Raw genomic sequence first — 115,609 nt, 5'->3', positions numbered from 1 at the left:
CGCTTCAAAAGCAGGAAGCGTGAAATAGTGCTGGGCTTTCAGGGTAAACACAACCAAAACAAATGTGCTAGCCCAGCACTAGCCGAAGAAGTGACTGGTGGTCTCCTCCCAAAGACAAATCTTAGGTATCGGCTCCGCTAATAGTGAACTCTGGTGCGGTTAGAATGCATATGTGAACGCCAAGTGGACTGTAGCGCCAGGCATTCTGGGTTAATACAACCAAAACAAACCCCTGTATTGCCAGTACCAGCAGGAGAAATGTATTGTGTTCATTAGCCAAAGAGACAAAAGAGAAATCCTACAACCACTAAAAACGGACCATTTTGTGACGAAGGAAGTTGCACTCAGTGTTTTCTTCAGTGGTTCTTGGTGCAGCGCCTCCACAGACGAGAAAAAAAAAGCCCCCAGAAAGAGTATTGTCACCAAGCCAGATGATCCAAAATAGATTTTTAGTACCTCAAGCTAAGGTGATTGAGGAGACAAAGTCTGGGTTAAACAATAAAGAAGAATGAAGTAAGACCATCATCGTAAAGTAACTCAAGTTTAATCTGATTGTATGAAGAGAGTCTGTCATTTTCAGGCCTTTCAACAGATTCGCAGCAAGATTTATATCCACACCAATATCAAGCTCCTCCATTCTGACCATCAGCTGTGACCAATTCAATCATCTATTCAAAATCCACTGGACTCGGTGCTGGATCAAACATTTTCATTTAGTTACTTCTTTATTTATTTTACCTTTTCCTTACCAGGAGACATATCTGAAAAGCAGTTACTCACAGACCAGACAGGACGCCATGTTCTCTCCAGATCTGAAAGCTTTAGATGTGATAGAAAATTTAACAACGCATACGTCAAATTATCTCTGCGAATAATAAGTGATAGGTAAAAATGTCACGACATTTCAAACCAGAGAAAACTGTACAAATACATAGGGTTAAATGTATTCCAGTGTGATTTTGATTATGTATCTTATTTAGTGGAAACATCGTAATCACAAAATTGTGATTTTTTGACATTAATGGAATATAGACAAAGATTGGAGCACATTTGTTATGTTATTGTCTCAGTCTTGACCAGATGTTGAAATTTCTCAAAAACCTTTATCTGTGCTAAGTTCCTCCATGATGCTGTTTGTTCTCGAGTGACCTCTGATAAACATCTGGGACTCTTGCAGAACGCCTGGATTCATACTGAGATTAAATGACGCATGGAGTAAGGTGACTGATTAGAGGCATATGAGGGGGTGTCAATGTGAATTTTATTCATAAAAACAGCTGAAAATGTCCTTATAATTATACAGAGAATTATATTCAAGTTTGATTGAGTAAAAGAGAACACCATCATTGGCTTTCTGCTTCGATTGGTAAAGCTACTATGAAATCCTGCCTCACAGAGCCGCCCTTTCCCTCGGCTCCCTCACTCAACTCCTTCAGACTAGCCAGCAGTGATTAGCAAACACAGAACGTCAACCGAGCTCATTATAGGAGCTACTTCTCAGTGAAACGCTGGTAAAACCATTGTTAATGTTTTGATTATTTCCTGAAAGGGGAGTTTCAGAAAGAGCAAGAGTTTCTTAAAGAGACAGAAGCTCAATTTTAATGTGTTAATTTACAAAGTAAATTTTCTTTTAAGTCTCATTTGATACCTGCAGCATTTTTACAAACTGATGAAGTCAGCACAGTGACTCAATTGTACTATAAAATGGCACTGTGCCATTTATACTGCCCCTTTAATATCCATTGACTAATACTTTGAGAACATCAGTGTCTGCTCAGAGAACGAGAAAAATGTTTTATGAAGTCTGATCATGCAGTAAATAAATGCTAAATGTGTTTTTATTACTTTTACAAAAAAAAAAAGGTAACAAAAACCTAAAGTTGTTTCCAAACGTTTGGCTCGTATTCTGACTCATTTCCTCTCTACTTCAAAATTTTGCACTAGTAATCCAGAAGCGTTCTGTTTGACAATGAAGCAAACAGGAATCTCCCATGCAGATACGACTGGGACGCAGAGACAAGGAAGAGGATGGAATTAAAACCAGAAACAAGTTTTTTGTTGTTGTTTTTTTTATCTTTTTGGACAACACCGGAGGTGCATCATGGTCGAAACCCGAATAATTGAGTCGGCTGCAATTAGACGTTGTGTTTACTTAAACCTTTAAGTTGTTCCACAGACATAAATCCCTAAAATCAGTCAGAAAGGTGCTCCGTGCAAATCAGGCATGCGGCATAAAGGTTGTAAAGCCACTTATGTACGTGTAATTCCTCCAATAATCTGTGACATTAAGAGGACGAATCTTTTCCTCGCCAATTAGCCTACACAGGTGCAGGCCTCATCAGCCGCCATCTGATTGTTCCTCCCGCTTCAGGAGGTTGAAAGGGAAGCTGGGAAATGCCTCTGCCCACTTCCTGTACATGACGTGCATCGCCATCTTGTGGATTCCTTCAGTAAATGCGCAACACTGCCACGTGGGCAGTGTTGAATGTTTCATGTTAAAACATGTGAAATCCTCCCAAATGTCTCATGTGAAATCCTCCCAAACCAAACAAGAGCAGATTGAAAGCAGGAATCGATGATTCTGATGCAGTTCACGTCTCGCTGTTTGGTTTTGAAGGCATTTGGTTTGCAAAGTGTCTGTTGTTTAATCGACTTGGTTGTGAATTCAACCAACAGCCACGAGCCTCTTGTCATTTTCGGGGTCAGCAGCTCAAATATTTCAGTTCAAAACCATTTAATTGTGACGATAAACACAAAAGCAGAAGAAATGGAGCAAATACTTCTTGCAGACGTTGACGTCTGCGCTCATTATAAAGCTATGCAGACATAATGACCCCACACCATGCCGTGTGGAGAGGCAGGCAGCTCCGTCCATAAATCGCCAACAGACTCCGCAGACTGACTCAGGCCCCATTTCTTATTGCAATATCCGTTTATTTTTCTCTCCACACAAATCCTTACAAAAACAGAATGTTTGCAGCAACGGGATCAAAGGAGACGCGGCCGTCCCTCAGAGCTGCGGATCTGGAGGAGACGAGTGTTTTGTTCACGTATCAGTCAACCTCGGCGTGTTTTGTTCTTTGATTTCTAACGAGTTCGCCGAAGAGTTTACAGGGGAAGCGAAGCGGCGCAGCTGACAAGCTGAACAAAAAGAGAAATCTGCATCTTCATGAGGGTCGTTTGACTTGTGGCGTGCCGCCGTTTGAACCTCTTTAGCGGCGCCACGGTGAACACCGACGGCACATCTGAAGATCGACAGAGGAATTGCTCACACGCTGAACTCGAAGCGCAGAACATATACCCTCCCAGTTATTACACGTCTCCATGGAGATTATTTTAAGGCTTTTCTGCGTCAGTGGGGCGTGGCAGAGGAAAAATAAGGACAGAAAATACAGACACGGCGGAGGGAGAAAACATCTCACCAAACTTCACGTTTGGACTTTGGAGGATTAGTTTTTCATTTGGGCTCAGACAAACAGGTAAATATCAGCAGAGGGAAAGAGTCTGGAAAGTTTGTCTTGTGGATGGTTGTCTGTTAAAAGACTGAAAAGAGAGACCACTGATTTAGAAAGCTTTTGTTTTCCATGAGCTTCAGCTTCTGGGAGCGTTGTGAATACCATCAGCTGACAGGCAATAGCTGTGTTTCCATTAAAAATGTGCGCAAAACTTTATCAAGACTCCTCTAATGTAAACCCCTCCACAATATCTCAATTGTGATTAAATAGGAAATGCAGTTAAAATCACATGTGAATAAAACTGTTCAACCAATAAGTGATGGAAAAAAAAACTGCTGCACCCACCATCCTCCAACTACTTCCTGTCGTCGTCTTCTTCATGGTTTGTGCCAGTGGCAACGTCTGGTTGTTGATCCTCTGACTTGTATGATGTGAAAAAAGTTTTTCCATCACAGCTTTGCAAAATAATCCAATTTTGCTATGGCCAAAAAAAAACCCCTGCCTCATCCAACCTTCCAACCTTCCAAAAAGTTTTTTTTTTGTTTTTTTTAACCAAAATTGTTGTGTTTCCATTAAGCTATTTTATTTTTGAGATTTCAGTTCACAAAATTTTAAGGTTAACACAAATGGAGTTTCTCTCATAAATGCTGATATAAAAACATTATATGACATTTGAAAAAAAAAAAGCCACAAAAACCACAATTGATTAACACTGGCATGTTTCCGTTGAGAAAATTTATTTTTGATGTGTCAAATTGTGCTATTATTTAGCCAATGGAAAAACAGCTAATGATCCATGTTTAACTGAGGAATTCCTACAGCTGCTTCATACTGAAGAGATTTACATTCCCAATTAATCATGTGTGAAGTTGAAATGTTCATGATACTCACCGCTAACCTCGTAGCATAATTGTCAAAGCCATGTTTTAGTGTTTTTGGAAAACGAGAGAAAACATGAATATGGGAGTTGAAAAAAAGTTGATTTGGACGTTAACAAGTGTCCTGATAGGCTGAGGTGATGGAGAAGTGTGAGGAGATCGATATTGCACAGATATCTCAATTTGGCCTAAATATAACTTCGGCAATTATGCTATGAGGCTGACATCGCGAAAGTTAGCACTGAAATAAAAACACGCGTTCGATCAGTAACCTAAAATGGGACTGAAAAAGTTTGCAGTTTACAGTCATGATAAAAATAAGATTTGTTTGCCAACACAGTCATAGAAGAATCTACATCCCCAGGATTCACAAGCATGCATCATCGCTTTTAGCATCAAAATCTCTCCCGATGCGTTAACAGGACTTCGTTATATGCCATATTATCCCAGAGGATAACTTCCCACAAAGTTTGTTCAAAATAATGACAAACTGAAACAGCAAAAACATAAGATTTGAAGGTAAAAACTCATTTTAAAACAGAAATAAAATATTTGAAACAAAAAAAGGTTTAAAACCAAAAACTACTTTTCAGATTCAGTCGTTTTTTTTTTGTTTTTTTTTTTCAAATCTTTAATTTCAGTTTCAAAACATTTTTTTCCAATTATTATTATCATTTTAAAAATAATAAAAAAGCTTTAAATCTTGTGGAAGCTGCCAGGGTGTACTTAGATTTAGCCAAAGCAACATAACAGTGTGATCCCATAGAAACTCCCAGGAGACTCTCCCATTGGTTAGTTACAGCTGGATACGAAAGGCGAGTCATTTAAACTTTTCTCAACCTGTTTGGCGTTGCAAAGTCAGAATCCACGTTCTCCATCAAAATGGGTTTTGAAAATCCACACGACTTAACCCAATTTGAACATTAAGTGAAATGAGTAAAAATTCTGCTGTCAAGTACAAAAATGTCTCTTTTTACAGTATCATACAAAGAAGATTCAGGGTTAGAAAGTGGGCGTGGAGGAGTGCGGGCACGGCAACACCGAGTGATGCGTTTGTGTGCTTTAGAGTGCAGCGACGTTCCAAAAATGTTGGCGTCCCTTAAACATCTTAACCTCTCAATACAAATGCATTTTATTGGTTAGTTTGCATGATGGACCAAAACCAAGTTATGCAGATTTGTGACGTGGAGGGAAAATAACGCTTGAATGAAAAACTTAAAAGTGTGGCGCGCATTTGAATTTATTCTCCTTTTAGCCTCCCCAAGAAAAGCAGAACTTTCTAGAACCACCTTTCAGGGGCCATGTGGAGCGTTTTACAATGCAGTCCACCAGCTCTGAACAGCTTGGAATTATGAAGAGGATTTTGGTCTAGACTTTGATTAGGCCATTTTTAAATGTGAATATTCTTTGATGTAAATCATTGCCAGATATTTAGTCAACCTCTTTCAGTTCTGTTTAGTAATTGGAGCTAATTCAGGTGGACTGAATAATCACTAATAATGTCATTAAAGAAACTGATTACACTGGATTTATTTTTAATCGGTCACAATAAAGGGGGTAGGTATAAAGTTAGGTTTTAATTTTTTTTTTTTTTTCAGGAAAAATTTGAGAAGTTCTTGCTTTCCGATGCATTGTCTTGGTCTATCATCAATAAAATCCTAATAAAATGCATTTAAGATTGTAATATGACAACATGTTGAGAAGTTGTTGTTTTTTCTTTGTTCCTTAGTGTCCTTATGCACAGGCCATCCAGCAGGGGGAACCCTTTCACAGCACAATGATGGCACCATGTCTGGGAGGGGAGACGAAGGAGCAGAGTGTGCAAATCAAATTCAGCAAAACTGTCTCACCGCATGTGGCGCTTATGGCGTCTACCTTATATACAGAGCAGTGAACATAAAGTCTTCAGAATGATTCAGAAGAGCAACACTGCAGGGATGATCCGCAGAATAAAAATATACTTTTTTTTTTTTTCCTGGGAAAACAATGTTCCAAATCCAGCAAAACAACGACTGAACAAGAATCTCATACAACATGGAGGAACAACAACAACAACAAAAAAAGACATTAATGCGGTCAGCAACTCTGATGCTTTTTCCATTAGAGTTTGGAAAATTTCGACCATCTCAGAGTAAAAAAGCTCTAAAGAAGACCGGTTCTGAAAGGTTCTGTGCTTTTTCCTGCTGTCTGATTTTGTCGGTTGTTTCTGCTGAGTGTGCTTTGCTCGAGATGGACTGCATGCAGTGCAGAGTGGACCACCCAAATGTCAGCAGCGTGTTCGATGAGATGAGCAGGAAGAAAGAAAAAAAAACAAAAATGTGTGCTTACAGCTGCATTTTCATTGTAAATGTGCACAAAATGTTGTCAATGTTCCGCTAATGTCAAGAAAACCTCCACAAGTTTGCAATGTTTCAGCTCCAAAAACTTCCCATTGTCTTCGTCATGATTTGAGTAAAAGATAACATCCTGTTGCTGATCATGACTTGTATGATACAATAAATTTTTTTTTGCAGTTTTGCGAATAAAACTAATTTTAATAAACCCCAAAAAACCCCACCTCATTTTAGCGCCATAACATTTTAAAAAACGACTTTTAAAAAAAAAAAAATTCCATTAAGCAAATGTATTTTGACGTAGCAAGGTAAAGAGGTCAGTATGACCTCAGTATGACGCAGATTTCTCATTATGGCCTAAATATGACTTTAGGCAATTACATGATGAAATACCAACACATGTTAAACAGTTAAGAATCTAAACTGGGACTTTATAATTAAAAATGTTTGCGGTATATAGTTATGAAAAAGTTTGATTGCTAACATAGACAAATCTAAGTACGCCCCATGATTCAATAGCGTGTAGCACCGCTTTCATCGAAAAATGTGTTTTTCAGAAATGTCAAACTGAGCAATCATATGGTTAATGGAAACGCAGCTTATGAGTATTTTTAGTGTGTGGCTTGGTAAAAAGATGTTAACAGAGTTCGACACATTGCCCGCAGCGAGTGTCTTTGGTCCAATGTAGCGGAGGTCATCCCCACATGTCAGATCCTGCCTCTTGTTCCACAGGTGTGAACTTCGCGATACAAAAATCTCTTAAGTCAAAGCAGGAGAAATCCACTGCGACTGATTCGATACAAAAGAACGTAAAAATGAATCGCTCAACAGAGATGGGTGACTCCCCGCTGATTGTTCACAGTATTTTAAGAAAGAAGTCTGAAATAGTTTTCCTATCGGTTCCCCGGCATTTAAGAAAGTCTGTGGGGCGTGGAGGGGAAGGGGTTAATGTCCGCTGGGCCTAGACCTGCGTGGAATAGGAGCGATGCAGCATGGCGCTCCGGCCCGACCCGTGGGCCGCGCAGTGTGGCGAGTGCTGCTGCTCGGGCTGGTCTAGACTTCGCTGGAAATGGAGCGAGACGGTACGAGGACATCGGGGGTGGCGGGGAACCGATAGGGCTGATGGTCATGTGATCTCTGTGAATGGAGATTCCCGCGGAGTCTGCAGGGATAGAGAGAGGAGTGAGAAGGAGAGAGAGATAGAGGAGGTTGGGGGGTGGGGGAGAAGAAGTCAAAGGGGACAGAGGGACAGGGTGGAGAGAAGAATAATCCAGTGCAATGTGTCGGATGAACTGATTGTTTAAGGTTGGGAGTAATGGAGAAAAAGAGAGAGAGAGAGAGAGAAAGAGAGAGAGAGAGAGGATGTGCAAACAGAAACAAGACAGAGATAGTGGAGGGTTGACCATAACAAAAAGGGGGTTCAGGTTTGGTTAGAATGGCTGGATGTAGGCGTTGAAAGGTGGCGGGGAGGCAGAGAGTGCAGGGTGCTGGAGGGGAGTGAAAGATCGAGAGGAGGAAGACAAAGTGGGGAGACAGAGGAAAGAGAACCGGTCAGGCGAGGATTAGTGACGGAGACAGACCAACAGAGGACGAAAGACATCAACACGGCTACTCGGACAGCACCCCCGCTGAGAATCGCTTTAGGACATGCAGCACTTTTTTAGGAGAGGATAAAACTTTATGGGGCAATCAGGACTGCTGCTGTCGCTCTGTCGCTGTGTTTTAGTCAATCTGATGACTCGCGCTGATCTCAAGGTCTCACTTTGCTGGCTGTCCAAAGAGGCCAATGCCCAAAAATAAGCACTTTGAGCTGAATACGCACTGGCGTAATGCAAAAACTCAAAATTCCATCGCAGTTTAGCGGAAAACAATTCTGATACGACTGAAACACCACCTCACCGTAGCGCATAAACTTTTTAGCGACTGTTTTCCAAAACTGTGTTTCCATTGAGCTGTTTTAGTTCTGAAAGTTTCACTAATAAATATCTGAAAAGTTTTCTGTCTTCGGTTTTGTTGGATTGTGATTCAGGGTACATGTTTGCTAGCTTTGCACATCTAGAGGCTCGACGGGGTTGTGAGCACTGCTAATGAAATGCTTGTGCCTGTGATTATTTTCTGTTTATGCTAACAGAGTATTAACTGTATTTTTAATGGATGATTCAATATTTGTTGTACAACATATGATTAATGAATTAATCATGCTAAGGTAACAATCCATTCAACCCTGCTACGCCCTTTTCAGCTGCCCGCTTAAGTGTGCACAGATTTAAAGGATTCACTCGGGAGTTTTAGCTGGGAACATGGGCCGCATGCACGCCCGTTTTGTTACAGGGCAGGAAAAAAAAAGGAGGATAACAGATCCAGTTAAGAGACAAGGGGTGTTTATCTCAGCCATTTGGTGGGTACAGTTGTGCTTTACACCCATCCCCGCCCCTTACCTGAGGGCCACTTAACTTTTCGAGTGGACTTTCCACACAAGGTAGCGTCACCATGGGTATGCCCAGCATGGATTCAGGACGTTGGGGTCGCAGCGGAGGGGGGCTTGGCTGAAACTGTTGGAAGTTGTTAATGACGCAAGTTACCTGGAAAGGAAGAAAAAAAATCCTGAGGGGGCCAGAGGGATACGTCTAAAATGCAACGAAGCTGCAGTCTTGAAGATTATCTTTGACTATTCATCTTTAAAAGGCCGTGCTGAAAAATGAACTTTCCCGCATGCAAAATCTCTTTGTGTTCATATCAGAATAAGAGATGAGGTTGTGTCATATCCAATCAAATTGAAAACTTAAAAACCTACTTTGTGAGTATTCCACGAGAAAATAAAACAAGGTTAAAGGGCTAAAAAAAAAATGCATTCATGCTTTTAGACTCACCAAGAACACAGCGATGGCGCCACCGGTGAAGAATCCAGCCAGCACGTCGGCCCAGTGGTTGCGGTACTCGGCGACCCTCACCACTCCCACCAGCACGGCCAGGCACAGCAGAGTGAGGCTGATGGTGGGCTTGGTGAGCCGGGTGCCTTTGGTTTTAAACACCAGGGTCACATACATCTGCAGAGAGCCGGTCAACAGGGATACAGCATACAGAAGAAGCACAAGGCAGTGACATAAATTGCATGTTCTATGGCTAACTTTGGACATTTTGACAGATTTTTCAAATAACAAGTAAGTGTTTCTTTTTAAATGACAAAGGCATTCATTCTATGGAGCCTCACTTGGAACAAATTAATAACTTGTAGTTATTACGACCAGCAGCATGCTCCGACCTACCACTGTGTACAAGGCAGAGTACACGCTGAGCGCTGCGTCCTTAGACGGGAAGGATTTACGCGCAGACATGACAATCAGCGGGTTGCCCGTGCAGGCGCGGCGCTCGGTGATGTACTGCGTGGTCGACTGGCAGCCCAACGCTGTGTAGTTTGGTCGGCAGGCGGACAGGAAATGAGGCGTCTGGTTTCCTGTCACCACTTGGCCGGCGTTGGCGAAAATGGCAGTGGTGAACAAGCCGAAGGCATACACTCCTGGGTGCAAGCGGAGCAGTGGGGAGCAGTTAGTGGATGCGGTGATAAGATGTTAAAGATTTTATCTTTGCACATGGGAGAAGAAATGAAAGCATGACGAATATTGGAGATTAGTATCAAATCTTGTACACATGCCTTGAGAAAAAACAGGATACTCTCCCCCACCCCGCATTCCCTCTTCTCAAAATAGCGCTAACACTTTATTATCAGCCAAGGTGTGAAATCGTCGCAGGAGTCTTCACCTCAGCTGATTCATTTCAAGATACAAACTCGCAAGCTGCTTAATATTCATGAAAGTCTCCCTGCAGGGATCCTGAATGTTCTACCTTCAACATCACAGCCCATTTAATCGTCCAATTAACAGCTCCATGTACCAGGACTGGATGACAAACTGAAGTGTTGTGGCAATGTCTTTCATGATGGCCTGACTTGCTTCTTGATGTTTTTCATTCATCCTGTCTCATTGAGGCTCATCCTCAAGCCTCAATGAGACACAGTACAGCTTTCACAAGAAGACAAGCTCACTGTAAGACTGATTCCTGTATTGCCAGCATTTTTTAAAAAAAATGCTGTTTATGCAGTGCAAATGTGAGGACATTTCAGGGACTCTGTGGCACGTTCATGGATTAAGAGTATGGGAGTCACAGTGTCCTGCTGCATCAAGACACGGTACATTACCTTTACTGTGACACCATTCTCTTGTTTATTATTTTTTAATTCATAAAGGATAAACTGCCATAAAATTAAAATGTTCGATGCATGCTTTGCATGTGGTGAAATCACTTTTAGAAGGCCTTTTCAGAAAGTAGGCCTCGCTGTTAGTTTCACTTCCAGTTTCTAGCAGCCAGCATGCTGAGGTGAGAGAATCTTCTCCAGTGTAAGCAGCTTAGAGTGAGATTGAAGAATATTCGTGGGTCATCGATGCAATATCTGAGTTACAAAATACTATGTAAAAATAAATAAATAAAATCTTTGTGTCAGCTTCACAACAATCAAAAAATCTGAATTATTACCAAGCAATGACAATGTAGCTGTATGGAGTGCAGACTGCATTTCTTCAGCCACTGAAGAATCCACAGATGTCAGGAACATTGCCCATCTTTGGTGTATATAAGATGCTTTTCTTGTACAAAATCTTACAACAAGTGCTGTTTTCATATTAATAAATTAAAATATAATTTTTTAAATTCACATTCAAGGTGTATTACATTTAATAATGACTGAAGAAATGGCAATTACTTTGTAATTTTTAAGTTAGCAGAAGAACATCACTGGCAATGAAGAAGAAAGATTGTGACATTTACTGACAGATATTTAGATTCTTATTAACATCATAAATATGTTAAAACTTCATGGATGCCACTTACATAAAATATTTTACTAGGTTGCAACGGTTCAGCAAGGGCATTTTCAGGGTCCTTTGAGAAAAGCAGTACTCGCAGGTGCAATGTATTATGCTGTGTTTGCTGCATCCTCACCTAAGAAGCGTAAAATGCGCCTGAGCAGCGGGTTGAAGTAGCAGCAGTCTGCTGTGACTATGGTCTTTTCCTGGGTTCCCTCTGCCTTGGTGAAGAACGCACAAAGTTCCCCAACAAGGATCTGGGCAACACAAGGAGAAACAAAGAAAAGTATAATACTCATCACGTTGTTGTTTGTTGAGGCTGTGTTGGAGTTTGGCTCTTATCGTGGTCCAGTCATTTGGAAAGAAACATTAATGTCGGACAAGATGTGCAGTGTGTTTTGTTGCAAGTATAACATTTCTTCTTTAAATGAAATAAGGCTATTTTGGTCAAAACTTACCTCTTTAGTCCTCTTTCACTATAGCTTTTTTTTCTTCTTTCAACTGTTTAAAGGACAGTTTTGCTGTTTTCATAATTTCAATCTTCACTATTTTTACGTCAATGGAAACGCAACTTAAAGTTGCGGAAATTGGAATGACGAAAGTAGTTTTGCTCATTGGAAACAGACACGTTTTTTGATTACATTTTTTTTTTTTTGCACTAGCGTGACGTGTGTTTTTGTTTTATTTCACAAAGCTGCAACGGAAACACTTTTTCCGCATCACACGAGTCACGTGATCAACAACCAAATGTTACGACTGGCGGAAAAGACGAAGACGACGATGGGATAGGAGTTTGATGGCACGACTTGTTTTTTAATGACTTATCCACGTGTGATTTTAACTATGTTTCTTAACACTGCAGTTGCAAAATCGTGTTTCTTCGACATTAGCGGAATACTGACAAAGTTTTGCACACATTTGCAATGGAAATGTAGCTTGTGAGGCTCAGAAGCATGAGGGCCTACAGCCCTCATGCTTCTGAGCTTATACCAAAACCCGGGACTCGGTACAACAGAGATGCCTCACCTGTAAATTCACTCCGGCAATGCGCTCGCCCTGCCGTGAGTGTAGTGGCACCCACTTTATCAGTGATGGTGTTCCATCAGCCTCTATCTATCTATTTCCACACTTAACATTCTGCTCCATTTGTGCCTGACTCTGGCATTGAGTGAGCCACTAAAATTGCCTGGGTAGTGATTGTGGACGGAAATGAAGGAAGAAGAAGGACAATTAGAGCGAAATGAGGGGAACGGCCGTGTTTCCAATCAAAGTCCTGCACCTTTTCAGCTGTATCATCTGGGTCCAGCCAAGTTGAAAGTGTTAGCAGAAAGCAGGGACCTGGCCGAAGCACCGGTCCTGTGAAGTGCATGCCCAGCCCAGTGGTTTCTCCCATTAAAACAACAACGCCCCATTGGGTGCGCCATGGCAACACTCTTAAGCACTAACACAAGCATGAAATCAAAGCTGAGGGGGGGTTAAATCAGATATATTAGCGGAATCATCACACTGAGAGCATTTCTGAGGCAATTAAAAGACGGGATAGGTGGCGTTTCCATGGGGACGGCTGCTTTGCAGTATCTGAGCCTGAACAAAGCCCACAAAAACATCAAATAACACTGCGCCTTAACTCATGTACAAGTCACACTGAAGATTTAACCTGGATAATGTGAAGAAGCAGAAAGAAAGAGATCTTTATGGAAGTTCATCTGCATGACTAGAAAACATGTAGAGCCTCTTTAAATTAATCTTTAATTACAACTCTTTGTTGTTCCCTGCAACACATTTGGCCATTTTCACATGAATACTGTTCAAATCTGTCTATACAAAGATACATTATTTCAGGTAACATTGCCATCCTACACATTTGACGTGTATTCTTGACCCTCGGAATGTGACTCACCACCTCAGTATGCTAAACGCTACCACTCAAGCTCTTCAACTTTACTTTTAGGTAGTTGAGATAGAAAATGTTTGACCACTTGGGGTAAAGATTGAGGCTCGTCCATAATTAAGGAGCACAAAGAAATCAATTTGTTTAATCAAGAACAAACATCATTCTGAAGATCACAATTGATTTTCAAAAGAACATAAACATATTATTAATCTGCAGTTTAATGATTCAAAATACATTTATCTAATTTTATATTAAAAACTGATAGATAAATGACTGCTCTATGAACCCAAAGAGCATTTAAAGGTGCAAACTGCAGTAATTATAACCAGAAAGTTGCTATGGGAACAAGAAAGAAACACAATCCTGCAGCCGGTTAGACGACAATAGAGACAGAAAGTCTTTGACTCTTTTCATTTATTTAATGGAGTCGGAATCCTAACAATGAAAATGTTTCATCAAAGAACAGTGATGAGTGCGAATGCTTCCAAAAATCTGAAAAACAGGCTTTTCACCTCCTCAATTTCAAAACCTCCAACATTGTCTGTCATCTCATTCCTCCAGTTTATATTCCCTTTTGAAAGAATATATGGATTGAATGTTCTGGCGTTACAAAGTGTGTAGTAGTATTTGCCCTCCTCCTCACATTGCTAGTACAGCACAGTAACAATAAAAGTACAAGGCCAGCAATGTGGAAATACAAAAATCGACAATTGAGACTTTAGCATGACGGGTTTTATCTGCCCCTTTAATTTAAAGTAAAATCTGCCTTTCTCAAACTGTGGCTCCCGGACCACTCAAGGTCCGCCGGCGCCCCCTTGTGGTACTGCATGTAAAAAACGTTTTATTAGACGCATAGGTAGAGAGAACTGTTCGTTTTTAAAGACTTGGCTTGCTTGTAATGCTCAGCACGCACATCAACGGCTGTTATTTTTATTGAATTTAAAATGATTTGAATACAATAGATGAGAACATTTGATAGAAATATGTGAATCATTATTATATTTAACAGCGCAAAAACCGTCATTTTCCTGCCAACGCAACCCAAGTCTGATTCTAAATTACGTGTAGCCCTAAAATGTTATTAATGCACACAACACTTGTAGTAATGAACAGCTTGTTTTGTTTTATTTCCATGTGTTTATATGACATTATTGTAAAACCCAGAATCCACACTTTCGTAATTTTAAGACAACTCAAACCTGAGCAGACTTGTTTCTGGTTTTGTTGTGTCCAAAATATTTTCACTTCAGGTTGTGTATTTTAAGATGTTTTGTTTTTGCGAAGGGAATTTCAAGCTCGATGGTTGGTGAGTGTTTGTTAAATGAGTTAAATGATCCTCAACTTGAAACAAATAGCAAAACATTTTGTTATATAAATACATTTACAACTAGCTATGACTGTTAGCATGAAGTTAAATATCTTCTCATTCCTTACATGGTCATGATCCATATATGGAATGGGCTTCACAGAGCAGGCCTCACTTTGGCTCCGTCACTCAGCCCCTTCAGACTAGCCAGCAGCAATTAGCAAACACCTGGTTGAACTGCACACCTGATGAGCTAACTATACACAAGACTTCCCAGTGAAACATTGGTAAAAATATTGTTAAAGGATTAATAGAGGACCCATGTTGTGATGACTTCCTGAGTTTCAGAAACAGCAGGAGTTTCTTAAAGAGAAAGGAGCTCAATTTCAAGGCATTAAATTACGAAGTTAAATTTCTTTTAAGTCACATTGACATATACAGTATTTTCATAACAACTGAAGGTAACGCAGTTACTGGATTATGATATGAAATGCCTGGAAAAGATATAATACTGTCTCTTTCAACATAACAGCTCCCACATACTTAGCATTGTGTATATTTTTTTATATATTTCTTGGTAGTTAAGAACTTTGAGAAATAAAAATGAACAAAATCAACTCACAAATCCAAAAAAAAACATTTATTTTACTAAACAGTTTATATCACAATATTTCCATCTGTATTCGATTCAAGTTTTTAAAAATAAACCTGAATTAACAAATCTTCCATCCCTAGTTTTTACCATATTCTGGATGAAACTAAATTACACTTTTAGTAAAACTTTATAACGAATGAAAGAATTTAATTCCTTTTTTAAGGTTTTATATTTTCTGAAGTACAGCTCGCTCGCTAAAGAGAAAGGCAGACTGATTCAGAACTGGAGGAGGATGAATAATTCATGCATCTGTTGCATTCATTTAATTCATGTGTTTTATTTGAGGAAGCAGATAGAAATTATCTCTCAGCTGCTGTTAGATTCTCTCTGCCGACCTCCCAGTCCCCTTTCACTTACGACGTGTAGAGACAAAAGATCCATAATTCATAAAAAAACAAACACCTGAGCCCTAAACAATGAGTTAGATGTGTCAAATGTGATGACTTACACCATGTGAGGACTACAAGATTGGGAATGGTGTAAATTAGGACATATCAAAGCACATAGAAATGGAATAATTGAGAAGAGTAAAGATTTACTCATCATGCATGTAAGAATAGCATCAATACGATAGAACCCAATTATAGCTATAGAGAGCTTTGCGTACGAGTAACTGGGTCGCTGTTTGTGTCTCAATATTACAAAAATTTCTGCAAATCCACACATAATGGACCTATAACAGAAGATGCTACTTTGTCAATGTTTTTAAGGTTGTTTTAGAAACCCGATGGCAGCTTCCTCACCGTGTCAATATTGAGTTCCCCCCCCAGAGTTTGGGATGCTGTGTGTCATAGATAGCAGGAAATACGGCATTAAAGCTGTAAAGATCAGATCAGTCAGAGCCCCAGTGCTGCACAGCAAAGGCTGCTTCTGTGTTTCTGTGTCCCCCTCGCCCCACCAATGTTCAACTCACATGACATAAACATCTGTGACTAAATCAGATAGATATGGACCAAAGATTTAGATGAGTTCTGATAACTGTTTTTGTGGATATCGATACCAATTTCAATCAATTGGAATACGTTGAATTTTGCCTTCTATAACCAGATTAAAAAATTATTTACCACTTCCAATGTCTTGTCCTCTTTACCACAAGTTCATTTATGTGATCTGATACTTTTTTATTTATTTTCTTTTACATTTAGCTTTTTTATTAATCCACTAGAGAGCCGAAATATCCGAATGTCTAAATGGGAATAATTGGCTGCTTGTTACAATAGAAGCCACAAACCTGCTTAATTAAAAGTTTTTAAAGCTTTTTGAAATTGTAAACAAAGCTATATGTAAAAGTTAAAATAAAACAAAGATATGGTGACTAAATATTGTCTAATTTCTGTATGTATTGTTTCCAGGCTTCTCAGCTCATTCAGCTTATCCCTCTGTATATGGAAATAAATGCAAGCTAAACACTGGGTCAATCGCATTACTTTAACAAATAGTTTTGTACTCTTAGATTGAAAGTTTTTACATGATCTGTCGATGTCAAACACCGTCAGGAAGTTTTTCAGTCTCAAATTTGTCCCAAACCTAATCTAGCCTGGCTATTGGCTTTCTTTGAAATTTTGCCTGTTTCTCATTTCCCTTCACTGCTTCATCTGGGATTTCCCCCATTGAGATGGATTTTCCAGTAGAATTTCAACCGGACCGATCAGTGAAAAAATGGAGACGAACAATGGCGCTGATTTTCTGCGCTGTTTTAGAATTGTAGAATTTCAGCGCTGTACGGAGCAAATTGTTGAACTCTGGGTTTTACCAGGCTAGTCGTTGCTAGGGCTTGTCCTGGTAGTCTCATTTGATTTCCAAGTTCATATCTAGAGTCCTAAAAACAAAAAGATCACCAAAAAGACACACTTCTGTGTGTTTCAACTTCGAAAACTACAAAATAGTTTCAGCTACAATGGGTTTGACTGCTGAGGTTATGTATTATCCATGTGTTTCCTCTCATTTAATTCTGGTTAGCATTTAACAGCCACTTCAGATACTTTGGGGGGAATGCTTACGGGTTCTTGAAGACCTGCAGGCAGTGAGGCTCACGCAGCCATTTTGGGAGCGAGGCTGTTGTTTGTCTTTGATAATTTCCAAGTATTTGTATAAATAAAACAGGATACAGTTATGATGTAAGCGCTGCTTTCAGCTTCAAGGTTTTACGGATGAACAACAACAACACATGACATCGTACCCTGAGTCATTATTTATTGAACTAGAGCTGAGCTGCAGACCGAGTGGACCCAGAGCCTTTAGGCCGATTGCAGAGAAGTCATCAGTTTGATCACGGTTTGCCCACCAACACCAGCAACAGACACTGGACACTTTAACCAGTGATCCCGATAATTTCTCCAATGAGCTTCATCTGATTACTTCTGGCAGTTTTGGGGGAGATCATGCAACCAGAAAGGAAAACAAACAAACAAACAAACCAAAATAACTTTTTTTAAAAAGGTCGAGACGGGAGCTGCTGCTACCTTTAGCAGCAAAACAACTCGGTGACATATTTAGAACGGTTAATCTAATTAAACTAATCTGCGCCGCTGTCTTTAGAGCCATTTCGACGAAGCGCGATGCTGCAAGCTTTAGGACTTAATGCTTCTGACAAGATGGGGGAACTTATTCATGTGTAAAGTACACAGAGATGCCTCCCTGTCACTAACGTTCCATTTTCTTTCATCATCTACAGCGACCTCGGCCTCGGCGATGCAGGATATGAGTAAAAATAGGGGGCTAACGCACTGGTCTGAAAACATCATCACTCCTTTGGACCCATTTGGACCTTTCACCAAGACAGTTACCGCGTGGAAACGAACGCTAGCAAGAGACCGCTAGCTAAGCAGAGCAGATACAGACAGAGGAGGTTCTGTTGGGTCATAAAGGAATAACAAAATGAATCAAAATAGTAACAGAAGGACCTTATTGTGTCCAAACTTAACCGAAACAATTAATTCCTTTTGTATCTAAACTAAAAACCCGCCTATTTGGAGCTTCTTTTGGACCATAATGTATGGAATATTGACCAACGTATTTGATGTGAATTGATTTTCACGATTGTATTTGACAAATGCAATTACTGTTACTGGTTTTTCACAATTGTTGACTATATAATGTGTTTTAGATTTGACTGGGTGTTGTTGTGAGAACATGTCAGTGGATGAGGCGCCGTCTCTCCCTCTTCTACATTGTAGAAGAAAAAGGAGATGCTGGAAACTTGGCAGAAGAAACATTATCTACTATCTTGATTATCGTTATGAGCAGTTTTATGGGAGCAGTTTCCATTTAACAGTTCCAGAAACAGAGCAGGCAGTAAAAACTTCTAGATTTTATGGATGTCACCTGCAAAGATAGAACAGATAGAGGCTCTTCAATGTACAGCGGGGATGCGGGAATCATGATTTCATATTTCTTTTGCAAAGCTAATTTTGCACAAGAAAAATTCCCGTGAAGTTATCCTCCTTTCTATTGTCTGACTGTTGAAAAAGATTGACACAGAAGGCTGTGCAAACGGCTCCTCTAATCACGTGATTTCAAGGCTGCTGGTGTTAGTTCGACTCTTCTCCTAAAAAGCTAACCTGGTCAGCCTGGGGCAGCAACACAAAGACCTACAGTGGGAGTTCTATGTTCAGGAAACAAGAGTAAGTAGTGGTAGGAAAACATTATAACACAACGTGCAGAGAAATAAAGTACTACATGAAACTATTCTTTTAACAGTTGAAAACCAAAATTGAAGATGTATCTTATTCAACTGAAAATTTACAAAAGTCAAGTAAATTAGCTCGTTAGAATGTATGTGGAAAAGTTGATTAAGGAAAACATAAGAGAGTTAGACATTAGCGAAAGTGCAAAACAAAGGATTAGCTCTGCTATTAGCGCATTAGCAAAAGTGTTCCTACCACAGAGCATGCCCTTCAGTCCCATAAAGAACAATGAATACGGGACATTTTCACCAATATGCAACTGATAGTGTGGGCAGAATGTGAAAAGGTGACGTGTCCCGGAAAAAATAAATAAATAAAAACTAATGCATGTCTCTCTGAATGGAAGACACGAACAAATACAGCATGCAGTTATGTGTGTGAATGATCCAATGTCACACGAACTGAAGAAGTGCAAGTAAAACAGTTCAAGATGTCACACAGAACTGTTCTATGTGAAAAATACAATAATAAAAAAAAGGGACATCTTAGATCTGTTTCTCATCTTCATTTTTTAAAATATATTTTTAAAGTATAGAAATCAAAGGACTGAGGCATCCCTAATCTGCGGCAGCCATTTTGATTGTTGCCAACCTGGTTGGTGGAAAACCTCAATCTTTTCCTATTGAAATTTGAACTTCAAAATTAAAAGGTAAGTTATTACCTTTTACACTTTGAATAGTTTCAGTTCAAACAAGCCAGCACAAATGGATAAAAATTGTCTTTATTGTTTTATTTTGTGAGAAAGACAGAACAAAATTACCAACTTCCTTTGCGCCTTTAAAAATGTCTTAACAATAAAAAGAACCATAAAAAGGAGTAAAACTCTTTGTCCGGTGGGCTGAAGAGATACTGCGAACAATTTTTATTATTATTAGTATGGAAGCTGCTGCCACTGACATTCAACGATTCTCTTTATATGCTTCCAGAACAGAAGACGACTTGAGGCTCAACAAACCTGCAAACAAGACAATGTCCTCGTGCGTTTCAGTAGTAGCATGGCGGCAGGCTCTGTGTAATGAAGCTTTAAAACATGACTGATGGTTTTAATTAAATGTTTGGAGCCCGAGTGCAACCGTCTGACCCGAGTCAGGCCCGGAGGACTCTGCAAACTCATGTTTGGGGAATATTTTTGTTTATGTCTAATTAATTCCTGAAAAAGCAATTATTAATTCTCCCTTAATATTGTTTGCTCTTTCTTAAAGTCACTGCAATTCATATGCAGAGGATTATAAAACTGCCCCAACACAATGGTGCGTTTGCAGTTGTCTCGTTGCTTGGCAACAAATAGACCCAAACCTCTTACCCTAAGCTCATATAAAAGGTCAAGGCTCTGTATTATCTTTTGTTTTTCTGCAGCCACTTTAGCCCCAAACACAGGGCAGAGCAGAGATAGGACTCATCCGGAATCAGCAGCAAATGGCCGAGCAGATTGCTCCTTTGCCGGGAGTTACGCCTCCCATGTACTTTGCTGCTGTTGCCCACCCCGGTCCCTGTCAGCACAGGTTATAGCAGACAAACCACTGCATCCAGTGTGCTCTGACCCACTTCAACATCCCAAGTAATTTAGCCTCTGTTAAGAATTTCCTCACGTCGGGTTATTGGCTGTTGTCCAGAGCTACAAAGTTAAATTGTAGCTTTATTAGTGCTGTTAAACACTCAAGCAGGCGCGGCACGTTTTTAAAACAACGTGGTGCCATGTAAATTTATTTGGCAAGGAGTACAAAGTAATAGAAACTCTAGAGAAAAAAAGATCACGCTAACTGTGTTTTCCTATATTTACCGCACTAAACTCATTTTCTGTTTCTTTCAAGATTCCTGGAATGACTTTTCTTAAAGCTTTAAAGATACTGAGTGAAATCTCAGATTTTTTCTTCTTCACAAAATCAAGTTTTCATATTAGGGATGGGCATTTATTGTATCGTTTATCATGTATCGAGATAAATGTCTTGCCAGGATAAGAATTATGATTTATCATCGTCACTGTACACATTATGAGGATTGTTAGTTTTACAGTTTTCTCCACTTCTTGTTTAATAGCTGCCAAATATCGATACATTTTACATACTGTGTGCAGCTTCGAGATACAAATCTAACTTCTTTAAGCGGCTGGTGTCGAGACAAAGCGTATAACAAATATGAATGTTTTTTAAGAGCAGTGTTTGTGCAGCAATGATTGGTGGGACAAACATACAGTAGCGTAAAAAAGAAGCAATGAATAGTTAGTATCACTTTTGTGATTATAGCAATAGTTTCACGACATTGTGAAAAAACGTTAAGTCCATGCCTCCCTTATTTCATGTACATTTATAAAATAAAAGTTAAGTCATAAATATTTGAACTAGACCTGCTTTATTTATTTATTACTTTTCTATTTCACTGTCTCTACAACTAATAAGATATAGGCATTAAAAATACATTGCTAAGACTGGAAATTAAAAATGCATGACTGGGGTTTGTCATCACGTCTCAGTTTTTTAGTTTGTAGGAGGTGGATAAAAAAACAGGTTTTTTTACACCGTTAAAATACTCTGGAATAAACTGGGCTTCTACAGTAAACTAATGCAAGTAATGCAGTTGTGTTCTTTGCTTTGAAAAGTATAATATTGACAGCAGAGGGTTGCTGACTGTGTTATGTGTCGTCATTAGATTTTATAATGTTGAAAGCTATTTTGCCCATTTCATTCACAACTTGTCTGTGAGTTTTTTCACACATAATTAAGTGGAGTTCCTCTGATTATCAACAAGTCGCATCAAAACATAGACGCAACGTTAGCTTATGTAGTGCTAGCGAACGGCTTCATACGGTAACGTAGAGAACAGAACATCTGTGCCATTTTTAGCTGACAGTATTTGAAACTGATCAAACCTGCAGAAATTCCAGTTCGGGATAAATATTTTTGTTGTGGAAAAAAACAAACAGATGCGACTTTTTATTTGTTTTATTAATTATTAAATTTTTATTAAATGCAGCTTTAAAATGCCCCTCCATTTAAAAGCTACCAAGCGTTCAAGCACATATATTTCATGAACTAAAATGACTTAGGTCATCATCGGAGACGTACAGCTCTGATCAAGACATTTCAAGATTTGTCACTTCCTTTTTTGACAGCTTGTAAACTCTCCTTTTATTTTATCCATGATCATAAAGACTATGCCAAACATCAGCTGTTCCTCAGGAGGAAACTCTGATGTACGTTGCTTACAAGCATCAGCAGTGTTTGTTTTTTGATGCAGCTCGAAGATATTGTTTCCGTTGCGATAAGTCCGTATCTCGGTTATGTGTAATTCGGTTATCTGTCTGCTTTGTGTTGAGGCTGCTTCTGTTTGCAGCGCTTTGTGTTGCAGCACACGGGGGATGTCAGCGGTTCGGTTCAGGGTCTGTGCTTAGTCAGGTGATGGGGATCGCTGCCGACCGTCTCACAAGGGGCTTTTGCTGCTGAACTTGCAGAAACACACACAAGACAAACAGATACAGCTTTCAACTCTTCCACTTTTTACCTATTTATAGAGTCAAGAACCACAATGGCAACATGAAGTGCAAGAAAAACCACAAAGTAAATGTAAAAGTCTGCACTTTCATTCAGACATCTTTCTTCTGATAGCCTGAATTAAAATTCAAATACGTCTCGTTACACTGAAATTGTTTTTGTTGTCTGTAATTTCATCGCTCTGTTCTCTGAAGGCCTCCGATGTTCAAGTAGAAGTGAAGAAATGGAAGAATATGAGACAGGCAAAACACTTGGCCACCTAAAAAGAGAATCGGATGTGGCTTTTTAGAGCATCGTCCACAGTGGTTCTCAATGACTTTGGTTAAAAATGCTAAAGAATTAGTTTTAATATGTAAAGGTAATTTTAAAAATGCTAGATGTTTTCATGTGATCTACACACAAGGAATAAGAATAGTGTACAGAATATCCTTTTTAAAAAGTTTTTTTTTGTCTTGGTTGTGCTTTCTAAAAATAATTAATTTCCATTAAAAATTCTATGTTTCATTGAAAAATTGTTTCTTCTTTCTGCACAAAAAAGTTTGAGAACTTTCTTTTTTTTCTTTGTTTTAATACAGAAGAGTAAACAAAGTGATTTTCTTTCATTTTAAAATCAAACCACTTCAATGAGCTAAGCTAACTGAGCTCTTTTTTTTTCAAGTAGCTTTTGTGAAATTCAGCCTTTTTGCCACATAGTTGGGGAAAAAAATAATCAAAGAAAAGGGAAGTAGGTCAGACTTGATGGAAATATGAATGGAGCGCCTGCTAAACGCAACAAGAGACTTAAGATTGGGCTGGACGCTCAAGTTCCAATAAAATAGCCCTTAATGTAGAGCAAGAACTCCAAAAAAAGTGTTTCAATCAAGGCATGTGCATACGATATTATGGTTCAGTCAAAGTCCAGACCTGAATTTGGTTAAGTATTTGTGGAAAGGCTTGAAAACTGGCGCTCTCTATCCAATCTGACTGAGTCAAAGTTATTTGGTAAAAAAGCAATGAGCAAAAATGTTGCTTCTGGGTGAGCAACTCCAGCAAAGGATGGCACCTTTGTTATTTTTGCATCTGTTTCTTCTGAGTCCGATTCTTCAAACAGCATCTGCTCGCTGTCACTATCGCTCTGTCTTCACTCACACTTCCGCGCTCGTTCTCTCTCCTTTTCTCTCATGTTAGCTCTTCCTCTAATGACCTGTCTGCCTCTTCTCATCACGTCTCTGTGCGGTCAGCGCTGTCTGTTGTTTTAGTTCCTTAATCTCCACACACACTCGTCCGCACACACTTGGATGACCTCCTCGCACCCCGCAGATCTGCTCTCGGTATCTTCTGAGCAGGAAGTAATTTGTTGCGTGAATCACAAGCCGAGGTTGGTGGAGTACCAAGAATTGTACTCAAGTAAGCGTGGCACTACTTCAATATGTTTTAAGTGGAGTATAAGTGAAACGTAGCCATCCAAGAAATTACTCAAGTACGAGTGAAAAAGCATGTGGCAAAAAGTACTCAAGTACCGAATAACAGTAAATGTCATCTAATATTTAAAAATGACATGATTAAAATCAAAAGCTATTTCAATCAAAATGACACAGTGATATTCCTTACACCATGAGATGGTGTATTGTCAAGCATGAAGAAGATTTTGCTATCGAAGGTATGGCTCTTCTTTTTGAACCATAAGAAAGTGATCAGTCAGAAAGCCCATATACTTTGCTGAGATCATTTTCACACCTTCAGGTACTCTGAAGGGCTCGACCAGCTCTATCTCTCTCCCCATGATTTGGGCCCAAAGCATGACTCCACCACCTCCTTGCTGACACAGTCACAGCTGTGTTGGGACGTGGTGGCCATCCACCACCAATCCACTACTGCGTCCATCCGGACCATCTAGGGTCGCACAGCAGTCATCAGTGAAAGAGTCTGTTTGAAAATGAATCTTTATGTACGGCTGGACCCACTGCCACTGTTTCTGCTTGTGAGCTCTGGTTAAGAGCCCAATAGTAGGTTGGTGCACTGCAAGCCGCTGAATGATCCTCCACCTTGAGGTTCCAGAGGCGCCAACAGCTTCAAATAACCGTTTGCTGCTTTGTAAAGGCATTTTAAAGAGATGCTCTTTTAATCCCATGAATTTGTCTAACAGAAACCTTCCTCATTTATGCCTTTATCTGTACCAACCATCTTTGTTCTGAATCAGCCACAAATCTCTTCACAGTACGATATCGCTTCAGTTTTTATACCTTGTCATATGGCATTACGCTGTCTTTTTGTCAGCAGATTCTTTCTCTTTCCCATATTGCTAGAAACCTATGGCCTGCTTAATAATGTGAAACATCCTCCTTAAATAGATTTCCTTTAACTGAGCTCACCAGACAAACTAATCAATCAGCTCTAAAATTAATTATAGTGATTCAATGAGCCCTGAAACAAAAAAAACCCATCTATAAATTTAATAACACAACAAAAATGTAATCTTTGACATTTAAATCCAATTTGCATAATAATTTGGAACACGGTGTAGATATTTTTACTCAGTAAGACCTAACTATTGTAATTTAACATAATTTCTCAGACAAACAAACAAACAATAAAATGATAAATGCTGCCTTTTCCCAGTTTGTCTTGCTAACTCTTAAAATGCAATAGGATAAGAAATTTGCTTATTTGTTCCCACAACTGGAAACACTTTGGCTTAATAAGATCTCTTTCATTCAGTGTACCAGATTAATAAAGGTAGTACGGTAAGTAAAATACATTTTCAAATGTTGATTGGGAGATCATTACAATGTCTAAGCCATGACTATAGTACATCCATTTTGTTTGTTGTAAGAAACAAAACAAAAAAATAAAAACAACTAGAGCATCCTTTATATTAAGTGTAATATTAAAACATTTTCATAAAATTGTTTAAAAACAGGAAAAACAAAATGGTTGAACTATTCATGTTTTTTCTATGTCTGGGGGCTTAGTTAAAGACTAAAATGAACATAATTCATAACGTAGTTACAAAATCAGTCAAAAAATAAATGAATAAATAAAAATCCTAGACTTAAGAAACGTGAATAAGAGCTGCAGGTGTGTGTCTGTGGTGAATGTTGGGTGAAAACTTGCTTGCTCTTCATTGAGTGAAGTTACTCAGGGTACAGACATTTTATATTTTATTTAAATAGAAGTAGTGATACTTCGTAATAAAATACTAAGTAAAAGTAACTAGTTACTAACCCAACCCCAGCCCCATCACATTAATTGAACTTTAGCGCACTTTGCTCTTACTTTAGCATCCAAAACAAACGCAGCTCTTACCGTGACCGTGGGGACGGCCGTCACGAGCGAGTAGATGAGCACCGGCGGGATCTTGCTGGCGTCGTCCGGACCGGGGTAGGGCTTGGAGAAGCTCCTGTCGTAGCAGAAGAAGCCCTGGACGTGGACGGGGAAGGTGTCCGTGTACTCGAAGTAGTAAGCCAGCAGCACCGTCCCAGCCATGATGACCAGCTGGAAGTAGAACATTATCCCGGCGTTAGGACGTGGGGGGACGAGGGGAGAACCGAGTCCCTGCTCCCCTCAGTCACGGGGAGAAGATGCATAGGAGACCCGGAGCCGGCAGGAGGCAGAGCGAGAGGTTACGTCCGACTCAGGAAGCGGGGTGAGAATGAGGCTTTTCCGCTTCGTAGACCGACAAACATCAAAAGAAGCTCTGAAAGGAGCACGAGCGCGACAGCGAGGCAGAGATGGACGGAGGTGACGTGAGAGTGAGGAAGGCGGCTGGCGCTGACGGAACCCACTACTGTTGATCCGTGAGTGTATCTGTAGACGCAGCGCGCGCGCGCGAGGCACACAAATACGTGTGGCGCGACTCGCGCGTGCGTGTGCGGCGGCTGGTGAAGTGTGTTTTTCTGCAGACACGTGCTTCAAACCGTCAGCTGATGTCGCCTGCTAAAGTGCTCCCCCCCCCCCCCCCCAAAAAAAAAAAAAACACGCTTCCACCGGCGCGGCTGCGTTTCTGGGCACGTTTGTTGTAACGAGGTGTTAAAGGACGCAACACCCATAATGTGACACCTGCTCGCGACGACGCATGTAAAATAGAAACACGCAGAACTGGCCTGGTAAAAGCCAGATCCACTTTGCTTCTAGGCTATCAACAAACAAGTGAAGCTTGGACTCCATTGAAGTTTTACATTTGACGCCGTTTAATGTTTTCTAGTGGCCCGTATTTGAAAGGGGAGCGTTTTTGTGCACTTTACAGTACATGCAGTACTGCAAATTGCTGCAAAGTGCACAGTACTACATGTGCAGCTGCATGGTCTAAAACAAACACCATGCAGCTGGAAGAACGCCAGAACACATTTCATGCACATTATGAAAGATTTATGGAAAAATGATTCCATAACAAAACAGGCTATTAAAGACTACTTCCTGTCTTAGTTGCCTGGCATGCTTGATAAATGTTGCTAAAGCAAGTTTCTACATTTAAATGCCAGCGTATGTGTAAATCAGACAACTAGAATAAATAGGAGTCTTTGTCTGTTGCGTCTTCATAAACAGATTAGTTCATGATAATTGCACAAAGTGAAACTACTCAACCACACTATGGTCCCAAAATTCACCAAAACAAGATTCTACTTATCTGGTTGTAGCAGCATCATGCACTGCTTTTTTGTTTTGTTTTCATGAAAACAAAACAAACAAACAAAAAAATCAGCTTGTGAAAATGAAAGAGAATATGTGAAAGAGAAGGAGAAAAAAAATATTTGTCACCATCCAAACTCAGATATTTGTGTGATCAGCATTTTGGTTCTGATTTCATCAACTAAATAAAGTTGTTTTCTCATGCACGCCGTTCCCACAAAATACAGCAACATTTCTCAAGAGTAGCAATTTTAAATCAGAAACATATTTTCAGCAATGTTTTTAGCTCTGATTTGACTTCCTTAGTGAACGCTTTATCACTTTTTTTGACAGGAAAACAATAAATAAGATCAGATCTATGCTTATTTTCACTAACGTTCTAATAAGCATATGGATAAAGTGAACTTTCTCATTTGGCTGGTGGGCATATTTTATGATTTTAATGTGCATTTAGTTTTTCTATTTTTTTTTTATATACTCCTGGTTAGTTGTTGCTTTAACTTCATCTGTCTAACATAGTTACACATTACCTGCATGTATGGAAAAAATATCAGTGTTTATGTATTCACATGCACAGATGCTCTTTTATTACTTCTTTGCCTCGTTGTTATTTTTTGGTCTGTATATTATATATATGTATTTGCATCGAGCCCTGTCTCATTCTTGCCTCCCTTGAGAGAGATCTACTTTGAAGTCTCCTGTTGTCATGGTGAAGAAATGACTGAGGAGCTTCTGTGTTTTTAGCATCTCTGCAGCAGTCCGACAAAGTCTACCTCTAGGATGTTTAATAGGGTTGGCGTTCTCGCCGTACGCTCTCCAGGTACTGCATACGGTTTGCGCCTGTCATTCTGCAAACGCACACGTTCCTCCACCGCCTTCGAAGCTTTTTGCTCGGGAGAGACGAGGAGTTTCCGTCCCGTGACTCATAAAGCGTTCCCTCGTCTTGCCGTGTGACAGAGCGCCTCTCCTCCCCTGCACTCACCCAGCACATTGTGACGGCCCCTGACTCACTGTTGTGACTTGCTGGAACAAGAAAACACCCCGAATCCTCGCGACAGACGATGAAGAGTTGAGGAGTTGTTTGTGGTGGAGCTTTTACCTCGAGCTGCAGCCTTTTCTCTTGCAGTCGACCTCTAAAATTGTGGCTTTTTCTATTGTGATGCGACAAAAAGCCCAGTGGAGAATTTGCACATTTTTAAGTTTTCTTTTCGCATATTTTACAAACTTCAAAGAAATTTGATAAGATTTGATGCGATGAACAAAAAGGCAGTATATGTTTGAAAAGCTGAATCAAAATATTATTTTTTTTTAAACAAATTAAAATCTGGAAAGCAGCTATGTATTTGAAAACATCTCAAATTACTTTGAAACGATTCAGAGCATCCGTTCTCACAAGCTGTGTTTCCATTACTTGCGTACCAATTTTCCACTGCTGTCAAGAAAAGACAATTTTGCAAATGCGGCGCTTCCAGTGCATGAGAAACGAAACAAAAATTACACACGAAGTGAGTTTGTTCATGTGATAAGTCATTAAAAACATGCTGCTCCAAGATCCTCCAACTACTTCCTGCCATCTTCTTTGTGCCCAAACCTTTTGACGGAAGATGAGATTTTTTTTTCTTTCAAAATTGCTTAAATTTATTTTCAAAATGTCAAAATGGAAACAATTAAGCACTCCACAAATATGGAACAATGGCAAAAACATTGTTGAAAGAAAGCCTCTGTCGTATGACAGGAGAAAAGAGCTGAAAGCCGCAACCGTGCAAAAGGATGCAGGGAAAAATGTGAACAGCAACAGCGCCCTCTTTCTGCCGCTTGCTGTAAATCCCTTTAGAGTGTTTCGACATAAAACCTCCACTCCACTCTTAAACTTGAAAATGTCAGCCTGCGTCTGCTCTGGTTACATGTTTATTTCCCAGGGTGCTGCTACAACCTGGAAAGAGTGCTTTTGTGTTTTATGGACAGACGGTGCGGAGCAGCAGGACAGGAAACCTCAGGGGTCCTCCATCAGAAACCGGCTGTCCATTAAGGAGCCCGCCATCAGTGCATGCCACACTGCACCTGAGCTGCATGGCAGAACTGCAGAGGCAAGGAACGGAGCTGATGGGACAGGGCCGAAGGTTGGGAAAGCGGTAGAGTTAATGCTGAAGAGTAATTCAAAAAGAAATGTCGAAGGTTTCACGTACGTTCCATCAACAGCCATTTGTGTTCTTCCATGACACATGCGACGCTCTACCTGACGTGACGGAAGGCCCTGAGCAGAACACAATAAATAACTGAGCTGACGTTTTGAGCTTCTCCTGCATGCTGCAGATGAAAACACAGCAGATGTTGGGAGAGCTTGATTTTCTATGGTTTGGTGGAAGGTCGGGTCCATTTCCCTCACCAGGTTTAAAGTCACAAACACCCACCATCACCACCCACGCAGAAAAACTCCCACACACGTCTTTGGCTGCTTGGATTCATTACGAAATAAATGAAACCAAGTGTGTTGTGACAGAACCTGTGATTTTTTTATTTTATTTTTTATTTTAAATCTTTAAACATCAAAGTTGCTCTGTTTTCTTTTTCTTTTCTTTTTTTTTTTTTTTTTTTTTTTTTTAAAGTTATCAGTCAGACTATGTATTTTTCCATATATATATATATATATATATATATATATATATATATATATATATATATATATATATATATATATATATATATATATATATATATATATATATATATATATATATATATAATAATACTTAAAAGAAATTTGACTTTGTAGCTCAAGGCCTTGAAATTGAGCCTCTGTCTCTTTAAGACTCCTGCTCTTTCTGAAATTCTGCCGTCAGGAAGTCATCACCACGTGGCTCCTCTATTAACCCTTTAGCAACATTTTTACCAGCGTTGCCCTGAGAAGTTGCTGCTGCAATGAGCTCATCAGATACTAGACTGTTTCGCTAATTGCTTCTGGCGGAGCTGGTGGAATTGGGTGTGGGAGAGGGGAGCTCAAAAGCTTGGAAAGTGCAGTTCAGAGGAGGAGCATCGTCCCCAAAGGCGGAGCTAGGACCACCAGGGCGTTTTGCAGAGTTGAATGGTTGCCGTGGAAATTGAAAGGCTTCTCAAACATGCATGAAAGAATCAAAGCAACATTCTAGGTGAGTTTTTGATGACAGAATAACATCATGTAATGATGTCAAGCTCAAAGAAATCAATTTTGACATAATGCTGCCCCTTTAAGATTTGACGTTGATGGCAATATAGTATTTAACTTAATGAGAGTGATGTGGTTTTAATGCATAAATACATAGTTGCTACAGTTCATAATCAATGGATGTTGAGGTTTCCAGCAGTACAATATTTAAAATGAAACTGGTTTGGAAAAAGGTTGCATTTCAATAAAAATGTGGAAAAGGTGAAACAAAGCACCTGCAGAAAGCAGAGTGGAAACTTTTCTGTTGAATTTCTTATGAGAAGGGACCGGAGGAAAAGGTTGTGCTAAAAAAGACAAAGTCAACGTTGCTTGCTGCTCTGCTACTCGTCTCATTGCAGGGAAGGATGGGTTTACAATCGTTGTGTAGAGAGCAAGAGCAAAAAAAAACAAAACAAAAAAAACCAGATGGCATCAGATTCTCAGCGTTCTGCAAGCTTTAACCCGGGTCAGGCACGCATCTGCAGAGCTCACATGCCTGTGGGGAGAGTCTGTGTGTGCACATCACACAGATCAGACTGCAGCGCCGCAGCAGCAGCCATTACTGGCTCACTACCTGGCCCCGAGCGCCAGACCCGGTCTGCCGGTCTGCAGTCCGTGACGCTTCTCCCCTCCTCGTCAATAAATAATGTCACAGAGAGGCTGGCAGAGCAGCAGCTGAGACACGGTGACTGTGCTGCTGCTGAGTTATGTTTGACTGAACACTTAATATGATGAATCAGGCGGGTTTACAGGAGAGAATGTGTTACTTTCCTTTGGGTTCTGGTAAATAATAGTAATAATAGTAATGCACTCTTTTTACTTTTAAAGCTGCAGAATGTAACGTTTATAAAGAAAAAAGTATATAGTTTTTATGCATTTATTGAAGCTGTCACTATGATGTGACAGCTTTGCATGAGACGGATCATTTGAAAAAATATGAACTCCTCTGCCGTCTCCCAGTACTAACCAGAAACAACCAATCAGAGTCAGGCGGAGGGTCTTAGTGCTGTCAATCAGAATGGTGTTAGTGCCGCTCACTGGTGCCCCTTCTTCTCTGCTACAATAGAGCTTCTTGTCATAAAGGCTAAGGCTAGTTAGCAGATAAACGGTTTTTGTAACGGTAATCCTTCATTAGCACATTTAGCAGCAGGTACAAGAGAATGATAGACAACACTAATACCCTCCTCGCTCTGATTGGTTGCTTTTGGTCGCAGCAGTACATTTCCTCAAGCAGCAGCTTAGAAGGTGGAAGAGATCGATCTTTTCCTATTGATCTATTTCATATCGAAATGCAAAAGGAGTCTAAACACACAGCTGGTGGCGGCGTAGTCCAAAAGCAATGCAGCTGTAATTGCAGCCACAAGTGGCTTCACACGGTGTTGGATCAAAAAGAAAAACAAACACGTCGCACTTACCTGATTCTCATTGGTAAAAATAAATAAATAAATAGTAGAAACCATTCCTTTTCCTCTCACTTCAAATCATCCGATACTTGAAATTTGCATGATAAATATGCATACATGCAGACTGAATGCTCAATTTGCAAAAAAGTAAAAAAAATACAGCTGTGATTCATAGTGCAGTGGCGTTTCAGTCATGTTACAACAGCGCCACTCAGTGGATGTTCACAGTATTCTTTTCTACATTAAGTTAGACAAAGTATCAGGGTTAAGGGAAATCCATCCAATCTTTACAAATGAATGTAAATGCCTGTGAACTGGCGGTAAATTACGGGAGGAAGGAAACAAAAGCGGCGTCTTATGACGACTTGTTCACTATTAAAACAAGCGTTTCTGCACTAAAAAATGTCAGAAGACATACAGCCTCTAAATTTATTGAAATGGGGGAGGAAAAATTGTCCATGGGTGGTTTCAACGCGAAAGGAAATGTTTTCACCCACACCAATCCAGCAGAGGGTGCTGCAAAAATCTGCAATCAGAGAGCATTTATGTCTGTATGGAATCAAAAAATCTATTAATTTACTAGAACTTGCCAATAAACAGTTTCTGAATTTGAATCATTCTGAAAATGTCTCCAGGATCCCTCCTTTTTGACTTTGTGCTATTCTGCGCTAATGTTTCTGTTTATCGGCCCACGCAATCTTGACCTTCATCTTGAAGTGCTTTAAACAAAAAATACTTTTTTATTGTAGAAAAAAGCCAAAGTCATAGTAAGCTGACTGTAGTGCCAGGGAACATGATCCAAACCAGTCCATGCTTCAAGAGAAGTTTGATACAGAGCATTGCTTTAGGCTTTGAATGACGCGATAAAATGCTAAAGTCCCAGATTAAGCATTTAGTGCTCTCGGGGAGGGAGTCCCACTGAGAAATTTGTAACGACACAGCAAAACGGGGAGGACAGAGCGGACCACGGGAGCAAGACGGCTGAGCAGGTTGAACTGACAAGAAAAGGTTGTGACTTGTGATTAGGGCAGAGAGGATGAAAGGAGTCAGAAGATGGAGAGTCTCGCTGATTGGTTGCCATGGTAACTGCTGATGAGGAGCGCAGGGCTGAATAAAAGAGCCGGCATCCTTCGCGGTTGTTATGGATCCCTGTCACCTCGCCGACAGCACCGAGCGACGTGTTTAATCGACAGAGTCGCACCTCTGCCCTCCGCGGGCCGGTCATCAATCAGCTCGGCTCCTCGCTAACGCATTCAGCAGCTCGTCTGTTTCACTTTGCACACGTCTTTGTATCAGGCGACGACAATCTGAGCAAACGGAACGAGCGGTTCTAAACAACGGTTTAATTTATCGAAGGGGGTGTGAGGCGAGGAAACCAGTTGAAACCAACCGGACTCCGACTGAAAATGCCGCCCCCCTTGTTCAATCATGAACGGCCGTAGACCGTATTTTTAGTTCAGTTCCTCTGGCCACGCCCGGGCCTGATCGACTCCGGATCTGCCGAATGAACACGGAGTAGGCCAAACGATCTGAGAAGCAAAACATCATGCCAAAATGTGAAGGAATTTGGAACTATAGGAAACTAAAGCCTCTTCTCCACATCCCCCGCCTTTCCGGACTCTTCCTCAAGCAGATCCTGCGCGGTTTCTCCCTGTTTTTCGGAACAACCTGAGGAGTGGCGTAAGCCGGACCTCACCAGGCGTTGCACAAAACAACTTGATTTGCAGGAAACTGCATTTGTTGATGGACCTGCAGAATCATCCTCGAGCAGCAGCATCTTACCTGATCTGCCACGAGACCAATGTTTGTGGCCAGATGGCGAGGTATGACTTCATAAATCTACGGTACAAAACTTTTCATCAACTGTGGTGTAAGACCACCTACAGTGTCCACTGGACGGGACAAACTGCAATGTACTAATATACAGACAGATTTTGGAGAAACTGGTCGCCCAAAGGTAAACATACCAAATGACTTCATTGGAGTGTTGACGTTGAAGAAAATCTCATACCTTCTCGTCTTCTCCTTTTTGCTCATAGGCCACAGAGACCTGTTGCCATAGCAACTGACTGGCAACAGCTCCACCCATGTGTCAGGATTCATCAGCAAAGAAGAAAACACAAAGATTCAGTCTGTGGCATTTTTATGTTTTCCGTTTTAACGTTTATTTTATGATTATTAACTGAACCAAAACACATTGAATTCTGCAGCACATCTACATGGAATAGTTGTCAAAGTCAAGCTAGCATAAGTGACCTACGTTCCCCTCTGTCGCCAATTCTTTTATTAACTAAAACGTCTTTCTGACCTCATCTAACTGTCGTTGTGTTGACAATTTGACTTCATCCCGTTTGTCCCTTTACATATTGCGCGTACATTTAAGATTTAGTGCAATACATCGACAACTCACTAAACCAAAGGGTAATCATGGTCAGTGAAGAATTCTTTGCCCTCCAGCTTCCTGCTGAAAGGCATGAACTTGCACGCGTGACAACACGTTGCAACATGTCTATGCATGGCAAGCTGTAGTGTGAGGTGGTTTACTCATGCAGCGACATCTGTTCAAAGAAACGTCAGTGTTTGCAGTAAAAGACAGAGAGAAAGTCAGGTTTCTATCCAAACCCCAAATGTTGGTGGGAGTGGGTGGGTCACTGAAATCCTCAGTAACCATCAAACTTCCCTTTCTCTCCTACCCAATTAAACGTCAGATGTCCTCATTTCAGAGTCTGGCCAAACTCTTCGCAACCTGCTGCAGATAAGCGCACAATTTATTTTTTAATACTTTATCTTGTGAAGCGTTTCAGATGTGGGGCTCAGAAAATCCTCTCTTAGAAAAGAAGAAGATTCTTCAGATGGAATCTGACATCCAATCAGCAGCGGCGAAGCTCTGGGACGTGAGTCATGAGGCGGCGTACCAATCCCCGGGATTTACTTTGGCACGATGCAACAAACTCCGTTTTGCAGAGATAAGCCAAGAAAAAGATGAATATTACAGAGACGCGCCTCGTTGACGAGGTTGTTTACTTGTTTATCTCAAGTCAACAAGAGACAACAGGATTTACATTTAATCTCGTACATTCACACAAATGAAGCACATCTCACTGCACCCTTAACAATAAGTTGCTAATCCCTCACTGCCAAATCAATAATAAAGAATTATTAGGTGGTAAATTCAATTACTGTTCAATTAACACTATTCAGAAATGATAATTATCTAATGTCTTTAATACAGCTCTGTATAAAGACTTTAGCAGTTGTTTTTCTTTCTTTAGCCACTGTTGCTCACAAAGTTCCTTTTTTAACACCGCACCAACAGACAGAAATACACCGTCTCTCAAACACACACACGCAAACAGACTCCTTTATGTGGAGTGAAACGATGAACCAACTGACACCTGAGCACCGATGTGTGGGAGGCATTTGGCGAAGTGGTCTAATAAAAGGCCGCTACGCTGCATTGTTTCCGAAGGTGCTGACACGTGGAGCTGTGTAGTGAAGGCTGAGAAAATACTTTAAAACCACATTTTTCTTAGACGATCCAAAGTCAAGTCTAAAATAGAAAATAATAGAAAAATAGTTTTTTATTAGAAATATAATTAGACTTTTAGGCATCATGTTATTAGAAGCGTATCATCTTCCTGCATTTTCTGAGTTTGCTCCGTCAAAAACGACCAATCAGAGCTAGTAGGAGGGTCCTGGTGCTGTCAATCAGCCTGTGTACTCACTGTTCATATTTCCCCCTTTTCTTTCTGCTACATTACAGCTTTTACACCTCCAACGAAGCCTGCTGTGAATGCTAAGGTTATTTAGCATTACCACCGATGACAGTGGACAAATGGTTTTCTTGGAACGCTAAGTTGTTTCTCCAACATTAGCACATTGAGCAGCGCGTACACGAGGTTGACTGACAGCACTAAGGCCGTCCCCCGGGCTTCGACTGGCTGTTTTTGACCGTGCATGGTTCATTTCTTTAGACGAGAACAGCAGCGGAGGCTAGCAAAATCCTGTCACAACGCCAAGCTGAAGGTTTTACAGAGAAACTAGAATCAACTAAAATCTGAAACCGCTGATCAGAAAACCGGCCATGAATATAGTAATGCACTTTATTTCTGTGTTTCTGACATTAAATCTTGAGCACACTCCACCTCAGTTCTAGTTTAGAGAGCAGAGAGCGCTCAGGGACTTCCTCTGCCCTCTGAGTCATTCGTCTGACCGCTCTCACAAACAACAGAGAAGAGCAGCAGCAGCGTTCAAGTCTGAGAACTCTGTCCACCGCAGAGGCCGACTTCTGGGGCTGCCTGAATAACAGGACTCCAAATCCCAAATTAGAACCCTGAGTCCGTCGGTCTGCAACGCAGCCACCTGAATGAATCATGGAGTTTGCAAATGAAACGTGAAGCATTAAAGCAGCTGTCGCCCATTTACACATGCTGAGAAGTGACTGGTGTTGGAACATGGTAGGACGCGTGATGCACTCGTGAGAACGTCAGCCAGAACTCGCCTCTTGGTCCTGAAATATTCACCAGAGGCGACGGTTGGACAAGACGCGAAAAGAGGAAAGTGGTGGAGAAGAAGCTGGCGGGTCAGACAGAGTGTAAAATCTCCGATTGTCCCTGAGGAAAACGTCTGCTGCAGGGACAGGATGAGAGCGCACAGAACAAGGGTGTTCAAAGTGAGGCCCGGTGGCCATTTGCATTTCCACCCCGAACGCAAAAATTAAGCAAATTAGGACAAAATTAAGACTTTTATATTCAAAGTGATCAACTTTTCCTTCTATTTCGATGTGTGTTTTTTTGCATCGCAACTCTTACCTCCACAAACAGGAAGCAGGGAACGATAGAGCTGCTGCTCTTCACGCCGGGCTTCTCTTCTGGCGCCATCCCTCCCTGTTGACCCGGTCCAGCCGTCGCTTCCCTAAACCTGAGACAAAAACAGGGAAGCGTGTGAAGCCAGTCAAGAAGTCTCTGTCTGAAGTGAAATTGGATGAAAGATAAAAAACAGGACAAAGAGTTTACATCAAAAAATGAAAGTTGTTTTTTGCATGTTTGACCAAGTTCATGAAGCAATTTGTGTGTTTAACTGAGCTGCACTTGTGCAGAGTTACCACATAAATTTGTAATTCAGTTTTAAAAAAAAGAACCATTTTAAGTCAATTCAGCACTGTTTTTCTGTATCGCATTAAACCTTAGATTTATGTATCAGTATCGGAAATGGGAAAAGTGGGTGTCTGCATCCCTACTACGATGTACGACGGGCATGTTCAGTTGCTTCTGTGTGAAATGTGAGAACAGCTCCTGCGCTGTGAACAGCTTTAATGAGCTTCCGCACATATTCCTGAAATGCAAAACAATGTCTTTTATTGCCAAATATCTCCGCTTCTGTGCTTCGTGTTCGGCCCGTGCTCTCGCCGCGTCAGGCAGGAAGGAGATCCCGCAAGCAAACACTTTAAAGACCAGCGCAAGCTGCCAACAACAAGCGCTGCGCGATAGCGGCTGTCACACGTACAAAACATTTTGTTTGCCAGAATTTGTAAGGCTAACTGCTACAAGTGCTTCGTGCTGGAGAGCTTTTCTTCAAAAATCCCTCTCCGCCGGAGGGAAAAAAAACAAAATGAGCCTGCGGGATAAATAAAACATAAAATCAGGCTCTTAGCAGTCTTAAGGACATCACAACGTGCCAACCACGGCTGCTTTCATGGTTAATGTGTGTGTGTGTGTGTGTGTGTGTGTGTGTGTGTGTGTGTGTGTGTGTGTGTGTGTGTGTGTGTGTGTGTGTGTGTGTGTGTGTGTGTGTGTGTGTGTGTGTGTGTGATACTTGAACCTCTCCAAAAAAGAAAAGAAAAGAAGCAAGTATCTGTCACTGCGAGCAAGCAGAAACCTCGAGCAAAGGAAACCAACAGAGACAGAGGAAGAGATGGTGAAACAGAGGGGAAAATGGCTGCTGTCTCATCACCTCAAGGGAACAATCGAGATGTGACTTTGCGTTTCATTGGCTCGGTGTGAGGCGGAACGGGGGAACTCTCCCACACTTCGGCCCGTCAGAGGGTTTGGCGTTGGCAGGTTTCCCAAAGGTACACTTGTGTTTTTGAAGAAAAGGCTCAGTGGGCCTAAGATGAAGTGGATGATTAATATCTGATAAGCAGATGACTCCTTCAAAGGAAGAGGATCATTAAAGTGTAAGTTACACTCCTTTGAGGTGTATGCAGCCCACTGAGCTGACTCGGTTCGTAACGTACGAACCGAGTTTGCAGCAAGTTTGCAGCTTGATTAGCGTGTGAAACAAAATCTGTTCGCTGCTCTCAAAATGCACGCGAGGCTCACACAGACCCTCCGTCGTCACGTCGCGTTTGAAGAATTAGCTCGGCAGATTACGATTCGGGTCAGGGGGTCGGTGTCTGCCCCAAGCGGGAGAGTTCAAAGTATGTCCGCCTCTTGTTCACAGGCGATGGCCGGGTGGAGGGGAACAGCAGTAATACAAGCGCCGCTCCGTTGTAGTGGATACAGAGCTGAGCAAAACAGCAAAGACTGCCAGGTCCATGTTGCACAGAGATGTTGACCAAAACAACAAGACAGAGCAAATGAAACAAGTTGGGCACATCCTTACAGACAGGGCGCAGTCAAAGTTCAACTCTGAGTTGCTCAGGGCATCTTATCAGGAAGTTTCTTGGATGCCTCCTTTAGGACAATTTTGCAAACTAACAGCAGACGACCCCCAAACAGACCCAGAACTCATACGAGGGACGACAGACCAGCTGCCCCAACAAGATAGATAGATATATAGATTCCAAAGTATATCTATCTATCTATCTATCTATCTATCTATCTATCTATCTATCTATCTATCTATCTGTCTGTCTGTCTGTCTGTCTGTCTGTCTGTCTGTCTGTCTGTCTGTCTGTCTGTCTGTCTGTCTGTCTGTCTGTCTGTCTGTCTGTCTGTCTGTCTGTCTGTCTGTCTGTCTGTAGCTAGCTAGCTAGCTAGCTAAATAGACCACAGCATGTGGAATAAAAGAGTCCAGCAGGATTTGGTCTGATTTCACTCCCAGAGATCACATGAAAAAGAATCTCTCCTAATAATCCATCTATCGCTCAGTGAAACTGAAGCTTATCTGTCTGAGGATTCAGAGATTAAATGGACTCCAACCAAAGATTCTCCACAAACCACAGCATCATAAATCCATGAAAGAACTGAAATCAAAATGGTGGTGGCGAGAAGAGAAAAGGAGCAACACAGAGGAAGCCGACTGTCTCGCTCGCACACACAAACCCAAACATCAGGGTCAGCGGGACGTTTGAATGCCCTGCCGCTCCGAGGACTCTGGTCAAAGAGTGGAGACCCGGGCAGCCATCTGCCCTCTCTTTTGTCACCATGCTCCAGGACAGACTAAACACAGAGCTGTGCATGTGTGCAGGGGGGAATGGGGGGGGATGCAGACACATTGAAGAAGTGGACACAACGGTTTGGGTCCGGCTCAGTTTTGTCCTTGCAGAGCGAATGGCCTTGCATATTCAGTGCCATTTTCTGCAGTCGCGAAGACGCAGCAGAAATGGATTTTTACCATTTCAGGTACCGGGTTTCATCACGAGCAACCTCTTCCTTTTAAATGCCTTTGAACGATTTTCTATTTTTGGACTGGAGTTTGTTTTTTGTTTTTTTTTGCTGTACAACAGTCAGTGGCAGAGTGGATTTTAAGAATCGTAATGGCGTTATTTCAGAACCGCATAATTTGGGAGCATTTATTCCATGATGCGTCAGATAATTCAGTCGGGCTGAATGGATGGAGACCATCTGTGAACAGGAACTTTCAAGTCTCGCCAGTAACTTCACACCCGGGACGCAACGATCCACTTTTCTCCACTTCAGATTCCGATACCGATATCTGAGGATTAGCATCGGCCGATACCGATCTGATACGAGGGGAAAAAAACTGCTGAATTGAACTTAAAATGTTTCTTTTTTTCAAAACACAAACACAAATTTAGTGAATTACAAAATGTATTTTATAACTCTGCACCAGCACAGCTTTAATACACCAGTAGCTTCACACGCTTGGTCAAACATGTAAAAATAACACAACTATAATTTATTCGGTCGGTGTAATTAGGAGCAGAACAGCTAAAAAAGTGATAAAGAAACTGAAAGTGACAAAAACAATAAGTCGACTATCTTAGTCAAATATGTAAAACATAAACAGCAACAAACCTTTCAAATAGTTCAGAAAGTGCAACTCTAAATACAATGGAAAACAAATAGCAAAGCAAAGAATTATTCTAACTAAATCTGCCCTTATGGATTGGACACAGTCATCGATATTTGATCTAGATTTCTTTTTCAAAATTGGACAGACATAGATATTGACATTAGATGGGAGCATATCTACTTCAAAACAGTGTTGATTTTGGGCTAGGCCATTCTTGGACATGAATATCACCTGGTGTAGAGTTTTTAACCTGAAATGTTTTACAACCTCAACAGGTTTTCTCCCAGAATTCCCCTGGGGCTCTCACCACTGACTGCACATGCACTGAAGCAAGAGAAAATTGGTTTTCTCAAATGGTTTATCTAAACCTAACGTTCCCCACCAATCTGCGTCTCTGTGTATAAATCTGCGAGTGTGAATGTGGCTCCAGCGTGAAGCGTTTTGACCGGACAAAATGAGCTGTGCAAGTTCAACCCATGTTCCATGGAAGTCGGCATGACGTGCAGCGTTGATTTCTGATTACAAACAAACACACAAGCCGACCAGGTCCCCCATCCATTCTGAAGAAAATCATTTTTCAAAGGATGATCCTCGGATGTATCACCATGGAGGTGATGGAAAATGTAATTTTTTTTGCTATGTTTTGCCAGGTAGGCCTGAAAAGTTAGCTGCTCTGTTAGTTTGCCTTGTCTACTGAATAGCAACATATGCAAACTCCAAAGTTCCCATTCGCTGTGGTTACTGTACCCTCACACCCGCCAGTGGTTGACCACTCGATTGTGCACATAGGAGCTGGAAACATGTGCGACACAGTTATCCTGATAGTAAAGTTGACCCACAAACAGCCGTCAAAAACACACAAACACACAGCAGTCCTCTGGCTATGTGACAAACAGCTTTTCTAATGAAAAGATTAGAAGCCATAACAGGACTGATCCTGCGTTGTATATATCTGGGGTTTCAGTTTGGGGAATACCTCAGAAAACACCCTCAGGAGGAAACCCAAGAGTCACGCTGGGAGCCTCTAGGAAAAAGACAAGTGAGCAAAACCTTTTACTGTGCAGAAGGAAATTCTTTATGGAAAGACACCAAATGTAGTAGCTGCTTTCTAACAGCTCCCCGATCAGGTAGGTTCCTCAACACATCACATCAACGGTGCAAGGACAAGGAAAACCTGCCGTCTCTCATCACACACATCATTCCTACCTTGGGTACCTTGCCGCCAAGCTCACGTTTACCGTGGAGTCCTTATGTCCTGGCCATGACAGAACAAATGATGCGAAAGTGGCGTGAAATTGTCCGCCCAGTTGCCTGTCCCTTGTCCAAAGAAACCCACCGCCACCGCCCCCCAACACCACCCTGCGACCCTCTTCTCCTCGCTGCCTCCTGGTCCACAGTAAAAGAGTGAGGGAGCAGCCGAGGAGTATCGTCTCAGGATCGTCTCCGTCTCAGGGTTGTCTCCGTCTCAGGGTCGTCTCCGTCTCAGGGTCGACCGCACACGCGTGCACACACTCTGAACCCTCTTTAATTGGCTTGTTCCAGCAACCAGGGGTGACTAATAAATCAAGGGGCTGAAATCACCTCCTGCGCTCCATTGATCCTGCAGAGAGGACGCCGAGCGGATCCGGAGAGCACAAGAACGCGTGCGAGAGGGAAGAAACGGTGTGAGTGAGACAGTGATCGAGAGCAGAAAGAGAGAGAGAGAGAGGGAAACAGAGGGAGGGAGAGCGTTATGTGTGTCAGCTCATTTGTATTCAGTGCTTGTTTTGCCTCTTCATCCCTGCCTTTTCCCATCCCTCTATCCGTCTTCCCCCCTTTATCTACAGTTCGCCCCTACATTTGTTTGCCTTTCTCGGCCGTGAACCCCGACCCAGGCGGGGGGGGGTAGGAGGTAGAGACAAGAGTGATGAAAGAATTCTGCAAACTACAGGGCCGGAAGTGCCGAGAGGAAAGGACGTGAGTTAATGACACATGGCTACTGATACAGACATGCAGGAGCAAAGACAAAATCGGAGGCTGGCCTCAGCAGATGGCCACTACACACATCTAGTGTTTCAACTGCAAATATCCCTATGATGGTAAGTCAAAGTTTACCAAGATGATCTGGAGGAAAATAGGATGCCCCGATGTAAGACACGTTCTGTTGCTGCAGTTTCCACAGCCTTCATCTGCTTAGAAGACGAAATGACAGCAGACTTGCATCGCTCTGTCCAGGACTCTCAAAGAGGCTTTACCAGAAAACCTGCCAATTCCATTCACACACCAATGACGGCGACCTACTGGGGCGGTCTGGCTGCCATGTCAGCCCTTCTGACCAATACCAACAGGCGAGGCAGGTGAAGCGTCTTCCCCAAAGACACAGCGACAGAGGAAAACGGAGCAGGAATCGAACTGGCGACCCACTGTCACCACCATTGCCCCAAAAGATATTGCGATCATTGTTACATTATTCAATGTTAGTAGCACAATGGACTGCTTAGCGTACAACAATGGTTTACTGATGTATTCCAAGTATAATGAGTTCACACTTTGTGTGTTAATAAGTTATTCAGCCGGTTCCCAACACGCTAAAGTTAGTTGGAAGCACAGTTGGAGAAGAGAAGAGTGAGGAAAATGTGACTTTATTGCAAGTGATTTATTGTCATGAAGCCTTAATTATGTCCACAAACTTCAGTCCCCAGCGAATAACTTGTGTTTGGCTTTGGGGATGTTGGTACTTGACGGTGTAATTGTTTATCTGTCAACATGTTTTTATTATGTTAATTATCATTTTATTTTGTTTTACAAGAAATGTTATTAATTTTATGTTCTTTTTTTCTTTAAAAAAATCAAATGATCTAAATAGAATTTTAGAAAGCTTTGATCAGAAGCCATGTATGTTGATCTGGAACATGGACCTCTACGGGGGGGGGGTAAAACAAGGTTCATCTTGGGTGTGTCTGTTGCCTGGCAACACGCATGCTTCATAAATACAGCATCATCTTAGAGGAAGTAGTAGCCTCTATGTCACACAGGCGTTCCCTGATCAATATTTTAAAATGATCGAATAAATAGCAGAAGAAGAAATGGGTCACGTCCAGGAATATTTATTTCCCTAAATAATCTGTCAGTGAAATCCATTGCTCCTCTCTGTTACTGCCTCCTAATTACCACCTAACTGGACCCTCCCTCCTCCAGTGCTGAGTCGGCTTTCCTGCCCAGTGTGGGTCTCAGTGGGATTGTCTCAGTGGCAGATGAGATATGGCCTGAGCAGGCCGAAAATGAGAAATCTGCCATTTATTGAGCCATTATGGCTTACAGCACAGCGGATGGCTGTCCCAGGGGTCTGCTCTCCACCTGGTAGTGTACCCGGCCTCCTCGCGATGTGATCCCCTCCCCCCCTCTGGCTCCAGACGCACCGGAGGAAATCCCTTCATGCTCCTTACCTGATGTCTGTTTGATGTCCATTACAGGAGGTTAAGGACTTTAAAGGGGAAGTGTTGTGTGTGTTTCCGGGAACATAGTGCCATTTCTTTTACGTTAAAAACTGGGAGACCTTGTTTGGGAAAAGATGAACATCAGGCAGAAACTTTAAAGAACGTTATTGTGAACTAAGTTGTTTTTTTTTTAAGTCTCATAATCCAAATTGGAAGGAATATGCTGCTGCTGACTTTCCATAAGATCAAGTTTCGGAATTAGAGACTTTAAGAAACTCTGGCTATCATCAGTTGTTTTAAGATTTGACTGAGAAGATGAAGAGGTTATTGCTCAAAATGACCTATTTTCTGGTCGGTGTTGATTAAACCAGATGAAGTGAAAGCTGCTCTTCCTCCTCTGTAAAGTGTCGACAGGGGAGACATTTTGCAAGGTCTTATCGAGAGCCTTGCATATTCACTTTTTGATTTCCCGCACAGCCATTCAAGAAGACAAAACAAAATCCAAATCATTACCATAAACACATCAAGTCAAAGGGTCTGCAAATACCAAGAGATGGCTCCAGCTGGTCTGCTCCTGTTTTATGGAGATTGAAAAAAAATGAATTCCTTCTCATGTATTCGGATTCCTCGAGCTGTGATTGGCTGCGCCCACCGACCCACCCACCCACTTGCTCAGGATCTGGTGCAGTGGTCCCTTGTTTATTAACAATCAACCCCCGAGCCACAAAGGGAAATGATGCATGTTATTGCGATCCCGCCAGATGGGGGCCCACGGCCGAGGAGCATGGAGGTAAAACTACAACCTCTCTATGATTAGATGTAAATGAAGGCGGTGAACTCCTAATGGTGGATGGCAGGGCAAAGCCATGTGAGTGACAGGTTGAAGACCTGCTCGGAAAGCAACCGCATTGGCGAAACCACGCCCAGCACAAGCTAGCTCTTAAATATAGCACCGCAAATGCAAAGACAGTAAATTCTATTTTTTGGACCACAGTGTTTGTCCTGCAGTAATTTTCTTTTTTGCCTAAAATCTAAAGTCCTAAAGTCAATCAAAAAATGTAGAGATGTTGTGCGCATGGCTCATTTTGAACTGATTATCCAAGTAAAAAGTGTTTGAAGACGCATGTTAGTGACAAAAATGTAGATTTATCAGATGATTTACTTCACACCTCAAAGTTGATTTCTGCACCTTTCAACTAGTCAAACCATTTGAAACAAGTTCAGGAGTATGAAAAAAGGGAAAAAAACAAACATTTCTGCTTTAAATGGACAGTATTAGGTAAAATAGACTTTTCTGAGCTGTATATCATGTCATAGTATTATTATCGCATCCAAAACATACCTGGGGATTTCATTCTTTCATGCATGCTTGAGACGTCCTTTGATTTCCCATGTCAACCATTCAGCTGTGCAAAACGCTCAGTCCTCACTCAGCTCCTGCAAACTAGCCAGCAGCAATTAGCAATCACCTGATGGAACTGTGCGTCTGCTGAGCTCGTTACAGGAGCAGCCTCTCAGAGGGACGTTATTAAAACGTGAATAGAGGAGCCGTGTTGTGAATACCAGCCTGAGTAAAGAACATCTGAAAAGCACAAGAAAAATCCAGGATAGATTATGAAAACGAAGGTTTTACATGAGCATTTACAGAGTCAAAACCAACAGAAATGGTGAACAATTGGCAAAGAAGTATAGCAAGCATAGCCACAAAAGGTGCAGATATTTGGTATGGAGCTGCTGCCAGGAGGCAGAGAGGTGGGAAAACGGTCTCTGTGTTCGGCAGATCCAGGATCAGAGCCCGGAGCCGCCGAGGACCCGCGTTCAGACTCCGACACGGTGAGGCAGAAAGCCAACCTCTGGTGGGACGATCGGCAGAGGCAGAGGAAGTGTGGGAGGATGAGACGAAAAAGTCTCACGTCTGAGAAAGATCTCTTCCTCACATTCAATATGCTGCGCTGGCAGTTCATTCTGGTCGATTCTCCTACAAATGAAACGCACCTTTATGCCGTCTGTCCACCGGCATCGACTTCCACACCACAGACTCACCACTGGATCTGTTTCAACAGAACAGAAACATGTTGTATTGTTCCTCTGTAGGGTCAAATCAAACTCTTTACAAGAGTAAAAATATTTAAACGTATAATAAGAAGAAACTTTATAGTAAGGGAAAAATTAACAGTACAAATGGGTCAGTGTTATGTATTTTCAGGCCCATTGTGCAATAATATATCACAATCAAATGATACCTTCAGTTGTTGCAAAATTCTGTGTATATCGAATACGACTTAAATTTTCCTTTGTAATTTAACAGCTTGAATTTGGGGCTCTGTCTCTTTAAGAAGCTCCTGCTCTTTCTGAAACTCTGCCTCTTGGAAGTCATCACAACATGGCTCTTCCTTTAAACTTTTAACGTTTGTGCCAGCATTTCACTGAGGAGTAGATAATATAACAAGCTCAGCAGAAGCAGAGATCCACCAGGGGTTTCCTAATTGCTCCTGGCTAGTCTGAAGGAGCCGAGTGGAGGAGCGGCAGGAGAGGGTTGCTTTGTGAGGTGGAAGTTCGGAAACTGCACCTCTGAGGAGGAGCTTTGTCTTCGAAGGCGGGGCTCGGTCCAACTAAGCGTTTTGCACAACTGAATGGTTGCCATGGGAGACCATTCAGGTGGTCTTTCATGTATTTGTTAAACATGCATGAAAGAATGAAGGAAATCTGCAGGTATGTCTTTCATGAGAGATTAACACTGAGACATAAAGCTGAAAAAAGCTGAGTTTGCATAATGTGTCGAACTATAAAACAAAAACTATTCTCTACTTCAAGAGATCAGACATTATACAACATTCATCTCTATATTTTAAGAAGAAAAAAAGTGTATTATTGTGTTTTCAGTGTCTCTTTTTCCTACCAACTGTGTTTTAAAAAGAATAGAAATAAATGAAAGGAAAGAAACAACCTGAGGGGCAGATATATTTTTAGAGGACGGATCAGCAGAGGCCAGAAATATCTTTATCCAAAAATAGTTCTCCTTCCCATCTTAAAAACTATCCTTACTTTAAGGCTTAAATAGGTTGGCAATTTAAAACACTGCGCCACAGTACAAGTAGTAGGTATCAGTTGCATTTGCTTGAATAAATTTGCCTCCAGTGGGACAATAGCAGCTATTTCTATTAGACATGATGCAAATATTTTACACCCTAAACATCCCTAGAAATATACTTTAGATCTATTTTTGAATCCACTGACTTATAATATTGCAAAAGAATGTACACCCCTTAAACCTTTATGTATTTAGCCAAGTTACAACCCAAAAGTTAAAAGGGGGTTTAACTATTATATGTATAAGTGGAAGGAAAACAACTTATACATAGTTTTCAAAGGTTTTTATGAAGAAAAAAATGGATTTATTGGTGTGAAAACTACAGCTATAAGACACAAACCCCTCAGTGAGTTACATGTAACACACACTTTAACAAAACGTTACCTGCTGGCCGCCTGCCCCTTTAAGGTCACAGGATAATAATAAAGCTTTCTAGTTTCACATATGACATAATTAGACCTCTATAAATTACACATTTTCAGACTAGCACAACACAATTATTGCTGCAGGCGGCTCAGTCAAAGTCTTTTGTTGTGTGTTTTGTTTTTTTTAACAAACCCATGTGTCGCAGTTTCTTATATTTGCACCCAAATCTCGCGATCATCGCGGAGGGACAAAAATCTGTCCTACGTGGCAAAGCGAACGCATCTCATGCACAAGATTGAACATGTTTCCATAGCAGCTCATAACCAAACATGTTCAAACTGCTGGAACCAAATCTTAATTTCTTCCACGCATGAAAATAATTCAATAAATTGGAATATTATTGGAAAGAGGATTTATTTTTGGAACTTTATCAAGAAGTGAAACTTTGAATGCAGGTTAATTGCACACAGATGGATGTTTGGAAACGTTGTTGTTGTTGTTGTTGATGATGATGTTCATTATGATGATTTTCCACTTACGGCTGATGAAAATGTAACATTTAAAATTGGAATTTTACATCAAACCAATGAAAACGAGAATGAAATAAAAATGTGAACTTAATGACGAGCATGCTCAATGCCTCATCAAAAGTTATTATCTTCAAAAAGTACAGAAGACTCATTGTGACGTACATTTTATTGAATGTGACTGCTTATCCTATTTGCTATGAAATGAAAAAGAAAGCCAAAAGTGTGATTATTAAAAGATTAATACTTTAGATTACCTTTCATTATTAAATCTATGTGAAATCTTTAGCGGCGCAAAATAGAGAAAATATTCAATTACAGCTTTTTGCTTCTCATAATAAACACGCTCTAATATTCACAGAAGACGTGCAGCTGAGCTGAATGATGGAGGTTTTGTCCAGCAGCCAGAACATGAGCTGTTTTCATGCAGCAGCGTGGGCCTGACGAACAGGCTGAACGGACGTCCTGCAGCTGAATCCGGCTCCCTGGCTCTGATAGAGAAGCTCGGAAACCGCAGTGAAGAAGAAAGAACGTCGCTGTGGCTCTGTTCTAACAAAACGGTGCGGGGGAAATCCAGGTCCGGTTGCGACAGCGTCGCAGCAGATTGGGTTTTAAAGCGACCGTCTTGGTTTAATCGACCTTCAGTGGGACGAACCCAACGTCCCGGCTCGCTTTCCTCATCCCTCGTCCCCACGGGAGGATGGAGTCGCTGTGAGGAGCAGAAGGATGGAGGAAGGGCGGATGATCATAATGGGCATGAAGATTATGGAAAACAGAGACTTTAAATGGAGTTATTTAGGTCACAGGGCAGAGAGACGGTTCATCTGTACGTATGCATGCTGAGTGTGGTCGCTCTGAGCAGGTTGTGCAGACAGTATGCTACACATCCCTCAGGCCAATTCGTGTGTGAGTCAGTGTGTGTATATTGGGTGGATCATATGCTACCTCTGGGTGATTGTGGGTGTCTGCATGTGATGATGATGATGATGATGATGATGATGATGATGATGATGATGATGCGTAGGCTGAAGCAATTCCTGGAGTGCCTTTAGCAGGAGAGAAGCGTCCAATGGAGAATCACAAACTCTTAAAGGCAAGAGAATATCCAAGAATCAAAGAGTTTTGGATCTAGTGATATTGAAATTGTTCTCACTTTGGGTCGTTAACAGCTTACCAAATCACATGTGGCTAATATCAGTCAGGTTTAGCTTTATGGTTATGGTTTTGAAGACAAGACTGACTGGGTGGAGATGAAGGAGTGTTTTCAGTTCTCATCTTTCAGTTCTTTAAAGGGGCAGTATTATGTGAAGACATCCTGTTATAATGCCATCAAAACATACCTGGAGCGTTGCCCTGACTCTTTCATGCGTATTTAATTCAGCTCTGCAAAACGCCTGGTTGTACCTAGCCCCGCCTTCAAGGACGAAGCTCCTCCTCTGAGCTTCTCCGAGTTACAACAGCATCGCCACTCTCCCTCTCAGCTCCTTCAGACTAGCCAGCAACAATTAGCAAACAACTGGTGGAACTGGGAATTAAGGGAGCTACTTCTCAGTACAATGGCGGTGAAAAAAAAAATGCTGGTAAGGGGTTAATAGAGGAGTAAAGCTCCAATGACTTTCTGAAGGAGGCAGAGTCAGCAAGAGCACACACTCCTTTCATTTCCATTTTTTATCAACTGAAGGTAACATAGTTACTTGACTGTGCTATAAAACGGTTCTATATGCTTAGAGAATATATAATACCGCCCCTTTAAGAGTGCATTCATGTGCAAAGTCGTAAATAAATAAAGGAAAGTTCAGATTTAATTTAGGTTGTTGGTGGATGAAAGAAACGACTTTCTTCCACCAGTCTTCCTGTCTGCTCACTATAAGAAACAGAGCATCGCTTTCCACTCAGATGCCGATCAGAAGACAGAAACATTCATGCCCACAGGTGACAGAGAGAGTCGCAGCATCCAACGTGGAGCGAGGGAAACACGGACATGCGGAAAGTGCGCGGTGTGCAACAGTGAGAAACATCCGATCTGACCGATCTGTCGTGTGAGCGGAGAGAAAGGGCTAAACACCGACGGCTGCACAGGGCAGAGCTCGGCCTAATTAAGGAGCAGTTTACAGCGCCGCTCAGACGAGACGAGGCGACGGGGCCCACAGCGTCCGTCTGCAACAGCCGCGACTTTGATGCTGATTTGAGCCAATGATGAAGTAAGTCAGGCTGACGTCAGGCCGCACGCAGGCCTCTGGAGGAAGACACACTGCTTCTCGCAGTCTATATTGAGGACTGTCAACCACGGAGAAGGATGCCCCTAAATAAAATGCTCTCGAACATAAATAGAGTCAATTAGTATTTGATTTAATCGCAGCATCACTGCTCTGCACCAGTTATTAGCGCCATCAAGAAACTAACTTCAGTTCTTCTCACAAAACCCGAGAAAGTAGCGACACGGAGGCGACGGCACCACAAAGGCCGAGTTGGACCAGAACAGAGAAGGTAGTGGAAGAGAATTTGTCACGTTGCCCATTTTATAATCACTCATTGGCTTTTCGTCTAGTGCCACTCTGTTGGTTAAGGCAAATAATTTGAGTGTATGACAACAGAGTCATTGTAGATAGGAAAACAAGAGAAGTACATTTGTGCCCCCCCCAAAAAATAGGGCAGAAATTTACTTCTGCCCGCAAAAGCGATTAGTCTCAGAAATCTTCTAGAAAAAAAACAATGAGTTTGAAAAGCTAAAAATCACAGAGTTTTGAATTTCAACTTTTGTCCAAAAGTAAAGAAAAAGAAGCATTTTTTATTTTGATTTTTGACTCAGAAATGTCCATGTTTCTAATTTTAAACTCAAAATTTCAGTTTGTTTTTTAAATGGACATTTACTCCATAGTTAAAGTTTAAATTGTCATAGTGAAGCTGTAAAAAGGCACTAAAACATAACTCTGGTTTAAGCCCTCTCTCTTACCGCCTTTAAACTAAGACCGTCAGTGCAAAGGTGAGTCTCTGATGTAAAGTTTCTGCTCCAGAGGTTTAAGCAAAGGGAATCATTTCAGCTTGACTGACATTTTCATTCCACTGTCAGTCAAAGGCATGATGGGTTCTGAACCTGGCACCATGACAGGATCCATCATGCGTCTCGATTGGCAGGAAACAAGGATTTGTTGGAATGTAGATGTACGTTTTGTCCATGAACACCATCATATAGTAAAAAAAATGTTATCAAAAGTGTGGTGTATTTTCTATTTCTCAATGGTTTATAGAAAATAAAACATAAAAATTGCAGTTATACTGCTCATTGTCAAATGGCCAAAGTATGTATGACATTTAAAAACATACTTTTACCAGTATTCATCAGCACCTGTACATTTCATTAATTTTGAATTTCATTGAAAAGTTTTTTTTTTTGTTTTTTGCTTGTTTTTTTTTTTTGTTGCTCATCTCAGAAAGTGAAATTTATGTGTCATGTCGACTCCATACATGTAGCGACACATGCTGTTTAAACTCTTTTAACCAATACAAATTGACGCCATCGTTCCCAGCAAAGTAGTAGAAAAAGTCGAGTGGAAGGAAAACATGTGGTGGGAAAAGTTTCAAGTTCATGCCAAATATTCAATGCACAGAAATGAGGAAGCTTTATAAAATATCCTCTTTTTTTCAGAAAAAATGAATCTCACTTAAGATTTAAATTTCTGATGCACAAAATTTGGGGTTTCCACTACCTGAAAGCCATAAAAATGAGAATTACAAGAAATAAAATCTCATATTTCATTATCTATAATAAATGTATATATAACACCATTTTATTAAGTCATTTTTTTTTTTGCCAAAAATATAAAAAATGAATAAAAGTCAAGGCTTCTTTTTTTTTTTTTTTTGCAAAAAGATGATTAGGCAAAATAAATAAATCACTTTTGGCAAAAAAAAAAAAAAAGAAAGAAAAAGACTTAAGCCATTATTTTTGAAAGGTGATTATGTGCTATGTTAGTGAAACAACATTTTTTATTACAGCATTGATGTACAAGGAGCATCGTTCTCCTCCCTGATAATCTCTATAATTCTCTCCAAATGTGGTTACGGGACGAGGGGCCAGTCAAAGCCCCTATAGGCCATTTTGCTAAAATCACCAGAACTCCGTTAGCTCAGTTCACACACAGACATCAGTCTGAAGCGGCCTATCGGGCACGCCGAAGCAGACGTCCCCTTCTCTCTGCCACAGCAATAAACAGTCATCAATGGTAAATGACGATGCATCTCAAAGGGGATCCAAATCCGCCTGACTTCAAACACAGAGTCCTTCGACTTTGATGTGGTCTGTCGCTGCACCACTAACCATGGGGCGCTGCTTTTACACACAGGGAACGCCACATTCACTAGTTAGCAGACTCATGAATGTCATGCTAAACAGTTCAAAGTACGGATGAAGTTAATTAGTCATCTATATTTTAAATTTTCTTGCCATTTTTTATTCTTTTTTTTCTCATCTGAGGAATGTCAGGGATTCGATTAATGAGGCCTGCAGGCGTAGAAATGAAAAGGGCGAAAGGTGAAAGTGCTGCTTTCCACTTCAGTGGAACCTCATCTGAAGAGTCACTTCTAAAATTACACTGAGATGGAAAAGCTTGGAGGAGGAAGTGAGAAATGACAGGAAAATCAGCCTTTAAAGAGCTTCACACAGAAACAGAAGAAAAACGGTGAAATCAAAGCATGAGGTGAGCAACAAACAGGCACACAGCAGTCTGGGAAAGTGATGCAGCTGCTTCTTTTTTTTTTTATTATGCCTATCAGCTTCGAAGTGAGAAACAACTACCAAGACCTGATCACCAGTCACATTTGGTTTCTCTCAACCCTACACCTTTTTATTCCAGTTACACTCAAAATCCGACTCGATCAAATGCAAAATGGACCCGGTCCAGATTTGGACCGTATTCACATGTAGACTTCTCAGATGTATTTGAACTTGACTTTCTTAAGCTTGGGTGCAACCAAGCGACGCTGCAACGCAAGATTCTCTCTTAACAACAGACACATTGTCTCTTTGACTTGGGCAGGAATTTGTTCCAAAAAAACTCATCCACATTTGAACTGAAACTCTCAGGTGCTGTAATGTGTCGTCTCGCAAACTGACGTGTTTGTGCCGATTCTGATTTGTTGCCAAGAGTTGTGGCTCCCTGTAGCTCACAGCGTCGGCCTCTGTCTTGGTTTTTTACGCGCTGTGGGACGACTGAGGCTTATCGGCATAAAGCAGTTTGCTGATAAACAGACTGTTCACAATGCGACGCCCACCCACTCATCTCACAGGACGGCTTTGTCATATTCGCCATTTGAAATGAAAAAGTGAGCGTTAGGGCATTGTGAGTTCAAAGTCAGGCCTTCAGAGGACTGCCTATACAAATCAGGCCAGAACAGCAGCAACTGTCACACGGAGCGGTCCAGCTTGTTTACAACTCCCAGTAAGAGCACAGATATCCCTCAGCATGCAGACAATCTGCTGAGTCACTCAACTATCCGTTCTCGTACCCCTGCTCTCCGGGCCAGCTGTATCTCCCTTCAATAGTCTCTACTAAAAATATCCCCCCATTCCCTCTCTCTTGCTCTCTCTCTGCTTGCAACATACAGAGAACGCCTTGTCTTTAGGGAGCATGACAGCAGAAAGGGAGTTGCCGAAGTATAATATCAAAACGAGGTGGTCTTCCACAGCACGGACTGGTGTTTTCACAACCGAGACCAGATCACTTTCACTGCACGGCGACGCGACCCATCGAGTTTGACTGATCCAACTGCACGGTAAGCGCCTTTAGATTCAGAATGGAGTGGAATGTGGTCAGGTCAAAAGGACTTTCCTCTGCCGGTCGCAGAGTTTCAGAGTCTCAGAGTTTCAGAAACAGTCGTGGCAAGAAAGTTCTCAGAGTTTGGGTGGTGCAAAATAGTGAACAAGGACTTTCGTGCAACTCACTACGCCTCAACTGCCTTGGTACTGATGCTTTGCAAGCAGGAGGGAATTACCACAGAGGAAGAAGACAGAGAGGAAAACCTGTTGGATAGAAGTCTGATTTGACGACACAAAGTCAGGTGGAGTGACTTTGAAGTAGAAACAGACGGAATGGTAGAAAATGATAAATAATTTGTTCTTCTACAGCCCTCTGTTAAATCTACAGGTCCTCTAAGTGCTTCACACAACATGCAGTCATTGAAGGTCCAGGCAGTCAGATTTTTTTTGCGTCCTCTCGTGTTAAAGTCTGACCATCGGTGTGTCCCATGACTGTCACATCATGTCACGCCTCGTCACCGCCAAACCGAGACGCTCGCAAACCGAGGTTGCGCCCTGATGCATCGTTCCGGGCGAGGCCGATTGGACTTTGCTGTGGGTTTTGGATCCGCTCCTCGAGCTCAGCAGCAGCAGCAGCAGCAGCAGCAGCAGCAGCAGCAGCAGCAGCAGCAGCAGCAGCAGCTTTCAAATGACGAGTCTCCTGAGAGACGTGGGGACTGGTGACAGGCGACCTGCAGTTTCTGTGAAAACTTCACATCTGGATCAACGGAAGGGATGTTTGGATTTTTGGCGTTTTCTTCCCGACATCTTACATGATTGTCACTCAAGGAAGCAGACGTACCTTAAAATATATCTTCAGGCATGCCTCTGGGTTGACTCAAAAACCACGACGTCGTCATTATCAAACTTTAAAGAATCCAAAATTATTTTTTGAAAAAAAAAAATTTATATATATATAGATATATATATATATATATATATATATATATATATATATATATATATATATATAGATATATATATATAAATCCAGCCCTCATTTTTCTGGCATTTGAGAAACATCTTTGCCAACCTAAGCTACATAGACGTAACGTTTTAACAATCCTCACCTAGTCTGAACATTACTACGCATTAAAAATAGCAACCTAACAATATCAGACAAAAAAAAAAAGAAATACATATAAGTCAATGAAAGGGAGCAGAAATGTCAAAACAATGTAGCGTTTATTTGATGTAGGACGTAAAGGCTCTCCATTAACTATTTCTGTGTTTCCTGCAGGCTACACATATTTGAGGATAAACAACACTGCATTATGTCTCCCCAGTGGCTGCTCATGCTCACTGGAACAGCCTCCCACACACACAGTGCAACACACACTCCGTTTCCCCGCCGGAGGCTTCCTCAGCCGCAGACGGTTGGTAGTGCAGGTGAAGGGGTGGAACGTGAAGATGGAGGCGAGCCCTCCCACAGCGTAAGGAAGACGATGTCCTGGCAGCTGCATATGTTGAAACTTAGTGTTGGAGGGGAAATTGGCAGGGAGGTCTTTGACTAGGACAGAAAGTTCAGGGTGATTATCTTTCGACAGTATGCCGTTGTGCTTCCTTATGTCGAGGAAAAAACCACAGGTTGTTTCTGTGTTTTGGTTTCTCGTGGTTTTTTTATGATGCCAACGGGCAACTCTGCCATTCAGGAGTTTAATTACTGGTTTGACCTTTCCCCTCTGAAGGTGAAGAGCTGTGAATGCTGGGATCTGGAGTTCTTTCACCACTTCAGGCCTCAGTAGTCACACACCACCGTTCATCGCTCACATGGTTGAACGGTTGAATCTGGAACAAACTACTAGAAAACTCCAAAACGGCCAAAACACGGAGTTCCTTGAAATCAAGGTTAAGCCCACACCTGTTCAAAACGACCTTTGATCAGCAGTAAATGGAACGCTGATCAACACATTTATTGATCATTTTGATGATGGCATTTGACGAATTGTTGTGTTTGCTGCTTGTTTCTCAACTGGTTGCTGTCATGACTCAAAGTACTTTGAACTGCTTCGCTTCTGAAATGTGCTTTACAAACGAACTTGGCGTCAGTCCCATCGATGGGTTTCACGCCATCTTGCCGTGGATTAGCATCTGAGACGGGTGATTTTGTCACCTCTTAGCACCAATCTGCGTCACTTTTTGTCTCAGTCTGTCTGCGTTAGTCGTCCCAAATGAGATCCAACGTGGCAGCACCACAAGCTTTTGCTCAGCTCGTTGTGGCGGAGATGAAATGACGGACGACCGCAGCCAGATAGCAAGCTCTTCGTCCTGATCTCTTGAGCGAGCATTTGAGAAATGCGGAACACGCCCGTCGTCCAATGTGTCTCGTCGCGTCAAAGCGTTGTTTCCGTGGCTCTAAACGATCCAAAAATGGAAATGCAGAGAAAAGGATCCGTCAGGCCGCGTAATCTTTCAGCAGACGAAGCAGCGTGGTCTTGCAATTTTGAGACGCACCTTGAAATTGTAGTGTCTCTTTAAGAAACTCCTGCTTTTTCTGAATCTCTGCCTTCAAGAAGTCACCTCAACATGGCTCCTCTATTTACCCTTGAGCAACATTTTTACCAGTGTTACACTGACAAGTAGCTCCTATTATGAGCTCAGCAGATTGGTAGTTCCTCCAGACGTTTAAAATGTGAACATTTTCCAGCTGCATGGAAAACAGTGCAGGGTTTTCCCAATCACAACAACGGAGATTAGAGGCCTCCCTAGTCAGAATGAGTCAGTAAATAAGGGGAACCATTCTGACATCTTTACAGCAGGTGGACAAGCAGAAGCCAATGAAAATACATCACTCCAATATGCCAATCTTCGTCCAGAAAAATATCGTTATCGTTTATGAAATGCTTGTTCCATGTTCTACACAAAGTGGGAACATTTGGGACATACAGACATCTGGCTCTTCTCCCTGATTCACTGCTGTGAATCACTGGTTAGGAGCTATATTGTGTTTGTATTTGTGCTGAAACATATTTTGTCTTTGGCATTGGGTGTGTGTGTGTGTCTGTGCGCATGCGTGTGTGTGTGTGTTTGTCCACTCAGAAACAAACCAAAAGTCAAAAGACGCCTGAGGAGGACACTAAAAAGGCAGCTGCTGTCAGAAAGGAGGTCTCTTAGCAAGAACACACAGACTCTATCAACTGCTCTACTGCAGTCGCAAACACACAGCAACTACTGGGTGCGACGACACACACAAAAGGCAACATGGGATATTCTCTCACAGACTGACGCTCAGTGATAAATAGAGGACGGGGCATCTCAGTTCATTGTCTTCTAATCTGTTAAAGGGGCAGAAATATGATTTACCAGGCATGTGGTGCCATTTTGTCAGCTATGTTACCTTCAGTTTTATGAAAATGCTGTATATATCAAATTTGACTTCACAATTTAACACCTTGAAATTGGGTCTTTTTCTCTTTAAGAAGCTCCTGCTCTTTCTTCGCCTTCAGGAAGTCATCACAACATGGCTCCTCTATTAACCCTTTAATGACGTTTTTACCAGTGTTCCACTCAGAAGTAGCTGTGATGACCAGCTCAACAGACTCACAGTTACACCAGGTGGTTGCTGATTGCAGCTGGCTAGTCTGAAGGAGCTCAGTGGGGGAGTTGTGGAGGGGTGTGCTGCTCCATCTGGCAGCTCAGAGGAGGAGCTTCAGCCTTGAAGGCGGGGCTAGGTCCATCCAGGTGTTTTGGACAGCTCAATGGTGGCCAAGGCGGCTCAAACGCCTCTTTATGTTTCCGTCTGCTTAGGGCTAAATGCTAACATCAAGCTGTTAGCGCAGGAAGGAAAAGTCAAATCCCGTGTTTTTTTAACACAATAAATCTGATTCTGGTTACAATGTGGCAAAGTGTGAAAACATTGGGATACTTTTGTGCGGCCCTGTAGTCAAACAGTCAACATGTCTTCCAGTCATCCTTGGCGCCCTGTGCTGGGCTAAAACACAACCACAACGCCGGTTGACATAATGGAGCTAATCCTGTCTGGCTATTTGTCTCACTATGCCTGAAATGTTCGTGGGCTCAGGAAAGGGAGACGGGGGGCCCGAGAGGGGTCACATTAAAGCGTCAGGGTCTATTTAAAGCGTGTGAGCATAATTAGCCCCTAAAAACCTCTCCTTCCTCGCCTGGAGACGGACATCCACAAGGTCGAACAAGGTCAACAGTTGGACGTACGGGTCGTTGGCTTGACATCGGCTTATTTCTCCGCTCTATGAGTCTCTTTGCGATGCCTGTCTGGAGATTTCTTTTGGGTTTTTTTCTCCAGAGGATGATTGACTTTAGCAAAGGCCTTAGCTGGAGAAAAAGAATTTAAAACAAAGTGGCAGAGCGGAAAACAGCTCAGCTTTGAGACAACAGCTCCCTTGTCTGTAATTGTCTCTCCACAGAGCGGGATCAGGCCTGTCACAGGGACTTACGTGAACCCATCCTCAACGCATGTCAACTCTGGGAACAAAGTTGCAGAAAGGTTGACGTGGAAACGCAAAAAGTGATGATGTTAAACTAGAGGCTTGGCAGCTAACACGTCACCATGGGAAAAACAGAAAGAAAGATAGAAAGAAGCACAAAAAGACGGCTGAATATTTTTGCTATGTGCATTGGCAGTTCTGTAAAGATCCCACATGGCAGCCCATCAAAACTGTTTCACGAGGACATCTAGTGGCCACGTTGTTTTCAGCAGTCAGGAAACAGACCAAAGTCAGTGATGATAAAATCCAACTTCATTTCAAGAAACGTCTGCATGCAGACATCGTGAGCATGAAGGTCACATTCATTTTGAGCTCTTTAGATGCAGTCGATCTACTTTGAGGGTGTGGTGGTTCAAAAATAACGTTATAGATATCTAAAAACTCGGAGTGCATGAATTCATGTTGCAAGTGAAATGGTCCGTCAGTAGATCTAACACCTTTTCATCAATGTTAAAGAATTATTGACTTAAAACAAGCTCCTATTTATTTATTGATTGATTTTTCATGTTTATCCTATTGTCAGTTGAACAGCTGCACTGGACAAATTGATGTAAATAATGAAAGAATAATACAATATTTAAATATTTAAACTTCAGCCCAAATAATCAGCTAGATCATTGGAAATTTAACATGTTTGGGTTTTCCGACAGGATATTGAAACTGATCAAACATCAAAGCTCGTCTGAGAAGTGGTGAGGTTGTCTTTCATTAAGTTTGCAATTGATTCAGTGTATGCACATGTGGGCTTTCTTAACAATCGCACATCCTGTGTAGAATTCATGTCATTAATTTTTCCTTAAGGTCTAAACTTTCCCTGCTGACTTCTAAACATGTTTACTTCTGCAGCTACGAAAGATTAAAGATCTCTAATCCGGTTAAATGGCACAGCGAATGCCTCATGACGCTGCTGGACAAGATGGCCGATCAGGTGAGGAAAAAATAAAACATCCCTCTTTCAAAATGATTGAATTAATCATTGCTAATATTCATGTTTTATTTTTCTTGCTTTTCTGTTCTCCAACTAAATGTGTCATCTTTAGTCAGTATTGTCATGTCCACGTTCAGCCCCAAGGGCACAACTGCAGTGAATAACATGCGAACTGCGTTATTTTTACCCTTTTGTTGTTTCTTTATGTTAATTTTTTATGGCCGCTGGAGGCCTTAGCGGAAGCGGGGACTGGGGGGAGGGCTGGATTTTCTAAACTGGGTCATTTTTCACCTTTGTGAAACTGCAGTTTGAAACCACTTGGCCTCAAACTTTTAGACTGGGCATCTACAAGTTGCTGAGTCCTGAAACGTTTCAACGTGTCCCGTATCCTACATGCTTGAATTAAATGGTGAAAATGTTTCCCTAGCATGCAGTCAAGCTTCACAGAGCTCTGCTGATGAGCTAATGTTGGAGCAAGGTGAGCTGAAGCAGAGAGACTTCCAAACGCCTCCAAGTCTCTCTGCCAGTACCAGTTTTGCCCTTTGCCGTGACTCTTAATGCAAATCAAAACAAGTAGCTTACGTTGCCTATCTGCATGTGTACTGAGTAATTCCGTCTAGTTTCTTGTTGTCAAATACTTTTGCTTTGTCCTTGCAGTCCTTGGGATGTTGGCTGTGCAGGTGGAGAGAGACCCAAGGACGGGTGCCACCGTCATCAAATCAGTGGCCCCCATCTCCTCACCTCCTGCTGCTCCGACATCGACAACCATCTTTGACGATGGAAGGAAGAGCATCCACACCGTTGGCGGTTCGGTAGACGAACCTTCGACCGAAGAGCTCGGTGAGATATTGACCATCATTGATGACGTCGGGATGACGGTGCTGCTGGATGATGTAGCAGCGACACCGAACAAAACAGAGATTACCACTGGGAATGGAGAAAGAAACAAAAGTCAAGGTCACGTCCTGAATTTCATCACCCCTAATGGCACATCAAAGGAGGACTATGCACAGTTGGATAACTCTGGGTATAAAAGGGAAGTTGAGAGGATGAAAGAGTGTACAAGTGTTAGAATCCCAGATAAAGAAACCAAGATCGTCACCAAAGACATTACAGAAATTCTGGAGAACATGGAGGGTCAAAGCCTGGAGGAAGATCCAGTAACTCTTGTGTTCCTGGGTTACACTGACGCGTCGCCTGAGGAGGATCACAATGACGAGGACTACGAAGGCATGCTCACTGCAGAGCGGGTCATCATTACTGAGTACGGCGAAGAACACGTGGTGGAGCCAGGAGCCGCTGCTTCACTTCAATCGCCCTCTGCAACCAAAGGAGAGCAAGAGACTCAGAAAAAGACTCAAGACACAACCCTTCAGGATGTTCCACTGAATGATGACGACGCAGAACCCCAAACCCAGAGGGAAGACGGCGTTGAGAATGACGGCAGGCGGAAGAAATGTCGGTGTTGCTCTGTCATGTAGAAGACAACTAATGGAAGATGGTATATTTTTAGACACATATTTCCCTTAAGCTCAGTCTTTATCAAAGTTAGATGTATCTCTGCTTCCCTCTCCTAGAGGACAGAGCACAGAATTTCTTTTTCAGGACTCAAGCAAAAGATTTGGCCATATATCAGCCAAATAAGTTCAGTACTTGTTTGGGGATTGCTGTTTGTATCGTTTTTAATGTTTTTGCATGGTTCAATGTGTTTGTCAGGTTTTATGTTCTTGTTAGGTATAAAAACTGTGACGTCTCTTGACTCGATGCTTCCAGAGGGCAGTTGCCACAGAGAACAAAAACATGGATACTTTGGTCTAAGTCTGCTCCAGTAGGAGGGATTGCTGCATAGAACAAGGAGATTTTAATAAGTTCAATTGACTCCAAATCGGACTGCATTATTGGATTAAATTTAGTTTTTTGGTTGAAACTATTTAGTCATTTTATATAATACGTTTCTTACGTTTGTTGTATATCAAGTACACCTTGTGCCTACCCAACTCCTAACGTCTGTGCCTTTTTTTAAATAAATACAAAGTGACGCGTACAAAAACGTTTAACCTTGTACTAACCGTTTTTGCCAAATAAACCAGCAGGACAAATAAAAAAACATCTGACAGTGATAAGAAATGACATCAAAACCCCTAAATCCTCTTAAAAAATAAATCATCCACCTTATTCCTATATTTCATAATGCTATGTTCGAGAGCAAACGCAGATTGAAACATGAGAATATCAACATTTTGCCTCAATCAGGATGACTTAAACCATAGCTGAAGCTTAAATCTTTCAAAGAATGGGAGGATGAGCCAAATAAATGGACTCTGATTATACATAACCAGCAAAATTAGCTACTTTGTCATCTACCTTTCAATGGAATTGAGGTCAAATACATTAATAAATAAATTTGACACTGAGCTGTCATTTCCCGTGATTTTAATTAGCTTTTTAGTCCATGAATTGTGCATTTGATCATTTAATGAAGTCGTTTTTAGATGCGAGTTTAGAATGCTGGCAGGATATTATGCACTGATGAATTATTGATCATGAAACAGGTTTTTATCAATCTTTATGTCTTAAACCTATAAAGAGTTTTTAGTGAATCATTGTTATGGTGACAATGATTCGCCTCATTTCCAGGCGATGAACTGAACGGTGCTACATGGACTGGTTGAAGGTCGGGATGCTTTGTAACCGGACCCTGCTTTAAACTGCTCTGTGTCATTATCACCGTGTTGCTTAATGGTCTTCATGATTCTACTTGTTCTCTAACCAGTCTCGCTGCCAAGAGAGGGGCAGCGGGGGCCATGAACCCCTCTTGAAAAATGTAAATATGAACAAATAAATAAACCTGATTTTTCTTTTTTTTTCTTGCATTTACTTGTGGAGGGTTTTTATTCTCTCTATTTTTGCTGTGCAACTGGTTGCCATGCACAAAAATGATTGGCTCTTCACCAACATGTTCTCACTATGGTATAACCAAGTCATTCCAAATTGCACATCGCATTAGCTATTAGACATGTGAATGATTGACTTAAGTAACTGCAGAAGTTCTTTGTTTGTCTCCTCCTTTTGTTGTTTATTGCAAATTTGAGTTTTGAACACTGCAGTTGTGGAGGCCTGGTTTTGACTTACGTACAGTTACAATTATTTTGTTTACACAGACCAGTTGACTGGTAACAATTTGCTCCTTAAGGGATTAATAAAGTTGCTTTGACCTGACCCGGCTCATATGTAGGGTTATCAATATCAAAAGCGGTTGACCACATAAGCGTTTCACACTTTGTCAGCTTAACACTGCCCTTAAGCCATCAATGATTTTTTTCCATTTGATTCACAGTTCTACACCCTCTGTTGATCAGCTGTATGCAGCCCCAATAAAATTCTCATGAAATTGTGATTGCAAACTGAGAAGTTGGATATTTCCATATGAGTTTTTGGAAGCAACTTTCTGGGGCAGAAAAGCGCTCCACACGGTGACTGCATTATTTAAATACTGAAGTGTTTGAGTTGTTTTCTGTGAAGGGAGCTGCATCTGAAATCTGAAACATGGATCAGATCTGACATCACTAGAATTGTAGACCATAAAACTTTGCTCCTGCTCGGGATTATTTTCAACTGAGCTGCTTCTCAAAGAGGAGGATTTGGTTTGTGCACGACACAGAGGACAGGAGGATACAGATGCTAAGCAGATCACCTTGATCATGCATATTTCCATCGAGGTTAGCACTACCACACACGGCCAACAGCTCTGTCAGGTGGGTCTCTTCCTTTAAAAATCTACACAAAGTTTACATGTTTTAATGCATTTGTTGTCTGTTGTACTCAGAAACAGCCATGTTTGTACAGCACTGTTTTTGTAATAATGTAAAAAGTGGTGACATTTTTGTATCAGGTCATAAGGAATTGCTTTTCCCCTAAACGAGTACAGGCAGATTAATTGTGAGCATTTTTTTGTGAGTTTTTCATTCGATTGTGACAAGCTCCAAAACCGGACGGGACCCCAAAAGAACAGGAGCTGCAGTTTCATCCACCACAGATATGGAGTGATACATGGGGAAAATCACGACTTATTTTAAGAATCTAGGTTTAGGTTGATTTAGAGTAAAGCTGAGATCACGTGTAGTTCAGATTGATGTGAAGGTCCAGAAAATACACTTCCTCATAGGGAAGTAAACGAACATGGGAGCCGTCCAAGACGGCAAACGTTGAAATCACAAAAGTACCTCAGATATGGTTGCTTAAATTACTGGCTTCATGCAGGAAAGCAAAATGTTCTATAAAAATAAAGTGTAAACAGGTTAAGCTCATTAATATGTCTTGTTGGAAAGGCTCAGTGAACTACTGTTGATAATCCAAAGGTGCGGCTTTAAATCCTTCAGTGCAGGTGTAAATATAGACCAGCTGGTTCAAACCCGTGTTGTTGTAAATCATAATTAGCCTAGAAAGTGTTACGTTTAAAAAAAATAATGTAAAAACGGTCATCGGACACAATGTATAGTGATTAAAAACATGAGAGTGAAATTCTGTCTAGTCCAAGCAGAATCGTTCGATCAAAACTATTCAAGCAGTAATCAGTTTATTTACTGTACCTACATAAATCACCTAATAGAGTGTTGGAGTCTGAGTGGCCAGTCAGTCAGGCAGACACTGTCCACACAGCTTTCCTCTGTTTGTACAGACGGAGGAAAGCCGATTACTCTTCTTCCCCTTTATCAGCACAACTGAGAGGACTCGGACACGGTGGCACAATAATGTCACCCTGGCAACACCGGCGCTGTGCGCCAAGATGAATGCAGAAGGCTAATTGAATTCTTGGTTGCTTTGACGCTTCTTTAATTCACACATATTTACATGCACTATGTAAAAAAAACAAAAAAACAAAAAAAAAAACTTTTATTTTCTCAAAGCCAGACAACAATTCAGAGGAAACATTTTTTTTCTGTTTTAGTTCAGGTAAAATTGCCAAATTATTTCTAGTTATTTTTTTGTTTTGTTTTGGGGTTTTTTTGTCTGTATGAGATGTGTCAAACATTTTGGGTTTGCTCACACAGGCTTCTCAGGGCCATTTGCTTGATATTTGGGCCCCTTTCTCCTAAAAGACCAAGAGTAACACTGTCAGGTTGTTGGTCAGCTCACTCACACACACCTCTTGAACTCTTTCTACAAATATTCCTACCAAAGGTGGATAAGAGGCATGGCCAAGTCAATTTTTTGTTTTTTTTTACTGGACTTTTCTGAGGTGCCGCTGGCTCTAAGGACCTGAGATCAGGACTTTCTGATAGCCACTCCAAAACATTGATTTTCTTGCCCTTCAGTCATTTTGTCATCTATTTGGTGGCATGCTTATGCTTACTTCCACTGTAGTTTCAAAAATCAGGGTCAGAGTTCATTTGTAATCTTTAATCTGACATGTGAGTTGCTTTTCAATCAAATGGCCTCTTCCTGCGGACAGTGACACACTCTCGTTACCTTCAGGCAACATCTTCAAAGGTCCAAAGTTTTCCTCCTGACAGCTCAGTTGATTTTCTTTGGTTTGTCCAGGAGGTCACACAGGGAAGCGGAGTCTGTGCGCGTGTGTGAGGTGTTGCCTTAAAATACATTGGCAGCTCTGCCTCTGTTTAAGTCTTCAAGAAGCTTACAAAGCCAAGCATCATCATCTGGGTTTATTCACATTACCTAAAGGTTTAGTCATTTTAGTCGATGCAAACTTTTACATTTGAAGAATGTCATGAAATAAAATAAAATAAAAAATTATTCTAGCATTACCATATGTACACATTTGAAGTAATCCTAGCTGATCTAAAACAGGAAAACTTTGCTCTGATTTAACGTCAGACAGAATGTTTACGTAAATGTCTGGTCACAGATAAATGTCAACTTTAGTGACGACTTTCATAAGGCATCAGGTATGACGCTTCCTCCTGCATCTCGATAACTCTTGACTGAGGGTTCGTGATCTTTGCTAAAGGGAAATGACTTGGACTTGGATTAGAAGTCTACAAGCCAAGTCTTTGGATTGGAGACTTCGAGATGCGTGAAATAAACCACGCAACCTTTTAGAATGTGGTAAAGTTTCAACTCTTCAAAATCCTCACTTTACTAAAAATACTGGCCCAAGTCATTTTTTTGCCAAAAGATGTTGTTTGCCATTTTTAGGAAACAACAGCCATTATTTTAGGAATGGTCAAAATGTTTTCTGCCCTTTGTACGTCATCAGAATAATCCAGCTATTGGTATAATTTATTTGCCTTCATCAATAACAATTTATGTTTTTGTTGTTATTGCAGCCTATTGGATCTAAAAGGGAAATACCAAAAAACCTCTGAGTGTTTCTAAAAGTGGTCATTCAACAATACGTCTCAGCTCGTACAGCTTTCTCTCCCAGAACCATGGGTGCGTAAATCAGGACTGCAAAGACATGACCCAAAATACAACAAATTTTCCCGAAATCTTTAAAAATTCACAAGATGGTGCCGAAGTTTATTCTGATGCTCCTGCGCAGATCAAGCGGTACTATAGCTTGATGGACGACGAAGGACCGGGTGACGTGTTCATCCAGCCCCCTTCTCCTCCGCCCTGCAGGGCTGTTTTGTCACCAACAGAGGGAAGCACAAGCGCAACACCAGCAGATTCTGGTGTGACCCTACCAACCCAAGCAGCTGACGCCACAAAAGCTAATCCCTGCAGCTTAGACAGGCACCATGGTGAGAAGCGGTTAATGGCAGCACGGAACGAGCTGGATGAAGAGATAACTGGTACAATGGAGCCGTCAATGGAGCCTATGGATGACACATTGCTTTCCAGTGACAGGAATTATCAAAACCAAAAATCCATGGATGACTCAGCTTGTTTGGTGGAGCGATGCCATGACAAAACTGGAAAAGCAGAGAGGAGTAACGCATCAGGGGATGAAGAATCAAATGAGGAGCCTGAAGATGGCCCAAAGCCATGGGAAGAAGAAGGAGGAGGAGAAGAAGAAGAAAACTATAAACAAATATATTCAGACGTGGATGAAAACCCGGGGGATACGACTAATCAGGAGAAAGAATGTGACAAAAAGCACAAAGGTATTTCTTGCCTTGATGAGAGAGACTTGGAGTTATCAAAGACAATGTCTGATCTCAATAAAATCAATGATTTCACATCTTCAGAGCCATCAGAATTTACCAATAATGAAGCAGAAGAAAGAACCAAGAGCGGTAACAATGAAGAGCATGTCGGAACCAGATCTTCGGACAACATCCTCACAAGATCTGAGCAAGAATCTGAAGAAGAGCTTGAGCAGGTCGATGAAAACCGGAGAATAGTGTCTGATATCCATCAGGGAGAGCAGCTGCTTCAGCGTCTGCAAATGGTGCAGCTACGACATGATGACATCCTAAATACAGCCCAGGAGATTATCACAGTGGCAAAAGCTGAGGAAGAAGATAGGTTTAGGTCTGAGGTTGACAACGGGGGAATTAGAGAAAAGAGTGTAACAAGTGACGAATATGAAGAGGAGGATGCATCAAAGGAGAAGGAACAGAGGACAGATGTGACAGAGAACAAAAACAATGACAACAATGGCACAGAAGCAAGGACCACCTTGTCAACATCACCTGGAACGGCACAGCACAAGCAGATCGACGCAAAAGATGCAGATGAGTCTTTGGACGATTACAGTGAAAGCTTGCCATCTTCAACTTTGCCACTTCACAACCCTCGCGAAATGCCCGGTGATATACTGTTCATTTCTGCCGGGCATCGATTTTCAGCTGCTGAAACGTCAATGGAGAAACAGATCCAGGAGGCGGCCCAGGCCAGGCAGAACCTGCAGAGGGCTGGGGGTGTTTTCAACCTTGCAGATAATCCGGATGTGTTGGAGATTCCATTCAAGACAGATGTTTCTCTTGAGTCACTCCTTACTAAGGCGTGTACCATCCAGCAAAGCCAGTGGCAGTTTTCTGAAAAGAAGATGCAGAAAGAGATAAGCCAGGAAATTCAAAGGGAGCTGGTGCTGGTCAACCAGGGTACGATTCCTGGGGAGTACTGCAAAGGGGAAGCCCGTCAGCTGAAGGAGACAAAACTGCTGTTTGAGACTTTTCAGCAGGTTAACATGGAGGGACCTACAAGGCTTAGGAAGCTCCCGACCACAGCAATGAAGGGTCCCGTTTACCCCTCTGTTCTGGAGCGCACTCGAAGCCTTGAGATGTTTTCCCTCAAGACCTGTCTTGTCTCAAGGGCCCACTCTTTGAGGCTATGCAACTCTACAAACCTCGAAGGAGACAAAAGTCCAGAAACCCTCAGATCGAAGAGCCCAACTGGGGGCTCTCGTGACAGAACACGCTTATCTCCTTACTCGAAACACGACAAGCACCTACGGCTGCACAGGAGCATGGACTCAATAAACAGCGAATCCTCCACTTCCGCTGCGGAGTCTAGGGTTAAAACAAAGGACAGGCAAGGATCCCCCATATTGAGGCAAAACCCTTTCTTCAAGCTGCGCCCAGCCATGGCCCTGCAGCCGGAGGTGGAGAAGGACATTCGGGAGGCTAAGGAAAGAGAAGAAGAACTGCGCAGACAGCGGTGCACTTTGTATGGGGAGGACAGACACAAAAATGAAGATGAAGAAAAGCATCGGTGTACAATGACGCTCAAATCAGGTCAGTCTGCCTCAGCATGATGCGTTTGATGAAACATTCATCGACTGAGCACACTCGAGCATTAAATTGAGCAAAAGAATTGTTTATACAGCAGAACTTTTCCTCCTTTAATGCTTCAACAATCAGTCGACGAGTTCTAGTCTGTATTCATCCCAAACCTCCCAGGCCTTTTAGCTCTTCAATGTATGCCTCTCAACATTAACATCAAATGGTGTTATCTAATGAGTCTTATCGCAAACTTGGTGTCCTCTTTGTCACTTGTGGTCAAGGGCGGTTATTTTAGCAACAAGCTGGATCTGAGTCTATGGTTGCCAGCAGGCTGAGTGACAACAGGAGGCCTTTTGTCTGTCATCATTTTACATTTTCATTTTATAGGACTACCCAGGAAAACTCTGATAAGGTAGAGATATTTGTAAATTTTATGCACTGAGTGCTTTGAATCCTAGTTTCTAAACACAAAACGAATCTCGGCAAACCACCAAGTCATAGCGGTCAGTTCTGCTTACTAAAGAGCTGCACTGATGAGTTCAAATATGCAATAACAGCTTAGATATTTTGGAGGAAATGTTGTTAATTTTTAAGCTGTGCTTTGTGGAAATTTTAAAAATCCATCCATCCATTTTCTGACATTGTTATCCCATCGGGTGCTAGTGATTATCTTCATCGGTCAACGGGTGAGAGGCGGGGTCACCCTAGACAGGTCCGTCACGGAGATCATGAAAATATAAATCTGATGTAGTTTATGATGTTTTCTTGTCACTGTTTGCTTTTATTGAGAGTTGCCAATAGAGGCAATGAAACAGAAAGAGCAAGACGGGAGACTATGGATGGGTGTGTTGAGGACGATGACCTCCATGTCTCTATTCAGACCAAAAACAGTTTCTTCTTGAATGGTGGAGTGATCCCAGGTAATCTTGCTCCAAAGCAGGGAACTGTATGCTCAACAAGTGAATCTGCATTAACAATATCCCACCTTTATGTTTAAACTTATGAGAGTTAGCCACTGCTGCGCTCCAAAATACAAATGACAGTACAATTTCTATAACTTTGTGTTTAGGATATATGAAGCTCTCCAATAAATACTTATGTGTAACATAGTTTCTTAAAAACCAGAATTCCTTTGATACTCAGGTAATTAGGATAATATTTTTGGAAAAATTAGGTTCATAAGTTTTAAATGAAGACACGAATATATATGCATTGCATATATTTATTATATGCAAGGCATATATTAAATATGTTAATATATGCATTTGGGTTTGGTTTCTTTCAAACTGCCCGTGTTGGAAAGCTTCAGGGAGAAGACTGTTGGCATGGACTTAGTTGAATAAATAAAGGATTTCATGTTGACCAGGTTTACATGAAGAATTGCATATCTCTGCAGGAATCTGGAGGAATCTCAGCCGATTGTAAAACGAATTTCCAAAGAACTACGAACATCTCTTTATAGCTGCACAGACGGCGCAGTAAAACAGAGAGAGCAAACCGTTTCCCATGTTTCAGTACTTCTAAACATATAGTAATCCTGAGAACTTGAAATCTACTATATAAAAAAAAAAAAAAAATTCCCTTCTCACCCACCGCGGGTGGTTCTTATCCTCTGAGCTCGGGTCCTCTACCAGAGGCCTGGGAGCTTGAGGGTTCTGCGTAGTATCTTGGCTGTGCCAAGGACTGCACATTTCTGGACTGAGATGTCTGATGTTGTTCCTGGGATCTGTTGTAGCCACTGCTCCAGTTTGGGGGTTACTGCCCCGAGGGCCCCGATGACCACAGGCACCACTGTGGTCTTCACCTTCCAGGCCCTCTCCAGTTCTTCCCTGAGGCCCTGGTATTTCTCTAGTTTCTCGTGCTCCTTTTTCCTGATGTTGCAATCACTTGGTATTGCTACATCTACCACAACGGCTTTCCTCTGATGTTTATCCCACTACGACAATGTCTGGTTGGTTCGCCATTACCATTTTGTCTGTCTGGATCTGGAAGTCCCACAGGATCTTAGCTCTGGTGTTCTCCACCTTTGGGTGTTTCCCACTTTGATCTCGGGTTTCCAGTCCATATTCTGCACAGATGTTTCTGTACACTATGCCTGCCACTTGATTATGTCGCTCCATGTACGCTTTCCCTGCCAGTATCTTGCACCCTGCTGTGATGTGCTGGACTGTCTCAGGGGCCTCCTTGCACAACCTACACCTTGGGTCTTGTCTGGTGTGGTAGATCTGGGCCTCTATTGCTCTGGTGTTTAGGGCCTGTTCCTGGGCTGCCAGGATGAGGGCCTCTGTGCTGTCCTTGAGTCCAGCTTTTTCCAGCCATTGGTAGGATTTACTGATATCAGCCACTTGGGTTATTTGCTGGTGGTACATCCCATGTAGGGGCTTGTCCTCCCATGATGGTATCTCTGGCACCTCAACCTCCGTTCCCTGTTGTCTGAGACATTCACTGAGCACATTGTCTGTTGAGGCTTTGTCCCTGATGTATTTATGGATCTTAGTTGTTTCGTCCTGGACAGTGGTTCTCACACTCACTAGTCCTCTGCCTCCGTCCTTGCGGCTCGTGTACAGTCTCAGCGTGCTGGATTTGGGATGGAACCCTCCATGCATTGTTAGTAGCTTTCTGGTCTTAATATCTGTGGCTTTTATCTCCTCCTTTGGCCAGCTAATTATTCCAGCAGGGTATCTGATTACTGGCAAGGCATAGCTGTTTATCGCACGGATTTTGTTCTTGCCATTGAGCTGGCTTCTCAGGACTTGCCTTATTCGTTGGAGGTATTTAGCTGTGGCTCCTTTCCTCGTGGCCTCATCGAGGTTGCCATTTGCTTGTGGTATACCTAGGTACTTGTAACTGTCCTCTATGTCTGCTATTGTTCCTTCTGGGAGTGAGACCCCTTCTGTGCGGATCACCTTCCCCCTCTTTGTGACCAGCCGACCACATTTCTCTAGTCCGAATGACATCCCAATGTCCGTGCTGTAGATCCTGGTGGTGTGGATCAGTGAGTCGATGTCTCGCTCACACTTGGCGTACAGCTTGATGTCATCCATGTAGAGTAGGTGACTGATATTGGCCCCATTTTTGAGTCTGTATCCGTAGCCAGTCTTGTTGATAACTTGGCTGAGGGGGTTCAGGCCTATGCAGAACAGTAGCGGGGACAGAGCATCTCCTTGGTATATGCCACATTTGATGGACACTTGTGCAAGTGGTTTGCAGTTGGCTTCAAGGGTGGTTTTCCACAGCCTCATCGAGTTTGCAATGAAGGCTCTCAGAGTCCTGTTGATGTTATACATCTCTAAGCATTCAATGATCCAAGTATGCGGCATTGAGTCATAGGCTTTCTTGTAATCAATCCAAGCCATGCACAGGTTGGTGTGTCGGGTTTTGCAGTCTCGGGCAACTGTGCGGTCTACGAGGAGTTGGTGTTTGGCTCCTCTGCTATTTACACCGATACCCTTCTGTGCCGTGCTCATGTGTTTATCCATGTGTTTGCTTATCTTGGCCGCTATGATGCCTGACATGAGCTTCCAGGTTGTGGAGAGGCAGGTTATTGGTCGGTAGTTGGGTGGGACTGGACCCTTTGATGGATCCTTCTGGATTAGGATTGTCCGCCCTTCAGTTAACCATTCAGGGTGAGTCCCACTTTGTAGCAGCTGGTTCATTTGGGCTGCCATTCGCTCATGGAGAGCAGTGAGTTTCTTTAGCCAGTAGGCATGGATCATGTCAGGCCCTGGTGCTGTCCAGTTTTTCATACCTGAGACTCTTTCTTGGACATCTGTCACAGTGATGGTTACCGGGGCTTGCTCAGGGAGGTTGCTGTGGTCCTCTCGTAGAGAGATCAGCCACTGTGCATTGCTGTTGTGGGACGCCTCCCTTTCCCATATGCCTTTCCAGTATTGTTCCGTCTCCAGCCTTGGTGGGTCTGCTCTGTTGTTATTGTTACCCTGCCATTGAGAGTACACCTTAGCTGGTTGAGTGGAGAAGAGCCGGTTAATCCTTCTGGATTCATTCTCCCTTGTGTATCTCTTTAGGCGGCTGGCCAAGGCTTGGAGCCTCTGTTTGGCAGTCTCGAGTGCTTCAGGTATGGGCATCTGCCTGTACTTTCTGGGTACTGGTCTTTTCATTGCACCCTTGTGGAGCTCTGACAGTTGGCTCACTTCCCTCCTTGTTACCTTGATTTTAGCCTCTAACCGTCTTTTCCATGGTGGGTATTGGGTCTCATGGTTGCTCTTATAGCCAAGTATCTCAAGGATCACTGATGCTGAGTTGTAGATCAGCTCATTGGTTTCTGTTATGGTGTTGGTAGGGATCGTTCTCAATGCTGCATTCACATTCTCAATGAGACTTTCTGATGGTACTTCACTCAGCCGTTGTAATTGGCGCCGGGGAGGCCTGGTTGTCATTCGGGTCATGATTCTCTCTCTCAGGTCAGCAGCTGTCTCGTTCAGCTCTGTTTCGCTCATTGGGGCCGTGTATCCCCTCACTGGGTGGGGACTTGTAGTTAAGTCCCCACAGTTCTGACATCCGGGTTCCTCCCTTCTGCCGTAGCATTTGTGTTGTATCTCGTCAATCTCAAGTTGTGATAGCAGTTGCCGTTTGCGGATGTTGGAACACTGAGCTACTAGTTGTTTAGCGCTTAGTGTTGACTGGGGATGTCGAAGTAACCATTCCTTCCCCAGTCTTTGCATGTAACCCCTCTGACTAGGGTTACTTGAGTAGTAGCATTCCAACAGATCCACATTTTCATCTCTCGCCCATTTCCGTCTTGTTCCAGTAGCCCATTTGTCATCAAGGTGCTCTGGTTCCCCAACACCTGACGCAGACCTTGTTTGGCCGGGCGACGTCTGAGCCGGCATGTTATGCAACTTAGTATCTCTCATGGTATGAGGTAGGCAGTAGCTTGAAGGGTCTTGCCTAAGGACCCAGACTGGATTCGAACCCTGCCCTCTCGGTGATATACTGATGCCTTATGTATTGAGCTATCCAGTCATATATATATATATATATATATATATATATATATATATATATATATATATATATATATACACACCATCAACAAATGAATTTCTTTCCGAAAACAATGAAGGCCTTCGAAACGGTTGTGCTGGTCGTAAACATTTCGATTTAGCCTGTTTTCTCGCAAAACTGTCCAGGGATTCAGGTGCCGCTGAACATCCTGAGACCTGATAAAGATTTGTAATATGAACAGGAGCCAAAAGGCTTGGATTAGTTTCAAACTTTAATCGTTTTTATCTTCTCCTTTCACGTCTCTTTAGATGTGAAGTCCAGGGGAAAGCTGGAGAGACTGTGGCCGCCTCTGTCTAAAACGGATCAGAAGAAATCTGGCGAGGTGCAGGTAAAAAAAAAGAAATGAATAAATGAAATATCACAACAATATCCAAAAGCACGTGTGAGCTTCAACTTCATTTTCTTGTTCTTAGCTCAACCATTGTGTTTCTTCCACGTGCGAGAACAGAAAACAATAATATCCGAGAGTTTTAGAAATGCTTAGCTGAGAGCAGGAGCCGCAGATCAGCTTATCTGCGGCTCTAAAGCCTCGTCCTTTCTCTGTCTCATCTCACAGCAGGAGGCGAAGGTTCACAGAGCCGGAGGTCAGAAAGCTCCTCTGTGGCTTCTCTGGGAGTCCGGCCTGATCAACGGCCAGCTGTCAGAGGAGAAGAAGTGATGCCGGCCGCCTTAGCGGTGCAAGAACAGAATCCCGATCAGCAGCAGAACCGCCGTCTGAACACAAAACGGATCAGGGAAACATCAGAGCAACAGGAACCTTTGTGTTCGTTCCAACTTCACCACTTTCTGACTCTTCGGGCTCTGCCTAGTGTTTGCATCAGAACATGCTTTTGATTTTTACTTTGATATAACGTAGTCTTAGATGGCAAGTTAAGCAGAGCACATGTTTATTTATTTTTTCATACTTATGTTTCTTCATCATCATGTATTTATTCAGGACCAACAGATATTATTTGAAAAATCCTGTTGTTATTTTTTTGTTGTTTTAGGGGGAGGTTCTTCACAACACAGCCAATTATAGAAGAACATTTAATTTTTTATCGCTTAGGCTGTGTTGCATTTACAGTGTTGGAAAAGTTTTGGTTCTAGTGAGTCTTAGATTAAATCTGGTCCCATCAGGGAACATCTGGATTGTTTTCAGCTTAAATTAAATTGCTTTATTAAAATAAGTTTATATTCGAACATATATATATATATATATATATATATATATATATATATATATATATATATATATATATATATATATATGTTTTTTTTGTTTGTTTTCTTTTTTCTTTTTGAGCCAGTCAAGTTAACTCTACAGACAGAAGTACACAACTTATCTCATTCAACACACTCTGTTGGGTTAAAACCAGCATTGAGAGACTTCAGCTCAAATGTCAGTGACATCCAGCTAAATTATCTTTATCTATATGGTCAGATGCAAGGTTTACCGAAAGACTACTAACCATAATCACACTTTTCCAGAAAATAAATTTGAAGTTTTGGCGCTGGAATGAGGTGGTTTTTTTTGGGGGGGAGGTTTTGGGCCATATTCACAAAACTGCAACAGAAACACTTTTTTTTGGCATGAAGAGCTGCATGATCCGTGAAGAAGACGATGACAGGAAGCAGTTGGAGGATGACGGCGCGGCATGTTTTTAATGACTTGTCAGGCAAACAAACTTGGGTTTTTTGGGGGGTTTTTTTATATATATTAGCAGAATATTGACAAAATTTTGTGCTCAATTTTGCTGGAAACACAACTACTGTGGTACTGTGAAAAAGTAACAATGCTCCTTAAACTTTGTCACGCTATATGCACACTCCTCCTCTATTCACTTAGATATTTGCACTACGGGCACTTAGTGTTTGTGTTGCTCCTTTACATTTATACTTAATAAAAGACACAAAGATATTTGTGGCTTTAATACGACATAATGCAAAAGAGATCCAAGAGACCAAGCCCAACTTGATTTAAAATACTGTCTACATGCTAATTAGCTGGAAGCTAATTGTTTTCAACATTTATTTATATTTTAGTACTACTTCCTCAGAACTTTTTTTCACATTAGTTTGCCATGTTAACCCTCGTTTCTAAAATGAAATTTGAATTTCATTTTAGGAACTTTATCACTAAGTGAAACACATTATATAGCTTATTTACACACAAATGGATCTCTGAAGGTCTATTATGATGATTTTCCATTTACAACTAATAAAATAAGACATTTACAATTATGATGTCAGACCCACAAAAAAAAAAAAAAACATTTTTAAAAACAGACAGTTATTACTATTAACATCCACAAGAGGTCAGGGTGGTCTCATTAACAGAGCAGAAGGTTTTTCCAAAGAAATTCACAACCAAGACTTGAGGCTTCTTGGATGTGAACTTATACAAGCGTCACTGTCGAAACGTTGAGGCCGGCAGATGCATGGATGAATGACGACAGCTTATTTTCATGAGTCGGTCCGGATGTCTGCTTCACAGGAAGACTCTTCAGATGCCGAGAAATGACCAAAGTTACATAACTGCTGTAATTGACTCAATGATGAGTCATTTCACACATCCATAGCCACCAGGTTTCTGTTATGTCACGTCTATACGTAAGACGGGAACGAGGTTCTAAATTTGAGCGGCGGCATCACTCTCTACAGGAGAATGTGGGCGGCGACTTCTTCACCCTGAGTCACTTGTGAGGGTCGCCATGTGCGGAACATGAACCGGGCTTCTGGCGGGAACTCACTCATTAGATGACTCTTAGCTCAAAGATGGTATTTTTAACATAATCTGGACAAGAAGCACAGATGAAAGCAGGGATATGGATTGATAGACAGGTTTCTGTCTCCAAAATGGTTGTAAATAGTTGTACTGACAGGGGGGATGGAGGGAGTGAAGCTTTGCTAGATTTCTTGCACCTTCTTTCTTTGCATTTTTTTATTTTATTTTATTTTATGTATGTTGCCTGAAAATAAATAGGCAAGATGTTTGTGCCGCAAACGCCTTAAAGGGGCAAATTTATGCCAGTGTTTCTGTACATGTTGTCTGTTGGGTGTCAAAAGCCAGAAACAAATGGCACTACATGGATAAGTTTGATGTAAAGGGCAGTAAAAGAACGGACATGAGGAATTTGAAAATACAGAGAATTACCTCTTTGACACAAATACACTGAGGTTGATTACCACTGTCGACTCATCAATAAGGTGTGTGGCAATACCGCGTTACACACACAGAGGCAAACTGTACCGTGACATAGTGAAGTGGAACGGGGTTGCTCACTTGGCTGCAGTCAGCAACGTTTAACCAACTACCAAGTCAAGGCATTGAGAAAGTCGATGCATTTCCTTCACATTTTCCACAAATATACATATTCTGAGCACTTGACTTGCCTGGGCTCCTCCTTGAATTGCTGCAGTAAAAAAAAAAAAAGTTTGAACAAACAGTGGGTAGTGAGAGCATGAGGTAAGGACAGAATAAACAGACCTCAGATAGCCTCGCTGAGTTGAGCCATTGTCCTCAACAAAACCGTCCATTTGCTTTCTCGCCCTTCCCCCGTCCTCCACTCCCACCTCCCATTCTTACACTATGAAAACTCAATTGTCTAATCCCATTATCCCACATTACAACAGTGAACAATGACACAAAGAAGCCACACACATTAATGTGGGTACTTTTTTGTTTATGTCAAAGGCCGCTTGGCAATAGTGTTTTTCTTGGAGTACCTTCTGTGAGCTCGTTGGTTCAATGCATATAGTCGTTTTCTGAGAAGCAGAATGATTTCATTGTCTTAATTTCATTGTCATTTTGCTAAATGCCAGTCAACAACTTATTGGGACTTTACGTGAAGAAAGATACTTTATCTCTAGCAGACAGGGGCAGGAAGATCACCAGGAGGGTTGTGGCAAGAAGCGGTGGGCGGCATCAAGTTGAGAATAAAAAGGTACGACTTTCATCATGCAACTGCGACAACAAAAAACAATTTCAGCAATGAGGTCCGACCACACAGAACTCTTTAGAGACAGTAATTAACCTAATAGTTATGCTTCTGGACCATGGGAGGAAGTTGGAGTACCCAAAGAGAGCCCACCATGCACAGGGAGAACATGCTAATCCTAACTAGAAAGAACTCAATCTGGGATTTGAGACCAGGAACTTCTTCCATAAAGAGAACAGAACTAACAATTGTGGGACATAGCAATAACAATCCATCCATCCATCCAGAGGTCATTGGGTGAGGGGTGAGGGCAGAGTACATCCTGAAAAGGTTACGGTCAATCAAAGGAAACAAAGAAACACAGGACAAACAACCGCATATGCGTGCACTCATCATACCAAAGGACAATGATATTATAACCAGTCAACCAGTTTACATATCAGTCATGTTTCTGAACTGTGAGGACACTGGAGTACCTGGAGAGAACATACAGACGCTCCACAGAAAGATCCCAGGGTGGGATTTGAACTCAATACCTTCTTGTTGGAAGGCAACAATGTGGTACTGTGCAGCCCCAGCAATCAACATGAAGCCTTACTCTTGCCGTCTTGACAAGAGTAAGAGGTAGGAGTTTTATCAATACCTCAATGGATTATGACACAAATGCTGAGGTTACCACTCTTAAGTTACTTTGCCATGCTGCTGCAATTCCACGGTTATAACATCAGTTTCAGGGTCTGAATCCAACAAAATATGAAAATGCTTGAACCATATCCTTAAACCTACGTAAGCACTTCTGCATCATTCATCATAACCTTATTCATATAAGGTTAGTAGAATTTTTAAGGACACGTAAAGGTGAATAAGTAGATAAGTACGGTTATCTAAGTTTGCAGAAACTTCTACATTCACTCTGAGACGAATCACTTCCTTGCTATACGCGCTGAGCTATGAAATGTCTTTTTTTTTTCTTTCCTCTTGGCTAATGGCCTAGGAGGCTGGCTTTGAGCATCATGGGAGCAGATCAGTCTGGGTTAAGCCCTTGCAACCAACTGTTCAAAGCCCTATTTGCACGGTTTGCTTCTCGGCAGCTGAACCGCCTCTCGAGTTATTCAGATTTAAAGGAATGACGCCATTCCTGCTCTGATCTCGAGAAAAACCTTTTAAACCCCCAACCCCCGCATGCAACAACGCTCGGATTATTATACCCTGTAAAAGAACGAGATCACATCCTCGGTTAATGTTAAGCCAAAAAGTTCTTGTTATCGACTTTCTGTCCGACTTTGACCAAACAAGAGATTAGTTTGGTCTTACCTGCAGCAACACCGCAATATGACTTAGGACATGACCGGGTAGGTTTGATGATTGCGCTGTAAGCAGGATAATAGGAATCTCTCTTAGGATTATAGTGGCCAATTAAGAGATGAACAGGATCATCACTCGTTGCCGTTCTGTGATTACAGTTGCTTCCAATTAGTATTTGTAGACGACAAAATACATAAATGGTGTTCTACACAACACTGATGTTAAATCTGCATACCTTCCTACAGAGCTTATTATTATTATTGTTGTATTTGAACTTTTTCAGTCCATTACAGTTTATTTACAAAGCTGTGAAATGATTTCCCAAGACCACCGATGTGTAGTCAGTTGAACTCTTAACATCAACCAGAGAAATCAATCTTTATATACAAATGACCGTGTTCCTGCTGCCTACTCAGTTCTCCTGACTGGAAATAATTAGAAAGTGCTGTTCAAGAACATGAAAGCCTTGCCAAGGCAGCCTCAGGTGAACCTTGGTGCTAAGGACACTGTTCCACTGTCGTGCTGGAACGAACCAGTAGGAAACTGGGCCATCTATATATGGACCTGCCTCTGATTATGAACGGATTATGCAACTGCACATCATGCTTTACGTAAGCGCTTTGAGCTATGCTCTCTTTTTCTGCAGCTTTTGTTCCCAAACCAGGCGGTTCGTTTGCCCCATCTGCCCACCTGACATGGAAACAAGCGCACAGTCCAACCCAGACACCCCCCGTCTCGTGCCTGTACTGGTTTTGCCCCCAAATTAAAGCTCATGCTCCAGTTCCCCGATTTAAAGGAATGACATAGACTGCGTGTGAAACAGTGGCGCCTCGGCTGCAGTTATGAAAAGCCATTAGTTGCATGGAAAAAGAATTCACTGACGAAAACAACATGTGACTTCCCAGATCCCCAAGTCCTGTGACAGCAAGACTGAAAAGACATCATTAGATATCAAGAGGACATGCAGTGTGTGTGCGTGTGTGGGGGTGGGGGGAGGAGTGCATGTGTGTGTGTCTAGGGGAGGAGGGAGATTCTTGAGAATATTTTTTTTCACTGAAAAGTGTCTTGTTTGGGGTTTGTGTGACTCATCAAGGACTCATTATGACTGTTTGCTGTTTTGTTGAAAACAGCAACATAATGACTCACTGCTGGACTTCTCAGTTCAACCTCAAATGTCACAGTTACCATACCATGGGAGGATACGGTTTCCAAATTCCATTCCAGTGTGGTTTGTTTCAGGTCAAAGGTCACATTCATCAACAAAAATATCCAGCTTCCCAAGTGGCATTGTAGTATGGCTTAAATTGGTGGCATTTAGAATTCTCTCAAAATTGTTAATACCACCTTGAGAGTGATTTGTCACGAAAATAAAGGGATAATATGACATTTCTAAATAAAAATTAGTGGACTTATCAATTCAGCCAAAGACAGATGGTTAATAGCTAGGGAGAAGGCTAACAGCTACATAGAAGGCTAACAGCTACACAGAAGGCTAACAGCTACACAGGAGGCTAACAGCGAGGTGGACTTTGCTAGCCTAACACAACTCAACTGTTAACTTTTCATAACTTTCTATATCTAAAGAATTATTACTAATAATACATTCACAGAAATTGTCATCGAAAAATCTAAGCTACCCTTTCAGCCAAGTCCTAGTTGCTTGTAAAAAAAAAAAAAAAGTGGTTGCTGCTAACTCGCAACAATAACAAATTAAAGTTGTTGTTGCTTTAGGTCAAAGTAAAATGTAAAAATAAATAAATAAATGTTTTTTACATTTTTATAGACTACCAGTTTTTCCAGCATCATTTCCAAACAACAGAAGAGACCTTCAACTGGACAGGAACATCCAGTCATTAAAGCTATTGGCAAAATGGCAGCCTGATGCCAACTCCAAGCTAAAGAGTAGTAGCCACCAAGGTGGTTTAAACGTCTGGAAGCCACGAGCTGAATATCGCACAGCAACATGGACATCGTTTGTCTCGGAAAACAGCAACGCACTTCTGAACCACATCTTAGACTGATATTCACGTTGAATGGATTAGAACCTTTTCAATGGCAGCTACGCTAAGGGTCCGTCACGCTAGCCGTTAGCCAAAACTAATTGTGATGCAACAACATTCTACGGCAACTAAGTACAAAATAATAACAATAATAATTTCCCAGACTCTCACAAAAAAATAAGAACCAAAAATATTCATTTACTAAGTACATAATTGGCCATTTCCCCAATTTTCTTTTCAGACTTATAACTATAACATTGCGCGTGACGTGTGAGCCTTCCAGCCATTTTCCTCAGTCACACCATGTTCTCCTGGCACGTCTCCACTGACGTATATCACTTACTTTATGAGTATTTTATAACTCCTGTTCCCCATCCTCCTTTACCCCCCCCCCCCCCAACTTACCACCCTGTGCCCCAACCCCACTCCCAAAACCGTCGCTTTGGAAACAGTGTGACGTAGTTCATGGTCCAAGAATAGACGCATTAGGAGGGAATCGGGTGGAAGGTTCCCGGCTTCTCCCTCGCAAAGAGTCTGAGTGCCTCGGCAATGATTTACCTCTAATAAGTGGCGGACTATTCACGTCTGAGAAAAGGAGAGAATTTCAAAAGCTTGATTGCGGTTTTGCAGGTAAGTTCGGTCTGATGCAGTGGGTATCAGGAGGGACGGAAACGTAACGCCCCTGACGTCAAACGTTGAAAATAATCATACCCCCAAATGCACAAGCCTCCCCAATCTGTTGTTATTATGAAACAACCCCTCAAGTGAAACAATGAGTCATAGCTTACATATATATTTATATATATATGTAGGCCTATATGCTGCTATCTCTCCTGCGTGAGAGCTTTGGACAGGAGCCGAGGCATAGACAAACTGTTACATAAATAAGTTTCTGCATGCAGGTCTCAGGGGGAGTTTGTGATTAAATCTGCCATTTTAACTGCATTTTTCTTAGTCATCAGTGAAACCATAACCACGTACCAAAGCAGCTAATTTTAGCTGGAGTCAGCATGATTTTGCATGAGTCTGCGCGTTCATCATCGAACAAAAAGCATTGTGGTACCAAAAATAAAAATGACCTCAATGGCATTTATTTTTTAACTAAGTTTACTTTTCTACACTTAGAACATAAAGGCAATTAATCGGTGTTTGCCCAATTTTTTTCTTAGTTGCAACATTGCATCTTGGGAATTAATCTCATACTGTTGAATGCATTGTGTCGCATTTTCAAGAACAATGGCAATGAATAGCTAAGAAAAGAAATCTGGAAAATACTAAACATAAAGTTTAGTAAGTTTTGTGTTAGACCAGCGTAACGGTCATCTGGGATCCGGAAACATGTTCAGGTATTTTTATTTTATTATGAATTTTAATATTTTAAAATGTTACAAACACCTCTGAAGAGCAACTTCCTTTTTTGTGAAATGTAAAGAAAAATGAAAGGGCATCACACATTAGCTGGCTAACCAAGCTGTTAGCTTTCCATTTTGTCATTGGTAACAAAAAATAAATAAAAAGCGCGAGTCATTTCTCCCTATGGCGTTACACTCTCGCACTCGTTGTGGCTGTATTTACCCAGAATTCCCTGCTTCTGGGCCAGTCTCCAGTTCACTTGCACTTGATCCGCACCAGAACTGACTTCAGCCAAACTGAGACACAGGTTTGAGGGTACATCAGAATTTTTTCATCCACATCAGAGTTCGATCGCGCACTCGCACCTCCACAACCGAACTGGACTTTCTACAGAAACGAAATGAAGTTCAGTTAAAGCGGACTGAACGAGGCCTGGTGTGAATGCAGTGCATCCTCGGTTCGCAGGAGCTTACCCAGGTATAAATAGTGGTTTAGCAACAGCCTCAGGGGAGAGACAAGAAACGAACAGGATTAAACATCTAAACATCTGAGCAGAGATCAAGTACGTGTGAAGATGAGAACAAAGACGCGCCTGCTGTGGAAATCAAATGGTATTTGCTAACATTATGTATTTTAAAGGATTTAGGTTACGTGTGCTCTCCTGTTTCATAACATCGCTTGGCTAGTCCTGGTGTCACATTAGATAAAGTTATGTAGCTGGTGAAATCAGGCCAACCCTGCATGTTGTTCAGTGAAACCGTGTCAGTGCAGCTCAGTGTGTGTCATGGCGTAAGCACCCAAACACGAAGGAGCATTTCTCTTGGTGCGTCTCTCTTCATTATTTTACAAATTCACGTGACAAAAATGCCTCGAGCCTTTGAGTTCCTCTTTCTTTGCCTGCACACAAACCCAGAACAAAGAAAAAACGTCAGGAGAATCGAAACCATTGAGAGCGTAACGCAGAGATGTGTAAAACCTCTTCCCAATTGGGCCAAAAGTAACTAACCTGCTGCCGATCAGCTCAACATCCGGCTGCGTCTGTCTTGTACCAAACTTGAGGCCTTTTGGAGAAAGGGAGTAATAATGTCAGTATTATGTAAAACTGACTTTTTTTCAGCTTTCAGTCGTGTCATAACAATATTCAGTCATCAGAAACGTACCTGGAGTGCAGTGGTGGAGGAAGCACTCAAACAATGTACTTAAATAAAAGTACAAATACACAGGCAAACATGTACTCTAAGAAAAGTAAAAGTACCACATTAACATTTTTTTTACTTGAATAAAAGAACAAAAGTACTGGCTTTTGAAAATACTTAAGTGTCAAAAGTAAAATTACTTGCTGAAAGCATTACCCAATCGCTAACACAATATCATTAAGTGTACCTGTCGTATTTAATTTTAATACATCAGAAATGCGCTGTTTCAATGAACAATGTCACAGAGAGTAAACGCAACAAAAACATGCTTCATCTGTGTTTTCATCTCTGTGACAGTTTAGATTTAGATGTGTGACTCTATGCTGAAAGCATTACCCAATCGCTGCAGGATCAAATATACAACCAGGCAAAATTAGAGGACTTCTTATATCTTTGAAAGGTTTTATTCAACAATAAAGTGAACATATTCAAGAGAAAGTTGTTTCCCTGAAAAAAGGGACTTTAAAGAGACCTGACAAGTGTGGAGCGATTTGGAAACGTCTTCTCTCCTGTCCCAACATAGTAGGAAGTTCAGTTTTTTTCTTCTTCTTCTTTTTTGCCACTAGTGGCATTTATTTAGAAAGAAATCCAACAGGAAGGAGGATGGAAAGAAGGTAGGCAGGAAGGAAGAGGAGTGAGGACGGCCAAGCGGCAGTGCTGTAGTCAAGACCACTTAACCCGAGGTTAGCGCCCCGCGCTACCTGACACAATAAATATGATGAAATATGATGGAAATTGCTTCTCAAATTGATCTGATAGACTCACATTCCCATGAAAATTAAATATTGAATACTTAGAGCTGAAAGAAATGTAACCACTGCTGGAGTGTTGCCTTGACGTTTTTATGCACGTTTGAGAAATCCTTTAATTACCCATGACAACCATTTAGCTGTGCAAAAACACCCATTTCGACCTTCAAGGACAAAGCTCCTCCAGACTAGCCAGCAGCAATTAGCAAACACCTCCTGTAACTGTGCATCTGTTGAGCTCATTATAGGAGCTGCTTCTCAATGCAACGCTGGTAAAAACGTCACTAAAGGTTTACTAGAGGAGCCATGTTGTGATGAGTTCCCAGAGGTGGAGATTCAGAAAGAACAAGAGTTTCTTAAAGAGACAGAGGCCCAATTTGAAGGCGTTAGATATTGAAGTCAATTGTCCTTTAAGTTGTATTTGATACAACATTTTTATAACAACTGAAGGTGACAGACACTCGAATTTCATCTTAACCATTTCATTTGACTTTTATCTAAATAAGGATTGATGGTGTTTTGTGTGTGTGAATGTTTTTCTTTAATGTTTGTCTCTGTGTAAGTGGAAGAGAGCCTGCGGCTCAAAGTGACTGATAAAGAAGAACTAGACGTTCCTCTAGGAATCCTTGTCAGCTCTCGTACATGCAGATGTGGGTTTCCGACGCAAAGTCTTCACTAAAACTCGTTCCCTCCGACGAGGCGAGGAGCAGTTGCGTGACGGTGGGTAAAGATGCGGCGCTGTCGTCCATCTGGTTAACAGAGATAAGTTCAGACCGGGTGTGTTCAGTTGTGCCGACTCTTCTGTGTTCAATGAGACGGGTCTTCGATTCAAAGACAAAGATGAATCTTTCTCTGGTTTTCGGAACAGACTCTCATTCAGATTTCCACAATGCACCGTACTGGCCCTTTAAACGGTGCCATGTAGCCCCGAGTTGTTGGATGACTCTGCCTGTTCTGACCCCTTTCCTCGCGCCTCTGATCAGACAGTTTTTAAAGCAGCGCCTCCAGGGAAGCCGCGCTTTATGTAATCTGTCTTCCCTCGTCGTCTTGTGCCAACTCCTCTCACTTGATTCTGTCTGACGCTCGGACGCTTTATTTGGTAAACCGGTCAGCTGGCGTAAACAGACTCTCTGGAAGTCTTGTCTCTGCCACCCACTTGGCAGGAACGCTGCGCAGATATTTCCATCCTTCCTGCTGCCCACATAGCAGGAATGTGGGCAGGACAGAGAAAATGAATGGTGATGACTGGCCAGCAAAAAAAACAAAACAAACAAAAAAAAAAGCCCTTCAAAAAAGAATGAAAACGCATGGCTTCAATAGATAAATTTCTTTTCTTTTTTTTCTTCTAATTCTTAGGCAGTTTTATGACTACATAATCAAATAATTAAATTTGAAAGTACTCTGTACATAAGATAAATCATGGAAAATAAGTTCATATATTAAATGGTTTTTAGCCATTTTATTAGCTAAAAACCACTGAATCACTGAATTTTCTTCCAAATTCAGTGATTTTGAAGAAAATAATCAGAATTGGTTGAGCTAAATGAAAAATAGCTACTTTATAGTACAAACTACAGGGTGAAAACAGCAATATAAATTATTTTGTCATTATATATAATTTTTTGATGACCACACGTCACTGGTTTTCACACAGTCAGGTCTGTTTGGATTTTTTCCCATCCTAATAAATTCATAAAAAATCAAAACCAGTGACTATTCTGCAGTATACAGACGGAAACGATGAGTATTTTATTACTCATAAAATGTATGATTTTGATAAATGGATGATTTTAAAAAATCATCCATTTATTAAAATCTACTTGAGAAAACATAGTAAGAATTGAAAGTGTGTTATAATGGATTGCAGCACAGGGGATATGAAAACATTAAATTTGGGGTTTTATTAGCAATTGTACCTTCTAAAAAAGTAAAATAACAGCTTATCACATTATAAGATCTGTGTTTTATGCATACTGTATGTGTACATCAACTGCATTTAAATCAATCGCCTGTTTAACTTTTAGGTTTTCGCAATCATTGGATTGTGTTGCATTTGATAGCAGAACATCAACAAACATCCAACCCTGAAATGTTTGAGTCGTAAAATTGGCCGGTCACATGCGAAGACGTTGCATCCCAATGATTTCCTCCGGTTTCCCAGAAACACCTCACTGTTGTTTACCAATACAATAAATTCGGAGACAAACCGTCTGCTGAAATATTTATTGAATTGAAAACCAATAAATTCCGGGATGAAACGCTGCTGGAGGTTGACATGGTAGGAAAAATAAATAAATGATACATCACACAATGAAATAAAAAACTGTGATGCAGCAGCGAGCGCTCTGCACAGAGTGATGTGACTCTAAGCTGCAGAAATAAACTCTGCGCAAGCCTTTCGAAATTCAGATGAGCACAGCTTTGGTGGGATTAAGGAAACAATAAACCACTTTTGAAAACCTCCTTATTGAAATCATGTGTGCGTAATTGCCACAGGATTAAATAAACAGACTGCTGGCCGGAGGAACCGAGTTTATCTTTCCCAGAGACGCTGCACTGAGACCTGCATCACACCAGCAGTATTGCCAAGCAGCACGCAGGTGGTTGGTAAAGTAACAGCAACACTTAAAATGCTGTATGTAAAAAAATATATATATATATATATGATGGATATAAATGATGTTCCTCTTGTACAATGAATTAGTCTTTCTTAAAATGTAGCCGGTAGAAAGGGAGCTCTGATCTTTCCAAGCATGCAGCTGGGACCGCGGAACCAAAGGGGGCGGGGCTTAGAACCTGCAGTGTTTTTTCTGGAAAGTCTGTGCAAATATATTTTTTTCCAACGTGTTATCCCACCAAAATCTGATGATAAATGTGTTTCTAAATGTAATACCCAGCTAGCCTGATATCACTAACTTATTTCAATGTTGTCCGATAGAAGAAACATTTAAAAAGGACAAACATTTTGACTCCTCTCGCCTTGCGAACGGACCGCAATTTTTCTTTTCGAGGCCCCGCTCCTCCCCCTCCGCACCAATGACAGATAATCGGTTAGTTAAGACAAATTGTCAAATTGGCCAAACCTTCTTCAGAAGCCCACTTGGCTGCTTGGAGTCTTGTGACCAAGTAATCTGGAGTGACACGAAATAAAGAAAGCATGTGAGTTATCAAATCCAGATAAGATATTAACTTTTTATGATCTTCAAACAGAAGCTCGCTTCAGAAATATCAATTCGGGTCAAACCAAAGAGCTGGTGCATTCAGTCGTTACGTGATTTGGCCGAAACAAGTTGAATTAAAATCTAATCAAGTGAAAATGTAAGTTCATCTACATACAAGATCTACTTCTTGACTTGAAATTATATAAATCCTAATATTTCAAAAGATGTTATTGCTTTGTGATTTCTTTTCATAGTTTCCGACGGCGATTGAACGCCTTCATGGAAATGTCACGTCCTGCCTGAGATGCGAGATGTTTGTCGGCTGGGAGAACACGCTCTGTTTGCTCAGTTATCTGCCCTCTTCGCCCTGCAGGTCAAGGACAGAAGGTGAGAGGCTCCATGTTGGCCTCCAGCTACTATGTCAAGAATTCAGCTTGAACTGGTTGAACTCTTTCACTTCCTCCCCTCTGGAAGTCGTTTTTATCCTTAGCTGCTCGATCCGCAAATGCTTCCCATTCGTCATCCCGAGAAAACAAGACGTTCGGCGTTCACGCTCAGATCCAGCGTCTCCTGTCGCTTTCGACATGAAACGAGAGAAGCCCTGAGTCATATTGTGGCATGTTTTACTCTGTTTTATCTTCCTGCTGTACAGATTAGATCAGTATTTGTGCAACGGTTGGTTTTTTATGCAAGTATTTCCAAAGAATACCGAGGCAAACCCAGTTAGTCAAGGAATAGTTTCAAAACAGCGTGGCGTAACTCGCTTCCTGTTGCATAAGCCTCTGTAACTTAAGGAGATGTTGCTTATGACCTGTGACTTAAAGTAAAAAAGAATTTAAAAAACAGCATTGGCTGTTAATTAAAAATGAAAATGAAGACTGTGACACTGTCCGCCTTTCCATAACTCCAGAGATTAGCTGGATGCATTGTGTGATGTCACACCGCTTTCAGTAACCGCCATTTGAGTAGCTCTCACGTCGTCAACATGTTGCGCTAATCTTAAACGCACATCCAATATATAAAAGAAAAAGGGGCACAGTGCTTTACTACTAATTGTCAAAACTATGACAACTAGATGATAAGGACAGGAAAAAGTTTTAATTTAAAAGAAAAAAATTGCGAGGGAGACAAAAGTAGGTGAGTTATGCTAGCATGACTTTGACTACCTTACATGTAGGTGTGCTGCAGAATTTTCGGCTCAGTTAAATCACAAAATAGAAGCCGACCCCAAATACCAACTCTCCACAGGCAATCCATGACAGTGTTTAATTAGCTGATCAACCACTGCTGTGTTCAGACAATCACTTTTTAAGAATCACAAAGCAAACATCAGGCTTGGAGACATAATATTGTAACGGACTGAATATTTTTTTTCTCTGAGAGGGTTTTTTGCGTGTTTTTTGCCGTTGACTCCTGATACACTGGTGGAGCTGTTGTCTGCCAGTCGCTATGGCAACAGGCTGTGTGTAGTGCAGCCAATAGGGAGCGAGAAAAAGACACATAGGGTTTTGAATTGTTCTTCAACACAGAAGCGCTGCAATTTGTTCGGACGGTGCTGAAACAACTGATAACGTCGACACCACACCCACAGCGCAAGCTATCAATAGCCTCTGGGAAATGGTAAATGTTTGACCATGGTTAGTAGAAACACTGACATTAGAACAAGAAAGAGATGTTTGTTGAATTTGTGGCAAAATTGGCGAAAATGCCCAATAAATACCTTCATGTAGCATAAGGATTAAAATCCTGTTTTGTACTCGTAAGTCCCACATTGTCTTGCGAGGTTTAGGCATCATTACACATCTAGTTGGCAATTTCTGGCAACTTTCATAGCGTCAAACTGTTGCATTGCATGTCAAGGCCAAACGTTGGCGACTTGGTCAAATTTCAAACTTCATCAGGGTCCAGGCCCCCGGAAAGCAACCGTTATCCAATAACTGAGGGTCCAGCATCTCTGCGCGAAGCAAAAAACAAGGGACTGGTCTTTACCAGGACATTCAGGAAAATGATTCAAGACATGATGAACCCTCAACAGAAACGCTACAGACACAGACCAACAGAAGTCCTCTGGGGTGAGCTGAGGAGAAGAGAAAAGCAGTGGAGGGCCCCGGACTCTGGAGGATCTCAGGAGATTGTGCAACAAGGAACGGTCAAAGATCATTCTCTGAATGCTCCAGTCTTGAGAAATATTGAAGCACCAGACTAAGTGCTGTCATGCTGCTGTACAAAGTACTGACAGCAGGAATATGTTTCATAAGTACTTTGTCATTTTTTCTGCAGTAAAGTTTCCCCATTTAAAGTTAGATTTTTGTCATTTTGTCAAAAGATTCTGCTGCAGTAAATGGGAATTTGTAGTAAGGTATCCATACATCATGTTGGCTAATTGCTGGTTTAAAACTCAGAACTTAATGGGCACAACTAGACTCTTTGTTGTTTGTTCCTTTTCACAGCCACAACTAACATTTTTTTTCCCCTTTTACCTTTTAGTATAATAAGCATTTCTGAGTCTTCCAGACACAAGAGCTGCTGGCTCTCAAAGCAAACACTCGGCCTGTTATTTCCCAATCTATCATTTGTGAGTCATTTCTGAAGACAGGCACAGGCCACGCAAGAACAGCTTGTTCCAGTTACTCAAGTTTAAAGGTACAACTTGAGTTTCACAAATTACGGCACTGCAGATAAAGGAATGCTGATGTGAACAGTAAGGCAAGCACTTCTGCAGGATTTCATGTTCTCGGCTAATGGGGAATTGGGTTCGGTATGTTCCAGGTTTAGGGTCCCTCCTCTTTGTCAGGCAGCAACGTTGCTCCAGCGTTGGTCTCCAACAACAAACCCTTCAGTGGTCATCTATTTATCTGCAGTCGGAAAGGGCGTTAGGAAAGCTCACACGGCACTTTCACAAAAGAAAGTTGTGTTTTATGTCTACACAGGGGAACTGAACTGATTCAACTGAACTGTGATTCAGCTGAATTGTTCATGATCTGGACTCGACTGCTGTAAACTCAATTACACTCAATTGAATTAAATAACGCTTTCACAATTTGGTATACGTACACTTCATGCCTAAACTGGGGAACTGAACTGAACAGAATTGGATTGAAGTTAGTTTGATTAAACTGAACTGAATTGAACTGACTGAATTCGATTAAACAGAATTGAATGTTCATTTGAACTAAACTGAATTGATCCGAACAGAATTTAATTGTTTGGGTTGTAAAACCCAGACCAGTGAATGCATCTCTACAAGGAGTGGGAATTTATTGCATTGTTTATTATTATCATGACACATTTCTTATCATAAGAGTTTTGACTTCCAATTAATAAAGTTTAAAATAATGTTTAAAACCCCCAAAGTTGTCAGTATTGTAAGTATTTAAAAATGTTTCCCTTTTTTTTTTTTTTTTTACATTGAAAGCAACAATAAATATCAACACATTTGAAAATGTGATTAAATATGTGCTTTTTAAATGACTGGTAATAAGAAAATATTACTTTTTTTTCAGGAGCTGTTTTTTTTTTTTTTTTTGGGGGGGGGGTTCTACAATTGCAGTGCCATCCAGTCGAAGCCGGAAAGTGACCTAAAAAGAAAGTCCTAAATATTTCTTATCGTCACGTTTATTAACATGAAATATTGTGCTAAAAATTGAAGTCCATTTACACCAGCTGCATAAATAGCAGGTCTATTGTTTTGTATTTTTAACGTCAATCATAACTGGCCTCTAACATGAATACATGTAAAGAAATATATATATATAGATATAGATATAGATATAGATCTATATATATAGATATATATAGATATATAGATATATATAGATTTTTTTTTTTTTTAAAGAGAGAGAACTACTTACTTAATCATCTTTTTTTTTGTTTCACAATACTGATTTTCATTATTGCACTTTCTTAACCAAGACAATTCACCTAAATTAAGCCATGTTGTTAAAGTTTTGCTGCAGCTTTTAGGTGGAAAATTCCACAATAGTCTGGCTTCAGGCTGACTGTGATGGTAGGCAGTGGCCTCCGTCTCTATCAGAAAACATAGGTGACCCAACAGTCAGGGGCCGAGGGGCTCAAAGTGTATCAAGCTGAGCACGTTTGCTCAGGGAGTTTGCATGTATAATAAAGTCCCTTCAGTTCACCGTCTCTTGCACACACGGGGATGCTGCACAAATGTTTGTGGGAAGCAAAAAAAAACAAAAAAAGGAGGTCAGTTAAGGCTTACGGTCAAACTCTCGACCTGCTCCGACTCACGTGTCGCCGCTGTCCGTCCTAAAGGAAGGGTCACCTGCTTGAACACTGAGGTACGGTCAGCCGCCGGAACCACAGGGAGTGAAGGAATAAATGCAACCGGCTGACAGATGCACACTTTGTTTTTTTATTACATTTCTTCTTTTATTACACACAAGTTAATGATTGTATTTGGGCAATCCAATTTTTTATTGTTTTTGTTTTTTCACTGAAACTATGGCACAATGAAGTAACTGTATCAACTTCGGTTGTTATAAAAATGCAGTATGTATCAAATGTGGCTTATCTTTGAAATTTAAGGCTGTGAAACTGGGCCTTCTGTCTCTAAAAAACTCCGGTGGAGCAGACTTGGCTTCCCTGTTTAGTTTGTTAATAAAATAATTAGCTTTAGTTAGGCAGCAAAATATTTGATTTACAAACTAAATGATTGGCTTGGGAATCAAATATTTAGTCTGGTACTAAATATTTAGTTTCCTACTTGAATATTTAATTGGAAAGCTAATGTTTAGACTGTAAACTGAATTTAAAGCTTGTGAATTTAATGTTTAATTTGGAACTGTGGCGTTTGGAAATTTATAAATTTCCAAACGCCACAGTTTCAAAATGTGGGGAACAAAAATGTCCCCCACATTTTTGTTCTCTGTGACAAACCAAAGATATTGATGTTGATTTGTTTTGAGGGGTTTTTACTGCGCAGCTTAACAACAGGCACCCCGTGGCTAAAAGTGTAAAATTGGGACGCCATTGTGACGCTCAACTGCAGCAACAGGTGAACTTATTTTGAGTCTTTTTGAAAACCAGAGGGGGCCAACAACATTAGGCCTAATAAACCAATTTTAACGACCTCCTGCGCCATAAAGCGGTGATGCAAGCGGAAGCTAACCAGGTGGTGCGTCACATTTCCCATTTACCGAAGTCACTTCCGGAAGCGTCCTCGTCTTTCCGGAAGTTCCAGACTTCACCTGTTTTTGCCGACCGGGTCCGGTCAGTGTACGTTTGGTCCAAACTTTTCTATTTGGACCCAAAAAAAAAAAAAAAAAAAAAAAATGGAGAAAATTTGATAAGTCCTGACCTGCTGAGTCAGCCGTGAGACAGGACAAGAAGGACTTAAAAAAAAAAAAAAGAAGTTAAGACTGCGGCTCCACTTTCTCCCTCTTCGGTCGGTCGAAGAGAGAGAGAGAGAGAGGGAGAGAGAGGCGCTAAATTATCTAACTGTTACGACAGGATTATCAGAGTGGGCGTGGCTTGTGAGGTTGATGACGACGGTGATGATGGCGACGATGAGGGTCTGATATGTGAGCGTGGATAGGACGGATGGAGAGGGGGGAGAATAAGGCGGGGGGACTCAGAAACACACACACACACACGCAGGGTCCCGCTGGTTCAGGCGAGGATAGGCTCCGACCCGAGGTGAACTCCTCGTTACAAATAGGAGCTGCGGCATTCCAAGTGGAGCAGAGCCGAATAGTAACATGAAGTAACAGCGCTGAGTGAGTCTGCTCTATTTAACCGGAGAGGAAGGCAAGAGGAAGCAGTTTCTTTCTGAGTGGCGGGAGGGAAAATATAGAAATATATATTTATATATATATGTGATTTAAGAGGAGGTCGTTCTGAGAGGACTGGACACTGAACTCAGGTAGGTCGCTTCTTATTTTCACCACTTGAATCACTCAGACATCTTCACTTTTAACGTGGTGATTCGTTGACATTTCGTAAACGTTAAATTGAAGTGTAAAAAACAAAAATCGCGTTGGGCTTTTATTTATTTCATTTTTTTAAGTTGAAACGCTTTACTTTATTGTTTTTTGTTTGTTTTGTTTTGGTTTTTTTCTCTCCCTTTAACCGGTTGAAGCGGAGCGAATCTGCGGATGAAATGTGTCAGGTCTTCAGTGACGAGGCGCGAACGCAGATGCGCTGGGGGTAACGGGGGGTGGGGGGGCAGTTCAGGTGCAGTTAGGCGCAGGATCCGTATGTTCCTGTTACTGAGACATGTGGGTCAGCGGTGCCGGACAGAGAGGAGGCGTGATGAGCGCAGACCGACCGGAAACCGCCCAGCAGCATTTCCGCGATAACAATTAACCTGGTTTACAGAGGAGGCTCGAAATGATAGACTTGAATTTTTACAATTGTAAAAAATAAATAAATAATATTTTTTAAAGCAAAAATAAAGAGATAGATTTTATTTTATTTTGTTGTATGGAGATCAGGGTTGTGTGAACTCCACCCTCCCCCCAAAAATAGTTTGGGTGATGACTGTATGTTGCCTCATATTGGACAAGTAATGAAGCTTGTAAGGAGGTGGTACAAGCTGCTCCTATTTTATTCCAGATATGTGATAGGGTTACATAATATTGTGTTGTAATGACTCTTGCATAACAAGAACAATTCTCTTCTTTTACCACTAGGTGGCAGTGCTGCAGCATTTTCCACCTACAAGCGTTCTTGAGAGTTGAGTAAAGTCCATTCAACCCTCAGCTGTTCTCCTGTCAGGGCCTGCCATGATGTTCGAGGAGGAGTCCCAGGGTGTGAGGGGCCAGCAGGAGTTTCCCGTTCTCACGACAGCCGATTCGCCCGGTGCGGCGCCTTCCAGCGGACCTGAGGGTCCTCTGTCTTTCACGGACGAGGCCGTGTCCATACTGACCTCCAGCAACCTGCTGGCTCGCTCCCTGCTGGGTCGCACCTCCGCAGTCAAGCGCAAAGAGAGTCCGGCTGCCACCACCGCCCGGCGCAAGCGCGAGTTCATCCCCCAGGACAAAAAGGACGAAAGCTACTGGGACAAAAGGAGGAAGAATAACGAGGCGGCCAAGCGTTCTCGAGAGAAGCGGAGGGTGAATGACATGGTCCTGGAGAGCCGGGTGCTCGCTTTGCTGGAGGAGAATGCCCGGCTTAGGGCGGAGCTCCTGGCTCTGAAGTTCCGCTTCGGCTTGATTAAAGATCCGTCCAACACACAGATTTTACCGCTTGCTGGAGCTCCTCAACACAATCTTCCAAACCTCACTCCCCAGTATTATCCCCACAGAGGCGATGGAGGCCCTCAAAGCTCAAATCCCAACAACCACTTCGGCCAGTCAGGCACCAGGACCTCGAGAGAGGCTGGCAACATCTCAGAGGACTCTGGGTTTTCTACGCCGGGAGGGTCGAGTGTGGGCAGCCCCGTCTTTTTCGAAGAACGCTTTGGCGACCATGGGAAGTTCTCACCTCACCGAGTGGAAGAGATGGGTTATGACCTCCAGCAGTCACCGGGAGAGGTCCACCAATCTGTGGTGGACCAAGCAGAGGGGATGAAAAACCTTCCACACAAGCTACGTTTCAAAACCCCTGGGAGTGGGGAGGGCCTCGACATCGGTTGCGAAAATGCCAGCGTAAGACGCAGCCCTCCGGAGACCAGGAAAGGGCCGAGCGGCGGTGAAGCAGGAGCAGGGCATTGTCCCAGCTCTTGGGTCCAGCAACTGGAAGGAGAGGACTGCCGCAAGGAGAGACAAACTCTTCATTACGGTTCTTCTACTGCCGGCTGTAACCCCCATTCCCCTCCCACGTCCGGACAAATTGACGTCCAATACCAGCATGAGAACACTTACCTGAAATCTCAGCTCAGCTCCCTCTCTGAGGAAGTGGCTCAGCTGAAGAAGCTTTTCACAGAGCAGCTCATGTCCAAAGTCAACTGACGGACCGGGAGGGGGGTTAGACGATGTTTGCTAATGCACGGACTTGTGAGGACATTTAGAATAGAAAAACAGCAATACAGGGCTTGTCCAAGCATCCAGAAAGACTTTCATGTTTAAATAGTTCTCTGTTGTTCTCAAATGTACAGAGTGTTGCATCATTTGGCCTCTTTGCCATTTCGTGCCATCATTTCATACCTGGAAAAAAAGGGAAAATCAGGTTCAAAATGGGGTCATCTATGGCAGGGTGTTTTGTTTATTTGTGCACAACTGGGGATTCTCGACGTTTACTAAAAGAAAATGAGGTTGTATATCAACAGGAAGTTGCTTTGGGTTATTTTGCCTAAATTGTAGGTCTTAATCCGAGTTCAGGAAATAATATAAAGTAAATTAAACGTGAAATTTTAGCAATTAATGAGTTTCTGTTCATAATTTATGAAACAACAAAATTATCTAATTTTCTTGAATTAACTAAGTACCGATTGTTTTTTGGGGGGGGTTTTATCGGTATGAAATAGTGGTGAGATGGTGAACTGACCCAGAGTCTGTTATATTTTAAACACTCGTATTATCTGCTGTTTAACAACAACTTGCTGTGATCTACCATCCCGTCTCCGTTGCTCATAAATGTGTCTCATCTGTCTGTGTATGCAAAGTAAAACACTGTGACGGCAAGCAACACACACACATATCACAAAAGGAGCTGCGTTTCCATCACAAATGCTCACGAAACTTTGTCGATTCTCCCTTAATGGCGAAAGAACGCAATTTTGCGAATGCGCCGTTGCCATCAAATAAGAAACGCGGTGGATAAGTTTCAGAAACATCATCCTCCTACCACTTCCTGTTGTCTTCTTCGTCTTTCCTGGCAGTAGCAACATCTGGCTGTTGATCACACGACTCGTGTGATGTCGCAAAAAAGGTCTTTCCATTGCAGTTTTGCGAAATACACAAATTGAAAAACACCACCTCATCATAACGGGAAAACATTTTACCATAAAAGAAAACAGCTTTTTTTTTTTCTTTCCAAAATTGGCTCGTTTTCTGTGAGCAAATTTGTTTTCATAATTTCAATGTGTGCAGTTATAAGGTCAGTGGAAAGGCAGTCAAAGACAACTTGACTCTATCACCTGACACCACCGATGGCAGATGAAGTAACTGAGGCGGCTTTATTTACCGCTCTGCTAACGGATACAAAGCACAATCGGACACAAACAGTGAATGCACCATGAGATTAAATCATTAACGAGTAGAAAGCAAAACACAACTCGCACGTCCCGGAGGTTTTCTGAAACATTTATATTCAGGTTTGTTCCGACTTGTTACGCGTTAAAACAGTCGCTTCAGGACACGCGGCAACTTGTACAGTTTTGGTTTGTGACTCTTGTTTTTTGTTTTTAAACCCATTCCATTGTTACCATTTGATCCAGTCTCCACTGTGTCTCTGTGCATTTTCATATTTAAAAACAATAAACAGATTTGACGTATTCTGTGTCGTGAGGGTGAATTCATCACAAGGATCGCACCGCGGGACCGTATTCCTACTCAGACTCACCTTCTGACCCCTCTCCAGAGGCATCAGCGACCCCGCGAGGGTGAGCCAGATCGAGAGTCTGATGCTGCGCGCAGGTAGAGATTTTGGCTGACGGGCGCAGGAAGTGAGGGGAGGTTGCACACTTGGCAGGTTTACAGTCTCCACAGGAGGCGATGCGGGCCGACTGCCAACCAGACAAAGGCGAGAGATGAGAGTCTGCTGTTACTCAACCGTCCCGGTTACAGACCCTCAGAACAGAAGACGCTGATTTGGAGGAGAGTCTGCGTGGATGTTGTGAACAATGACTTCTGGGGAAGTTTCTCAGACTATCGGTTATTATTTTTGTGCCTACTCCCACACAAATCTGATCTGTTTTTGTTGCTGTTGTTGTTCTTCAAACAGTAATGGACTCTTAAACAGGAAATTCCAGATTGCATACCACCCTAACCTCCAAGGTCAAGAAGAAAATGTCTCAAGGCAATCAGCAGAGGGCAGCAATGACGTTCCCTTTAGCGCTACCACGGCACACCAGCATCTGAGTGGCAAAAAAATTATTTTATACATTTTTTTTTTTAGCTCTTTCAACCTCATGAATCAAAATAAGACTGAGAAAAGCGCTTAAAGTATAAACATATGCCAACAAACGAGAAGCAAAATAAATATATGTACGACATATATAATATATCGCCACCTCCCTGGCCTAAGTCAATTTTTGCCAAAAATATAATTTGGGGGAGGGGGAACACTTCTGGGAAAAATTGACTCTACCCATTATTTTGGGAAGGTGGTATTATTTTGAGGAATTTCTTATCAGGATAATATCTGGAGCCAACAAATATGGATGCAGGAAGAACAGATTCCTATAAATAGGTTGCAACTATCTAAGGAAAATGCTGAATATTCAGTCTAACAAGCTGTTGTTATTTTGATACATTTTGCAACAATTTAATCAGTTTAACATGCACTATTATATGCTTCATAATAGAAGAAAATCTCTATCAGAGGGTTTTAAGGCATGATTAAGGCTGCAGGTGTAGAAGGGAGTGATTCACTGCAACATGCTGCTGGTACGCTGCCATCCTCACACACCCAAAGCAAAAAATAAATAAATAAATTAAAAAAAATAGCTGCAACCCCCACATCCCCCTCTTATGCCTATTCTGTTCCCCCCTCATTTTTGAAAGGATAAAGCCTGTTGCTAGGCAGGCAGTGCGACAGTTGCCATAGGAACGCTTGCAGACAGCCAGAAGCAGGGAGGGAGTGCATGTGTGTGTGTGTGTGTGTGTGTGTGTGTGTGTGTGTGTGTGTGTGTGTGTGTGTGTGTGTGTGTGCGTGTGTGTGTGTGCGTGTGTGTGTGCGTGCGTGTGTGCGTGTGTGTGTGTGTGTGTGTGTGTGTGTGTGTGTGTGTGTGTGTGTGTGTGTGTGTGTGTGTGATCGTCGGGTTAGGGTGGGGATAAGGATAGATAGGCAAAAGAGAGGCACTGATGCAGAGGAGGAGAGACAGAGAGAGGTGGGGGGGGTAGGAGAGGGGGACCCAAGTTCACAGCCAATGGGTGGGCTCCTTCTGCACCGTCTGCCCCCCCCCCCCCCCCACCCTACAGAAGGAGACAAAGAGGTGCAAAGGAATTGGGATCAATATTTAATTCTGGAATAGGAGGTCACCCTTCAGATTATGGAACGTAAAAATACAAATAAAACGCAACTCAGACATGAAAACGGCTGTTTGGTTTTTTTCAATAGAAACAGAAAAAATACTGAAATCAAAACAATATGTAACAAACAAAGCGAGTACACAGCTGGTAAATGTTTCTTTAGTGTTCATTTCAATATTTCTCAAGAAAAAAAAAATTCACGATGAAGTCACTTTTAAAGAGGCAACATTGTGTGTTTTCCATGCACATGGTACCATTTTACAACACGGTCAAGTCACTGTGTTACCTTCAGTTGTATCAGATACGGCTTAAAACAAACTTGATTTTGTAATTTGACACCTTGAAATTGAGCCTCTGTCTCTTTAAGAAACTCCTGCTACTTTTGAAACACCGCCTTCTGTAAGTCGTCACAACATGGCTCCTCCATGAATCCTTTACCAACGTTTTGCAGCAAAGTTCTACCAGCAGTCATTGCTGCTGGGTTAGAGGAGGAGTGGTTGCTTGGAAACTTCAGCTCGGAGGAGGAGCTTCGTCCTCAAAGGCGGAGCTACGTCTGCCCAAGTGTTTTGCGCAGCTGAATGGATGCCATGGAGACGATTTCTCAAAACACGCAGGAAAGAATCGAAGCGGCTCGCGGATCCCAAACAGTCAGTGAACAGATTGGTCTCATTTGTTGCCACTCCAGGCGGGAGCATCTTTCTCTGATTCCATCCCCTTGGTTCTCCCTATCAGGGGTAGCCGCTAAAAAAAAAAAAGGATAGTGTTTAAAACACAGACGGATAATGTTTCCTGCTCTTTGTGTAGGCCACTTCCAGCAGCACCGGTGTGAAACGCAACTCGAGCACCACTTGTTTTCTTTTGTTGTTGTTGTTTTGTTTTTTTTTTTTTACTTAACTGGAAGTTGATTTTTGCAATAGTCCTTTGCGAAAGAACCTTTCCTGTGTTTTGAAATCCCATTAAAAGCACAAACATAAATGTGCTCTATTTGAATGTCACAAAAAGAAAAAAGAAAATCACATAAATGTCAACATTCTGCTCTGCCTGTTTTGCACCCAAAAATTGAAGATTACGCTTTTGTCTGTGGCTGTAGGGTTTGCATAATGAATAATGAATAATGAAATGAAGACCCATGTAACTCATGTTTTCCCAGTTAAACTTCTTCTTTTCCATCACCCGTCATGTATGCCATCATCTCCATGCGATTTAGAATCTTGAAAAGATCAGGAGGCAGCATAAAGGTCGAGCCAAGTGCAGCGGCGCCTCCAGAAAAATGTCTTTGTGGTGGACAGGTCAGGCCTGTAAAAAAAACATCAAATACAATAAAAAATATATATTCATTCATTTGTATACTTATTATTTATTTTTATTTACTTATTTGTTTTACAAAAAGTCTAGAAAGTAATATATATGTTTTCTACATAACATTAGATTGTCAACATCAATTTTGTGGAGAAAAAAAAGAGGAAATATCTGGATTTTTTGTGTCAGTTTTGTGATATGTCGCTTTAAAATTGTGCTTTATGGCTGTGTTCATTTTAAGGTGTGTTCTTCCTTTTTTGAGTATTTATTTGTAGAGGCTGACAGTGATTACCTGTCAGTCTCTGTGTGTTTTTTTTCTAAAAAAAAAAAAAAAAAAAAAAAACACAGAAAAAGTGGAAGGAGGAGCATCCAGACCTAAAAGTCTGTGCAGCCTTAAAAAAACCACTGATAAAGGAGGCTTATCCGGGGGGAAAGACCATATTTCTATATCTTCTCCTTTTATTTACATTTTAAATTGTATTTGACTTTGTTTCCTCTGTTTAATCTGTTCCATCATTTTACCCCATGAATTGAAATACAAAAGCTCTTTCTTGTTGTCCGTGAACTGTGAACCCTTAAGTTTGAGTAAGCCCTTCAGTTATACCCCCCGCCCCCCTCTTCTTTCATAAAACATGCTCAGCATGAACTCAGGGAGCAGGTTACCAGATGCCTTAAATACAATTTGCTCTTCAGCTCTTCAAATTTAAGATGATTTGCACCATGAGTGTAAATGTATCTGTCTTCCTGCCGTTGCACGGTTACAACGAGGCATCAAAACCTAACGTCCATCAAACACCATGGCTCCAAAAATAACTTCTCTCTCCCTCTTTTTTTTTTAGATGTCTACTAACCTTGTTTCACAGACCTTGATTTGACTGAGCCTGGCTCGGAGCCTGACCCCGCCCTCTCCAGCCCAGTCCCCGCCCCGCCCCGCCCCTCCCCGCCCCGCTCCCTCTCCTGCCACGGGATTTGAAGGCGAAAGAGGAGAGAGAGAGAGGCAGAGCCAAGAGAGAAACAAAAAACGTGACGAGGCACCCAAAGCGTCCTGTTATGCAACAACTGACCTACTAACATACATTAGAGACTCCGCGGCGAAACGGAGAGAGCGAAAGGAAGAAATCAAGAGAGGCAAAGCAACGAAAAGGGGAGGGCGGGGAGGAACAGAAAGCGACCATGACGGGAGGAGCGCACCGAAACGAGGCACTGTGGTCGCACGTCCTCCGCCGGTGACACGGCGGGAAGAGCGCTGCTGTTTCTGGGCGCGTGAGTTCAGAGAGAGACGCAGAACGGCGTCTTGTTGGACAAGAGGACCGCGTGGATTCTTTGATTCCTTTTGTTTTTATATAGACATATTTTAAAGGTAAGGCATCACTGGACATATGGCGTTACCAAGTAACCCGGTGTGAGGGTTCGTCTCCGCTCTGTTTGCCTGCGCTGTGTGTGTGTGTGTGTGTGTGTGTGTGTGTGTGTGTGTGTGTGTGTGTGTGTGTGTGTGTATGTGTGTGTGTGTGTGTGTGTGTGTGTGTGTGTGTGTGTGTGTGTGTGTGTGTGTGTGTGTGGAGGGTCCAGAACCCGAACTCAGACACGCTGCTGAAGTTGTACCATGAAGTCTGCTTACTTTGTAAAAGCCATGTGGAGGCACGCGCAGGCTGGCAGAATGCAATGAATACAAACCGTCCAATTTTGCATGGCAGTTTAACAGCTAACTTCAAAATGACCCACATTTCCAATTTCTACCAAGCAAGCTAACTGTCTTAAAATAATAATAATAATAAAAATACTCAATTGGTTTAAAATAAACTAAAGTATGATTTTAAAAAATCAATTAAAGCAATGCTGAAATAGTCATAAAACTGTTATTCTGGCAAGTTAGCTAGTAGCAAATTTGACTTTAGCATTAGCTTTTGTCGGAGAACTAGCCGAGGCCGGATGCAAACTCAAAAGTATTTGCTCCAATGTCCAAACTTTTTCCATCATAATAGTGGCAACCGTTCGTGTTCACTTGGCAGGAACATTTAGTGTGAATATATCCGCTAATTGAGACTCAGCAGGAGGCGTCTCAATCATTCTCCGAGATTTCATCTCATGGCTAATGTTTGGCTAATATATATTGCCAAATCAAAGTAGATAATATTAGAATTTAATAGCTGTTAAACACTACATGTGCAACACGTGTGCTTGGTTATAATGCGAATTTTAATGGCTACAATTGGATATCCCCAAATTCTTAAATAGTGCCGTGCAGGAATCCCGACTCGCTACATTAGAGGTCTAGTCAAAGCCCTCTCTCAAATTGGGTCAATAACGAACAATTCTAGCAACTGCTAACTTAGGTGTCTTACAATGAAGCCAGTAGAAAATAAAGATGAACTAAACCATAACTGTCCATTAAGTATAACCTGAATGTTTTGGTAATAAAGTTTCTTGATTTGGTGCGACTTCAGTAGCATATTGAAGTTCCACTACAACATAATAATAACAATGTGTTTTTTATCGTATGCAGAACTTTTCTTGGCTTTACAGTGGAGGTTGTACAAGCAGCTATTTCTGTCCTATGAATAATTGATCAGCCTCATAAATAGAATCCTTCCTGCCACAGAGGCTCAGAGTCTCGACTTGTCCTGCATGTCCACCAGCTTTGTTTTAGGTTAGTAGGCTAGCTCATGTGGACAGGCGGGGAGGGAGAAGGGTGGGGGAAAAAATCCTGTGCAGGCTGAGAGGACACACTTCTCCCCGTCACGTGTAGCAGCTCTTTGTAAAAGGTTACAGCGGCTGCCTTTAACCCTTTGGAACCCTCGGAGGTCGCAGCCGTGCGCCGCGAGCGCGCCGTGAAACGTTTCAGCACACCTGGAAGCTTGGACGTGTCTTTTTTTTTTTTTTTGTCTTTTTTCTTCTTTTTCTTTTTTTCCACCTCCTTTTCTTGTTTACAACTTGCACTTGGACTCATGGAAGCCACGCGCGGACAGCCCCCACGCTGCGGATGAAGAAGGGTGAGGTCCTGCGTGGGTTCGAGGACATCTGGATCAAATGTTGGGGTCAGAGGAGGTGCGGGTCTGTCTCTTAGAAAAAACAAAAAGAAAAGAAAAACTGGGGGAGCTGTTAAAACTTTAAACGTGTTCAAATGGGTGTTGTAGAAGAACGTGTTGTTGTTTTTTTGTTTTTTTTTATTGGAGGTCGTAGATGAATTTCACGGCACAGTTGTAATCGCCTCGCATGACTTGAGGATCCGATTAAATATGCATGGACACGATTTGTCAGACAGCGCAACAAAGGAGGCGTGCGGGGTGACATATTGTTCACAAGGTGTTGCTGACTGTGAGATTTATTTATGCTCTTTATTCTTTTTTAAATGTATATTATTATTATTATCGTTTATTTGTCCCTTCTTGTCTGAACGCACGCCGCACTTACACCCGCAGCAACCAGCCCTTTAAAAGACTGCTGATCTGTTGCGTCATGCGTCGCGGGCGCAAAGGACGTTTTTTCGGAATAATGTGAGAGCGGGGGACACACCCCCATATAGGATCTCTGCAGGCTTTACATATAAAGCCGCACGTGGGTACTAATACAGCTTTTCAGGAATGCCATTGGTCAAGCCCAGTTAAAAACGAAATAGGCAACATAGAACCACGACTTTTATACGCATCGTGGCTATAGGACGATGTAGGTGTGGGTGGGGGCGGTTTCATAATAAATGAATTAAATAATGTAAGTAGATGAGAAAAAGGAGCAGATTATGCAATCTGCGGAAACCCCGTAGTCTGCGGCGACACGCAGCGCCGCGCTTCTTCTTGTGCTGCGGACCCTGCCAATTGGTCGGGCGCGCGAGTCGGGTTTCTTCTGTGTGCGCGCGCCAGCCAGCGACGAAATGTAGGTCACGTCGGTCCCGCGGGGAGGGGACGGGAGCTGAGGAAGGCGCGCGCCACCGACCGCAGCTGACTGGAAAGGCAGAATCAGAACCCCACCAAAATAAACCCAGAGCCATAACAAAGAGCCGAGGCAAGCCGTGGCAGCAGCGCGAAAGTGGAGCAGCAAGTGAACAAGTAGCACTCATGTCTAGGTGTAGCCCCATGCAATGTTAATAACAGAGTAGGCTATATATTTAAAAAAAAACTCCATGGAGGAGATATCTAGGAACTTTAATTTAAAGTAGGACGGAACAACAGAGACTTGTGATTTCAGAAGTTAGATTTTAAAAAATCCAGATAGCCTTGAAAGGCAAAGGCCTCGTTTCCACTGAGCGATACAGTTAGCTATGCTATTTTACCCGTTTCCATAGTAAACCTGTCAACGTACACCTGACCCATAATGCACCACTCCTGGACCCCTTCAGTTGTAGTAGAACAACGCTATAGTTAGCATGGTGCTAGTGGCGTCACATAACGCAGTCCATTGATTGGGGGACGGAAAAACGTCACTGCGTCACCACAAACTAGTTCCTCACGTTCGTTGTCGCCATGTTGGATGTTTGGATTGTGAGAGATCAGCTGGCGGTGGAAAAGGCTGGATGATAGAGTAGCGTACCAAACCTGGAAGTTTGCAGAAGCAAGGCAAAAGTGAACTTTTAGTGCAGTAAAACAGCTTCACTTCATTGCTTCATTATAAAATGTTATTCTCATTGGGAAGTTGTTCATACTAGAAACAAAGGCATAAGTTTATTCTTTCGGAGTGACTTCTCAATTCAGGAGTACGGCAGTTTAAAAAGTAAAAAAAAAAAAAAAAAAAAAAGCATTTACTTAAACTGCTGTAATTACTTAGATTTTTTTAGCACCTCTTTACTTTTATGTTATACATGAAAGTATGATTTTGTTTATTTTTTTTAATACATAGAGTGTTACCTCCTGTCTAAATGTAAAATATTGGTTGAGAAAGAGAACGTGAAAAGAAATCTACAAATGTCAAAATGTGCTTAAAAGTGCACTAACCAAACTTGACTTTTAACATCTTTTGTTAAAAGTGTTGATTGGTGTTATTTTTTGCTAAATACTCACATGGACTGACTGATCCTAAGTAGCCATTAAGTTAATGTTGAGAAATGTCAAGTCTTTGGCAGGATACCATGACTGGTAATGCTTTCCAGGTTGTGTTTCACATGGGAGGGTCATTAGCAGTTCTCAGTTTCTTATGTAAACGTCTCTGTTTAATAATCACCAAATGGAAAACATGAAGACGGTTTCAAGGTTCATTAAACAGCATTTTCATAAACCACTGTGAAATGTTTGAAATCGGAGTTGGTTTAAATCAGATGACTGAAGTCCACTTTGATCTCTGATACCTCTTGGACTTGACTCGCCGTTAGCTTTAGCCTGAGGCACCAGCTAATCTGGATTTGTACTACATGAAGACTTCTTGACCATTAAAACATTAAAAGGGATAGTTTGGAGCTTTTATGTATATTTGTTGAGCAATAGTTGGAAGATGTCGGATTACAGCTAATGTGACACTTGAAAATGGACTAGATATCAAACGGCTTTCATAAAAGACTGTTAGATTGACGCGTTCCTCGATGACCAATGTATGTCAGTTCTCTTAGTCAACTGGTTGGGAATCCCTCTGGATAATATTCAAAATACTGCCAGACCAGAAAAAGTACATTCATCACTACAGTTGTGCAAATGATGCAAAATCCAAAAGTTTAGTCCATCCAAGGTGAACTCAGAATGGATTGACGAATCGCAAGTGTTAAAGCAAATTCATACAGTTTGTTGTCCATAGCTGCCAACTTAACACCAATGTTGTTCAGCCGAGAAAAAACTAATGAAAGTCACAATTATTTTCTAATTTACTGCAGCTTAGTATTTATTGCCTTGAAGTTGGTTTGAATTGTTAAAGTTAGCTAAAATGGTGTGCCATTTGATTAGTTGTTAGCTTGCTGCTGCTTCCAGGATTTCTTCACTTTTCTACAAACTACCATCTACTCTATTCTACCTTTGCTAAACAAAACTGCAGGACAAGAAGTTATAGTTAGGAGCTCTGTATGGTTTTCATCCTGGCCTACTTTTTTGGCCTGTGGGCTTTCTTGGAGTTTCCTGGCACATGGACTGTGATGAAAGATGAGGGCCTGGCTTTGTTATCGTTCTGTGGTTTGGAGCCAAGAGAAAGGCAAATTACAGCATTTAGTAGGCCAGGAGAGCACATGTGACTGGTACACCACATGGACTGAGTCACGCTCCTTTTATTTTATTTATTTATTTTTTTCCTTTTTGAAAGAGAAATGATACGGCTCGTGTTCGTGGAAAAGACTCTGCCTCGCCTTGTTGGTCTGCTGCCCAGACCTTTGCTTCCACCCCACCCCCCTTTTCATCATCTCCTTGACATATTTTTTGCTTCTGTAAAACTAAATCAACAACCAGTCTTGGATTTCAAGCCTTCCTTGTCCATGACCTCCAACCCAGCACTTGCCCTATATTTAATTTGCCCCACTGTGAGCAGGGTGTGAGGTCCCACGGTTTAAAGGAGCCTCTTTTTTTTGTTTGTTTGTTTTAATGTCGGACCTGTCCTGAATTCCTGAAACAGCCCCCTGGAACACGTGCTGGAGCTTTTGAACCACTGTTTCCAAGGCTCACTGCCCCATTTGGACTCCTTGCGGTGTGGGCACTGCGGTCGTGTGAGGGAGTTCGACTCCGGATTCTTTTCCTGTGCCGTCATTTCCAGAGTGCCACAGAAACCGAGCAATGACACGTGAAGTATTTATGACGAAAGGAAAGACTAATCCAGGTCAAGGGAACGCTTGTGAAGGAAATAAGTGGGACACAAAGCAGGTTTGCAGCCTCAGTGCTTGTATTTGCATACTCTGTGTGGAAAGCTTTAGGGCGGATTTTTCCTGGATTTAGCCCCTCTGCAAGTCCAGTAGGAGTACCGTCATTGAAGAAGTAGTCAATTTACACTTATTTACACAATTAAATACAATTCGATAAAGAAAGTGGCAGTAGACCTGGTAAGGTCATTCATGTCTTTGCTCTTTCTGAGGACAGATATGGAACATGCGCAGCCTGTGACGTAAGTCAGCCCGGCGTTTAATAAAATCTAAAATTGAGCACGTGAAGCTGCTGGTTTCATGGAAAAGAAAAGAGCGTCTGATATGATTGGCTGTTTCTTCCATTTCCCCATTTTTTTGTTGCTATGGGTGACAAATTCCTTGTAATGATGCAATACCAACGGTGTTGCAACTGCTACTGGTTCTCCCCCTACCAGGCAACCAGCATAATCTCTTTGTCTTAACTCTCTGTCTCTCTCATCGGTTTCTTCTGCTTCTTTGTTTCCACTCCACTTGCAGTCACATTTGTCGATATTCACAAAACGCTCTGATTTGCCTCACTTCCTTCTCTGTTGCTTCTCTTATCTTTTTTTGGACTTCTCCCTTTTCTCTTTCTGCCCGTCGGCTGACCTATATTCCAGCGAAAGAATACGGTAGAGAAAGCCAGGCTCTTGTTTACGGAGCGCAGCTCGTTCCCAGTTTCTGGGTCAGTGGGACACGCAAATTAAAAATGGCTCTATCTGCCGCCGTCTTCCTCTCCCGTGCCGCGGAGGCACATGTCAGTCGTTCGTGACGATGACCTGAAACAGTTAAGTCAGGGAAAGCTTCTTCCAGCGGTGGCCGGCAAAGAGTTGATGCAAATAAGATTCAGCTATGTTGTATTTGAGCTGCATGGCACGCTTAAAAAAAAAAAAAAAAAACTCAGCAAAGCTTTTTTTTCTTCCCAGAATTAAAACGGGAATCTTTTCATAACAGGATCAGAGGACAGGGGAAAATGAGCAATGCTGTAAATACTTATGCATATGTGAAAGGGTACATTTGATATAACCCTTTCTTCAATCTAAGCACGCATTTGAACGCAGAAAGGGATCTTTTATTTGTTTACTTGCAGTGCAGAAGAACTATTTCCTTTTTTTGCATATCCTGAAAAGCAAACCAACCACAATTGTCTCAATTTAGGTCAACTCCGAAGGTTATGAAGACAATAAACTTCATTTGCATATAGATATTTTTTACACTTATGTGTGAGAATTCCAGCTTCTTTCTCGATAACAAAGCTGGTTAGGTTAGTTTCACTGATATCTGCAGGTAGTGTGTACATAACATATTATAATATGTTTCTCATACGCAAAGTCACATTTGGAAAATTATTGTATTGTTGTTTGACATTGCAACAATAAGCTCGGTTGCAACTAACCTACATTAAGCTCTTTTTTTCTTTTTTTACCTTTATCATTTCACACTTATCATGTCAGATGAGGGCAGCAAGGGCAGTGGGAAAAAAAACAACAAAAAAACTGTTAGCTAAATATATTATATGCAACCAGATCATGAATGCAGATCACTTATTGAATATAAAACCCACCCAATACTGAATTCATGCAACCAGTTGCCATTGCATTATTGCACACATTGATAGTGTAATGACAACTACTGTTTTATAGACTGTAAATCTATGTGTAGATCTAAGTCGGAGTAGCGAGTGTGGTGTATATAATATCAGACAAGCACCTGTTTGTCTTTACTTTCCAGTCAAAACACTAAACGTGGACCAAAAATTTTGTTTTAGGAAAAATTAAGGAATTCTTAATAGAAGAGAGATGTCATACCACAAGATCTCACCATATCTTGTGGGATAAGGGAAGTCTGTCTCTCAAAGAAAATGATGAGGCTATGATATTCATGTGATTTGAGATTTTCTTCCTGTCGTATCATTGTTGAAGTTTCTTATTTTGAGGTTCTTGAGTCGCTGTGTTGACATAATCTGGGTGATGGTCAAAACCTCTTACGCCTTCAAACTGTTTCAGCTTACTTTTGCGGCAACAGTTTGGACTTTGTAGAAAAAAAACCTGTAATCTAGTCAAAGACAGAATGCAAAACAATTTAACAGGTGGGATATGGTAAGCTATGTCCCACCTGTATTCCTGCGGCTAGCTAGCCGTTAGCCACTAATGATGCTAAAGTTTCTCAACAGCATCAAGTCTCGTGAACCCGATAAAATGTATCATTTTGCTTTGTCTCATGAGCACTGTGAGAACTGTGAACACTGAGCCGTTACTTATTATTCTTTAGGAAAACCTAACACATTTACCTGCAATTGTACATCTAAAAAAGTTCATGTAGAGAATTTTGTAATTTTTCTGAATTTGTCTTGAGAATGTCATTCAAGTTTATTTAGTTTATCAGCTATAAAAACAAGTGGCAGGTCACCCACCTCTGCTCTAGAAGAACTCCAGACTAACAAGCCTTGAAAGACACAAGGCAGAATTACAGAAAAAAAACAACCCGCCTCTTTTATGATGTCTTCAAGGTTTATAGACACAGGTTGTCAGATTAAGCTACAGGTAGCACCTTGTCGTCGGTCAATTTTCACGCTTTATGTTAACCCATGTCCCACCTTTCACCTCTTTTCTTTCCGGGGACTCTTGACCTATATTTATCAGCGCCCCTCCTCCCAGCTTCCCCCACACCTCCAAATCCCTCACTAGTGTCTCAGCTTCTTTATCCTTGACCTGCATTAGCAGATGCCTTTGTCTGCCTTATCTGCTCGCCCTGTAACATCGATTTGGCATTGACTTGTTTTGGCCAAGAATGCCGCCACATTCCTTTGTGGATGAGCACATTGGATTGGGGGGATTGGGGATTCAAGATAGATGGCAATTCACATACACAAAAAAGCAAATTGTCCCAAATTGTTGAAGGGTATTTTTTTTCTATATTTCGCTAAAATGCTCTGAAGCAGATCCAGGGAACTGACAGATCTGCAGCTGACTCAGCCTTTGTGCTGTCTTTTTCGAACACTCATCAGACAAAACAAAAGCTCTAATCCTTACACAATCCAGTTTTCATGCTCTCAGCATGTCTGCGACTGATGTAATTTCAGTGGCGCGCTATCCAGTTATGCATGTGCTTGTCTTGGCTGCGACGTGTAAGTAAGCCATAATGACCACCTCTTGGTTTAGCGTCCGGCTAACCTTAAAAACATGAGATTTTCAAGTCCTTGAAAACATGCCCATCCTTCTTCTAATGAACTCTTTGTCCCCCGTTGCATCACAAAAGCCAACATCAACATGCCAGGAAACGGGTCAGAGGTCACAGTTTGCAGACGGATCACATCAATAGCAGGTCTAAAAGGTCAGACGCTAAGGTCTAGCAACCATTCAGTGGTTGCCAGGAGTTACAGAGGCGACTAAGACTAGACATGCCAAAACATTGGACAACGGCTCCGTGGTTTTAGACATAAATCTTTGATCTGCATGCATGCTACGATGTTAAAAAAATATTTTTTTAGAAAAATGTATGTAACACAGTACCAGCAGTCCATGTGGATTAACACTTTTTTTTTCTTTTCTTTGAATGTCTGCAGCCTTTCATCTTGCAGTCAGTTGCAGAGAGAACAGAGCGAGGAAAGGGAAACTGAGACCAAGGCTCCCCGAGAGGCAAACATGCTGAGGTAGACAGAACGGCCTACATCCTGCAGCCTGCGTGGAGATCCTGGACGCTTCGTCTTCAGCTCAGCATTCTGCTGTTTTGCTGTTACAACATATAACAGTCGAGACTGGAGACTGGTCTAATTCACTTCTGTTCTTTTGGACGCTGAAAGGAGAACCCCCGAAAGTGGATAAATGAGGGTTGCCAACGTTAAACTTCACTTGTTCTTCATCTTTTTGAGCTATATGGACACTTGAGTCCCAAACCATAAACAGACTGCTTATTCCAGGAGGCAAGGCATTTTCATTACAACCTCATTATTTCAAAGTGGCTGCTATCTGTTGCAAGGATGGAAAATTTGAGTCCAACTCTGAAAACGTTGAATAAACCCTCAGGGAACAACCTCAACAGCATCGAGACCTTCAACGGTTATGACGAGACTCTTCAAGGGACACCGGCTCGCTTGGGGCGTCTCATCAAACCCAAGCCCAATGTTACCTGCAGACGGAAGCGTCAGTTTATTTCTGATGAGAAAAAGGATGCCTCCTACTGGGAGAAAAGGCGCAAGAACAATGAGGCTGCCAAGCGCTCTCGGGAGAAGCGTCGTCTCAACGACATGGTGTTGGAAAACCGTGTCATCGCACTGAATGATGAGAATGTGAGACTGAAGACCGAGCTGCTCCAGCTAAAGCTGCGCTTTGGCCTCATCAGCACAGCCTCGTACATTGAAAAGAGCCAACAGATCAACGTGGCAAATGATGGCGGAAACGGAGGTTCTTCCTCGTCCTCCTCGTCTAATCAGTACTACTCCAGCGGTTACTCAAGTGGTTCTCAGGTGATGATTAACTCTGACTCCTCGGAAACAGAGCAGTCGGGACACGGCGATAGCCACAGGCAGCTGGTGAAGTACTCTCCGCGCGGCTCCCTCTCCGATATGTCCGACGGTTCCTCGAGGGACAGCCCTGAACCGATGCCATTTGAAATCAAACAGGAGGGAGACAGGCTGGAGATGGACATCACCAGTGACACCACAACTCAGATTATGTTCAACATCCACAGGGGTCCGGCATCTGCATCCACAAGCCACCAGATTAAGCAACATCAGGAGATGGATGCTGTGTATCACCACCACCCGCACCTCCTTCAGCAGCAATCCCATCAGGTGACAGTCGCTGCTGTCAAAACTGCTAGCCAGACTGTCCCTCACCCACCTGCTGCCCAAAGAAGTGTCATTCTGTACGGCGCCAGCAGTGCCTCCTATCCCGTTGACGTCGTCACCAGGCCCCAGAATGTAGATCTGCAAGTAGCCTTAAAGCACAGCAGTAGTCAACTACAGCAGCCCATCACAGAGACCTCCATTGAGACGCTAGCTGAGGTAACAAAGCAGCTGGAGAGAAAGACATTGGACTCTCCTCAGTATGAGCTGTCAGACAGCTTTAATGAGGCTAAAGAGAGAGAGGTGTATAGAGTCTGTCAACCTACTCAACAGCAGGAGGGTGGATCACCCAAAGAGCTCCTCAGTGAACAGGCGGAAGGGGTTAGGCACACCCAGTTGTACCACCATCTTCAACAACCTCACCATTCATACCTCAGTGCACAAGATGAGGAGCCACCAGTGCTTAGCTACGAGGGTGGACCCAGAGCCGATGGTTACCTTCAAAGCCAATCAACGTCGTTAAGTGACGGCGATCCTTCTGACAAAGAGGCGTCAACAGACGATGAAGAATCCCTATCTTTGTCCTGTTCGGAAATGAGCAGCATCCACAACCAACATCTTTCTGGGATCCTCCAGTCTGGTTTGCCTCTTCCCCAGTACCCAGGCTGTTCCCAGATGCAGGGATGGGATCCTCAAGGAGAGGTTCGGGGAACGGCGCTGCCCCACAAACTCAGACTCAAACACCGGGCCATGAGCACCGGAAGCAGCGGCGGCAACTGCTCCGGACAGGAGTCCCCAACCACTCCTCCCTCTGCTACTCCTCCTCCCCTCCCTCAGCACCCCTATCTTTCCCTCTCGCCGTTGCAGAACATTAAGCGAGAGAGCTCGAGTGGAGCTTGCAAACTGATGGCATCAGGAGAAGGTGCAAAGAAGGAGAGTGACAAAAAGGAAAGCGGAGGGCGACGGAACAAGAGGCGAGATTAGGAGGCGTCACTTTACAACTTGAAGATTTAAAGTTCTCCCCTAAGACTTCTCTGCCATCATGCCTTTGCCCTACTATGACATGCCCTTCTGAATCTGAGGACATATTTCTGGGCTGTACTACCCACCAACTCCCAGATTAAAGAAAAGAACGGACATATTGTAGGCTGTGTATCATATTTGTATATGTTGTACAGATTTTGTCATTTCTTACATCCTCTCCATACTTACTGAAGCATGTTTGTTTATGGGGTGAGGAGAAATGGAACTCCATGTTTTTTTTCTACTCTTCTCATTCGACAGTATCCAGTAGAATACGCCGGCGAAAGCACACTTTTGATATACAAAAAAGGAATGTAAGCGAAAACAAAAAGGAAAAAAAAAATCAATTTACAACAAATTTGATGCATATCCAGCTGTAGATAAACATACAAATGTATGGGTCTATGCCTTAACTATAATCAGATGCAAATGTACACCTGGGATATCCCCTCGACCAAAGAAGCACCAACACTACAACTACTAGTTTTCATGTCTCAGCCCTCACTCTTTCCCTCTCCCTATGAACCATCTGCATCATTTCATAAGAGATCATGTCACAATTATTTTTGAAGCACTTCTTTTGTATATAAATGTGATATAAATGAATATATGTATCTATTTTAAGCATCTATTTTAGGAAGAAAAAAAAAAGAATACACATCCAATAAAAATGCAGCAGGAGGGATGAATCTAAAAAAATGATCGTCCTCTGACAAATCACAACCGTCGCACAGTGGGGGTGTAACAAGAACTTGTAGCAAAGATATTTGCAGCGATAACCATTTGCTGACATCATGTGACTGCGTCGAGTTTGTAATCCATCAGCGTGAGCCCTGGATGCGAAGATTTGTGCTTTCAGTTTGAGAGCTTCTATGTTTGAGATTCTTATTTTGACGGATGAAAGGAAGTAGTTCCAGATTAGCCTTTCGTACTGACAGAATCTGATAGTAAAGATTGCTTTTAGGCTCCCTAACAAGATTGAAGTTTAAGTAGAAGACTCCACAACTTCTAAACCAATGGTCTGACAGCACTTTGGTTACACTTACAGTGACATTCCAGGTAGAAGTGATTCAGTCGCGGCTAGCAAACTGCTAGCTGGTACCTGCTTATGCTTCTATGTGTCCACAGTTACCCAAAGAACTGCTTTTGAGGTTGTTGGGTTTTTTTTTTTTTTTTCAAATGATCTCAAGTTCAAAATCTAAAAATCTTGCGTCTCTTCAGTCGTCATTTTTTATCCACGACAGACCGCCGCCAACAAAGCTAACGTTAGCATCTGCCTTCATGCCTCCTATCAGGTCCATGAAAATTAGACTGATTAAATTTAAGCTGCATAGTTCTGCATTGACTAGAAAGTTTCTGAAAAAAGCACATTTTAAGATGTCTTAAATGTTTATTTTATTTTAAAAACCCTAAAAGGAAGCAGTTCAATTACCTCAGAATGAAACAAGTATGAAGCCGAAGGTGTGAACTGATTATAGTCTTGTACATTTACGTGAAATTCACTCATAAAAGGAGGACGCTTGTCTTATTATTGTGTGTCATCTCGTCTCACGAGCTGTGTTGTTACACCCCTTCTGTGCAGCCATGTTGGTTTTGGTTGCAGCAGGACGCAGTTCGATTAAACCTTTCTCTTCTGATTGTTGAGCTTTGGCATTAATCATTGGTAAATGTCGTGTTTACACAGAAATGGCCATCCGTTGCGGAGAGCCAGCAGCACTGAAGGGAGAATTTGTTTCTCCCCGAGGCGTAAAGCCTCAGTAAAATGTTTGGATTAATGAACCTTTAACCAGCCTTTAAATATTTGGTGGAAATCACCGGCTGCAGGCTGTAAGCCTTTTTTAGTTTCTTTGAGCTTTATCAACCATATCTTGTTGTTACTATTCACTGGCCCGATGTATTTATTTCCCTTGCCCGTCAACATGCCATTCACTGTACAAACAAAAGAAAAGCACAGGAACGCAGACGGAGAATGTGTACAGACCCCTTCAGATACATATCATAGCTTAAAAGTAGAACGTTACATTCTGGCAAAGGAGACAAAAGCAAGACGAGTTTAGACAGATTCATGTAAAAACACTACAGTGCACTGAGACTTAACGTAAACCCTGAATACCTACTGTTTACTTTTTATGTCACGGGCTATGGTTCTGCAATGTGACCAAATATGACTCTAAAGGCCCATGACTCATTGAAAATTATTTATCAAAGGGGCAAGTATTATGTTAAATTGACTTTTTTTAAATTTTGCACCGTGTTGAATTATTCCCTCGCTAAAAACATACCTGGAGTGTTGTCTGGATTTGAGAAATCCTTTAATCTCCTGTGGCAACCATTCAGCTGTGCAAAAAACGCCCGGGTGGACCAAGCCCCGCCTTCGAGGCGCAGCTACTACTGAAGGCGGAGTTTCAGAAAGAGCAAGAGTTTTTAAAGGGCCAGAAGCCCCATTTCAAGACATAGCGTTACAAAGTTAAATTTCTTTTAAATGATATTTGACATACGTAGCATGTTTTTTAACAACTGCACAGTTGCTCGATTATACTATAAATTGATACTATGTGCCTGGAAAACACATAATGCTGCCCCTTTTAAAATTAGGCTAAATAACTTAATCCCAAAGGCAAATTCTGCTTACAATTCAACTGGACTAAATTTCTTACCTTGAGCTTTAACTAAAAAGAGGGCTCCCTCCTCGTTTCCTGCCTCTATTATGCATTTCAAGGGGTTGTAAATCCCCTAAGTTTCATGGTAGTTCTGCAACTGGATTGTGACAAAATGCCTTCACTGGATTCTAGTTTAATGTCTATGTACCATGTTTGGCTTCTGTTTCTTTTTTTTTTCTTTTTTTTTTGGTGCTTGTGTATAAATGTAAAGCTTTCACAAACACTGTAACGTTTGTTTCATCGGGTTTCGTATCCCGTTTTCTAGTCCAGGTGACGTTCCGTTATCCCCTCTGCCATGTCTTTGCTCCTCGCGACTGTGACGACATGTGTTTGCCTCATTCCTCTTCGTCCCCCTCACTTTTAAAGTGTGTATTAAAACGGTAATGTTTGTGGTTTTTCGCTGATGGTTTTTATGAAAAAAAGGAGAAAAAAAAAAAAAACACGGCTACTTTGGTGTGTTGTTTGAGACGGGTGGCGGTTGGTCCGGCTGGTCATTACCATGTAAAGACACTAAAATTCATTGTTGAAAGATGGGAGCGTTTCGAGGAAAATAAAAAGTGATGTTGCCCTGTCGACATATCAACGAATTTTCTTTTCCTGAGTCTTTTTTTTGTTTGTTTGTTTTTTGTGCCTCGGAGTAAATCTGCTTCGAGATGAATAAAAACCAGGAAAAACTCGTGAATCAAAACAGTAAGAGACGGTGAGTGGTTGCCATTTTACCAGAATTAACAGATCATCTTACTCACTGACTTGCAACAGGAAATGAATCACCGTTATTAAGAAAACGGGAAACATCTGCACAGTACACATGGCTCCTTGGCGGTCTAAAACAATGGAAATCGGAACGCCGTTTGCTCCAGGTCGGCATAACGTGGATGAAGACACCGTTTCAAGACTCGTGTATAAAATGAAAGTCAGCATAATAACTCATCTACAACTAGATGGACTTTAAGAATGTCTTGTCTCCATTGTATTTTTCCTTTTCTTCTATTATTTTCTCCTTATGCCCTTTACCTTCCATACTTCTTCCCTTGTGTCCTTATTTCAATCCTTCCTTGCGCCATTCCTTTCTTCCCATCCTTGCTTCCTTGTTTTCTTGTGTCCAATTCCCATTTCTTGTCCTTTTTTTTACCTTTTACCCCTTATGTCCCTTTTCTTCTGTCGTTGCCGCCTTCCAGTCTGTTGCATTCTTTATTTCTCTTGATTCCTGCCTTTTTTCCTTCAGTGCTTGTGTCCTTATTTTCTTGTGTTCTACCTCAATACCTTCAGTCCTTTGGAGTTTTTTCCTTGTGTCCTATCTCCCGTTATTTTTGCTGGCAGCCAATAGCAGACTCTGCCAATGGTACACGTATCTGGCCTAAATTCATCGAGAATATTTACATTTTACTCTAAAAGACTGAGCAGTCCGGAAAGCTGAGTCTGTACAAATCCGTCATTTCAGCACTTGACTGTTACGGAAGTTGAGATCCGTGAATCAAACAGCTATCGATTAGAATCATTCAAATGTCCCAGGATTAGCTTTGACCCAAGGCTGGCACTCTTTCTGCTTTCCCACCATTTTCAGGCTAAAAAATGCGTCAGACCAAAACCCTGTGCTTCGACGCACTGCTTCGAGATGAATCAAAACCAGGAAGAAAGGTTAGGTTGAACGGAGATAATCTGAAACAGCATTTTAGCGCGTCGTTCCTGAAACCACAAAATAAAACGCAAGAACACATTTTTCGTCCTTGGGGAGGACAAGCTGGAATCGGCAGGCTCAGCGTTGGCAAGAAAAAGTGTAATCAGTGCGTCCCTAATCAGAAGCATACCATGTTCTCGTTATTTGTCCTGATTTTCTTGAAAACAGTTTCCCAAACTCACTGTGTTCCCATAAGGACATAGATTCTTTCTCAAGTTTCTTTGTGGTTTGACTTTCTCCCCCCCCCACCCCTCTTATTCTCAGAAAAGCAGGTTTCAGAGAAAACGGCTCAAAGTTTGCGTCTTGGAAGAAAGTCGACATTTAACACACTTTCTGCACCAGTGACCGTGAGCACCTTTTTTCTCCCTCCCCCCCCCCCTTCCTGATATCAGACATCCGTCTGCAGCGAGAGGGAAGCGC

General features: G+C 41.9%; 5 protein-coding genes across 12 annotated transcripts; 4 read left to right on the top strand and 1 right to left on the bottom strand.

Moving 5' to 3' along the window:
- Positions 1 to 4,161: 4,161 nt before the first annotated feature.
- Positions 4,162 to 41,388, bottom strand: plppr2a (phospholipid phosphatase related 2a). Of its 4 annotated transcripts, none has more exons than XM_055035788.1 (8): positions 41,152 to 41,249; positions 36,558 to 36,666; positions 25,840 to 26,028; positions 11,662 to 11,782; positions 9,933 to 10,183; positions 9,537 to 9,713; positions 9,105 to 9,248; positions 4,162 to 7,828 (listed from the first exon to the last, which is right to left on the bottom strand). In XM_055035788.1, the coding sequence occupies exons 2-8, from the start codon at positions 36,624 to 36,626 to the stop codon at positions 7,793 to 7,795; spliced, it is 987 nt and encodes a 328-aa protein (XP_054891763.1). In that variant the 5' UTR covers positions 36,627 to 36,666; positions 41,152 to 41,249; the 3' UTR covers positions 4,162 to 7,792. The 4 variants fall into 4 exon arrangements, with proteins under 4 accessions (XP_054891763.1, XP_054891766.1, XP_054891765.1 ...); XM_055035790.1 differs by lacking the exon at positions 4,162 to 7,828 and adding an exon at positions 7,993 to 8,153 and having other exon boundaries at positions 41,152 to 41,388; XM_055035791.1 differs by lacking the exons at positions 36,558 to 36,666; positions 41,152 to 41,249 and having other exon boundaries at positions 9,121 to 9,248; positions 25,840 to 26,308.
- Positions 41,389 to 52,928: 11,540 nt separating this feature from the next.
- Positions 52,929 to 61,403, top strand: LOC129363805 (paralemmin-1-like). Of its 4 annotated transcripts, none has more exons than XM_055036098.1 (4): positions 52,929 to 53,117; positions 58,253 to 58,294; positions 58,449 to 58,530; positions 59,188 to 61,403. In XM_055036098.1, exons 3-4 carry the CDS (start codon positions 58,482 to 58,484, stop codon positions 60,009 to 60,011), a joined length of 873 nt encoding a protein of 290 aa, XP_054892073.1. In that variant the 5' UTR covers positions 52,929 to 53,117; positions 58,253 to 58,294; positions 58,449 to 58,481; the 3' UTR covers positions 60,012 to 61,403. The 4 variants fall into 4 exon arrangements, with proteins under 4 accessions (XP_054892073.1, XP_054892076.1, XP_054892074.1 ...); XM_055036101.1 differs by lacking the exon at positions 58,253 to 58,294 and adding an exon at positions 54,426 to 54,572; XM_055036099.1 differs by lacking the exon at positions 58,253 to 58,294.
- A 790-nt stretch (positions 61,404 to 62,193) lies between these two features.
- On the top strand, positions 62,194 to 73,362 carry misp3 (MISP family member 3). The gene is made up of 4 exons (XM_055036227.1): positions 62,194 to 62,285; positions 64,818 to 67,172; positions 72,434 to 72,513; positions 72,742 to 73,362. Exons 2-4 carry the CDS (start codon positions 64,949 to 64,951, stop codon positions 72,841 to 72,843), a joined length of 2,406 nt encoding a protein of 801 aa, XP_054892202.1. The 5' UTR covers positions 62,194 to 62,285; positions 64,818 to 64,948; the 3' UTR covers positions 72,844 to 73,362.
- An 18,028-nt stretch (positions 73,363 to 91,390) lies between these two features.
- nfil3-6 (nuclear factor, interleukin 3 regulated, member 6) lies at positions 91,391 to 95,266 on the top strand. The gene is made up of 2 exons (XM_055036186.1): positions 91,391 to 91,753; positions 92,523 to 95,266. The coding sequence occupies exon 2, from the start codon at positions 92,616 to 92,618 to the stop codon at positions 93,780 to 93,782; it is 1,167 nt and encodes a 388-aa protein (XP_054892161.1). The 5' UTR covers positions 91,391 to 91,753; positions 92,523 to 92,615; the 3' UTR covers positions 93,783 to 95,266.
- A 4,012-nt stretch (positions 95,267 to 99,278) lies between these two features.
- Positions 99,279 to 114,098, top strand: LOC129363664 (uncharacterized). 2 transcript variants are annotated; one of them, XM_055035892.1, is made up of 2 exons: positions 99,279 to 99,624; positions 108,608 to 114,098. In XM_055035892.1, the coding sequence occupies exon 2, from the start codon at positions 109,022 to 109,024 to the stop codon at positions 110,810 to 110,812; it is 1,791 nt and encodes a 596-aa protein (XP_054891867.1). In that variant the 5' UTR covers positions 99,279 to 99,624; positions 108,608 to 109,021; the 3' UTR covers positions 110,813 to 114,098. The 2 variants fall into 2 exon arrangements, with proteins under 2 accessions (XP_054891867.1, XP_054891868.1); XM_055035893.1 differs by lacking the exon at positions 99,279 to 99,624 and adding an exon at positions 100,290 to 101,309.
- The last annotated feature ends 1,511 nt before the right edge of the window (positions 114,099 to 115,609 follow it).

Source organism: Poeciliopsis prolifica, unplaced genomic scaffold (genome assembly GCF_027474105.1).
Source record: "Poeciliopsis prolifica strain line A6 unplaced genomic scaffold, Auburn_PproV2 SCAFFOLD010, whole genome shotgun sequence".
NCBI lineage: Eukaryota > Metazoa > Chordata > Actinopteri > Cyprinodontiformes > Poeciliidae > Poeciliopsis > Poeciliopsis prolifica.
This window is presented reverse-complemented; position numbering and strand designations above follow the sequence as displayed.

What these genes read in the sequence shown, in the direction of transcription:
- plppr2a (XM_055035790.1), bottom strand. Translation starts at nt 36,626, where the DNA reads ATGGCGCCAGAAGAGAAGCCCGGCGTGAAGAGCAGCAGCTCTATCGTT. An exon ending in CGGCCGTCCCCACGGTCACG is followed by an intron (nt 11,783 to 25,839) that starts GTAAGAGCTGCG and finishes TGTGTTGCCCAG; the next exon opens with ATCCTTGTTGGGGAACTTTG. An exon ending in GCGCATTTTACGCTTCTTAG is followed by an intron (nt 10,184 to 11,661) that starts GTGAGGATGCAG and finishes GCTTGCACCCAG; the next exon opens with GAGTGTATGCCTTCGGCTTG.
- LOC129363805 (XM_055036099.1), top strand. Translation starts at nt 58,482, where the DNA reads ATGGCACAGCGAATGCCTCATGACGCTGCTGGACAAGATGGCCGATCA. An exon ending in TGGACAAGATGGCCGATCAG is followed by an intron (nt 58,531 to 59,187) that starts GTGAGGAAAAAA and finishes TTGTCCTTGCAG; the next exon opens with TCCTTGGGATGTTGGCTGTG.
- misp3 (XM_055036227.1), top strand. Translation starts at nt 64,949, where the DNA reads ATGACCCAAAATACAACAAATTTTCCCGAAATCTTTAAAAATTCACAA. An exon ending in TACAATGACGCTCAAATCAG is followed by an intron (nt 67,173 to 72,433) that starts GTCAGTCTGCCT and finishes ACGTCTCTTTAG; the next exon opens with ATGTGAAGTCCAGGGGAAAG. An exon ending in AGAAATCTGGCGAGGTGCAG is followed by an intron (nt 72,514 to 72,741) that starts GTAAAAAAAAAG and finishes CTCATCTCACAG; the next exon opens with CAGGAGGCGAAGGTTCACAG.
- nfil3-6 (XM_055036186.1), top strand. Translation starts at nt 92,616, where the DNA reads ATGATGTTCGAGGAGGAGTCCCAGGGTGTGAGGGGCCAGCAGGAGTTT.
- LOC129363664 (XM_055035892.1), top strand. Translation starts at nt 109,022, where the DNA reads ATGGAAAATTTGAGTCCAACTCTGAAAACGTTGAATAAACCCTCAGGG.